The sequence below is a fragment of the Cynocephalus volans genome, chromosome 12 (genome assembly GCF_027409185.1).
Source record: "Cynocephalus volans isolate mCynVol1 chromosome 12, mCynVol1.pri, whole genome shotgun sequence".
In the NCBI taxonomy this organism is placed as follows: Eukaryota; Metazoa; Chordata; class Mammalia; order Dermoptera; family Cynocephalidae; genus Cynocephalus; species Cynocephalus volans.
In genome coordinates, this window is record NC_084471.1 from 81,115,328 (window position 1) to 81,259,506 (window position 144,179).

Consider the following 144,179-nt stretch of genomic DNA (forward strand, 5'->3'; position numbering starts at 1 on the left):
TGTTGAGGGCATATCTAAAAATCCTACTGAAGTTATTACCATTTGGGAATGAAAAATTCAATTCACTGATAATTATACATGCAAAGAAACTAATAATTAAAATAATATTTCATTTCATTAAATGACTTTATAAAGTTAAGGAATGGAAAGGTCCTGTAGGGAATAGTTTGGGGCATGGCCTGGTCCCCTGTGCCAGGACCAAGGCACTCAATCTCCCAGCTGCTGGGAGTGTTGGTTGCTGATGGCTTCCAGCTGAGGCCCTTTTTGCACATCTAAAGCCTTGCCCATGGTCTTGCTTCCTCCCTAGGAGCATACCACATTTAATGAGTAGTCAATAAAAGGGTGTCATGGTCTGCCCCTTGCCTCAATTCAGGAAGACTCTGAAAAGAAATCCCAGCTCCAAAGCCCTTCTGGGAGTGTCCAAGGCCTGTTATTCAGTTTGTTCAAATTGCTCAGTTCAACTCCCTCTGCTCAACCCTGCTTCCTTCATTCCATTACAGATGTTGTTCCCAAGAGCACACCCCAATAATCTTCCGGCACAAAAACCTCTAACTCGGAGTCCCGGGAACTGGATCTAAGACAGTTGGTATTAAAGTGGTCCTACAAATCAGACTCTAAGATGGCATTTTTGGAGCTAGATCTGCCAGCCAGCAGCCAGTGAGAACCCCATCCCTGGAGAGTGGAGTACTCAGAGCACGTGGCATGCTGTGGCGATTTGATTGCTAATTTGAATCCACTTATACTAAGCTGTGTCCCGACCTGGTCACCTGTATTTAAAATAAATACATTTTTAAAAACACACAGGGCTTAAGCATTTAATTTATTGAATTTTCTCTCGCTGTTGCTCGGACACGACTGCCACCTCCCGGAGAAGCTAATGAATTGTTGCAGGCGGGGGGCGCTCATCCACTTGCGTCTCAACGCCAACTCCGTCTCTCCATGAGGTTAAACCAATTCCTAACCCTTCCCAACCTCTGAACAGGGTTTTGCATAGAACCGAGACTTCAAAGAACTTGCGCATCACAATCTTTTTAAGTGAAAATTAAACTAAGCTAATATTTGGAGAGCGCTGTGTGCCAAGTGCTTTAATTCTTCATGCTCGCAACAGCCCGATGAGGAGGAACTATTATCATAAAAATGGCCACATCGCAAATAAGGAAATTAAGTTGTAGGGAAGTTAAGGTGACTGGGCCCTGAAGCTGAATCGCCACTTGGCTGGAACTATGGTGATCGTCCAGAACGCAAACTCCGTAACTAAGTAAAAGCCTCACGCTCTACCCGGGCATGCGCAGAAAAACACTGACGCACCCTCCCCGGTAGGGGCAGAAGGAGGGTACTGGGGGGTGTGGCGGGAAGAGAGTCAAGATCCCAGCATTCCCTTCGTGCCGCCACCAAGATGGCGGCGCCCACGTTGCGGTGCCTTTTCAGAGGCCGGTGGTCTCGTACCCCAGGCCCGTCAGCAAACTTGCCCCTGGGGCTGCGTAAGGCCCACTCGGGCGCTCAGGGGTTACTAGCGGCGCAGAAGGCTCGGGGTCTGTTCAAGGAGTTCTTCCCGGAAAGAGGTACGAAGGTGGAACTCCCGGAGCTCTTCGACCGTGGCATGGCGGGCAGCTTTCCGCAGACCATATACTGCGGCTTCGACGCCACGGCCGACTCGCTTCACGTGGGGCATCTGCTGGCACTGCTGGGTCTGTTTCATTTCCAGCGAGCGGGTCACAATGTGATCGCGCTGGTGGGAGGTGCCACGGCGCGCCTGGGAGACCCGAGCGGCCGTACCAAGGAGCGCGAGGCGCTGGACGCAGAGCGCGTGCGAGCCAACGCCAGCGCCCTGCGCCGAGGGCTCGAGGCCTTGGCGGCTAATCACCAGCAGCTCTTTACTGATGGGCGGACCTGGGGCAGCTTCACCGTGCTGGATAACTCGGCCTGGTACCAGAAGCAGCACCTGGTGGACTACCTGGCGGCTGTGGGCGCTCACTTCCGCATGGGCACGCTGCTGAGCCGGCAGAGCGTGCAAACGCGGCTCAAAAGTCCGGAGGGCATGAGCTTGGCCGAGTTCTTTTACCAGGTGCTCCAGGCCTATGACTTCTATTACCTGTTCCAGCGTTATGGATGCCGGGTCCAGCTGGGCGGGTCTGATCAGCTGGGCAACATCGTGTCTGGATACGAGTTCATAAACAAGTAAGCACAAACAAGTAAGCACTTTTAGACCTTGGATAAATCCTGGGGACAAATAATGTGCACACACTAGTAGCCTGGTATTCACTGTTAGGATTGTGGTATGCTGCCCTTCATGCAGGCTCTTGTTGCTTTTAGCCTCATTAAGGGTCTATAATGGCGTTCATAACACCGGCTGGTGAGAACTAGAAGGCCGAATTAAGGATATTAAGAGTAAAGAGCATATTCTAGAGGTCTGCAGCAAGTAGACCCCTGGTCAAGAGTCGGTGTGCCTGTTTTGCTTCCCTTAAGTCGCCTTCTCTCTGTTTCTAACTTGAGAAACTGTATTTATAGTGAAACGCGACTGGGTCTCTTTGAGTAGCCTTTGCTTTAGTTGTGCACCTTTATTGAAACTAGTATTAATCCTTGGTTGGTATATCAAAAAAATGTTTCATCTCCAAATATTTGACAAGTAATGTAGATTTTTAATGGCAGTTTCCCGAGGGAGGTGAAGTACTACTGGGTTAGCCCGTGTGCTACGGATAAAAACTCATTTAAAAATCCCTTTAAAACATGCCCTGTAGTGTCTCTTCCTGGCTCTCCCTTCACCCAACTTTCTCTACTCTTCCCACCCAGCCTTTCACAATTTCTAGTCCCTAGTTATGCAGTGTTCCCCCTTAGCTTGCCCAGAGTCACTCGTGCAACTGCAGATCAGAATGACAAATTCGAAAACGGTCCATATGAGGGTCAAGAATCCAGATTTAGGAGGTCAAGGAAGTTTTCTTGGAGCAGGTAACCAACTGAAATCTGAAAAGTGAATAGTGAAACCTACCACCAGTGTGGTAGAAGCACATAATGAAGTTCTTCTTTGTGCATAGGTTAACTGGAGAAGACGTATTTGGAATCACCGTCCCTCTAATTACAAGTACAACTGGAGCAAAGTTAGGAAAGTCTGCTGGTAATGCTGTCTGGCTAAACAGAGATAAGACATCTCCATTTGAATTGTATCAATTCTTTGTCAGGCAGCAGGATGATTCTGTGGAAAGGTGAGTTCCTAATAGTGGGCTGAGAAAAATTAAGCTTGTGATGTAATTTTAGCCCTCTAATCTCTATGTACTCTTTATAGTTTTTTGGTTTTGTTTTTACTTAGATTCTATTTAAGGTATAAACCATTAGATCACAGAACACTGCAATTTTAACTGTGCTCTAAAGTTAAATACTTTGGTTGGCTAAAGCAGAAAACCCAGTAGTTGACTAGAAAACTTAGAGCCAAGTTTGTGATCTACATCTAGCAAGTTCTGAGGATTTTATCCCTTGTCTATTCTAGTTTTTTCACTCCTTTTATCTTAAACTTGACTACGTTCATTTTCCCTTTGTCTCTTTTCTCTCAAAAATATTTCTTTTCCTTAATGTAGCATAAAACACCTTTTAAAGATCTTTTTTAAAAATGGTTTTCTCATTAATTCACATTGCCCTAAACTATTGGAAGAATATAAATAATGAGAAAACAAATAAATAACACCTGCAACAAAGAGAAAGTGGAAAAAATTTTTTTGCTACTGTATCACCAAAATAATCTAGGACCACTTTAAAATTTTAAAAATATATGACTTTCCTGTAGAACATTAAAAAGCACTTTTGAGCAAAATAAAGACGACCTACATAAATGGAGAGTTATACTATATTCATAGTATAGAAAGATATCAGTTCTTAATTAGATCCATATATTCAGTGCAATCTCAATCATGTCGAACAGGCTTTTTTTGTGAAACTTGACAAACACAAAGATTTACTTGGCAAATCTAAGACTGGCCATGATATTTTTGAAGAACAGTGGAAGATACACCTTATTACAAAATTATAGTAATTATAGATTTATTCCTAGCATGCTTGATGGTACAGTCCTAGTGTTTTGATGTATCAAGAACTGATATTTTTTTCTTTGAAAATTTTATTTTCTATTTGGTTCTGGTGTGCAGAAACACAATATCTATATGTTGACTTTTTATCTAGCGATCCTGCCAACTCACTTATTAATTCTAATAATAACCATTAGGTTTAAAGTAAAGTTTAAGTGTAAGATTAAGTAAGGAGACCAATGGAACAGATAGAGAATCCAGACAGACTCTGGCCTATATGGTCACCTTCCCTGACAAAGGTGGCACTGCAAATTGGTAAGGCAGTCTTTTCAATAAATATTGCTTGGGTAATTAGATGTCTTTGTTGGGCGGAAAATGAAACTTAACCTTACGCTGTACACAAAAGTCAATTCCAGGTAGATTATAAACCTAAATCAATAACAAAAGACAAAACAGTAAAGCTTTTAGACAATAGATAAATAGGGAAATATCTTTATGACTTTGGAATAGGGAAAGATCCTTAAATGGAGCACAAAAGGAAAAACCTGATAAATTAGACCAAATTAAAATTTCGATCTACTATTCATCAAAACTCACCATTAAGAGTGGGAGAAGAATGCTCACTTTAGCAGCACATATACTAAAATTGGAATGATACAGAGAAAATTAGCATGGCCCCTATGCAAGGATGACACACAAATTTGTGAAGCATTCCATACTAAAAAAAAAAAAAAGTGGGAGAAGATATTTTTAATACATGTACCTAACTGATAGAGAGCTTGAGTTCAAATTACTTAGTTTCTCTAAGCCCATGACAAAAAGACAACCCAGCAGAAAAATGGAAAGAGACTTGAACAGACATGTCACAAAGATTCTATCCAAAGGCCAAAAATATATGAAAAGTGCTTAGCCTTAAGAATAAGAAAAATGAAAGATAAGGGCACAATGAGATACCATTATAGAACTTACACAAACAAAAGAATCGGCAGTACCTAGTGTTGGTGAGAATGTTCCAAAGTGGTGGAAGGGTAAGTTTATATAGTACCACTCTGGAAAAATATTTGGCAGCACCTACTAAAACTGAATATGCACATAACCCATGATCCAGCAATTCTGTCCTGGGTACCTACGCAACAGAAATTAGTGCATGTGTGCATGAAGAGAAAAATATGGGATATTCATAGCAGCATTATTAGCAATTGTCCAAAAGTAGAAACAACACATGTCTACAGTAGAAGAAATAAATACGTACATACATTATGGGATATTCATAGCGTGGAATGCTGTACACACAACATCATGGATGACTTTCCTACATATTTTGATATGCCACAGTAGCCAAACACAAAAATATATTCTGTATGATTCTGTTTATAGAAAGTCATAAAGATAGGCAAACAAGCAAAACTAAGTGATGCTTTTTAGGGAGACATACTGAGATGTTATAAGTGTAAAGAAAAACAAAGAAGTGATTTCCATGAAAAACAGAATAGTGGTTAACTTGGAGGGGGTATGGGAGTGTGTGACATATTTGGGCTTCCTTGGGTAGGGGCAATGTTGTATTTCTTAAAGTGATAGTTACATAAATCTTTGCTTTATAATTCATTAAGCTATATCTTTGTGATTAACATACTTTTTCTATGTGTTATATTTCACCAAAGAAAATGTTAAAAAAGAGGATACATACAAAATGATGTTATTTATGTCAATTCTTAAATTACAGAGTACTTTTTATTTATGGGTAGTTACACATAAAATACAAAAACATACTTGGAAAGGGAGTACATAAATTGAGTGGTTATCTTTGGTGGCAAGGAAGGGAATGTGATGGGGCTAGAGCCTTCATCTATATCTACACTATTTTATTCCTTTTAAGGAGGAGGGATCAAAAACAAAGATAGGAAAATAGTAACATCTTCAGTCTGGGTGGTGCGTGTGCATGTGTGGGTGTCTGTTATATTATTTTCAGTACATTTCTGCATGTTATGTTTCATATTTAAATTTTTTAAAAAAATTTAAAAGTAAACAGGATATTCTTTAAAGGGTAAGGGAGCTAGAAGTAAAAATGAGGTGATATAAATGTAACACTTTATTTTTTGTCCCAAAGGTACCTGAAGCTCTTCACTTTTCTGCCCATTCCAGAGATTGACTCCATTATGCAGCTGCACATCAAAGAGCCAGAAAAGCGAGGTCCTCAGAAACGACTTGCTGCAGAAGTAACAAAGCTTGTTCATGGACGAGAAGGACTGGATTCTGCTAAAAGGTTACCTTTTAGAGTAATCAGCAATTGATAAAGTTAGTTAGTTGATAGACTAGAGAAGATTAGGAGCTACATTATCTTGTCATTTACCAGTGACAGGGATTATCAGTATTTGACTTAAGTACTTTAAAATAGCCCATTAATTGGAAAAAAAGATTATCTTGAATTGTGTTTGTGAATTATACAAGATAGATGTTGCTGTTTTAAAAACTTTAGTCTGAAATATAATGGGCACTCCATAATTGGTTAATGGGTATTAGAACATGTGTTTCAATAAGCACTTATATGATGTGGCTCTTAAAATATGTTTTTCAGGTGTACACATGCCCTTTATCATAGTAGCATAGATGCACTGGAGGTCATGTCTGATCAAGAGTTAAAAGAGTTGTTTAAAGAAGCTTCATTTTCAGAATTAGTTCTTGACCCTGGAACAAACGTCCTTGATATATGCCGCAAAGCAAATGCCATTCCAGATGGTCCCCGAGGGTAAGATTATTTAACTTTTAGGTTCACAGTTAATTCACCATTAAATGTTACAATTCACAGTATGTGTTTCCAGAGAGGGTGTTTTTCTGATAATGTTTTAATGGCATCTCATTTCTTGTAGAAGTTAGGTTAGTCCAAGAATAAAGTGAAAAGAGTACTTACTGTTGAAAATACCTTAAATTTTCTGTATGGTACAGTACTCTTATATTGTCTCTTATTAAGTCCAATCCAATCAGTTTTTCCTTCAGCACTGGAATAGTCTTGAGTTTGAGGGACCACATTGCTCAGTACATACACTGGGATCAGTCAGCTCAGGGATACGGTCATAATTTGAGAAGGTCTTAAGTGAACAGATTCACACAACCCCTCTCATACTCAGTCTGTATCCTCTTTATTTGGAGGGGATAGGTGGGTTATCCAACCTACTTAAAATATTAGTTGAATTTCTGAAAATGAAATGAGCATATAACTTCATAAGACTTATTGTAAACAACATAATGTTCCTCTTAGGAATTGCATTTTTCTTATTTAGGAACTGAGTAGAATATTTTAATTCCTGTTATGGGGTACTATTAGGGAATAAGGTGTTCCACACAATGTAATTTAGCATATAGGTATAGGTGACGTTTATCCATTTTTAAATGAACAGTGAGATGTAGAATGAAAAGCACTTGTTAGCAAGAAGACCCTGCGTGCCTCATCTACAGGAGTTTGAGCATAAGTCAAATAGCCCATGACCATGATTATGAATGACACTTGTTACAGTTGCTGTTTTCTTTCAATTATTTGGGATCATTTTCCTCTATCCTAAAGAGCCCTAGATTACTCTGTATAAAGAATCTATTGTCTCCCTTTGCATCACTGCTACTCCATCTTATTAATTCCCTGATATGGTAGTTTATTTAATATACACTGAACTTGAGGGTGGTGTCATACCCTTCCCTATGGTGAGTCACTGATTTCTAAGAATTTTCCTCACTGGAAGCATTTTATATTTTCTTTTGAACCTTCCTATGGTGTATTTGTTGATACTGGAAGTTTTACCACTAAAGATTACACCATATCTGATTTAGCTGGGTTTCTAAGTAATACTGGTTGTATTTTTTATATTGTATTAGCTAAATAGGGTTGGTCTGTGCATTTAAACAAAAGGTACAACATGATCTGGAAACTGTAGCAAACAGCCTAAAATATTTCCTAAAAGAAAGAAGTCTGTCTTTAAATAGAAAATCTTTTACTGTTGAGTTTTATAAAACTATGTATAATAGTTCGTTCATTTTATTGGTAACATGCATATAAGAGAAAATCAACATTTGCCTTTCACAAGGACTTCCAAGGCTTTTCATGCTCTCGCCCTCTTTTCTTCGCAAATCTCACCTCTTTCTAGCTACTCCATGTTTCCTTGCCCTGTGGTTAAAGGTAACTGCTACTCACTCTTCCGGTCAGTTTACATGTCTCTTCTTTCAGGAAAATTTCCAGCCTCCACCCAATTAGTGTTCTCCTAGAGCAACTTCTTCTAGTTCTTGCGCACTTAATCACAGTGTGTTGTCATTATTCATTTAATCTCTCTGCTAGTTTGCAGTACTATTTATATTTAGCACACTGTATGAGTTCTGTAAATGTTTCTTGAATAAATTAGATACTAAATAACTTCAATAAAGCCTATTTACTTTGCATGTGCCATCAAAAATTTTGGATGGTAATCTAGAAATTAGATCAGCTACTGATTTTCTATTTCTGCTATCAGCCAATTAATTTTTTTCCTTTTAATGAACAATTTGCTATTATGTGCATAGACTCAGAATCTAATTTGCAGAAACCTTCTAGTTTCATCGGCAAGTTTCCTAAAGGTTTCTGTAGATAACACTATAGTTTTGACTTTTCTCATGGATAGCTTACTAAAAGCAGCATTGTTCTCTTATTTTTGTAAGTTTCTTTTCTGTGACTTTAATTTCCAAGGTCAGGGGAACTTTCCAGAAAGTGCCTCCGTTATTCACTTAATTTTTGAAACCACTATCAACTGAATAGTTCTATCAAGAGCTTGAGATATACCAGCTCTTTTTCTCCAGTATACAAGAAACCTATTATTATTACCCTTTAGCTGCTCCTTTAGAAGAGCATTAAAGAGAGGCAGAATCAAATAGAGTGAACATGAAGGTAACAGTCCAGTGCTACATGGTTTCAGTTGGAGAGCCTCTGAAATTTAAGTGAAATAATCTTTTGGGGGGAAGGTAAACAATGATTGGATCTCTCTAGTTACTAAACATTTCTATTTTTAGGTATCGGATGATAACAGAGGGAGGAGTCAGCATAAATCACAGACAAGTAACAAATCCTGAGAGTGTTTTAGTTGTCGGACAACATATTCTCAAGAATGGACTTTCTTTACTTAAAATAGGAAAAAAGAATTTCTACGTTATAAAATGGCTTCAATTATGATGAAAATTTCTTCTGGTTATTCAAACAAACTTATCCATCATTCATTCTCAAGACAAATGAAAGGTTGGTTCCAAAACTTATGCTTTCGCTTAGGCAAATAAGAAAGAGAGTGGAGTATACACTAGACCTCACAGTGTGAGTAATTTCATTATTTTTATGGGTTGGTTAATAAATAAGGTGTTTGTTTAACGAGGTGATATTTTATTTTCTGGCCCACAAACATTAAGGACTACATAGAGAAAACTATGATTTCTCTTTTAAAAATTATACTTTGTGAAAGAAATAAATGCTTTCTTTCCTGTCCTACCCTTCTTGCTCTCCTTTTTGAAGTGATGAGGAAGAACAATAAAGGTGTAGTATAAGGAATTGTGGATACTTTTACATCAGGCGTGCAGCTCTGATCTCACTAGTGTTAAATAGTTTTTATAAAACTAGCAGCACATCTAGTGTTCACATTATAAGTGGGAAATCTAGTTTTGCAAACCTGTAAATTTCTGATTTTTTTTCCTCCTTAAAAAGGAGAAAAGTTTAGATGAGGACTTACTTGGCATTAGAAATTATAGCAAGAAATAGTATTTTTTTAAAGAAAAGAAATCAGTACTTGACTTTTCAGAAAGTTTCTATTTCAGTTTTCCACTCCCTTGCCTGTGTTTCAGTATAATTCTATTTATTCACAGCCTTCTTTTGTCAGTGGATTCTGAAGGTAGCAATATTTTATAAATTCAGAAACTTTTAAGTTAGTTTTAAGTTTCAACTTCTGTTCTCAAGCAGATTGCATCTTGAGGTAAACTGAAAAGTTAAGTAACCAAAGAAACAAAATAGAGGCATATATTGCACCAAATATGCAATCATATGAGAATATCAAAAGGTATCCAGGTAAGGTAAGTTCTCAAGTCAAACTTAAAGCATTTGGAATTAAGACTGAGTTCAGCTATGCATATATTAGGCAAGCTAATTCTCCAGAACTGTTTCCACATCTGAAAAACCAAGGTAATGTCATCCCATTTCCCTGAGGATCTCTTCTGAAGATCTTACAGGCAGCCAAGCATGATGTTAGTGTTCAGATTCTATCCATTTACTACCTAGATTACTTGGAGCAAGTCACTGTCTTCATATGCAAAGATGGAGATACCTTGGTGAAATGTGAGAATCTAATAGAAAAAGAAGCCATAAAACTTTTGGTACAGTATAAGTTGTACTGTTTTGTTCCAAAGTAGATTTAGGTGTTAAAAAGCACAGTTTATCTAAGCTTTTCTCTGGGACAAAAGTTTGGAAGAATTCATTTATTGACAAACTTTAATGTCATTTCATACCAGCAATTTTATTTACACAGCAAGAACATACAAGTATCTATTATAAAAGTCAGAGATCATGTCTACATTTCAGAACTTCACTCAGTTTAAGGACAAACAAATGAAAGTTTTTTCTCTTTCCATAAGTTTCTTGCTTCTGTTTTTCTTTGTACAAAGTGTGTAGTACTAGCAGGTACATTACTATAGCATGTCTCTAAAGCCAGCATTTTCAATTTGAAATGTTTGATGTGCTGGAGAAAGAACCACTGTAAGTTTTTTGGGTTTTTTTTCCCCTTACAAATTTAAAAGGTTATGTTGGTAGTCATCTGATCTACTATCTGAAAAAAGTAAATCATGGATGGTTGTAATTTCAAAACTGATGTTTATGATGCAGAGTGATTTTTAAGTGTACTAACAAACATTTTGGTAGTGTGTATTCTGTCAATATGGTACTATTAACAGATTCAAAGTAGTACCATATCAAACTGATTTTGGGTTTTTTATGTTTGGGATCCGTCACTGAACCTGTTGTTTCTTAGTAAATGGGTATGTACCATAAGCTAAAGTTAACATTCATATTTTCTCTGCCAACAGTCCTTCATAAACGTCTGGTCATAACCTGGGAAATTTTATAATATCTGCAATGTATAATTTCCTTAATGTGTTATCTGCTAGAGAGAGATGGAGCTAGATGTTTAAGGATATCTACCCATATCTTACAATTTATAATATAGTAGTTCATACCAAGAATCACCTGGGGAATTTTAATAAAATATGTATATGTTTTAAACCTCACCCCCACCTCCTAAATGCAGTTTAACAGCTGTAAGCCTTTAGGAGTGTGTGTCCAGATGTTTTTCTTCAAATAATAAACTTCCACCAGTATTTTCATACTATTCTACTGTATTTTGTTGGTATGAAGCAAAAGTAGCTGTTACCAACTAATACAGAGAGTAGATTGGTTTTAAATCCCACATCAAAGTGAATCTTGGAACCTGGTGGTGTAAGTGCCCCACTTTAGAGATGTATTTGTTTTTCTCCCCACCCCCAGATGTATCGTAATGAGTACTATATTTGCAAACTAAGGGAAAGTTAAGGTTACCATTGGATCCTCTAAACCTAAAAAGAACTGGCCATCGTTACCATGTCTTACTAGATAATCAAGTCTAGATGGTTGTTTTTAATGCAGGAAATTGTAATTCAGTTTTAAGTAAGAATCAAAGCGTATTTTAAATTTTGATGCACTAAGGGCATTGTGGACCCAGAAGTGGAAGGGCTATGTAACCACACAGTATCTTTGTCAACCTTACAGATCCTCTTGTGCATTCAGGTTTCTTACACATCAAAGCAGCTCAAAAAAAAAAAAATTTGAAGGACAGGTGGAATTAAAGATGTGGATTGGCGAGTTCATCACAGAGTCATGGGTGGAATATAGTGACTCTATGTGAGGAAGTTGCCAACCCACATCAGTGTATATAGTACATGCATTAGTCATATGAAATGTTGTCTTGGTGCTTTCTTGAAGGACTATGGCAGCAGCTTTAAGACTACTAACAGGGATTACACAGGTCATCTTATCCACAGGCAAACTTCTTTGTACAACTAGAACATTAACAGTTCATTTACAAGACACATTGAATGTATTTTATATATACTGGAAAATTTTATAAACAGCCATTTATTATTTGGATTAAATGTGTGATTTGTTCTGCAATAGAGTACACTTTTCAGTTTATAGCCAGTCTTCACATGAGCAGATTCATACCATTGCAACACACAGAAGTTCATAAATAAAATTCTACTCAAGTAGACAGTAACTAGCAAGTTTCGAGTCAAAAAAGTCTCAGTGCTATATAGTTCTCTTCACCAAAGATGAGTTTCCCGGATTTCAGCAATTATTTGGCTGGCTCCTTGTAATGCCTGCATTAAAGGAAGTAAAAAAATTAAATGCTTATTAAATTATGATATCAATCTAAATTATGTGGGGTAATTTCTCCAACTTATATGAGGTAAATTAATACTAACCATTATCTTCTCTGGAATTTAATCAAGTACCAACCAAAAAAACCTAGCTATAATATAAAGATTATATATATCCAAATATCAAAAGCATTTTAAGCTATTTATATGAATATGTTTATATCTACAACCCAAGTATAAAAATTCAAAAAGTTTTTCCATAATACCTTTAGCATATCAGCTGCTTCTTTCCTACGCTGTGCCATGTCCTCAGATTCAGTCAGAAGATCATCAAGTAAAGATGATTTATACAGTTGTCCTACTAACTCACTCTGAAGAGTATCTTTCACATGATTAACCAAAAAATGCATTACTGCCTTTGGCACACTACAAAACAAAACCAAATTAGGAAGTTTTGGCAAAAATTCTACTTTTAAAAATTTGGACTTAGATTGTGACCTCATAAATAATAAAGTTAAATAAGAACAGTGTATTATTTTGGATATTTCTTTAGTGGCATAATTGCCCTTCAGATTTTTGCTTTATTATAATGAAACATTAAGCCACAATTCTTGCTCTTTTACCTTCTTTCATCTCATCTGTCATTATGTCTCATGACAAAACTCTGCAATAGCATTACTCATAATAGCCAAAAAGTGGGGAAAACCCAAACTATCCATCAACTGATGAAGTAACAAAATACGGCATATATCCATGAAATGTAATATTATTTAGCCATAAAAAGGACTGAAGTACTGATTCATACTACAACATGGATGAACCTTAAAAACATAATGAAGTCTGACACAAAGGCCACGTACTAGTATGATCCCACTTACAAGAAATGTCTAGGATAGGCAAATCCATACAGATGGTAGGTTAGTGTTTGCCAGGGATAGAAGGGAGGGCAAATGGGAAGTCACTGCTGATGGATACAGGGTTTTTTTAGGGGTGATATTACCCCATAAGAATTAGACTGTGGTAAGCACTGCACAACTTTGTGAATATACTAAAAATCACTGTAAAGTATACTTTAAAAACGGTGAATTTTATGGTATATGAATTAATTACATCTTTTAAAAAAAACTGTAGAGGTTGGGGACAGTGAAGGAGAAAAAAGCTAGGGCCTAAAATTTTTTCCTTTAGGCCATAGTGTAAAACACAAAGAATTATTTCTTCCACATACTACAAGTTAAAAGATTCTACAGGCAAAAAGATAAAGGATTCTCCAGACAATCACTGATTTCAGTATTAGACTATCTGGCTTTTTATTCCTCTGTGCAGTAAAATTTCTCTAACCAGCTAACAGATTACCACAAATTGGATAAAGAACATTTTTTTAAAGAATTAGATAACTTTACATAACCAAGTTTTTATTCTCCCTATTACTGCATGAATTATTTCAGAGGCAATATGAAGAAGAAGAGACATTAGGCACTGGACACATGAAAAAACATTCTGAGTCTGAATGAAAAAATATATATGTATTTCTTAGGGAAAGAAACTTTTTTTGATACTTTGGAGGACCAAATCAAATAATTAAAAAGTCAAGTTAGCGTCATTACCCAAATTAATTAATGAACTACTAAATTAAAATTTAGAAAAAATATTTTCTTAAATGACTAAAAATGTGGTAGCCATATATAACAAAACAATCTCATTTCTTAATAGCTTTTTTTAGCTGATACATTAGGTTCTAGTCAGTCTATGTAAACAGACTGTCTTGCTTTTACAGTCACCCAAAGGCTAACTGAGAGTGCATTTGATTTAGAATAAAAACTAATCTAAAATTTTTAAATAGATGTATTTTCAAAACAGATCATGGAACTATGCAGCAGTATTAGTCTGTGATTTAAATTAAGTAATACTAACCTGTCTTGAATATTCTTTCTGACAATAAGAAAATATGATTTGATGAGTCGTTCAATAACCTCACAATCTCGCTGTTCACGGGCAGATAATTTTCGTGCAACAGGAACTGGCTAAATGGGGTAGGGAGAAAAAAATATTACTTTTGTATCATTTTGAAATGGCAACATTTAACATTAAAAGTTAAATAAGCTCTTCAGACTCTTAGTTCCTTTTGTCTCCTATTAATTTGGTCATCTTACTAGACCTAAACTAAATTCTCATGGCTTACCACATCCAGAAGATTCACAGCGTGGCCTTTTTGTGGACTGGCTGGCATAATTGGAATTGGTTTTGATTTTTCTTCAGCTAATAACTCTTCAGCTTTTGAAGTTTTCAGCATTCCTCTCCAGTTGCCTGTTGTTGGTTCTTGAACACCATCTCCAACCCCACCACCTCCAGATGCAACCTGAAAAAAAACATGTTTCCCAAACATACCAACCGTATCACATCTGACAATAACTAAACAAAGTTCATTTTCTTTGACGTTAGTCAAGAACACACATCCAAGTACCCATCTGGAGTTTATTCTGTTCAGATAATGGGGTCAGAAACAGATGGTGGGTGGCATGTATAAGTAGAACCCTGAGCCATCTAAATAAAAGGTTCTGTTCGCAAGGCCTCAGCCAAATTAGGTCCTGATTAACTCCTTTTTTCTTCTTTATCATTTGCTGACTTTTCAAAACTTTCCATCTTCGCTCCTCCCTCAAATACTAGACTGGAAAAAGTATAAGCTGTCCTTAAAAACAGAAGTACTCATTAAAAGCACACCCAAGGAGAAACAACTGCCATTCATTTTAATTTCTTCAAAGTAAACTTAAACACTATTGAACTATCATCCAAAAGTTCTATGAATTTATGTCTCTGAACTTAAGAGTTTATATAGTTTAAGTCAGTTTACATTCCTAATAGTCAACAAAAATACCACAAAGTAAAAGTAACTCTTTAATAAAAGAAATAAGACTGTAATCCCTGTTTTTATGCTGATAGTCATTTTAAGCTGCCTAAGATGTGGCATGTGACATAAACAACATAGGTTTCCTTGACATCTATACTCCTGAGAGAGGATCTGCTGGAAGAATCTAGTGCTACCATTATTCACAAGTGCTTTTGCACCATATTTTCTGGGATATTTGTTAGTCTTGACTTCTGAAAGAAAAAATGACCGTTTATGATAATGGGAAAAATAGATAATTCATCAACATTTAAAAGATGTTTTTAGATGCTCTTTAAGATCTTACAATCTGAAAACGGACTGTATAAATTTAACAGAAGAGTGTATAGCTGTTGTTTAAAAAAATAGCAGTTTTGGGTATCATTCTAGATTGAAACACTGGCCAAAATCTTTCTCTAGTATGTTAAAGTGATCTACATCTAAATATAGGCAGTATATTTATATTATACGTCAATTTTAAAATGAGTAATTTATTTTTAAATGCTTGTTAACTACACTTGAAATATATCGAATGGAATCTTCAGGAAAGTGAGCACATTCATGTGATGCCATGAGTGAAATAAAACATGCAGTGATTTTTTAGCTGGTTTTCTTAATATCTGAGCACAGTGGGCTGAGAGAAGGTAAGACATTTATAAAGTTTAATTTGAGGTTCAGAATCTTCAATATGGACAGTAAGCAAGGAAAGGAGTTATATGGCAGAAAAACTAGAAATACGGATGGGTCTAAATAATTTATACATTTTAAATATTCCCCTAACAAGGTTATCAAGAATTGACAACAGTCTCAAACTCTCACAGTCCCCATTTGTTTTGAATTTGCTTAAGCTGTTGAAGCACGTGCGAAGCTATACATTTAGGGTGACAAGTGCAAATTAATTAGAAGCATAAGAAACAGCATTAGAGGATTATCCATTAGTACTGGACAAATCTCAGAACCTTTAAAGGGGAAATGTCCCAAAGTACAATTTCCATCTCTGAAATCTTAACTCTACTAAAATACTAAATTCAAAACTTTATGAAAGTAACAGAAAACAGTTGGGGAAGCCTATTACTGTTATTAATTAAAACAATGTTAAAACTAATTAATACCACCTTACATGACTTAGATAAAAGGAACACTGAGAACATAGCAAAGACAACAAGAGATAGATGTCACTGTACAAACAGGTTCTTCAATGGTTTTGAAGACAGTGTTCCTTCCAGTGAAAACCAAAGGTTTTCCATTCTGAAGCAAGAGACTCACATTTTTAGTTTCTCTTCAGGTATCCCGAATTAACTGTTAAAAGACATGTTAAAACATGCAATTTCACAAGCAAAATTTAAATACGAATAGCATGAAATTCAAAAACTGCAGGATAATTTCCTCTTCTTTTTTCTATGTGCATCTTCTATATTGCAAGCAAAAGGATGTCAATGATATTTGATAAAGTATGCATCGTTATATAATTTTTCAATTTCTATTAGACTAAAATGATCTGACCTTAGCACAATATCCTATAGTAACATTCTCCTCCTATTCAGTGTTTCCAGAAGATTATGTTGCACAAAGTAAGTAGGCATGCACACTTAGATTAAGAATCAGAACAGACCTTGCCATCAGCCTCAGCAGAAGCAGCAGGGGAGGGCTCCTGGGAGGCAGGTGCCAAAGCACTTGGAACTTTAGAAGACTAAAGGCAAAAAATGCAGGTAAAAGAAATCAAGGATGCCAAAAATGCATTCAGAAACATTCTATAAATGTGAATTTTTTTCCCTCTATAACACAATAGTAAACATGAAAAAAAAATGGAAGATAAAATTGTTTATGCTGCCTTATTTCCTGTATCATTGTCACCTTTGTTAAAAGTTTGCTTCAGATGAATATCTAAAGAAAATCCAAATCCAAAAGCCTCATTTTTATTTTTGGTATTTGATACGATTCTTTTCTGGGAAAAAATTCAAGGTAACAGATTTTTATACACATTTTTATATATGCAACTATAATAGGTATTACTGGTTATTAAGCCTCTGTTATGTACATAGTCTTCCCTCTTCAAAAACCATAAGTCATTTCAACTAATTTTACAAAGTTGATAAAGTTACTGAATTTTAAAAAAAAGGATCCTCAACATCTAAAAGCCACCGTTAAGCATTTATTCCAGTGTATTCAAAATACTATTATCTTTAAATTACTCAGAGCCTATTTTAAACTTACATATGTTTACCCAAACAATTAAATAGTTGCAATGGAGTGTTGATGGGAGAAGAAAAAAATTACTTCTAGAACTGAATAATATTCTGAGGCTTACCAATCCATCTTTGGGTGTTGGGAATATGCTTTAAAACATTTACCTTGTCTCGTGACACAGCTGAAGGTAATTCTCTTGCTAGCCTGTTTCTCCTTTGTTCCTATAAAACACAACCAAGCAAAACAAAGTGATTATCAGAGTGCAGAGATATATGCCTACTAAAAAATGTTCATCTTAATTGAAAAGTGTAGAATAACTTACAGATATAATATCCTCTCACTGTTGGGACTCATGCCATAATTATATTTTAAAACAAATAAATCATTTAACCCAATGCTTCTCAATCTTTTTTCCTGCCCCAACACACCTGAGGGATACAATACAATGTCAGTAATAGTGGCTCCCTGTACCAGGGATTCCCAAATGAGGGGCAACAGACCAACATCTCTCCCTTTCCCACTAAGTTAAGAAACGTTTATTTAAACTGTCCCCACATAAAAGTGGAACATGAACTTTCAGCATACCGCGTAGAATTTGAAGCACACGGATCAAAACCTTTAAAAATCATTCTAACCTGCACACCTTTGTGTTAAATTCAGACAACTCCCGCACACAAAACCATAACTTGAAGAAGCATCTGTGGTTAAGTTTATCCTATAGAAAATGTTCTGTTTTATTCTAAAGTAACTGCATGAAATACTGTTGACAAATAATTGTCCTTTCTGTAAGCTGGCTAATTTAATAGACTGATCAACTGCCCACTGTTGTAATTTGCTAATATTATTAAAGTAATTATGGTACAAAGCTAAAGAAGCTATGTTAAATTCAAATCAGCATGTACTGCATACTTCCTATACCCAAGCATCATGACAGGTGCAAGATTATGAAAATATAGAAAGATGTAGATGTTAATAATCTCTCACAGGCAGCATCAAATACAGTAGGAAAGCATTTAGATTAAATAAAGTCAAAATTGCTCCTAAGTAGAACGCATTTCATGAACACTCTCAAACTTGCAAAAAGGTACAAGTTAACAAAGCTTCACAATCATGTTTTATGTGTAAGAATTTTTTTTTTTTATAGAAACGACCTATTTTCCTTTTTTCATGGGAAACTGTCTAGTTGTAAAAAATAAAGCAGATGATAAACATATATGGATTTTAACAATCTTCAGAATAGAAAGCATGTTAAAATGTACATTTTGAAGAGTGATAACAAAGCAAAAGCTAGAGAACAGGAATTCTCACCCTAGTCTGTTACCAGCCATTTCTGACCTTGGCTGGCCCTGGGCCCCAACAGACTGTGCTTACTTGCTTTGTTCCTGGAAAAGTTACCAGCTCTTTCTAAGCCTTTGTTTCCTAATTGTTAAGAACAGTATCTACTCTCATAGGGTTATGGTAAAGATTAAATGAAAATATCCACATAATGTTCTTTGGCACAGTCATTAAAACCAGAGGAATATTCATTTGTAGAAAAATACTCATCTGAAACCATATCACATATGACCTCGTCAGTATAAGTTTTCCATGAAGTTGGTTTCAATGTTAAAAGCTAAATCCTTAAATTAAGGAACTGTCTACTGTTAATTTTTTTTTTTTTTTGACTGGTAAGGGGATCTCAACCCTCGGCACAGTGTGGTTCACACCGCGCTCAGCCAGTGAGTGCACTGGCCACCTCTATATAGGATCCGAACCCACGGCCTCGGCGCTACCAGCACCAGACTCTCCCGAGTGAGCCACTGGGCCGGCCCTACTCTTTATTTTTAACATAACTGTTATCTAGTCTACTTTCTGAGTGTTTTAAGGTGCCTTACTCATGTATGCATTTTGGAATTTTTTCCGATAATAGGGATCACTCCAGCTCCATAGCTAAAAAAAATATTTCCCTCTACCTGTTAAAGAGAAGGTGCTTGTTTCCTATAACAGTGCCCAGAAAAATAAGCACTAAAGGACTAGCTGTTATCATCTGTGGGCCTGAGGCTCCTCATTTGAAAAGAGTTGAAGTTGATAACCCAGAGTCCCTTCCAGTACCCAAATTCCATGTTTACAACATTCTCTCCATCCACATGCAGACAGAGGAAATTTGGTATAGAAGTCCTCTGAGATCTTACTGGATTAGGGAGTAGCAGGAAAATTTGCTGTATGTGGATAAAAGTGGCAGAGAGAAAAACAGCATCTGGATAAACTGCTGCATCCACCAGCCTTGGCTCCATCTAAGATCTTACACAACTTGTTACTTTTACATGAAATGGAAAGAAAAGATCCATTAAATGTAGCCACCCCAGTAGTGGTGAAAAGAATACTCTGCTTTTCCAAATTTATGAAAAGTTGGGTAATTCTCAGAATGTTTTCTTCACAGCTTTCAGAATCAAATGAAAACTATTTTAAACATTCACTTTGTTTTACAAACTTCGGTCTGAATAAACTACAAGTTACTGAAATGGAGCCAGGCAGCCCTTCAACACTAAGTCGGTGAATTCCCAGATTCTCTGTGAGTTTCAGTTTCATAAGCAGAAAGTAAGAAAAATGCCTTCAGGTGGTTTTGAGAATTTAAGAAAGCCCTCAGCATATTTCCTGGCATATAACAGGTAGTAATATGGAGCATGTCTGTTTTATAGTTATCCCATGATAAATAAGTTTGATACAACTAAGTTACAACAGATTTTCTATCTCTGAAAAAAGACAACTTGAATTGTATTTACCTCTATATTATTGTTCATTAGCCCACAAGCGTCAGCAAAGTCAGGATGTTTTGTGTTGATATAAGCCAGTTCAATTGCCACTAAGTTATGAACCTAGAAAAAAATAAAATTAGGCTATATATAAAAATATGCCAACCTAATTTTACTTTGAGCAATTTATATATAAAACTTAATAGACAATACTGAAAAAAGTACAGGAAACTCATGCCTAAATAAATATTCAGTAATTCTACTCCAATTGATAAATCTTATGCCAAATAATAATTTGCTCTAGCTTTTAAATTATTTACATTTCAGCATCTAAAACTGCATTTTTTAGGGGGAAAAATTACATTAAGGTAGCTAGAAGTATTTTACTGTTAGGAAAAAAAGTTATCTACCTGATGCAAATTTAAGTTCCAAGGCTAAATTTATGCAACTCTGCTATTAAAACCACAGATCATCCACTATTCCATGTCAGTTTTAGTTCAATTTCGACAATGAAAAAATAGTTCATAATTAGACATAATTTAAAGATGTAACTCTGTTTGGGTAAAGGACACATTTAAAGACCTAAGGTAGTAACAGATTAGCCATAATTATGAAGCACCCAGTTAAATATGTGATTCAAAATCCTAATGGGACAATAATCAAAAAGAAAGTTAAAATTATCTCTCCAGCCCTCTACAGACTTTCTGAGGCTTATAGAGAAAATAAACTTAAATCCTTTACTATGCCCTCTACATTGTCCTGACAAATCTCAGGTAGCAGAAGAGCACTTATTGGTCCAGAACTAGATGAAAAGGATCTATTCAAGTGAAGTTCCAATAATTCTATGATATCAGTGGGCAGAGTTTGAGATCAGGCTAAGTTCGGTCTTAGACATCTGAATCTGAGGGTTATCCTTACTAGGAAAACAACCAAGCATCAGCACTTACATTCTATATTTCCAAGGATGGTTTTGTACTCTTAGTAAACCTCCACTGGGGCTCACCATCCTGAGCCAAGGACTCAAATGCACTTTTAGTGACCAGAAAGAAAACAAAAAACCCAGCCAACAATTAGAGGCATAAGGGCAATTTCAAGTGCTTATCTCATATTTCTGCCACTTTCAGCATTTTTATTTTTGTGAATAGCAGCAATCCACAGAATAGTAGCAGCAGCTATGATTTTACAGTACTAGGTCATCAAACAAGCAAACACTGTTGAAGTGGCCAAATTACCCTGATGTACTTCATAATTAACATAAGAGCTTGCTAAAAAGGCTCAGTTTACTGAGGCTGAAAATAAAAGTAATTTTCCATTAAGATCAGTGGTACTATATAATAGAGCAAATCTATTCACAACCCTCGACAATAACTCCATTCTCGTGAAAACCTGTGGCTGCAGGCTAACAATGATTAAAATATGAAGAAAAATGTACTTTATACCAGAATTACTGAAAATATTCCTTTGAAATAAGACTGAAACTCACTTGAAATTCCTCCCGATATACTGGGAAACATGCTTAAAATCTAAAGTAATCACAATGCTGTATAAAAAAGCAGCCAAACTAAAATTGAAATGTTTACTAATAGTGATTACAATGATGATCTGTGACATAGTAGCTCACCATTTCATTTGTGACAGGCAACCTTCTACGAAGAAGACAAGTCACTACTTCAACTATGGCATCATGAAGTTTAGGAAACCGTAACAATTCCTATGTGTGAGGGAAGAAAGAAAAAAGTAACAGTCTATTTTGTCTCATGGAAAATTAACTGAAATACTGAATAGGTTTGGAAGTTATTTCAAATCGCTTTTAGATAAAGGAACTACAGATTTTAACTTTTACCCCATCTTATACATTGCCTCCTACCCTATGAAGCCACCACCTCATGTCCTTTTCTACTTAATCTGAAACCTCTTACATTTCTTTCAGTTACCTGTGTACTGTAATTGCTACAGTGCTGAATAATCCTTTGCATTTCCTCATGAACCAGTTCTACACAACGGAGGCTGGGCTCTTCTAGACGTTTGATTTGCCGCTTGACCAGTAACTCAAACGAAACCTCAGGCACAAACAAAGCAGGACGAGGACCCTGAAAAAATAAAACTTAGAACTCTTATTATAAGTACATGTAAAGTCAGTTCTTCCCAAAGTTTAAAAAATAAATCACATTATCCAAAGTCAGGTTCAGATCCCAGTACCAGCCAGCTGCCAAAAAAAAAAAAAATCACATTTTTGGTATTTTTCATGAAAAATGCTTCTTAATTTCCAACATGAGGGCAAAATAACAAAACACAATCAATTAAAAAAATATATGGGTAAAAAAAAGCTTTAACCTCATTTTAAAAAAATATAAAGTGTAGAAGTTAAACATACTCACAGTAGCATTTCTAATGGCAGTCAAAATGTCAATAGTGTTAAGGCCACCTAGTGGGTCAACAGATTCTAACGTTCTCCCAAAAGTCTCATGGAAAATATAACAAATTCTAGCACCACCACATCTGAAAGGCAATGAAGTATATGGTTTCTAGCATTACTAAAAGGTAAAGAAGCTACAAGTTAGAAGTATTTCTATCAGCTTTAAGCTCAGCTCATTTTCTGAGAAAGCCTTAGATAAACAATTATATTTAGTCCATTCCCACTTCCATGGGTTCTCAACTCAAAGTCTTTATGAACTAGTTTCTCTAATCTTTTTTAATGGGAAAAGGAGTCATTTCATGAAAGATATACATATGTATTTGTATGTATAATAACTGTTCTGACATAAAACATCAGTTAAATAAGAATTGTCAACACCTTTTCTCTGCTATAGGTTTCTTCAATTAGACTACAAGCTCCTTACAAACAGGAAACAGTGCCTTATTTTTTCCAGCTAATTCACAACCTAGAGTAGAGGTCAGCAAACTTTTTCCATAAAGGGCCAGATAGTAAATATTTCAGGCTTTTCAGGCCATACAGTCTCTCTGTTACAGCTACTTAACTCTGCCATTAAACACAAAAACAGCCATAGGCAATTTGTAAACAAATAAGCCTAAGCTGTGTTCCAATAAAACTTATGCACACCGAAATTTGAATTTCATATAATTTTCACATGTCATGAAATACTTTTCTTTGAATTTTTTTTCAATTTTACATTTAAAATTTTTTATATTTACAATGTAAAATCTTTCTTAACTGGTGGGCTACTGTCTACCTAACTTCTGCTTCAGACAAATTAAATTTCTTGACCTAGGTACTGGGTACCTTGTACTTCTTACTTCTTCTCTTGTTTAACAACTAGAAACCTTGGTATTATCTCTTATTTTTTGATTCAAGTCCAGTTGAATTCCACAAATACCTTTATAATGTCTTCCCAAATCATCCCTTCCCTCTCTGTTTTCATCATTATTCTATACTTTTTTATAGTAGCTCAGGCAAAAGGTACTAGTCTAACATTATCCTAACTGAAATAAGCTAAGCACAAAAAGACAAATATTGTATGATTCTACTTATATGAAATATCTAGAATAGGCAAATTCATAGAGACTAAGTAAATTAGAGGTTACCAGGGGCTGGGGAGAGAGAAACAGGGAGTAATTGCTTAATAGGTAGAAAATGTCTGCTGAGGTGATAAAAAGTTTTGGAAATAGATACTAGTAATGGTTGCACAACATTGTGAATGTCATTAATGAATGCCACTGAGTTGTGCACTTAAAAATGGTTAAAATCACTAGTAATTGGTCTCTCTGTCTCCAACTTCTCCCTTCTCCAATTTTCCATAATGACCAAACTTTTCCTTCTAAAATGGGTTACTCTAACCAAAAGTGATTTTTTTTTTTTTAACAGTAAAAGTTCTCCAAATTCTGATTGTTGGAACAATCCACAGCTTATTTGGATTTCACCAATTGTACATGAACTTATTTGTGTGTGTGTGTTTGTGTGCAGTTCTATGTACCTTTGTGTGATGTGCGTAGTATTTCAAGTGAGTACACAGAACTACATACACACACACAAATAAGTTCATGCATAACTAGTGAAATCTACATAAGCTCTGGATTGTTCCAATATCCATTTTTTTTTTAGAATTAGTATATATATATTTATTTATTTGTATTTTTATTTTATTGGTTATGAATATTCATGGGTACAAAGCTGTTCTCACCACCCGTGCCCAAGATATGATGGCCGGATCCATACTGGCAGCATGCCCATTACCACAAATCGTGATTATATTCCATGTCCCCACCCAATTATCCCTAACCTCCCTCTCCATCCCCCTTTCCCCACTCCACTTTGTATCCCTAGGTATGCTTTCTCCCTCTGCAAGTCCAATGCACCACTGTGGTCTTTCTTTCCTTCTTTCTTTCTCTCTTAGCTCCCACTTATGAGTGAATACATGCAGTATTTTTCCCTCTGTGCTTTGCTTATTTCACTCAACATAAGTTTCTCAATGCTCCAATATCCATTTTCTCATTTTGTTATTGTACTATTATTAAACAAGATGTCAACATTGAGGGAGGTGGGGTGAAGGGTGCACAGGATCTCCATTTCTTTGCAACTTCCTGTGAGTCTATAACTATTTCAAAATAAAAAGTTATTTTTTAAGAAAAATGAGATTCTAGAGAAATGGACATTCTGCTAGTAGTAAATGTCTCGTACTAATAGTACTAGACAATACTGCTATTAGTAAAACAGTACAATGTGCTAATAACATACAATACGTAATGAAAGATTTTGAGGATGTTATACCCTTTAATCTAGTAATTCTATTTTTAGGAATTTATCATCAGGGTTTACTTAGATACATGCCTCAAAGATAGGTGCAAGGTTCTATCTCCATCACAACATTATTCATATTTTTGTATAATTGAAAACAAACTATCCAATAGTTGTGAATTGGATCAATAAATGAGGACATATCTAAAAAGTAAAATACTATGCAAATCTTCAGACTGGATAATGTATAATATTAGAAAGTTGTTTATGACTTGTTGGTTTAAAGAAATGATTCCAAAATAGCATGTATAGCATCTGATTTTTAAAGATATGTAATACGGGCATCTATACATTTTATAGATGCATAGAAAACTGTCTAAGTCAATGCCAAACTTAGCAAGAATTATCTCAGGTTGGTGAAATTAAGGGTAATTTTGTTTTTATGTTTTATTTTTACTTATCTGCATTTTTTAATCTTTCATGAATAGTTATACTGCGTGTATTAAAGAAACAACATTTAAAAAGTTAAATTAAGAAATATTTTTAAAAGCTTATCCATTAAAATATTATTTTAAAAATTCCTGAGATTTTTACTGTTTTTTACATAGTTTATAAAGCTTTTTTACACACATACCAGACATCGTTCTATCATTTCTACAAAATGATATTCCTGTTTTGTAGGTAATAAATCACAACCACATAATCTTAAAGTCACTTTAACAAAAGATAAAGTGACCTAGCAATCCAGGTAACCAAATTTATAGAAAATTTTCTTACTTACAGCTCTGAAGTTTCAATATATTTTGCGGTTCCTTCAATAGTGTTACAATATTCTGTGGCAAATTTGGTAATAAGCTGGAGTAAAGTAGCACTTTTGTCATCCACAGGTTCACCATAACTATTTAGAAGAGACTGATATTGAGCAGCAAGAACATTTATTCTTGTTTTCAGCTCTGGTAAGCAATCTCTGATGTGATGCATCAACAACCTAACAAAAGTTAGAAAGGAGGAATTTAAAAGTAGTTGGGTATTCTGAAGCCCCAAACAAGTCAAATTTTGAAAATGCAAATAATGGGGAAAACGTATTAAATAATGCATCTTGGCAGGTGTGAAATTCTAAAATATATATTTGGTCTTCCTCCCCATTTCCTGGCACCCACCTCCTAAAATCACTGGAATCTCCAGAGTGATGAGTGTTTTTTCTATGCTAATAAGATGACTGGTGGCTCCTAGAAAGCTTCAGGATTGGGGCTTGTCACCAGAAAAACTGAGGCGGGATTAGTGGGTTGAGGCTTTCAGCCCCACTCTCCAACCTCCAGGGACAGAGGAGGCTGATGGTTGAACTGATCACCAATGGACAATGATGTAATTAATCAGTCATTTCTACTTAATGAAGTTTCCATAAAAACTCAGAAGGACAGAGCTCACGGACCTGGATAGTTTAACACATAGAGGTTCGTGGACAGTGGCATACGCAGAGGAGGCATGGAAGCTCTGCACCCTTTCCCATATGCCTTCTATCTGGCTGTTAATCTGTATCTTTTTAATATCCTTTATAATAAATGAGTAAACATGAGTAAAGTGTTTCCCTGAATTCTGTGACCTACTCTAGCAAATTAATCGAACCCAAGGAGAAAGTCATGGGAACCCCAATTTACAGCCTTCAGTCAGAAGCACAAGCCACACAGCCTGTGCTTGCAAATGGCATCTGAAGTGGGGATGCAGTCTTGTGGGACTGAGCTTACAAGCTGTAGGATCTGGCACTATCTCCAGGTAGATAATGTCAGAAATTAATTGAATTAGAGGACACCCAGCTAGAATCCACTGGAGAATTGCTTGCTTGATGTATCGGGAAAACCCCCCACACATCTACTGTCAGAAGCATTCTGTGCCATATTGGATGACTGTGTGAGAATAGGAATAAAACACTTTGGTTAGTTTTTCCTGTATCACAAGAGCAGGAAATAATGCAATCTTAGGTTAGAGGTAAATACATAGTCTGAAAAAAAATGACACGAAAGAAGCTGTTTTGGGCAATGCTTTTTAAATTCACCTTCAACCCATCAAATTGTAGCAATTGCTAGAAAACCAGATATAAAATGATAAAACAATGCAAATTATTTTCATATTATTGTAATTAACACAAAGAAAGTAACTTGATCCAACTCTTCCTGTATAATTTTGGTTTCACTGACTCATCTTTTAGAATGATAACCTAGTGAAAATCAATCTTATTAAGATCCAAGTCAATCAACCTTTAATTTAGAGAATAAGACAAAAGTAAGAGAAAATAGCTTTCACTTCAGTTATTTATAAATCGTCTAGAAAGGTCTTCTAGTCCCTACACCATCAATGGACATTCAGAATTCAAGGTATACAACTTAAATTATTTCTACTATGAATAGGAATAGAAGACATCCAAAATTAAGAATAAATATGTGAAAATTATAAATTTAAATTCAGCTGTTGAAACTGAAGGTGGAAATGACGTCATCTGCTATCTAGCTCTATCCTCAAAACTAAACTGTCCAAAATTTCATAATTAAAACATTTTAAATTAACTTGAGCATTCTAGACTACATGATGACTTAATAACAACCACCCCAATAAAAAGAGACATCTACTTTACAAGAATCTAGTACACAAGAAACCAAAAGTGAAATGGTAAGGAACAGTATGAAAATGTAAGAACTGAAAATGAAGTTCTCGGACACCTATTGGCAAAAGAAACACATCTCATTTCCAAAAGGTAAAAAATGTTACCTGTTTAGAGTCCTAGCAAGATACTTTGTTCCATTTCTATTGGCCAGAGATGGGTATTTCTTTTGAAGAAAAGCATATTCATCACGGATTGAATCAGTTACACTCTTCTTATTGTTAATGTCTAGCTGGCTCCTAAGGTTGAAAAATAACAAAACTGTTCAACTAAAGTCAGTTGTCATCCCCTCCCTGCCTTGGATGATAATGGCAATGAAGGTGATGATGATGGCTTAAAATTTATGATTATGATGATGATGATGATAGCAGCACCAGGCATTGTTCCCTTATACCTGACATGGACTGTTTTATTTAATTCTCATAATTATTCTATATGATAGGTATTATTATCCCCTAGGTTAAGAGAGATTAACTTACTCAAGGGCACACACTAAGTGGCGACAGCCAAAATTTGAACTATGTGACTTGTAAGTAAGTAATGCCTAAATAATTTAGGCCTCATTATTACCATTAACTATAGTCAAAAGCAGTACTCTTGAGTAACAGGTATAGACAGGTACAAAAATATAAGTGCATCTTAATCAACTGTATATTTTATCCATGGACAGACAATTACTTTCTACCAAAAATAATTAAGTTAACTTGAAGAGCCATCATCTACAAATACAACAAAACTTGTCTAAAAAGGGAGAGTTGAAATTGGGAGGAAAAAAAAAATGGGAGTAGGGACGGTATGGAAACACATATGAATAAAAGCAGAAAACTGGAATGGATTTTAGAAATTGCTTAGTAAAAACATTTTCATTTGTAAAAGGCCTGAGTTCCAAAGATGTTATGTGTCATTTAAACCCACATATCTAGTCTGTGGAAGAACTGGGACTAGAACCCGGATCTCATAATAATTTCAGTGCCTTTTACCATATAAAGGCTTTGGACTAAGAGATTTTCACTTGAATCTAGGTCTACCTTTCACTAGCCATGAGACTTTGGTAAATGTATGACCTGAGTTTTCTGATTATAAAATAGACAACAACACCTACTTCACAGGATATTGTAAGGATTCCAAGAGACACCATTTGAAAATTACTCACAGTAGTGTCTAAACCATAATTAGACACTCAATAATAGTATCCTTTCCACAATTTTTAACACCAGCTATTTATAGTTAGGATGCCTTTAATAAAACTTCTCCAAGTCACATCCTGGCAATTACACAGAATCACTACTTCTAGTGGTTAAACCAGTCTACTAAATCCTACCACCTTAAACGCTTTCTTCATTGGGTACGAATTAGTAATACTTTTCTTTTCCTTATCCAGTACCCTTACAATACATAGCTTAACATAATAGGCAAGAATTTTTAAGCCTGGCTATTAAATTATCTTCCATTTGGGGCACTGCTTACTTTAGAAACATTTTCCATTAAAAATGTCTATAGAAGGCTTTATTGAATCTCTTTTCTGCCTTCAGAACAATTCTTTAGCAATACCAAGATTATAGTAAAAGGGAGAAAAATAGGACAGTATCACATTTCAGACAGATTTTGGAAATTCAGACTTGCTTTGAAATGAGACTGCCGCAGTTCTTATCCCATTCTTGATTGCTAACCTGTTAACTACTCCAATTATTCCAAGTTTGACTGGAATAACCCTTCCCATTAATACATCCATGGCATCAGTACCCGCATCCATGAGATCAAGTTTAGTGATCACTGCTAGGGTTCTGCGACCTGGAAAATGGAAAGAAAAGAAAAAAAGGACAGAGAAAATGACCCATGAAATAAAGCCATTAAGTTTTAATAAAGAAAAATCCTTGTCTATAATCCCACCTAACAATACCTCTATCATCATTTTGATAAGATTTTCTAACCTTTGCTTACAAATACATTTTTTTTTTTTTGACAAACTAAACCACATTTTTATTATAGCTTTATTGGCACAAGGTTCACTGATGTTACAATTCACTTTACAGAGGCTTGTAAATAGGAAAATACATTGACACACAAAAATATAATGCTTCGATATCAAATTTAAACAAATGATTTCCAAAGAAAATACAGGTTATTTACTTCAGTAATTAAAGGTGGTTCTTCTGTGTGTACTGAATCATGTATACATTTAATTGTATGTCTAAGGCCAAAGGAATCTGTAGCTAATTACTTACTTGGTTCTTAAAAACTGAAACATGCAAAACTGTCTTATTTATTTTTAACTACAAAAATATACCATATAAAATGTGCCCTGATATGTAGCTGTAAAATTATAATGTATCCCACTGAAGTCTTATGGCAAAGTTGGAAGGCACTGATATATGACTATGACCCACCCTTGAAACATCTGAATCTTTTTTCCTCACTGGAATACACAACTCAAATGCATAGGCTTCAATGACTTCTTTTGTATTTAAAAGAAGCCCTCATTTCAAGGATAGAAATATATAAAATCTTAGTAACTATCATTAAGTTTGTTATGGGAGTGTTGGAAGGGCAGTGGCAAAAAGCACGACAAGCACTCAATAAAAAAGCTGTTTGGAAATTATCATAGAAAAGTAATTATTTTCCATCATACTCATATTTTTATAATTACAGTTCTGTCAAACATTTGCTGCCACAAAATACATTTATTTTTATTCTTGATTTAAATTATAATGAGTAGTATTTCTTCCTAAATAGCCATTAAACTCTTTGGAAAATTTAAGCTACTTTATTTAAACCACTTTAATAAATAAGAATTTTCCCCTAAATGACCTTTGAACTTTATAAACTTCCATGAAGCATACTTCAAAACCACCTTTAATTTGGTATAAAGACACTTTGGCAACACAGTAGAATACATAATTTTGGCAAGAACCAGCAAGTACAGTAGATGCCCATGATCTCAATGAAAAATTTTCTAGCCTTTGCTTACAAATACTTTTTTAAAAATAATTTTAAACTGTACAATTAAAAAATTTTTTCACATGTAATTTTTAATTAGCTCTTAGGCTGTTTTATAAGCATTTTTTACTTTTTTAAAATTTATTCTTTTTTAGTGTACAGTTCTATGAATTTTGACAAATGCAGAGAGATATGTCACTACTACCTCAAGACAAAACATTTCCACTGCCCCTCAAAATTTTCCTGTGCTCATCAATAGAACCCTTTTCCATTCCTAGTTTTGCCTTTTCTAGAATGTTATATAACTGGAATCATACAGTACATAGCCTTTTGAGTCTGGCTTCTTTCATTCAGTGTAATGCATTTGTGAGTCATCTGTGAGGTTGTGTATATCAATAGTTTGTTCCTTTTTATTACTGAGTAGCGTTCCATTGTATGGATACTATAGTTTGGTTATTCATTCCTCATTTGAGAAACATCTGAGCTGTTTCTAGTTTTTTAAAATTATGAATAAAGCTGCTATAGACATTTGCATATTAGGTTTATACATGAACATAGGTTCTCATTTAACATGAGAGTAGGACTGCTCATTTAACTTTATAAGAAACTGTCAAACTGTTTCCCAAAGTAGCTATACCACTTCCGTCAGCAATATATGAGATTCCACCTGCTCTACATAGTTTTTTATATATGATATTTTTCAATTATAAGCATTTTTCTATATTACTCCAAATCTAAAAAATCTTCTTAATTTTCATATTTTATTATTATCTTAATTTACTTAAGCATTTCCAATGCTGGCCATATTAAGTTGATCCTAATTTTTTGATACTATAAATAATACCAAGTTGGATTATTTCCTTACTGTGTATTACTAGATTAAGATTACTAGATCAAAAGCATGACTATTTTATGGCTCAAGGGTCAGTTTAAAATAGAGTTAATACATATAAAATGCTTAACAGTTTACTTTAAATAAAAATAAAATTTAATTAAACCCAACTAATTAGGTGAAAAAAATTGGTTTCTTTGTAGGGCAAAGCATACATTTATTAGCAGCAGTAATAACTACTCTCTCACAAAGCCAGCATTTTATATACACCAAGAGATGCACACTACATCCTTTGTCAAGTATCACTGACCCACAATATGAACTAATCCTTAGGGTTATGAATGCTTCATAAAAGGATTTTACCTTTATTTCTAAGAATCCTCTATGCCTTGAGCATGTCGAAATGTTTTCTACCTCTGCAGAATGTAGACACCATAATTCTCTATTGTATCATAATAATCTACAATGATTATCTACTGTGAGTTATTTAATCTTAAAAGTCAGCCATTCAAAAACCTAAATCATTTTATTTACACAAAACAAGAAACCCTTCTTGCAAAACCGTTTGTATTATTTAAAAATCATTAGGTAAACATTACAAAGAGACATTATGTGAAAGATTTTTGCCTAGTCTGTATAGCAACTTAGTGACTTTATTTTCCATCAGAATTTCTATTTGAAATTACGAGCAAAATAGGGAAGCATTATTTTTTAAATATATACTAACAATTGGAGATATTCCTTTTAAAAATAAAAATTCCTTTCTTGAGGGTGGATTTACCTTTGTAAATCAAACATGTCATTAAATATTAACACATCCTTACCATCTGGATCTACCTCTCTTGAAATTTTAAGTGCCTCTGATGTTGCCATATCTGTATTAGCAGCAGTGACAGCGAGGATAATGGAATTTGGATTACTGATGAACCGAAGAATGAGCTCTCTGATTTGAAGCTCAATATCCTTGGGTTGATCACCTACAGGCACCTAAACCAAACAGAGATGAGCAAGGAACTAATAATAAAAATTAACTCAGCTTTTTATTTCCCCATTTAATCCACAGAGTATAGGTATTTCTCCATTTACAAATAGTTAAAATAAAGAAATTAATATACTGCACTGGTATTTATGAATTTGGTAATGTGTGAAGTCTCAAAACATAATTCTTGCAAATATCAAAAGTTGACTTTTGCCCAAAAGTTTACTTAACACAATCCCATGTTAAGGGTTTGTCACTGTTAACTGCCTACAGACAAATTCCTTCATTCATTCAATATTGAGTGTTTACTGGCAGCCTACTATATTTCAGGCACTTTTCTGCATGTCAGAGTATTTTACAGTAGTGAATTTTAAAAAAACCAAAATTACAGCCTTCTCAGAGCTTAGGTTTCAGTGATGAGAGACAGATAATAATCAAACACATATGTATAGTATCCAGGTGGTAGTAACAGCTATGGAAAAAAATAAGGCAGAACAGTAAGGCTAGTGAATGATTAGAGAGGATTATAATTTTAAATGATTTTTAAATTAGATTATGGTTTTACATAGCGTAATCAGGGAAAGACCTTGCTAAAACAATGACATTTGAGAGAATGAGCAAAAGTTAAATGCAATAGGGGAGAGGTACATACAGATATCCGGGGGAAGAACCTTCCAGGCAGAGTGAAGAATAAAGTCAGGAGGCTGGAGCAGGAGTTAGGAGATGAATAATAGGGACATATCAAGTAGACACCTTAGATCTTTGTAAGAACTTAGGCTTTTACTCTGAGTGAAATAGGAAAGCTCTAGAGAGATTTTCAGCCAAGGAATGACAATCTAATTTTCACTTTAATAGCATCACTCTGGCTGATTAGTTAAGAATAGATAATGAGGAAGGCCTGTTATTTATTACTATTGCAGTAATCCAGGTGTGATGATAGTGGCTAGATCAGGACAGTAGATACTAATTTGTAAGACATAAGAGTTCTGAATATATTGTAAAGGTAAAGAGAGCCACGAGGATTTGCTAACAGTACGTGGGACGTGGGATAAAGAAGTATCGAGGATGACTACAAACTTTTTTGCTAAGCAATTGGTAGAATGGAGTTGCCATTTATTGGAATGGGGGAGACTGTAGAGGGATTAAATCTAGTTGAGGGACAGGTCAGGAATTTGGTATTAGACATGTCAAGTCTGAAATGCCTATTAGACATTTAAGTGAAATGCCTATTAGACAGCTGGATATACAAGTGTGGAAATATTTGAATGTCACCAACATACAGACACTCATGTATTTAAATCATCAAATGGGAAAGAGTACCTAGAGGACAAAAGGTCCACAAACTGAGCTCTGGAGCACTTATTGTTAGGACATTGGGGAAATGAGAAGAAACCAGCAAAAGAGACTGAAAAGGAATGGCCAGTGTGATTGGAGATAAACCTGTAGAGTGTGGAATCCTGGATGCCAAGTAAAGGAAGTGTTTCAAGACAAACGGAAACACTCAGCTATATCAAATGCTGCTAAGAGAACTAGCATGACTGCAAAAAGCAGCTGATTATTCTCATTAGGGGTAAGGAAAAACAACATGACCTAACCCACAGTGAGTAACAACTATTCCTTACCTTGGTCATTCCTGGCAAATCCACAAGTGTCAGGTTGACAACATTGGGTGAAAAAATCTTAAGATGAATTGGTTCAGGGCTTACTCCCTAAAAAAAATAAATTTCAACATATTATATTAAAATCATATAAGAATTTCAGTGAAATGATATGCTAAAGTAAACCTCATTTCAAGTGGATAGATATTAGATGCTCTTAAATGTGAATTAACCATGACCCCTAAAACTTTTCAACAGTCAAAATATGAGGGCCAGCTTCCAATCAAAATGGTGGCATAGATGGTCCCCAGCATCACTTTCTCCCACAAACCAACCAATTTACAACAATTAAAAAGCAACAACAGCCAAGCTGGGGACGCTAGACCTCAGAGGAAGAGAAGGAGAGACCTCCAGAGTTCATGAAGGCAGGTGAAGCCATGATGAGAGAAAGAAAGGATCACTCCTGCCATTTCAAGCCCCCATCACTTCAAGGCTGGAGCTGGTGAGCACACAGAGCAAGATCTGGCAAAAGCCGCAGCTGTGCCCATGGTATGAAGTTGCTTGGAGATGGCCGGGGAGAAGAGGGCCTTGGTGGCCCCTAGGCCAGCAAGACCATTAACAGTGTTCCTATGTACCAACATAGAAGCGAGGAGCCACAGAAACAGAAAAAAAGGAGCCACTCAGAGGCCAGTGAGTCATCAGAAGAGACCGGCGGGTGGCCTGTCCCATGGGAAGCATTTGGAGTGCAGGCAGTGGGGGAATGGGCCCACTGAGGGAACACTGGGGCACAGCATGGACAGCTGATCTGCCCTCCAGTCAGTGCAGGACCACTCAGTGGAGACTGGTCAAGAATATAGAACTGCAAGGGGTGCAGTTTTCTGAAAAGACTCAGGCCCAGACCAGTTTCCACACAACCCAGGTGTACCAGACCTCACAAGACCCAGAAGCACATACAAGGTCAACCATTAAAACCTGAGCTGCACAAAAAGACATCCCCAGGGAATCATCAGCAATGAAGCAGTTTAGCTTAGCTCAACTACAGGGCTCAAGTGCTGGTCCCCACAGGAATTTCCTCCACTTTAGAAGTAAGCAAAGGACAACAAATTAGTTCCAGTGCCGACTTTAAGTGATGGGAACAGCAAACAATCCAACACAGAACTGAAAGAAAAAACAAAATACCCAACAGATCAGAGACAAAGTTTGATATCAACTAGTAAAGGTCTAACACCACCAAAGAACACCTGTACAACCTAGAAGAACTCAAAACTCCCTGGGCTACAAAGTCAGGGAAGGAGGAGGGCTGAGGGTCTCAGCCACACACACCCTCCCCCAAGATCCAAACCCAGCCAAACAACGACCATCAAGCCACCACAGGAAGCACGCAGGGCTCCCAAGCCAGGGCAGTGGGGGGCTGAGGGCCCAGCCATGCCCCTCCAACATCCACAACCAGCCCAGGGATGACCACTAAGCCACCACAGAAAGCACCGTGGGCTCCCAAGCTGGGGTGGTGGGGGGCCAAGGGCCTCAGCTACATCCCCCTGACATCCACAACCAGCCCAGCAATGACCACCAAGCTTCCACAGGAAGCGCCCCAGGCTCCCAAGTAAGGGTGGTGGGGGGCTGAGGGCTTCAGTCACACCCCACTGACATCTGCATCAAGCCCAGCAATGACCCATCTACTGCTAGAAGCCCCCTGGTCTCCCCTGCCAGAATGGGGGGTGGGGGCACGGGCCTGATCACACCCCCTCTCCTTCCCCCTCTTCCCACTCTATTTCCCTCCCCCTTCCCCCCTCCTTCTCCCCTCCAACTGCCCTGCAACAACATCTTAGAATGAGGCGTGGAGCCAGGGGAAGCCGAACCCAGCCGCAAGTAGGCAAGCTGCCACCACAGCCCCAGGCCACACAGGAGTCCTGAGGTGTGGAGCCAGGGGAAGCCAAATCCAGCTGCAGCCAGGTAAAGAGCACACCAAAAACACCATTTCCATGCGGGTAGCCCGCCATAGCCACAATTGCCATGGCTGCCACAAAGTAGCAAGTCTCTCTAGTAGCAGTCATAGCCACAACACAGATAGCACACCAGACTCTCAACTGCAGTGACACAAGGAGAGGCACCAGAGGAGACCAAAAAAAAAAAAAGAAGAGGTCCTCCCTCTCCGCAAATACACTCCAGAGTAGTAAAAGAAGCATCTGATTTACGATAATAGGGGAGGACTTGATCACACCTGTCTCAGTACTGGGCAGATCATCTAGGCAACAAACCAACAGAGGAACAGTTAACCTATCAGATGGAGAGAACAAATCTATGGTTACTGAAGGGAGGAGGGGGAGGAGGAAGGGAGAGGGGAAAAACTGGATAAGGGGGATAAAGAATAAGTATGATTTGTAACAATGAATATGCTAATAAAAAACAAATAAATAAATAAACTACAAAAAACAAATCTGAGAAAATGCATGGGAAGTAAAGCAGCCAGCCATATAACAACCCCATACCATTAATACAAACAATTTATTTCCACTGTATTATTTTGCATTCCTTTCTCTTGATTCTAGGCATATATCATTTCTTAAATATGATTAATAAACTTAGTGCTAAACAAAAGAATAATACATCCAAATTTATGAGGTTCCTGAATTCAGAGAATGAGGCATAGAATACCAATCAACTTGTGTCCTGATCTTTGAATATCAAGTGGCATGGGTGTATATAGTAAGAGATTCCTCAGAAAATTTGTCTGAATCTTTAGATCCCTGAATTCAAGTATTAAGAATATGGACAGATTACCTGATAATAATACAGATTATTAAGAGATACCTGCATTTTCTCTCCTTTAGAACTAAGAGTATTGCATAGACTCCCTCCTCTTCACCACTGGCCCTCCACAAGTTTTAGGACTGAGTCACCTACATGTACATGACTGAATCGGATACTTATGAGATGCTGATATCTTGTCTTGGTACATGCCTTTCTTTACCCTTTAATATGTCATCTTATCTAATTTATCCACCTTATATTTTCCCTCATTAACCCACTAAAAATTCTAATTTCCCAAGAAGCTTTTTTGGAACATCCTTTACTCTGAGTTCACTATACATTTATATTTGCTATATTAGATTAATATGAACTACTTTTCTATTTTAAACACTCCAGTGTTCCAAAATCATTAAATGTCAATATTTGGCATACCTATATAGGTTGTACATTTCTTAGAATCTTTACTGCCATGGTGTACCTCTATCATGTCCATTACAAAGCTTCGCCCAGATGCCGTCACAACTCCAATCTCATAGATATTTTAAATCCTTCAGGGCTTTATGGTAGGCATATCAAATCATTTACATATTCAGACATATAAAATCACATAAGATCAAAGTATCATTTACTTCATTACAAACATGATTGAGGAAAGAAGAGATTTTTCATATATTTGGGGTTGGAGGAATTTTCATCTTTTTAGACACTGTAAATAAAAAGCTGCCAGGTAGTAAGTTAAACATCTTGTAGGTATATCGACTTGATCTTTCATGACATTCAGTTTAGTGTAACTAAAAATTAATTTCTGAATCATCACAGTATTACACTCTCTCTAAATTCTGGTACTGTGTAAAATTAGCACAAATCACTGCATTCAGTATATAGATGGGGACACAGGAGAGACAATTCAGACTAGTGTTATGATTAATAACATCCCCAAACCCTAAATTATCCCCAATATAATTATAGGACGAGAATAAGCTAATCTAGTTCCCAGCCACTTTTTCTCTTCTACACAACATGGTTATTAGAAATTCAGGGGGCCAAGCCCGTGGCGCACTCGGGAGAGTACGGCGCTGGGAGTGCGGCGACGCTCCCGCTGCGGGTTCGGATCTTATATAGGAATGGCTGGTGCACTCACTGGCTGAGTGCCGGTCACGAAAACGACAAAAAAAAAAAAAAAAAAAAGAAATTCAGGGAAGTATGGCAGCAGAGGCAGTAACTCAAAGGTTACCACTAAAACAGACACAAATACCTTGAATAGGCATAAAGATTTAACATGGCTTCAGAAATGCCTTTTTGATAGGAAAAAACCTCCACAACAACATAGTATCTGGCAGATACAAGGACTCAATAAGTATTTGTTGAATACTAGTACTAAGCCAGGACCCACTCTTTGGATTAAATGTACCGCTGGATAATACAAGAATGGAGGTAAAAACCAAAAGGAAGGGAACAGAGAGAAAGGTAAAAGGAATAAAGAAAGAAGAAAGAGAAAACAGAAGGATTTAGGTAAGGCAGTAATAGTGCCTGATGTCAAGATTAACAGTATCTAAAATAACTAATATATTTTAAATCTTCACAATCTTAGAAAATATGAAAGTAATGAGTTGCTAACTAAAAAAAGAAAACTAATTTTTTTCTCTCTGCTTTCATAGCTTTACTCAGGTAAGAAAAAGAGCTCTTCAAAGCACATATATCTCTGTAACACTGAAGAGGAAAAAAAAAGAAAAAAAAAAGTACATCTATCTCATAAGTTATATAATGCATCCTGAGTTCAAGTACAATCAATCCATCAGAAAACAATAACTCATTATAGCAGTATTAAGTAGTATAATTATATAATAAAAGAGTATGTACATGACAGGATCAAGAATAAACATCTAAATGAAATTACTTGATATATGTAAAAGCTCTAAGAAACAAAAGGGATTTTAAGCAGTTTGTATATATTTGTGAACATACTCCATTTGTTTCAAAGACCAAAATTATGAACTGACAATGCTCTCCACACATTATATACATAACACCCTCAATGATACATTTACTGATGTTTATGCCTTCCAGCCCTAAAAAGATACCTACCTTATTATTTCCTGAAATTCTTTCAGTTTCATTTTCAATTTCTTGTCGAATTTCATCAAAATCTGTGTAAAGCTAAAAATTATTGAAACAAAAAACACAATATTCAAAGTAAGATCAAAAGTTCTTAAGTTGAGGGGAGTGTCCATATATATCAAAGATGTCTATGGATTTGCTTCAGAGAACTAGTAAACAAATTCTAATGTATACATATATTTTTCTAAGCCAAGGATTCATAGTTTTCTTGAGCTTTGAATCTCATCTCACAACAGTTAAGAACCTCCAGATTATAGAGAATCAGCTTTGAGTTACTGTTTTCCAAATAAACTACTGTGGTTAGAAATGTTACTGAGATAAGACTTATTTTACAAAATAACATTACACATTGCCAATGATAAGAAACTAAATTATCAACTACTTGTACAAAATATTACTTTCAACATGTTATTTCTTTGTTTATATTCTAGGGTGATTACCTTATTTTTGGTGTGAAGAAATTTACCCCATTCTTCTGCTTCCACCCCTGGAAAAAGAAAAACTAATTTACTGGAAACTATAGAAATTACTTTTTATCTTCAGTTTGGAACTCAAAAAGGCAAAACAATAAATTGTTATTTGTACCTATTTTGCCATTAACTACAAGTTAACAAGAGTTTCAAAATATCCTAAATTATAATTTTCACATATTTCAAAAATATAACTCACTTTAGGTAGAGGTGCTCACAGGTCTTCCCACCATTTGAAATCTAGATTTTATGAATAAAATTGTTCACTTCTCTTCATATTTTGTATGTAATTATATTATAGTAAAAGTTATATTCTTTATTTTTAAACATCTTACACATAAAAGCAGTTTACCTGATGAAAGTATTCAATTAAATTAATGGCTAAGAAGAAAAATCAAGAAACCGACTGAGTAATGCAAAAAGCATATATATCAGATTTGTACACATAACTCAAGATAATATTTCGCAATATGTGAGCGAAACAGCTAACTTTTCAGGTTTTTTTCTTTATTTGGTTTCCTGTTGGTTACCTATAAAATCCTAATTTGCTCTTCCTTTAAAGAGCTCTCTCAGTAGTATGGAGCTAGGTGCTTTGTACCACATTCACTTTCAAGGTGATTTTTCTCCCCAGGATCAAGATTATGTTTTCTCTTTGAAATAGGGGTAAGAAAGAAATGAAATGGAGGAAAAGAAAGGAAAAAAAAAAAACCCATGTATATGCACTGTATGGAGCTGCCATGCTCCATTAGTTTCCAATCATAGGTCTGTTCCTTGTGCACTTGTAGAAAAGGAAAATATATTCACTGTCTGCACTGTGTGAAGTGGTCTAAAACTTGGACAGCAAGTTTTGTTCTTTTTCCTGGAGAAACTAGAAATGTTTACTTGTAGAAAGGTAATCTAATTTTACCTCCCCCAAGCACAGCTATTTTGTTTTTGACAAATTCAGAAAAAGTTTAAAATGTCTTAATGATTAAGTTTATTGAATAATGCGTATTAGCCACCAGAAATCAAAATAAAGATGAATATAAGATATTCAGATAAATATTTATTGAAGAAAAAGTGGATCAATTCTTTGATGAAATAAAGGTAAATAAACTGGATCCTTTTTGCAAGTAAAATGCTCACCTACTTGAAGCTTAGTACCTTCTTCCAAGAAGTCTCATTGGAGGACTGGAGTAATCTAGGTAAACAGAACTCACAAAGGCAGGTACTACATACCAAAGGGGTATTTTTAATTTACCTTATCATATAAAAGAGGCCTGGCTTCACAAGCATGTTTTTAAAAATAAAAATAAAATAAATTACATTCACCACCAAAAAAGCTTGCATTTTGATGCAATGCCAAAATGATAACAAGATCCACTAAAACCTGCAATCAATGTGGATGGGCAAATAAAAATGGAAGAAAAAAATGCACACAGCCTGTAAGAGTACATAAGCACACATGCAGGCATAATAGAAAAAGAAGGGCCAAAAACAAATGGATAAAGGAAACCTTTAGAAAGGTGTCTTGAATTTTTCCATGTAGCAGGGTCTGTAGTTAAAGAGAAACAGCATAGAATGATAAGTTTAGTGCTTATCCCTAAAGTTTTAAACCTTTTTAAAAAATCAAATGTGCAGAAACCTGATCACACTTCAAATGCACATAGCATTCCATTATTCAAAATTTACAAGTAGAATTAGAGGGACGTACATATATTTTTAAGTGATATAAGCAAAGTATATTGTATTAACATTTTTAGAAAACATATTTTCTATTACAATTAATTATGTCACCACTGTTTCTAATTCTGACACAAATGGATGAAAATTAATCCATTATTCAAAAATTTGTCTGAGATCTTTGGTAACCTACTATGGGAAAAGACAAATTGCCTGTTAAAAAGAATCTACAAAATATGCTAAACACATCTTTCAAAACCTCAAGAGTTAGTAGTATATGCAAGTATTCACCCTATTAGCTAAGATTGAGCTTTACAAGGGTATTTTCTTTGAAATATACATTGAATTTAACAGAACACCATAGAAAGTTAACACTTCACCTTCATGGACTCAATCCAAAGGGAGACTACTACTTGTATCATAGCCCCCCTGTGCAGAAAGATTAACCCTACCTTTTTCTCTTAATTTTTATACATAATTTTCCTGCCTTTGGGGGCCAACTGATTGCTTTTACAAATAGGTAATTTAACTAAATGGGGGTAAAAATTCAAATTGCAAACAGATTTTTAAGCATTATTCTATGAAGTATACATATTTGTATTAAAAAAAGAAAACAAAAACAAAAAACTTTCCTCCTCAAAATAAACTCTATTCTTATAATTTTTCAAGTTTTCATGACACTGTTTAGAGGTAAAATATCACAATTTTGGCATTTAATCTGTATGCTACTTTGGATTTTGTCTAAAAGGAAATGTGAGAAAAGCTTGACTTATAATTGTGGAGTTGAAGGTTCAAATTAAATCACCCTCCCACTCTAAAACATAGTTTAGTTTTGTTTTTAATAAGAATTTCACAGAAAATTATTTTACAGTTTGCAGAAGTGGAAGGCAAGCTAAGAATACTATAAATCTACATATTGATACAATTATCCCACATAGTTGGCAAAATGAAGGATCTCATGCTAAGAAAATTTTCTTAATAATTAAATTATACATATTAAACATGAAAATATTTTATTTTAGCCAGTTTTGATGGACCTATATCTAAAATGGAATGAATTACAATTCTCATGTCATCGTAGAATGCATTACTCTTAACCTATTATTGGTAACTTAAGCCTTTGTTATAAAACAAAGTCCTAATAGGCTATAAATCCCTATACCAAATGGTTAAGAACTGTTTTTTTCTTTTTTGAAGTTCTTCTGTATGCTTATGTTTTCCTCCCTTTCTCCTGTCTCACTGTCAGGCTGTCAGGTAGTTCATACTATTCTAGCTAACTATGTTTATTTGCTTCATGGTTCCTAATTTCCTCTGGGTTAGAATTATTTATGATAAACTAGAACTGTTTATCCCAAGAATAAAGAGGCTCTGATGAGAAGCCAAGGAACTATCCTAGAATAAAACATGTGAAATTTAGTCCTCAAATTTATGAAATCTATTTTGTGGTCTGGGTAGCTGAGTTGTTATCTTAAGTTAGTTTACATATAGGTAGATATATACAAAAAATAAGCACTAAGATTGGAAAAAATATATATACAGGCCAAGATATGCAGATTTACTGACCAACCACCAACAAGAGGCATCAACAAAACATTGCCGACATACAAGCAAAGAGATACCGAACAGCTGACACTTCTATAGCTGCAACGTATATACCCTTTTCTAACACGCAAAGTTCTATGTAAGGAAATACTACCCACATCTGCAAAAAGTTTCTGAGACACAGGATATCATCTGTCCTTTCAAAGAGACTGAAGGAAATGAAGTTAAAAGAAAGAGACCTAATACCATGCAGATTCTTAAAGTATTAGTTTAAGATGTTTGGTAAATTTGTTTGAGGAAATCAGTTAGTGGGGTTGAAATTTAAAAAGTGTTACTCTACATATTTGAAATTGAACCATAGGTTAGTCCAAAATGATTAAATTCAAGGTTCAGAATTTCAATAATAAAGAAATATTACAGAAATGCAAAGTGATGAATAACATACCAAGAAGCTACCTAATATTAAAGGGTTCCTACATATCCTCTGGCAGTCTATCCAAAAATATTACTTGTTAACATTAACTTGCTTCAATGATTAACATTCTAGTCATAGTAGATGCCCATGACTGGTTGGTTTTTTTTTGTGGGGTTTTTTTTGCCCCTCAAAATATTTTTTTTTCAATTCAAGCCATCACCACCAATAACTCCTACACTAAATGAATAAAAAAAAACAGATACAGAAATTAAAATAATTATAATTTCATCAATACTAACATCTCATCTTAAATCAGAATATAAGAAGTAGAATGAAACTGAATTGAAAACAGATCTCTGCAGATAAAAAACAGACATGGTACTCTGCTGCTAAAGTAATTTAATGATTAGAGCTGTTTTACAGACTTTTATAAATAAGACAGAAAGTCTGAGTCAAACACTGAACTGAACAGGAAGATTAAATATATTACTGTCATTGAACATTTCAAACCTTACTAACATAAGTGAGATTAATATAGAATACACATTTATTACTCTCATCAAACATTTCAAACCTTAGTAACATAAGTAAGATTAATATAGAATACACATTTAATAAGCAACTTAAAATCTGCTGATAGACATAGACAGCATTTCTTAAAATACTTACAATCTAACCAAAAAAGAACTGCTATAAAGGACTGTGCATATTTTCTTATTTTAATACTCCATGTTTACTATTTATATAGTATTCATACTCCACATTTACCATTTATATAGTCCACTAAAGAGAGAGCCTGAGGTTAGCTGGAGACTAAGCCTGAACATGGATGTGGGCCAGGGGGGAGGCAGTCTTTAAAAATCAAAATAGTATGTGCTGTACAGGTTAGCCTTAGGAAGAGAAAGAGAATAAAAACTAATAATTTTAAAAATCTTTCTATAAATAACATTCATCTCAGATTGAGAAGCAAAAGAATCAAAATTAGCCGGTACATGGTAAGACCAGAAAGGGAAGGTGAGATAACATTGCTAAGCTAAAAAAACAAAGTCATTTTAATTTATTTAAAACAAAACCTTTCAACTACAATGACTTAAATTCTAAATCAAAGTAAAAAACCAAAAGCATCAGTGGTTTAAACACTATGAAAAAAAACACAAAACTTTAAAACACTCCAAAAGAAACTTAAAAACTTTTTCTTTAAAATAACTGATTCCTGTTTACTGAGTGTCTCACTGGATCCTCCATTAAATAGCGTTAACAACAGTTTACTAAGCTAAATTACCCAAAAGGGATTTATTCCCAGTGACTTTACTCAGGGCCTTTCAAAACAACAAAAATTACTTTTTTTACATTAAGAAAGACACATGCTACTTCTCTTCATAGAACTTCTGATTTTGCTATGGCCACTAATTTCTAATAGTCTAATCAATTCACATCTTTTAAGGAATATACCAAAAATGAACAAGGTTTTAAAATAATTCTTATCCCAATTCTGAAATTTACCATTTTCTTCTCCTGTTGTTTTTCGTTTATCTTCTGGTGAAACATGGACCAGCTGCAGAATGAGAGGTCTCCGGGTGACAATACCAGTACCTCTGGGAAGCAGGTCCCTCCCCACTAGGCTTTCTAGCACTGAGCTTTTTCCACTGCTCTGAAAACAGAATATATAAGAGCGAAATGAGTTTCTTAACAGATTTTTTTTAACACAACACTGACAAAGCAGGATACAAAGAAATTATTTTAAAGGAAAAATTACTGTAGAAACTTTTTAAATGAAATTTAGTTATATGATCTTTTATATATGATCTTTATTTCTTTTTTAAAAAATCCAAAAACAGAGAAAATAAAAGCCCCACTCTTCTATAATTTTTCTTTCTTTTTTTTTTTTTTTTTTTTGATACTCTCCCAACCAGGTTTCAAAGCCTACATTACACATTAGTATATATACAAAATCACGCCTTATAATATGTAGATATTTTACTTTAAATGGGGCAGTAGTATATATATTTTTCTCTAACCTGCTTTTATTTTTAATGTAATGATTAGGGATATTGTTCCATATCAATATATTAATTTCTTCTGTGTTTAATAGCTAAACAGTATTGTACTGTGTGTAAAACCAAACCCCAACTGATGGACATTTAAATGGTTTTTGATTTTTGCTATTATTAGCAATGCTGCAGGGAACATGGTAGCACATATAACCTCACATCCTATTTTTTGTTGTTTTGATTATTTTCCCCCAACCTTTTATTTTGGAAATTTTCAGTGCTACAAAAAAATTGCAGCAATAGTAACAATGAATACTCATATACCTTAACATAGATTCACTACTTATTAACATTTTGACACATTTGCTTTGTCTCTCCTTACACATACATACTTTTTTCTTTTGCTGTCCTATTTGAGAGTTAGTTACAGATATCATGACTCTTCACCTCTAAATACTGTGGCATGTATCTCCTAAGAACAAGAGCATTCTTCGACGTAACCACAATACAATGATCACACTTAGGAAATTTAACAAATACAATACTAATATCTAATATATAGTAAATAAATAATATTTAAACCTCTGTTATACATTTTAAATGTATTTGGTCTCTATTATACATTTTAAATATTTCTAAATTTGCTGTTTTTCTTAACTTTACAATATATTGTATTTTTCTATACAGTATATTTTTTTCTGTACTGCATTTTTTCTGTCAAAACTAGTACATCTTGTAATTTAATATTTTCCACAAATGCAAAAATCCTATTATGTTATATCAGACAAGGTCTACAGGAAGCAGATGGCCCACTCAAATTAGTTTAATCTAAGGCGGGTTTAAATACAAAGGAACTATTTACAAGTCTGTGGGTGAGGCTTAGGCTAATATCAACCATAAGTCCCGAAGGAAGGACCAGGATTTTGAGAGACACAGGACGTGTGAAATAGGGGAATAAATACTCAGACGTTTGTCTACTCTTTCCTCCAGTTCCCTGCCAGAGCTCCTCATTTCCAAATCCAATTGGAAACCAGAGGACACAGGGGCCCATTCATGTTGTCTAGAAAGGTCCCCTATGATGGAAAACAGGAATGCTGAGTGGATCTGGAGGGTCAAATTGAAGATTATGAGGCACATCTGTGAAACCGGACTTTTGGATATTGTTAGGTTTGGGTATCCAGGTTTACCCCCTTGTCATTAAATAAAATGGAGTGCTTTCCATCGTTTTATTTCTGTCTTCTGAAATAATTTAAACAAAATAGAAATTCCCTGTTCTTTATGTTTGACAAAACCTGTCCATAAGAAAATCATCTTTCTCTTTCATTTTCAGATTTTTAGGCATAACTGCTCATAATATTCTTAGAATTTGCTCATTTTTCTTATTCTTAATATTTTATCTTCATGTTTTTTTTCTGACTAGATTTTCCAATTGACAGTTAAATCTGCCTTTTATTGATTCTGCTTTTTAATTTTTTTTATATTGTTAATTTCTTCCTTTTTTTTTACCCTGGGGAAAGGAGAGTTTATCTATTTTTCTTTTTAAAAACTCGAGTTAAATGGGTAGCTTGTTTCTCTATCTTAGCTACCAACACTTGCATCCCCCCGCTCGCCCTGAGTCTCCCATCAGTCACCTCTATCTTCTTTCTTCCACACCAAGAATCAGGATTCTCTTTTTAAATTCTTTTTATTTTCTTTTCAAATTTCTTTTTTAAGTTTTTGAAAATGTTTTCTATTTGTTTTCTTTTGGTTGCTTCTTACTTTGACAAACCCTTATGTCCAGGGATGACTCTCAAAAGATCGCAGCAAGAGAGCTGCTCTGCTACCTATGAAACCCCAACCCAGAAGCAGATGGTATTCTTAAACTGACCCTCCAAGATTTCTAGTGATTGTCTTTTGGCTATTTTTCAATTCTCAGATTTATTAAATGCTCCACTGCTTCCTTCGATTCTTTCAGTATAGATGATAACAATACACAGGTTTTGAAGTTGTTCATGTTTGTACCCAACCTGCTGATATTTGAGGGTCTGTGGAGAAACACAGTCAATTAATATTCTTGTACATGCTGTCCATGTGTTTTTGATTTTTCTATCCTATTTGTTCTGTTTTTAGGGGAAAGTCATAGTTATTTAGGAAACTATTCCACCACTCCTGTCATCTTCCCAGAATCCCTAATATGAACATTTAACCTACCTAGAAATACTGAAACTAATGTTTAGTCTTATACAAATTAGTTTATATTATTCAGTCATAAAAAGGAATAAGGTACTAATAAATGCAATAACATGAATGAACCTAAAAACATGCTAAGTAAAAGCAGTCATATGATTTGTAAAAGACTAAGTAAAAGACCACATATTATTTGATCCTGTTTATATGAAATGTCCAGAATACGCAAATCTATAGACAGAAAGTAAATAAGGTGGCTGCCTAGGGCTGAGGGCAGAGAGGAGTGGGCAGTGACTACTAATGGATAAAAGAGTTTTTTGGGGGATGGGTGATATATTGTAAAATTAGTTTATGGTGATGGTTGTGCAACTCCATAAATATGCTAAAAACCACTGAATTACACATTTCAAATGGGTGAACTTAATGGCATATAAACTATGCCCCAATGAAGCTGTTAAAAAACAAAATAAAGGATTTCTTATACAATACACAAAATGTATAAACCATAGCAGAAAAGATTGATAATTCAACCATAATAAAATTAAAGCTTCTTTTCTTCATAGAAAAAAATTGGGGGAAAATATTTGTGAACCATATAACTGACAAAGAATCAAAATGTATAAATAATTCCTACAAATCAAGAAGAAAAAGATCAATAATCTAACAGAAAATAATGTGCAGAGGTATGAATAGAAACTCACAAAAACAATTACAAACAGCCAAGAAATGTAAGATGCTCAAATTCTTTAGTAATAAGGAGGATGAAATAGAAACCACAAGATATCACAAATAAAAAAATGCGACAATACCAAGTACAGATATAATTAAACAAACTTCACTCTGATGGTGGGAATGTAAATGATTACAACTATCCTGAGGAGCAAGTAGCAGTATCTAGTAAAATTAAATATAAACATACCCTACAGTCTAGCAGTTCCACTCATGATACCTTAGAGAAATTCTTAAACATGTACAATGAGACATTTATAGGAATATTCCCAGTACCATTGTTTACTAAAACTGTTATAGCAAAAAACAGAAAACATGCAAATGTTCCTCAAGAGGACTGTGACGTATTCCTATAATGGACCATTATATAGCAGTGTAAATGAACAAACTAGGAATATGTATGTGTATGTATGAATAAATTTCACATATATAATGACTGGTAAAAAAAAAAAAACAACATTGCAGAGTAACATGCACTCTTGACACCACTTCAGGTTTAAAACCATGTAAAACAATATCTTATATTGTTTAGATTATCTACATATGTATTATATGTATAATGAAGTACATGGGCATGATAAACACCAAATTCAAGAATGTCATCTCTCTCTGGGAAGGAGAGAAATTCAACTGGTTAGTTAATGTTTTACTTCTTAAACTGAAAGGTAGGTATAACAGTGTTCATAATGTTCTTTATACCTTTTTGACATTTTCAATATTTCCAAATAATTTTGTAATGCCTCAGTGTAGTAGAGAAGCTCATGTTGAAGAGGTAATAAAAGGGATTTCACTTCCCTTCTATACCCCAAGCAGGTACTTAGTACAGCCACACAGCTTGGATATGGGTTAAGACCAACTATGTATCCACCTTCCCCTTCTGTACAAGTGATTTATAAGTAGCTTAAGTGTCCAGTTCTGCTGGAAAGCTCAAAGTACTGTACTCAAGTCTGCAAAAGAGGGCTGTAAGCAATTCAAGTATTATTTCAATTTTATTTCACACTATCTTGGACAGGAAATGAAAGGACAATAAAGTATTTTTCCTGTTATCTTTTTCATTTATGTTTCACTCATTTAAAAAGAATGGTTACAGGGGCTATGTGACATGGGGACTTAGAGAACTGCTGTGGCACAGTGAATCTCCCCAGGCCAGCAGCCAGGCTTGCCTGTCCCCAGCCCCCACACAGCCTTCACTATGGTGCTCCAGCTGGAGGAGCAGCCAAACAGGACAGCTGGTGAGGGGCATCCAGAGTCAGGCACAGCAGATCACACTGGTCCCAAGTTTGATATCAATATACTGGTTTCATTTCTGAAGCAATACAATGCAAGAGACATCTGTGTAACTAAAATTCCTCCAGAAGTGAAATATACAGATTACAGGTACCCTGTGACTGGACGTGGAACTTCCACCCAACACTTAAATGTCATGGCCTACTACATGTGAAATGTGCAAATACCTGAAACATAAAAATGAGCCTCATATTAAGATGAATGGGAAGGACACTGATTGGTGCTGTGTGGACTTTGGCAGCACAGTGATTCATTTGATGCTTCTAGAAAGCAGAGAAACCTATAAATTAGAGAGAATTATGGACCCTATGTTCTTATGATGACTAGTTAGCTCAGAGAGCACCTGAGTATTACCTGAAGACTTCATTCTTGGAATAGAAGATGACACTTCATCCCTGACTCAGGTGAAGTTCATATGTGAATAAAATGATATGAACTGCTCGTCATTTCAGAATTGGATGGAATTGCTTCTAGGAAAATATAGCTCCTAAGCCCTACCTAGTTGGTTAGGGCTAACACATTGAAACCAAAACTTTATCATGTTGTCTTTATTGTTTAGGACCCAGCAGGAATTTTGGAGATAGCACTGGCCACTATATTTAACTTGATCTCTTTGCTCAGATTTTAATTAATTTTTGCTTAAGTGTAAATCTTACTCTGTAGAATGGAGTGACCAAAATTTTAAAAAATAAAACAAAAAAACACATCATCACCCCCCCAAAAAAGAATGGTTACAGTATGGATGATCATAATTTCCCTAGGAACTCTAACATTTCTCCATGCATCTAACATTTACTGTTGCAGATTGGAAGTCTGATGCCAGACTGATTCTCTTTCCCTTTTAGGAAACCTATTTTTTCCCTCCCCTTTCTATTTAGAAGCTTGTAGTGTTCTTTTTTGTTTTGTTTCTATCTCAGAAATTTAACCAGAGTATGTCTCTTCTTTCATTTACGTCCAGCAATTGAGATCTGAAGATATCTTACAAGAGCTCTGCAAAACTTTTGCCTATTATTTGATTACTGTTTCTTTTGTCATCTGCTCCAAGTGCTCTTTCCCAATCAACTATAATAAGGATTTTGGCTCTCTTAACTCTCATCTTCAAGTCTCTTATCCCTAATAAACTCTATAACATGTTTTTGATCTGTTTTTTAGGAGAATTCCTCAAGTTATTTTTCTATTTGATAAATTAAGTTTTCAGCAATTTCAGTGACTACTGCGCTTCTCAATCATTCCTACTCTGCCATTTTGTTCTTCCTTCTTAAATGAGATATCTCACAGAGAATACAGTGCTTTTTAACATAGCATCTGACAAAGAATACTTCCTCTCTTCAAATCTATATTAACCTCATTTTATTACTCTAATTAATTGCCATAGCTGCCTCCTTTATGGCTCTGTATTTTCAATTATTCATATATACAGTTGACCCCTGAACAAAAGGGGTTTGAACTGCATGGGTCCACTTATACACATTTTTTTTCTCAATAAATATTTTGGAAAATTAACCAAACAGTTAAATATCCTACCTAACGGCAGGCTATTACTAACAACTCATGGGAGCCCCCCAAGTCCTCGCTGGGCACAGTATGCACAATGTGGTGCAGTCGCAACCTGAGGAAAAGTACACAATGTACTCAAACAGTAGTTAAGTATTAGGTTTTGGGGGAGTCAAAAGTTACGAGCAGAGTTTCAACTAGGGGGGGCATCCCTAACCCCTGCATTGTTCAAAGGTCAACTGTGTGTGTGCTACAAGATTTTTAAGACAGGTTATTACGTATTGAGTTGAATTGTCTCTCCTCCAAAATCCATATGTTAAATCTCTAACTCCCAGTCCCTCAGAATGTGACTATATTTACAGACAGGGCCTTTGAAAAGGTAAATAAGTTAAAACAGTTAAATAAGTTAATAAGTTAAATAAGTTAAAAAAAATTCTCAGAATGTTCTTAGAAAGGTCAATCTTATTTAAAATAGTTAAACTAAAATGCTTTTACCTTGTATAGCTCAAGCCCTTCATCTAATGACAAAATATAAATCTGAAATTTAAACCACTTCATAATTTGTGGTGTTAAAATGTGGTTCTTATATTGAACTCATCAATAATATTAATACATCAACTATCCAGAATCCAAACTTTCCAAAATGCTGTTAGACATAATCCTTTGGGAAGAATTTTTTCTTGCTTATGAAACTATAGGCTCAGTGCTCTCAGAATCATAGAAGAAAAGAGTGAGAGATTCAGACGTTTAATAAGGCCATGAACTTGACAGCAAAGGTAATATCCATAAAAATCCCTACTTTTTCCATAAAAGCAGAAAAGCATGAGACAAGTTACATAAATATACAGTTCTAAGAAGCCCAATGAACTCAAAACAGGATAAATACAAGAGAAATTCATGTTGAGACAAATTATAGTCAAACGGTTGAAAGACAAAGACAAATGTTGAAAGCAACAAGAGAGAAGCAGAGAAGGTACTCATTATGTAAAAGGGATCCTCAATAAAATTAAAAATAGATAAAATAGATTTCTCATCAAAAAGCATGGGAACTAGAGGCAGTAGGATAACTAAAGTGCTGAAAGAAAAAATTTGTCAACCAAAAATTCCATATTTGACTTTAGTTTTGCTAAGATGTAAATACTCCCCAAAGCAATCTACGGACTCAACATAATCCCTATCAAAATCCCAAGGGTCTTGTTTACAGAAATGGAAAAGCCAATTCTAAAACTGATATGGAGATCAAGATGATGGAACAGACAATTCCCAGGGTCACTCTCCCCCACAATCAATTGACTTACAACTATTTAAAGAGCAAAGACTGCCAACCTGGGAATGCTGGAGCTCAGGGGAGGAGGAGGAGAGACTCACAGAGTTCATGAAGGCAAGAGAAGCTGCAGTGTGAGGGAGAAGGGACCACTCTGACAATTTCCAGCCTGGGCCACTTCAGGACCAGCCTGGTGAGGGGTGGAAAGAAGTTGCTAAGCATCTGCAGTGAAGAGGGTCTCAGAGTGCACCATGCCAGCACCCAGGCCAGCAAGACCACAGATAGGGTTCCCATGTGCCCACATAGGAGTAAGGGGCCATAGCCAATGGAGGAAAGGAGCAACCCAGAGGCTGGTGAGTCATCGTGAGGAACTCACACATGGCTCACCCTACAAGAAGCACTTGGCGGGGGCTAACCCACTGGGGTAACAAAGGAATGCACTGTGGGCAGCTGATCTACCTTCCAACTGGCACAGGCACACTCAGTGGAGACTGGTCAGGGAGACAGAACTGCAGGGAGCATACTTTGCTGCAAAGACTTAGTCCCAGGCCAGAATTACCACAGAGCCCAGGTGTAACTGACTTCACAAGACCCAGAAGTGATTAAAAAGCCAAAAACTAAAATCTGATCCACACAAAATGCATTTCCAAGAGAATCAGCAGCAAAGCAGCAATTTAGCTCAACCACAGGGCTCAAAAAGGAAAAATGGATCAACAAAAAAACAGAAAAAAATTTAAAAATGGCAGTAACAAGTCCCTATATATGAATAATAACTCTAAATGTAAATGGATTAAATGTCCCAATTAAAACACACAGAGTGGCTCAATGGATTATAAAACAAGAACCAACAACATGCTGCCCAGAAGAAACTCACTTCACCTATAAAAACACACACCAACTGAAAGTGGAGGGATGGAAAAAGATATTTCATGCAAACAGAAACCAATAAAGAGCATCAATACCTATACCGACATCAGACAAAATAGACTTCAAGCTAAGGAAAATAATAAAGATAAGGAAGATCATTATATAATGATAAAGGGATCAATTCAACAAGAGGATATAACAATTCTAAATATATATGCACCCATCTCCAGAGCACCCAGTTATATAAAGCAATTACCATTACACCTAACAGGAGAAATAGACTCCAACAAAACAATAGTTGAGGACTTTAACACCCCACTTTCAGCAAAGCACAGATCATCCAGATAGAAAATTAACCAGTAAACATCAGAATTAATCTCTACTATAGAGCAATTGGACCTAACAGACATATCTAGAACACTTCATCCAACAGCTGCAGAATACATTCTTCTCAGCAGCACATGGAACATTCTCTAGAACAGACCATATGTTAGGTCACAAAACAAATCTCAACAACTTTTTAAAAACTGAAAACATAAAAACTACCTTGCCTGACCACAATGGAGTAAAACTATAAATCAACAACAAAAGGGACACTAGAAATCATACAGATACATGGAAATTAAACAGGCTCCTATACAACAAATGGGTCAAAGAAGAAATGAGAACCCATAACACATTAAAAAGATATTCACCATGATCGAGTGGGATTCATCCCAGGAATGCAAGGATGGTTCAACATATGTAAATCAATAAACATGATACATCACATCAAAAGAATGAAGGAAAAAAACCATACAATCATTTCAATAGATGTGGGAAAAGCATTTGATACAATCCAACACCTCTTCATGATAAAAACACTCAACAAACTTGGTATAGAAGGAATGTACCTCAACACAATAAAGGCCAATTACAACAAACCCCCAGCTAATATCGTACTGAATGGACAAAAAATTGGAGGCTTTTCCTCTAAGATTTGAAACAAGACAAGGATGCCCTCTTTCCCCACTCTTATTCAGCATAGTACTGAAAGTTCTAGCCAGTGCACTAAGGCAAGAGAAAGCAGTAAAGAGCATTCAAATCAGAAAGAAGAAAGTCAAACTACCGCTATTTGTAAATGACATGATCCTATACTTAGAAAACTCAGAAGACTCCACCAAAAAATTACTAGCACTAATAAATGAATTCAGTATAGTGGCAGGACAGAAAATCAACACACAAAAATCAATAGCCTTCCAAACACCAATAATGAAATAGCCAAAGAAGAAATCAAGAAAGTAATCCCATTCACAATAGTTACAAAAAAAAAAAAATATATCTAGGAGTAAATTTAACCAAAGAGGTGAAAGACAACTGCAATGAAAACTATAAAACACTGGTGAAAAAAAAATGAAGAGGACACAAATTAATGGAAAGATATCCTATGTGCATAAGGTGGAAGAATTAACATTATCAAAATATCCATATTACCCAAAGCAATCTACACATTCAAGATAATCCTTATCAAAATACCAATGACATTCTTCACAGAAATAGAAAAAATGATCTTAAAATTTTTATGGAACCACAAAGGACCCTGTATAGATAAAGCAATCTTGAACAAAAAGAACAAAGCGGGAGGCATCACACTTCCTAACTTCAAAATACACCATAGAATATAGTAAGCAAAACAGCATGGTACTGGCATAAAAATAGACAAATAGACCAATGGAAAAGAAGAGAGAGCCCAGAAACAAACCCATGCACTTACAGCCAATTGATTTTCAACAAAGGTGCCAAAAATATACAGTGGGGAAAGGACAGTCTCTTCAAGAAATAGTGCTGAGAAAACTGGATATCCACATGTAGGTGATTGAAACCAGACCCCATCTCTCACTGTATTAGGATTCTCCAGAGAGAGAGAAGCAATAGGATATGTTATAAATATATGAGAGGGGATTTATCAGGGAGATTAGCTCACACAACTGTGAAAAGAAGTCTCAAGATAGGTCATCTGCAAACTGAATGTCAGTAGCATGGCTCAGTCCAAGTCTGAAGGCCTCAAAACCAGGGAAGCCAATGGTGTCCTTGGTGTAAGTCCTGGAACCCAAAAGCTTAAGAGTCTCAAGCTCTGACATTGACAGACAGGAGAAAAGAGTGTATCCCAGCTCCATGGACAGAGAGAGAGCTTTGCCTTTTCTCTCCGTTTTTTCTTCTCTCCAGGCTCCCAGCAGATTTGATGGTTGCTGCACATATTGAGGGTGGATCTTTCTCAGCCCCTCCACTCAGGCTATCAGGTTAATACTTTCTGGAAACACCCTCATGGATACACCTAAAAAGATACGTTGACCAAGTTTCTCGGCATTCGTTAATATAATCAAGTTGACACCTAGAATAACCATCACACCTAGAATTAGCCATACACAAAAAATCAATTCAAAATAGATTTCAGGCCTCAATTTAAAGCCTGAAACTATGAAAGGGAGACAACATAGGGGAAATGGTACACAAAATGGGAGTGGGCAGTGCTTTTATGAACGATACCACAAAGGCACAGGCAGTTAAAGCAAAAATACACAAATGGGAATACATTAAACTAAAAAGCTTCTGCACAGCAAGGGACACTATTAACAAAGTGAAGAGACAACCTACAGAAGGCAGGAAAGTCTTTGCAACTACACATCAGACAAGGGGCTTCTATCCAGAATATATAAGGAACTCAAACAATTCAACAGCATAAAAATAAACACCCAGTTTAAAAATGAGCAAAGGACCTGAACAGACGTTCTCAGAAGACATACAAATGCCAATGAGCACATGAAAAAATGCTCAAAATCACTTTTCATCTGGGAAATGCAAATTAAAACCACAATGAGATATCTTCTTACTCCAGTCAGAAGGGCTATTATCATCAAGACAGAAAACGACAAATTCTGGTGAGGATACAGATCTGACATTGCTGGTGGGAATGTAAATTGGTACAGCCATTGTGGAAAACAGTATGGAGGTTCCTCAGAGAACTAAAAATAAATCTATCTTACAACCTAGCTATCCCACTACTGGGTATACACCCAAAGGAAATGAAATCAATATATCAAAAAGATATCTGCACTCCCATGTTCATTGCAATGCTATTTGCAATAGTCAAGAGACGGATTCAACCTAAATGCCCAACAACAGATGAATGGATATGGAAACTACTGTATATACACAAAATGGAATACAATTCAGCTATAAAAGGAAATCATATCCTATCATTTGCAGCAACATGGATGGAACTGGAAACCATCATGTTAAGTGAAGTAAGTCAGGCACAGAAAGACAAACACCACATGATCTCACTCATATGTGGAATCTAAAAACACACAAACAAACAAACAAAAAGAGTTGTTCTCTTAGAGGTAGAGAGTAGAATAAAGATTACCAGAGGCCAGGAGGGGAAGAGGGAGAATTGGTGGATTAACAGGTACAAACTATGCTATCTACCCTAAGTGGATCATTATGCAGTATATGCATACATTGAAACAACACACTGTACTGCACAAAAATAAGTAAATTGGAAAAAAAATTTTTATTTAAAAAATTAAATAAATAAAATGTTTGGTCAAGTAAAAATAAATAAATAAATAAATAAAATACAGTTCATAGGGAATGGCAAGGGATCCCAAATAGCCAAAACAATCTTGAAAAAGAAGAACAAAGCTGGGAGAATCATATTCCCAATTTCAAAACATACATACTACAAATCTACAGAAATCAAAGTAGTGTGGTACTGGCAAAAAAGATGGGCATATAGAAAAGAACTGAGAGTCCAAAAATAAACATACATCTATGGTCAAGTTATTTTCAACAATAGTGCTGATGGAGTTTAGATGTACTGTCTTTCCAGAACTCACATGGAAAGCTGATCCCCAGTGTGACAGTTTTGGGAGCTGTTTGAGTCATGGGGATGGATCCCTTATGAATGGATTAATGCTCTCCCTAGAGGATGGGGGTAGTGAGTTCTTGCTCTTGGTTCCTGTGAGAGCTGGCTGTTTAAAAGACCCTGGCACCTCCCCTCTCTCTCTCTCTCTCTCTCTCTCTCGCTATCTCTCGCCATGTGATCTGCTTGTTCCTGCTGGCTGCCTGCCACTTCCTGCCATGAATAGAAGCAGCCTGAGGCCCACTCCAGATGCAGCTGTCCCAGAATCATAAGCCAAATAAACATCTGTTCTTTATAAATTACCCAGTCTCAGGTATTCTGTTATAGCAGCACAAAAATGGACTAATACAAGTGCCAAGACTATTCAGTGGGAGAAGAATAGTCTCATCAACAAATGGTGCTGGGTCAACTGGATAGGCATATGCAAAAGAATAAAGCTGGACCAATATCTCATACCAGACAAAAATTTACACAAAATAGATTAAAAGCCTAAATGTAAGAGCTAAAACTATAAAATCCTCAGAGAAAAAAACCCATAAAACAATAAATAAAATAATAAATCTTCATGACCTTGGATTTGGCAATGTCTTAGATACGACACCAAAAGCACAAGCAATGAAAGAAAAAGTAGATAAATTGGACTTTATCAAAATTAAAAACTTCTGTGCATCAAAGGACACTATCAAAAAAGTGAAGACGACCTACAGAATGTGAAAAAATATTTGTAAATCATATACTGTTAAGGGTCTAGTACCCAGAATCTATAAAGAACTCTCAGAACTCAACAATAAAAAGACAAATAACCCCAACAAGCACATAAAAAGATGGTCAACATCATTAGTCATTAGAGAAATACAAAGCAAAACCACAATGAGATATCACTTCAAATTAAGATGGCTAGATTCAAAACAACAAATAGTAACAAATGTTGACAAGGATATAGAAAAATTGGAACCCTTATATATTGCTCGTCAGAATTGTAAAATGGTACAGCCACTATGGAAAACAATTTGGTGATTCCTCAAAAAGTTAAACATAGAATTACCATACTACCCAGAAATTTTACTCCTAGGTATATACCAAAAAAACTGATAACAGGTACTCAAACAAATACTTGTACACAAATGTTCATAGCAGCACAATTCACAATAGCCAAAAGGTAGAAACAACCCAATTGCCCATCAGTGGAGGAATGAATAAACAAACTGTGGTTTATACGTACAAGGGTACTTCCAAAAGTTCATGGAAAGATTCACATTATCTTTCAATTCTATTTTTCCATGAACTTTTTGAAGTACCCTTGCATAATGGAATATTACTTGGCTACTAAAAGGAAAAGTACTGATACAGCTATGATGAGAATTAACCATACTATGCTAAGTGAAAGAGGCCAGACATAAATCAGTACAAATTCTATGATTTTATTTCTATAAAATATCCAGAATAGGTAAATCCATAGAGAGAGAACACAGATTGGTGATGGCGAGGGGGTGGGGATAAGGAGGAATAGGAGGTGATTGCTTAATTGGTATAGAATTTTCTTTTGTGATAAAAATGTTTGGATATAGTCAGAGGAGGTGCTTTCACATTATGAATGTACTGAACACCAATGAATTATATACTTTAAAATGGTTAAATTTATGTTATGTAAATTTCACCTCATTTTTTTTTTAAGTTAGGAAAAAAGGAAGCAATTAGTGAACTACAAACTGTGAAAAAAAGAAAAGGGAAAAACCTAAGTTTACCTAAGAAAACAGTGCATCAGGAGGAATAAAAACTATAATCAATATTTGGCCCCTAATTACTAAATTTAATGAAGCCATCAACACTACAGGGACAGGATAAATGTATGCATATCAGGCAGGAGAGGCCAAGATTTCAAGTTGCTAAAATGTAGATACAGCTCTAAGGGAAAAAAGGAGGAGGCATCAAACTATTCGAAAAGAGTTGGCTGTAGGAGAAGGAAATGGAATAGGGGTATAAAGTTCCTTTTTTTATTTCCAAATAAAGAATTCCAGAGTGATTTGGTGCTTTAACAAAAAAGACAGTAACAAGTGTTGGTAAGATTGTGTAGAAACTGGAACCCTCATACACTGCTGTAGGGAATGTAAAACAGTACAGCCAATATGGAAAACAGTTTGGTAGTTCTTCAAAAAGTTAAGAGTTAACATATGACCCAGCAATTCTATTCCAAAGTATATACACAAGAGAATTGAAAACACATGTTCACACAAAAACTTGTAAATGAATGTTCACAGCAGCATTATTGATAATAGCCAAAAAGTGGAACACAACCCAAATGTCCATCAATTGATGAATGGATAAACTATGCATATCTATACAATGGATATTATTCATTCATAAAAATGAACGAAGTACTAATATATGCTATAGCATTGACGAGCCTAAAAAAGATTATGTTGAGCAAAAGAAGCCAGACACAAAAGACCACATATTGTATGATTCCATTTATATGAAATGTCCACAAAAGGCAAACCATGAGAGACAGAAAGTAGATAAGTTTGCCAGGGGATGGGGAAGGGCAAAATGGTGGAGTGAATGCTAACAAGTACAAAGTTTCTTTTTTGTGTCAATGAAAATGTTCTGGAATTAGATAGTGGTGATGGTTGCACAACCTTGTGAATATACTAAAAACCACTGAATTGTACACTTTACAATGATGACTTTTATGTTACGTGAATTATATTTCAATTTTTTATTTTTTTATTTTTTGGCAGCTGGACTGTATGGGGATCCAAACCCTTGACCTTGGTGTTACAAGGTTGCGCTGTAAACAACTGAACTAACCAGTCAGCATCCCCAATTTTTTAACGTTAATAAAAAAAGTTGGTTTGCAAATTGGTCATTAAAACCCATATCTGTTTTCCTTTTACATTTGCCTGAGTGCTGAAATCGCTGAAATAAAAGGCAAAGTGAAAAGTGCATTACTAGCAATGCTAAACCAGAGTCTCAGATTAATGTCATCTGCATTGGGATGCCTATACTGGGTGGTGGTGTGGATTACATACCTGGAGAGCTCCCCCAATTCTCAATTTAAGAAATAGTGATTAAATTTCCCAAGCTGAGTCACAAAAGTTGTGTTAAGTCTTATCACCTTCTCCACTTGCAAAGTACACCATGGTCTAAAAAGTATCAACCTTCTCTCTCCCCATTCTCTGTTCTTTCCACACAGAAATCCAACTACAGAAAAAGAAAGTAATTTATCTAGCTAAATCATTAAAAATGTGAATGACAGCTTTAAAACATGATGTCCTCTCCTCAATTATTCCAATTCCCTAGCCCCCAAATAAGTATTATTTGGGCAATTTAAGAATCAGTTTAAAACATTTAGGATTGGCAAAGTTTGCCTTGGAAGTGATATTTTGAAGCAAGAATGCCACCAAAATCAACTTGGTACTGGACGGTGGTATGCCTTTAGACTCAGTTCCCCAAATTATTCCTCCTTTTTCCAATATCAAGCATTTCAAAATTCAACGATTCACTAACATACTTCTCAAATTAGGATTTATGAACATCTGCATCTGAATCACTATGGTGCCTTACCCACCCACAGACTTATAAAATAAAAATCTCTGGAGATGGGATCAAGAAAATTTATTTTCAAAATGATTCTCATACACACTCATGTTTGAGAATCACTGTTTCTAAAAAGTTCAACAAGATAGGATCTGCAGCCATTTAAGTATAGGTAATGTGTAAGAATAGAAACTATACCTGTATTATGAAGACATGCTCACTGCAACTGAAAAGTCTACTAGTCAGAACTAAGCACAGAACACTTATGTCTGGAACTCATTCACTGTACACAACCCCATTAAAATTAATGTGAGGTGTGCGCTGTATATAAGTTACACAACATCAAAGAGTAAGAATGGCATAGATGACAAAGTAGTGGTCTACTAACCCTCAGAGCAAGCAGAAGATTTTTTTTCCTACACATTGATGAAAATATAGGAAAAAGAAAGTCTCTTTATTTCTTCTATAACTGAATAATAAAGGATTGAATTTCAGCTAATAAGGACGCAGAGATAATCCTCATTAAAGCAAGTCAAAAAACTAATCCTTAAGAAATTTCTAACATCAACACGCAAATGTGGCATATAACTGTCACTACTAGGATGGTTTTTGTTAGCACATGCTAATGGCTTTCAGAAGGATGGGATCTTTTCTCCCCTGCCCCTCTCGATTTTGCCAACTAACAGGTTTACTGGCTGAAATAAACTATTTTGTGTAAGAAAAATCCTTCTTGATTTTAAACTATTTATGCTGACACACTATAGCCCTGATTCTTTTAGTGCTTCATGCTTTAGAAGCATTGAGAATCTCTTTTTAAAGTACATGAAAAGTTTATGGTCTGCAAATAGGCAACACTTTCGAATTACTACCAAATAAGATTTAATTTATATCATCTCCTCTAATTTTGTTTACAAAGACAGATCAGTATTGATGATAAAAAGTTCCAGTGTTCTAAAATACAATTTAGTTACAGTGAGCAATATTCATTTATTCAAAATATTTATAGAGCACCTACTGCACACCCCGGACTGAACAAAATATGCTCAATAAAAGTATTGCTTGTGATTTATTGTTTGACAATTCAGAGTCTCCAATCATTACAAATAATAAGTGTTATAAATACTAGAATATGTAGGCAGAATTGAGCAGAATCCATACCAATCCTATAGCAAACCAAGGAAGTTTGTTTCTAAAATAATTTTTATTACTTTATTTAACCCCCCTCCCCCCCCCCAAAAAAGTATGGGATGTCTGTGGTTTCCAAGGTTCGAAATATTTGGATATCCTCTAATACTGTGAACATTAAGTTCCTTCTCATAATATTTATACTCTACACTTTCATTTTATAGCAAGATGTAGCGATGCACCTCATGGAAAATAATGGAAAACAGTCAGCTTTTCAACAGAAAAGATACAATTAAGAAATGAAAGCACTTAAAATCGGTATACCTATATTAAGTAATCTCTAAAATGCGTTTGTCCGATCTCTAATAAAAGTGCTACGATTCCTCTTTGGTCAAGAAAAGCAAGCAAGCAGAGAAAATGAAATTTATACCTCTCCTTTGTCATTCTAGAAATAACATTTATTTCTCAACATTTATGCATATAAAAAATTATGACTTGTCTGTAAGAGAGCCAACATGAAAAGACAAGAAAACTTGATGCCCAATTTAGGTCACGATCACAGAACTGTGAAAGACAAAAATTACAGCCTACGCAGAAAAATTGGATATTCCTTCCTAACAGCCACAGAACTCCAGGTACATGTGGGAATTTTTTTTTTTTTTTTTAACACTGCTTCTGCCTTCTCGAGACCTGCAGGGGTTACACTGCAGGAAAACACTCAGACGCTACACAGTAGCGGGCTCAGGGTCGACGTCGCAGTCCCAAAACTTACTCTACAGTCCCTGAGCAAAGCGAGGAGAGAAATAAAACACCCTGCCGCCCCGAAGCCAACTGAGACCGGGATAGCGAGCCCACCACGAGCCCGGAGCGGCCCCGCATGCCCCGCGCGTCCCCCAGGTGCCCTTGGAAGCAGCGGCCCACGGACGAAGCCGCGCCCGTCCCACAGGACTCCCAGTTCCGCCATCCGACCCGTCCTTCCCGCACACCGCCCCTGGGACTCGCTGGGCCCGCCGGGCCCGCAGTGCCGGCTCCTCCCCTCGCCGCCCTGCTGGTCTCCGGATTCTCCGCCCGGCTGCAACTCAGCCCCGGCCAGGCGGGCGCGGCAGACCCTGGAAAGCCCTGAGGCCCCTAGCAGTACCCTCCTCCCACGGGCCGCAAAGGCTGGCCCGGGAGTGTGCACTGCCGCAGCCCCCACCAGGCCCGCGTCCGGGGATCCGGCCTAGGCGAACGCCGCCCTCGTCTCTCACCTGCGTTCCCACTACGACAATTTGAGGCAGCTGGATGATGTCGGCGCCCACCGTGTTGAAGACGTCCTGGAGCTTGTTGATGACAGGAATTAGCGCCTCCATGACTCCGAAAACAAGGGACCCCCGCCCGGCCAGCCGCAGCAATGAATGGGTCCGAAGCCCAGAGCCCACCTCCTTCCTTCTCTCCTCCGCCCTCTCCTGGAGAGCCCGCACCCATTGGACCCGGCCCGCCCGCTACCTGCCCCTCCCGGCAGGCCATGCGCTACGAGGGAGATGGAGAGAAACAAAGCTTGCCGGGAGTTGTAGTTCTGGCACGGAGGAGCGCTGGAGCCTACCAGTTCCAGAAGGCTGTGCGGCATGGGCGGGCCCTGAGCCTGGAGCGCGGGGTTCCTGAGGTGGGGATGCTCTCTGGCTCGTGACTGAAGGCTAGGGAGCGAGGCCGCGAGAGCAGGAGGGAGGAAGTATATTTATGCCTGTCCTCGAGGCATGCAGGACGTGGAAAATGCTGAGTGTGAATATGTTTTAAGTACAGCGATGTCTCTTTTATCCAGAGTGTCATTTCTTAAGAGGACGCTTTCTCAAGAAGGACGGATTGGAAAGGCTTAAAGAATAGTTTATGGCCACAGACACCCCAACCGGGTGCAAAAGGTCGGTACCCTGATGCTAGAATGTATGGGGTGCTATTCTGCAAAAATACAAAACCAGCCCAGGTTAGAACACGCGGTTCTCCAGAGTTTTTGTGAAAAAAAAAAAAAAAAGTATTTAGGAAAAAGTCTTAGAGTGTTGAAGTTTTTAGAGGGGAAGAGCTAGGCCTTTATTCTCTATATTCTGTATAATTCTTTATTTGCCGTGGCCTGGTAAAGTCGAGATCTTATCTGCCTTACTTACTTTTTGCTAAATGTGCCTACTGTCCTGTTCCTAAATGTTTTCTTTTTAGACAGATGGTATCTCTCCTCTACTCCAAACCTCCAAATGTTTTCTATCTTAAAGTAAAAAAAGTGACATTTGAGCAAAGACCTGAAGCAGGTGAGGAGAAAGCCCCCTTCCATACTTTATTTTTCTCCATAGAACTTATCTCTTTCTAACATGAACATGTTTGCTTTTTCTCTCCTCTTGCTAGATTATCAGCTCCTAGAGGACAGGGATTTTTTTTTTTCTTTTTTTTTTGTGACCGGTAAGGGAATCGTAACCCTTGGCTTGGTGTCGCCCGCACCGCGCTCAGCCAGTGAGCGCACCGGCCATCCCTATATAGGATCCGAACCCGCGGCCTCGGCCTCGGTGCTCCCAGCACCGCACTCTCCCAAGTGAGCCACGGGGTCGGTCCAGGACAGGGATTTTTGACTCTGTGAATCACTGATGCATCCTTAGAAAGCGACAATCAAGATAGTCACAATCTCAGCCTCCTCAGAGTTTACAATATGACACAGGAGACAGGTGATGACACTATTATTGAAAAAAAATGAATAAGGTACTATGATTGGGTATATTTTGGAGTGCATTTAGTAGGAGCACTTCTTCCAGTCTGAGGGGGAGGAGTGAAAGTTCAAGCGAGACTTTCTAGAAAGTACTACATTTAATGTCCATGAGGGCAAGGACCTCCTACAGTAGAAGTAGTACACTATGCAACTTCACTGGGTACTATTCAGCTGCACAACTGTACACAGTAGCCCAGGGGAACATGCTTGATTTGTTCAGCAGGACAAATGGTAGGTGCTTAATAAATGTTTTTGAACAAATGAATGAAATACTCAAAGACCTGAAGATTCAATAGTGGTATTTTAGTATCTTGTCAAGATTTGTGAACATCCGCTTCTCTTTGATTCTTTTTAAAAATCAAAACTTCAGAGACAAAACTTCAGAGGTAAAGCGAGACAAAACTTCAGATGTAAAGCAAGACAAAAATTTCAGAACTCAAAAAACCAGAGAGCAAAGGGTTTTACTCCAAGTCCCTTTATTTTCTACCGAAGATAATATTACAGGATAGACAGATATTACCCACTTTGCTTCTCAGCCCTCTGTTGATGAGGCTTTTGTTCTCTTCTAAAAAAAAAGAAAATTCTGAGCAGCCTCTACATCCAACAAGAAAAGGCATATAAAAAGAGGGAGTGGGCTCATGGCGAAGCTCCATGGACATAACCAATTACTGCTTTAAAGGCTCGAGGTGCCCTAGGCAAAAATTATGTGACTACAACTGTTTTTTCCCTATTTGTGACACCAATAGACATGGTCTTTTCTTATTTGCCAATGGCAAAATTAAAAGAACAAGCACACATATGTTCTAGAAAGCAAACTGTTATGAATTTTGCATGGGATATATTTCTATTTAAATTATAAATTATCTCTTGGGATGGAACATCCAGAGCCTTGTATTAATATGCATCTTTTTCTAGGAGAAGGAAGAATGATCACATGGGCAGTACTCAGAAGTCTTTCATCATTACCACCACCAATCAGGTTTAAGTAGGATTGTGCAATAGCTGTCTAAACTCTAGAGCGTTGAGTTAATCAGGCCCAGAGGAAGAGAAAGAGGAAATGATAAGGCCTTGAAAAACAGTGGCTCTAATTTGATAACTTTTATTTTAAACTTGTGGCAGGATACTCTATGCGCAATGTGTTTAATTGAGGGAAAACAAAGCAAACCAATTTGGGTCTTCACATTTTAAGTTCAGAATACTCTTGCTTGTGGGAAAGCCATTTAGCCAATAAGTATTTCTTTCCTCAACTCAAATAGGATAATATGTTCCTCAGTGTGTTGCTCTGGAATAACATTAAAAACCATTATCAAGTATTATCTCAAAAGGCCTTTTTAGAAACACTTCTTCAGCCATCCCTCTGTCTCTATAGTTTTATGATTAGGCTGGATAGTTTGGTTGCAAGTGACAGAAATTTAACTCAAACTAACTGTCCTCAAAAACGACTAGAACCAGAGGCTCAGGCAGCATCTGAACTCTCTCTACCTCTTACATCTGCTTCTCTCTGCATCATCTATTTCATTCTCTCAAACCAGTTTATTCCTGTGGGATGAGGTGAGAGGGCCATGTTGGAGACTGTACGGGATCTCATTCAGCAAGCTGCCTCCAGGCAGATGGTGCTGTTGAATATGGGGAGGAACTGAAACTAGGTTTTAACCTTGTTTCCAAAGTATTAGTTTCCTATCAGTTTCCTATTGATAGAATATTAGTTTCCTATTGATGCCCTAAATTTCAAAACTTAGTGGCTTAAAACAAAAAAAAATTCTTTTTTTTTTTTTTTTTTTACTGTATCTGTGGACTAGAATTTTTTTTTTATTGATTATATGTATTTGTGGGGTACAGAATTGAATATCAATTCATGTGTGCAATATGTGCTGATCAAATCAGGATAATTAGTACACTCATATTTACAAAACGTAATCAGTCTTTGTGACCCTTAACTAGTTTTTCGTCAATCTCCCTCCCCCTCCCCCTTTGCCACCTCTAATAACCACAGTTCTGTTTTGTTTTGTTTTGTTTTTTGAAAGTTTAATGTATTGTGATTGTTTCTTTCTTTTAGCTCCCACTTATAAGTGAGGACAGGCAATATTTTTTTTTCTGTGTCTGGCTTATTTCACTTAACATAATTTTCTCTAAGTTCATCCATGTTGCTGCGAATGGCAGAATTTCATTCTTTTTTATGGCAGAGTAGTATTACATTGAGTATATATACCACATTTTCCTTATCCAGTCATCTGTCAATGGACACTTAGGTTGATTCCAACTCTTGGCTATTGTAAACAGAATGCAAAAAACGTGGGAGTGCAGTTATTCCTTCGACATGATGATTTCCATTCCTTGGGTATATCCCAGCAATGGGATTGCTGGGTCATATTGCAGTTCTATCTGTAGTTGTTTGAGAAACCTCCATACTGTTTTCCATAATGGCTGCACTAATTTACAGTCCCACTAACAGTATAGGTGGGATACCCTTTCTTCACATCCTCACCAGTGTTTGTTATTCTCTGTCTTTTTGATAAAAGCCAGTCTAACTGGCATGAGATGATATCACAGTGTCGTTTTGATTTTCATTTCCCTGATGCTGAGTGATGTTAAGCATTTTTTAATGTGTCTGTTGGCCATTTGGGTATCTTCATATGAAAAATGTCCATTCAGCTCCTTTGACCAAAACAGCATGGAACAGGCATAAAAACAGACAGTCAGACCAGTGGAACAGAGAACCCAGAAATCAACCCACATGCTTACAGCCAACTGATCTTTGACAACAGCAACAAGAACATACATTGGGGAAAAGACTGCCTCTTCAATAAATGGTTCTGGGAAAACTGGAAATCCATATGTAGAAAGATGAAACTAGACCCGTACCTCTCACCGTATACCAAAATCAACTCAAAATGGATTAAAGACTTAAATATAAGACCTGAAACTTTAAAACTCCTAAAAGAAAACATAGGGGAAACACTTCAGGATGTAGAACTGGGCAAGGACTTTATGAATATGACCTCAAAAGCACAGGCAACAAAAGAAAAAATAAACAAATGGGATTAGATAGGGCCGACCCCGTGGCTCACTCAGGAGAGTGCGGCGCTGGTAGCACTGAGGCCGCAGGTTTGGATCCTATATGGGGGTGGCCGGTGTGCTCACTGGCTGAGCATGGTGTGGGCAACACCAGGCCAAGGGTTGCAATCCCCTTATCGGTCAAAAAAAAAAAAAAAAGGGATTATATAAAACTAAAAAGCTTCTGCACAGCAAAAGAAAGAATTAACAGAGCGAAAAGACAACCTACAGAATGAGGGAAAATATTTGTAAACTATGTATCCGACAAGGGATTAATGTCCAGAGTATACAAAGAACTCAAACAACTCAACAGTAAGAAAACGAGTAACCCAATTTAAAAATGGGCAAAGACGCTGAAATTTTTTTTTTTATCTCACGGTTCTGTATATAAGAATATGATACAGGTCTGACTGAGCTAAAATCAAGGTGTCATCAGGTCTGCATACCCTTCTGGACCCTCTACAGAGATTTCATCTCCTTGCCTTTTCTGGATTCTGGAGGCCACTCACATTCCTTGCTGGTGTCCTCCTTCCATCATCTTCAAAGCTAGCAATGTCGTATCTTTTTAATCCGTCTGTCATCAAACCTTCCTTTGACCACAGTCAGGAAAAGTTCCCTGCCTTTAAGATACCATGATTAGATTGGCCCACCTGTACAGCCCAGAATAATCTCCTCATCTCAAGGACTGTACCCTTAATCATGTCTGCGTCTGCAGAGTCTCTTTTTCCATGTAAAGTTTACAGGTTCTGGGATGAGGACATGGACATGTTTGAGGAGCCATCGTTCTGCCTATCACACTTGCTTAATAGGGACAGACCTGATCCAAGCAGGACTAGAGTCCTTCCCTGAGAATTTTCTAACTTTCACTTGAACAGAAATATTTTTTCTCTGTGGTTATCAAACTGTAATGATGTGAGTCACTGTCTTCAGACATCACGTTCCCTACCATATGGAATAAATTGGTTTGAAAGAATAAAATAAAATCCTTTATTCACCTTCGAAAAATTTTTCAAATTCAATAATTGTCCCATATTTCTAAATGTATATATATATAGCACATAATATAGGAATTCTCATCCTCATAGTTAATCACTCCCATCTCTCCACTCGTTGCCCTTTTCATACAATATTATCAAACTCTTATTTATTAAGTACTTATTTTATGTGAGGCACTATGCTAAGCATTTTATAATAGCCTTGTGGGATAGGTTTACAGATGTGGAAACTGAGGCTCCAGGGATTTAAGTAAGGTAGTAAATTTACATAGCTAGTATGTGGCAGAGCTGGGGTCAAAACAGGTTATTTGGCAAACTCTTAATCTGTAAATATACTGCCTTGTTTCTTCATTCATTCCCGCATTTATTCAACACATACTTATGACGTAATTGTTAGGCATATCCATCTTAGCCAGGCACTGTATTTTGCTGGAAGGCAGGGGGAACTGTGGACATGACAGTAACATGCCCTTCTCCCTTCACCAGTAGTGAACTCCCTAAGGGCAGAAGTATTTTATTTAGCTGGTTTTCCCCACTACCTATTATGATGCTTGTTACAAAAATACCAGCCTGCTGGAGTTGAGGATTCCTTTTTTTTTAAACTTGGTAAATCTGGAATAACAAGGATTTAAGCAGATCTGAATTGATACAATTGTAATCAGGATTTGCAGTCAAACCCAGCCTATACCTATAAGCCTGGCTTGGCATAGGACTTCTCATCAGACTAGCTGCCAAGTTACTTAGCTAGAGAATAGGCTGGCTTTGTTCTAACTTAAAATCTCTAGTGAGAGGAAGTTTATTTTGAATTAAATTAATAACTAGAAATAATAGTTCTTGAAAGAGGTCTTTCAGACTATTCTTATAGCATGGTTCCAATATCATTTATGCCAACATTCTGCTCATCAGTCACAGCCAAGCTGCCATTATCCATGCCTTCAAATCATAGTGGTGAGTGCAGATCTAATGTTAATATGAAATATACAACTCTGATGGGAAGACTCTTTGTCATATTTTGGAAACTGCCTGTATTTTGCAAAGTGATAAGCAACCTTAATCAGTTTGCACTACTCTATACGTCTCAAGCTTAACACATGCTTTGTTAGCAGGTGCAGGAAATTGTCTGCAGATGGTGGAGTTTGCCATATGGTTAGAGGCCAGAAATTTAATCTAGCAAGATAGTGATAGCCCATTAGAGGGCAGTATGACAATTCAGAGCTCTTGCCTCATCTCTGTTTTCTTCGCTCCATACCTGCACACCAGTGGAACTTAACCCTTCTTTTAATTTTCCCATCCTCAAAACATGTGGCATATTTACTAACTGTTTGAGATAATAGAGTGATTTTTACATTACAGCAGTGCCAACAACTGAAAACTACATGTTACACACCAGTTCTTAAACTACTTCACCTACCCTGTTCCTCAAATTTTCTAATTAGCCTCATTTTTTTTTTTTTTTAACAACTGCACTCCGGGTTCCCAAAATGTTTGGCATTCTTAGAAGCTCCTCAAATCTCCCTTTTCCTGTTTTTCTGGCTTCCTTTTTGTCTCCCCTACACCAACTCAATCCGCCTATATTTTATGAAGAGAAATTTGGTTTTCAGCCCTCGGTTGCTATCTTTGTGCTAGTACACTGTGATAAATAAAAGGGACATTGTATCACGGGAGCCCCAAATCTGAAAGGGCACTCGCTTAGTGTTCGCCTATTCCAAAGAAACTCACCCAGTATTGCAATAGGTAGAGACTGGTTTATTAGACTTATGGGAGGTGCCGGTCAGCTAGAAATCTGCACCGTCACAGGGCACATGCAACGGTTACATAGTTGAACAGATCAGAGTAGAGGTGTAAATCATTTGCATGTTTATGTGCCCCTCACCCAACGCAGAGCTCACAGGTGATCTGGCTGAGTACATAAGTTAACCCCTCCTGGCACCAGAGTAGTTAACACTACTGTTCTACCTCCATTTACATACTAATTCACTTACTCAGGGCTCCTGCTGCCTACTTTCTTCCATTTGTCTTAAGGGGATGTGCCTTTCCGTGGGTAAACTACCTTGGCCAGGGGTAGTTTCCCAGGGGAGAGGGGGAACTCTGGTATGAATGAGGAGGGGGAAAATAGGTCTATGTCCTGCATTTACTTTACAGATACCAGCCTTGGCTTTACCTACCAGGCCTAGTAGAGACTTTGAACATCTTTCCTTTCTAATTCCCCAACCAGTTCATCTATCAGTATTGGGCAGCATTAGTCAATTTGAGTTTTAAGAACCAATATTCTAGAAATGCCATATAATTGTGATGAGATAAGACTTACACATCAGTGACACAATTAGTAAATTAGTGAATAAGGCAGCATATCATATACTACTAAGTACAGTATGTATAATATGTATAAAGGTCTATCTAACAATTGACTTTTTCTTTCTTTTTGATGGTTTTCACTTACTCTAATTCCTTTTCAGTTACTGAATGTTTGGCTAAATGGATGAACATATAGACAGATGGTTGAATGAATGAATGATTGAATAAATCATTTGCATATGAATTATACTTCATCAGGGCTAGTCAAGGACTAACAAGTTGTTATTTTAGGACTAATGCAGCATGAGAAAAAAGTTCTAAATTAATCGTTTTCTTTCAGAAGCTATTGTGTTACTCCCAACCCTTTATCTATGAAATAGAAATAATAATTAAATACTAAGATGTTGACCTACTACCAAAACAAAAGTTTTTAAAATGCAAAGCTAGAAAATCTACCCCAAAACCCAGAGGCAGTTTTAAATGCGTGCCACTATTCATATGAGCAGTAAAAACAAAAGCAAACAAAATAAAATTGAAAACATATAAATGAACATTAAATACTAAAGATACAAAGGTGAACAAAACACATTAATTGGCATTCTTCAAATCTTTTCTCTCATTCCTTCTTCTCAGGAAGAAAATGAGCCATTAATGAGTGGGATAAATGGAAGTCAAACATAGGAAAGGGATCTAGCGTGGCCCCCCTGGATTGAAGGATGAAAAGGAGTTGATCAGAATAAAAGAAAAAGAAGTTCCACATCAGGCAGAGCACAGCTTGTTCAAAAATTAAGAAAAGAGGGCTGGCTGCTTGGTTCAGTTGGTTAGAGCAGAACCTTGTAACACCAAGGTCAAGGGTTCAGTTCCACATACCAGCCAGCTGCCAAAAAAAAAAAAAAAAAAAAGAAAAGAACACGATACATTCTGGATGCTTTAAATAGTTTAGTGTGGCAAAGTATAGAGAATGAGGGTCTATGAAGGAATAGTATATGGCAAGGCTAGATAGCTGGTCAGAGGTTTCTCATGTAAAAAACTCCTCGTGGTTCTGAAGGCTTTAAAAACAGAGTGAATGAGGTTAGTCTCTGCTCCACCATTTTGCAATATGACACTCTGCTGTCACTCTTGCCACCACCAAGGCTCCCAACAGATGTGTTCTCTGGACTTTGGACTTCCTAGCCTGTGAAACTGTAAGCAATGAATTTCTATATGAAAATAAATTTTTCTTTATAAAAAAACAAAAAAAGCTCCTATGCCAGGGTGAGGAGCTAGAGATGTATATTGAAAATAATAGTGGAAGTGAGAACAGTGAGCAGAGGAGACACATGATCTAATGAATTTTGCACAGATGACCCCCATCCCAGTGGATTGGGATAAGATAAAGGAGAAAGGGAAACTAGATGGGAATTTTGCAGTATTTCAAGTCACAGCTGATAGTATTGTATTGGAGAGTGGTAGCAGTATAGAGACACTGGACAAATTTAAAATGGATGCACTTTTCCAGAAAATATAAGAAAAAAATGGCTAAGGGTAAAATGGGCAATATGAACATTTAGGAGGAGACAGAAGAAGGATGTTAAAGAAACCATAAAATAGTGACCAAAATGATAAAAGGAAAAAAAAGAATCACTCATTCAAATATATTTCAACCTCCTTTTTATGTGGATTTTTCTTTGCTTCAGAAGGTAAAAAGCTAAAAACTACATTTTCCTTGCAATGAACTGTTCCAGATATAATTTTAGTTCCATAAAATGCATTCGCTCAAGGTTTAAATTCTGAATTAAATTGTGAGAGGATAGGAGTTACACAAGGCATCCATTTTGCTTGTGCAAGATCATGGGAAGCATAACATGGTTCTAGAGTTAATGGTTCTATTAGTCAGGGTTCTCCAGAGAGACAGAACCAATAGGATAAATATATAAATATATGAGAGGGGATTTATTAGGGGAATTGGCTCACACGATTGTGAAGGCTGAGATCAATGATAGGCCATCTGCAAACTGAATGCCAGTAACATGGCTCGGTTCCAGTCTGAAAGCCTCAGAACCAGAGAGACTGATGGTGCTGTTGCTGTAAATCCTGAAACCCAAAAGTTGAAGAGTCTCAAGTTCTAATATCCACAGACAGGAGAGAAGAGAGTATCCCAGCTCTGGCAGATAGAACAATTAGTCTTATCCTCTGATTTTGTTCTCTCTGGGCCCCCAACAGATTGGATGGTTCACACATATTGAGGGCTGATCTTTCCCACCCAGTCCACTCAGACTTACATGCTAATCTCTTCTGGACACACCCCAAAATAGTGCTTTACCAGGTTTCTAGGTATGCTTTAATCATGTTGACATCTAGAATTAACCATCACAGTTCTGATGATGTTTTCTTGATTCTCAGATAGTGGCTGAGATGAGAAGATCCTGAGAACTGGTTGCTGATTATGGTAAATTAATCAGTAACTCTTGATGCACCAGTTTTGTAGCATTGTTCTGAGAGTAATTCCTGGATGTCTAGCCTAGAGCCAATTTTTCTGGTCATTCTAACAGATTTGTAGGCATCTAATTCCCTGTATTAAATCTCTTTCTGCATAAACTTGATAGAGGAGAGTATTAGTTTCACAGAGCTGCTATAACAAAGTACCACAGGCTGGTTGGTTTAGAACAACAGAACTTTATTATCTCACAGTCCTGGAGGGTAGAAGTCCAGGATCAAGGTGTCAGCAGGGTTGATTCCTTTTGAGGGCTGTAAAGGAAAATCTGTTCCATGCCTCTCTCTTAGCTTCTGGTGACCCCAAGCCTTTCCTGGCTTGTAGTAGTGTAACTCTAATCTCTGTCCCGTCTTCACTTGGCCATCTTCTTGTGTGTGTTCACATCATCTTACCTCTGTGCATTTCTGTCTCTGTGTTCAAATTCCCCCCTTCTACAAGGACTCCAGTCATATTGGATTAGGGCTCCCTCTAATGACTTCATTTTAATCTGATTTCCTCTTTAAAGACCTTGTTTCCAAGGTCACATTCTGAGACACTGGGGGTTAGGACTTCAACATATCTTTTTGGGGGGACACTGTTCAACCCATAACAAGAAACATAACAGAGACATTCAATAATTCATCAAACATTCATATGATTTTCCACATTTCCCAGCCTCCTTTGCAGTTTGGGTGGGGCCATGTGACTAGTTCTGCAATAAAGGAGCAGAGGTGATATGCATATAGGTATTTCTTCTGGGCTGAGTCAGTGAAAAGCCTTGTTCAACCCTCTGGCTCTCTTCCACTGCTTTGACAAACCCTGAAGCCACATGTTGTGTGTGCCTCTCCCAATAAAAAATATCCAAGGATAACAGTATAAAAATCTCTACATATCTGTATTAGTGTGTTCTGGCTGCCATAATGAAATACCACACACTGGGTGGCTTAAACAACAGACATTACTTTTTTCACAGTTCTGGAAGCTAGAACTCCAAAATCAAGGTGCCAACATGGTTGGTTTCTGTTGAGGCCTCTCTTCCTGGCTTGCAGATGGCTGCCTTGACATGGCCTTTCCTCTGCGTGTGCACATGCAGAGAAACAGCAAGCTCTGGTGTCTCTCTTCTTATAAGGATGGCAGTTCTATCAGATTAGAGCCCCACTCTTATGACTTCATTTAACTTTAATTACCTCCATAAAAGCCTTATCTCCAACTACAGTAGTCACATTGGAGATTAGGGCTTCAACACATGGATTTGCAGGGGGACATAGCTCAGTCCATAACAATATCATTAAATGAGTAATATAGCATATGAAAAGCCCCTCATCTCTGGTCATACTTTCTAGATGGGAACCTCTGTTAATAGCTTTCTGTTCTTCATATTTTTCACTGTCCAGACACAAACATATGAATTAGATCACACTACATGTATAGTTGTATTTTTTTCGCTTATAGTGAAAAAAAGCTCCTTTTACTATAGGTTTTTTTCTACTTATCACTGTATTATAGATGTCTTCTGTATCTGTACAGAAAAATCCCAAAATATAGTGAAACTTGATTGAAGAATTAGCCCATTTTAACTTTGGTGACTCTTTGCAAAGCCAAGTTTGAAATTTTTTTTGAAAAAGTCTTGTTCATGATGGATAAACCCCAGAGCTTACATTCCTCTCCATCCACCAACAGGTGTTATTCACAGCATGTATAAATAGAACTTAAGAAATTCTTCTGTTACTTTACACCTGACAGCCAGAAGGAATTCCACCATCTACCTGGAAAGAATTTCTCTGTCAATGACTTCATGGTTAATGTAATTTCCCAGGTCAGTTAATTTCTTCCTTCTGTCACAAATATTTATTTATTAAGCACTCACCAGGTGTCAGACATAGTTCTAAGAATGGTGGCACAGCAGTGAATAAAATAAAATCCCATCCTCAATGAGCTTACAGTCTAGAAGGGAGAATAAATAGATAAGTAAGAAAATAAAAATGAAATGACAAAAGAAAAAGCAGATGGGGTTCACAGGCCAGAGGAATTCCAAAACATGCCTGGGAACATGAATGGGGACTGTTTCTCAGCCAGGTGTTATCTGGTTACCTGATCCAAGTGACCATTTAGGGAGAAACCTTTTGAAAATCAGTCAGAGCCACCTGCCAGAGAGTGGCTGTTGTTGACTGATTTCAAGGGATCAGTATTTCTTGGACAAGCCAAGGCAGCTGGTGTGGGTGAGCCATGTAACTGATAGCCTTCTCTTTGCACCTTAACTGCCAGGAAAACTGGAGCTAAATTTTTTCCAACCACCTTAGCATCATCTGCCTCTGAATTCCTCTCCAACTTGACCTCATCTTTAACTTGTTTTGCCTGGCCCTGGCTTTTCAGTGGATTTTACCTGTTTACGACATGTGTTTTGTTGTGATCTGCCTCAAAACTTTTAGGGCCTGGGACTGGCCCGTGGCTCACTCGGGAGAGTGTGGTGCTGATAACACCAAGGCCACGGGTTCGGATCCCATATAGAGATGGCCGGTTGCTCACTTGGGAGAGCATGGAGCTGACACCACCAAGTCAAGGGTTAAGATCCCCTTACCAGTCATCTTTATAAAAACAAAACAAAATAAAAAACTTTTAGGAACTGAGGTGGGGGTAAGAGTGGTTTAAAAAACTCTGTCTAGTATCGCCATGTGCCATGTGAGACCCTGCCTCACTGTGTAAGGCCCTCACCAGATGTGTTCCCTAGACTTTGAGCTTCCCGGCCTCTGAAACTGTAAACAATAAATGTTGTTTCTTTACAAATTTTTTTTTTAAGTGCTTAAAAACAAGACAACACATGGACAGTGAAGGGCGTGGCACTGAGAGGATCTTGCCTGGGTCTTCTCTCTCTTCCTGCCGGAGGAGCCTGACAAGCTTGTCCACTGCCCTAACCAGGGCAGTTCACTGGGAACCCAGTGCAGTCAGAAGTTGGGCTCTGGCCAGCCAGAGCAGGCTGCCCAGCCCAGCCAGTCTGAGTAAACAGCCAGGGTTTGGGAATCCCCTGTCTCTCTCAAGCCAGAGCAGCAGGGAGAAGGGCCACTATTCTAGGCATGATAGAGTTTCACCCCCAGAAACCCCCACTTGTCACCATGTTCTGGGGCAAGGATTATTAAGTTAGCTCCTTGAGAGGGAACTGCAGAATCCTTGATGCCAGAAACACTGGATAGATCCCCAAGGCAGAGGCAGCTTTGGCCTTGAGCCCTGAGTATTCCAGCCCCAACTCTTCCTAGGTCCCCCCTCATGGGGCTTGCCTACAGTCAGGGCCCCAGGCCATCAATAGGCCCCTTTCCTCCCTCTCCCCACCCCACCACTCACCTCCAGTATATTCTTCTTGCTGGATTTGTCTTTGGGGGCCCAGGTGAGAAAGGTCCCCGTCAGCTCCACTGTGTACTCAGGTGTGGAGAGCTTGGATGGCTGCCCCTGTGGGGAGAGCAAGTTTACAGGGAGCTCACAGCTCAGAGGGGCCTGCTACAGCCCCTTGGCTCTGATCCACCAGGCTCCCTCTGGCTCTATGGACAGGATGGGGACTCTGGCATGTCCAGGGAACAGCTCTGGGGGAAAGGGGCCCAAGGGTTCCTGGATCCCAGAGATCCTGGTGCTTCTTAACCCTAGAGCCTCCTGGCTGGCTTGTCCACTGCTGCCTGCCCACCTGGCAGAGGAAGGGAAAGGAGCACAGCCCCCATCCCTGTGAGCACGTATTCCCAGGCCCCAGCCTCCCTGCCCTCCTTGCTGAAGCTGTCCAGCCTCAAGGACTACTCCTCATCCCCAAGGCGGCTTGAACTGTTTGTCCTGGGCTGAATCTGCTGTCATCGCTCCCTCTCTGCCAAGGCCCACCTCCTTTGACACTCATGTGCCACTATCTCAGACCTGGCTTTTCCCAAGCCAGATCAGATAAAGACCAGATGGGATGGTCTCTGCCCTGGGGGTCTGGGCCTCACCCGGCCAACTGCAGCTGAGATCATGGAGTCCTTGAAGAATGTCAGGACGCCACCCACCAGCACCGTCCAGGAGGCATTCCAGTGCTTCTTCCTAGGTGGAGGTGGACAGGACTTAGATTTGGTCCTGGGCTGAGGCTCACTTCTCACCCCCTGGAGCAGGGCACAGAGCTCAAAAACACATTCTGGGGCACCGGACCTTGACGGTCTGACCCCTGACTCTTAACACCTGGTAGGCCAGGGATCTTGAGCAAGTCAGTTTATCTCTCAGTGCCTTAGTTTCCTCACAGGACCTCTCATGAAGTCGCTGTGAGGATTGATAAGCCTGGCATATGGGAAGTGCTCAGTCAATCTCATAACTAAGGCCCACTCTACCCCAGTCTGGGTGCTGACAGACTCTCACCAGAGCTGCTTTCCCTTGTCAACCGTCTTGGTGCAATGGAGCACACCTGCCTTGTCCAGGGTCTTGGTCTAAGAGAGAGAAGGGGAAAGAAGGGATAGTTAGTGGGGTGGGCCACGGGGGCAGAGGCTAGTCTCCCCCTCAGCTGGCAACTCTCCACGGGCTGGATTAAGTCTCCACTGAACTCGTGTCACTGGCCCAGCCACCTGGCTGAGGGTGGGGGTGGGGGTGTGATGCCTGCTCCCACAGCAGCAGCAGCAGCAGAGATTTCCTCCCAGCTCCCAACTTCGCCCACTTCTGGGGCCTAGTGCTAGAGCCTGTGGGGAAGACAGATATATCCCATTCAGTCCCTGTCCCCAGGACCTATGCCCCCCTCCCTTTCCTTCTCCTCTCAGGGGCTGGCCTGGGTTTCGGTGTCACTGTCCTGGCTGGATTTGCGGATGCTTCAAGAGGCAGGGACAAGAACCTGGGGCAGCTCCCACGAATGGAGGAGTCATCTGGGTTGTAGACTTATGGCTTCCCTTGCTGGTCCTTCAACCTCACCCACCGCGTGAAGAGAAAAGGGACAGTCAGGGCCCCCAGCCATCTCTGGAGAGGGCAGGAATGAGTTCCCTCCAGACTCAGCATCTTGGGCTGGGTTGGGGTCTGCGTGGCAGCTGCAGTTTAGAGTATAAGGGGAGCTGCAGTGAGGAAAGCTGGAGGGAGCGACCCGCGGCTGTCCAGGTCCCTCTGCTCGTGCCCTTACCTGCTCTTGGGTGAAGTGGTTAGTGTAGAACGTCTGCTTGTCCAGGCGGATGTAACAAGACCAACAGCGGGGGTGTGGTCAAGGGAAAGGAGGGGCCGGGGTCACCCAAAGAGCTCACTGAGGAGTAGTCCTCCTCGGCGAAACTGGTCAGCACCTCGGGGTAGCCCATCTCGGGTGTGGGGGGCTGCAGAGTGCAGAAGGCGGAGTCAGAGGCTCGGTGCCACTACTGCCCCCTGGCCCCGCCCCTCACCCTCTTGTCCCTGGGGCTGTGGGGAGCAGGAGGCGGGGTCAGAGGTTCTGGGGAAAGAGCCCCGCCCATCCCAGCCCCTCACCCTCTGTCCTGGGGCTGATGAGGCTCAGGCCGGGCTCGTCCTCCCGGGTCTCGCCCGTCAGCGTCAGTGGGTTGTAGAAGAACACCGCGCGGCTGTCCTCATCCCAGTATTAGCCCCACTCGGTCTCGGTCTCGGTCTCAGCAGCCTCGAAGGGCGACTCCCACATCGTCATGCCCATGTCCGGGTTGTAGTAGTAGGGGCGCCCGGTGCCCGCGTCCGTGTGTGTCTCCCACACGGGCTGGGGAGAGGGGCCGCTGTGGCGCCTGGCGAAGTGGCCCGAGGCTGCCTCTCTATGTTCGCATACACTAGCTCTGGGGGGTCGTCCACCTGTAGCAGGAGGAAGGTAGACATAACTTTTAGGGGAGCCCTGGGATAACAGGTAGACATAACTTTTAGGGGAGCCCTGGGATAACACGGTCCCGAGTCGGCCACTTGCCACTTGGGGGACCTTCATCGTGACACATGACCTCTTTGCCTCAGTTTCCCTGGGCAAAGATCTGCTCTGCCCATTCCGGAAATCATAGTGAAGAGAGAATGAGGAAATATTCTTGAAAGTACTTTGTAAAGTATTTAGTGCCCCAGATGGGTGGGACAATTACATTATTTATTAATAATAATAAAATATCTACTGTAAGAAAATAATTTAAGTGATTTATTTTCAGAAATAATTCAGGCCCAGCTCAAAAGTTGTCTGACTGATCCAGCCCATTCCTGGGGGTGTCACTGAATAGATAAAGTTGTCCTCGAGATGGTAATGAGTTACCAGCCCTTAATTGTTTACTTCAAATGGATAAAGTTGTCCTTGAGATGGTAACGAGTTAATAGCCCTTTATTGTTTTCTTCATTTCCTAATGTTTCTCCTTTCACAGGGTTTTAGGTGGGCCTTTTTTGCGGGCTTGTCCTGAGCCCTCTGACAAAGAAATTTCCTAGAAGCAGGTAGTAAATTGGTGTACTTTTAGACGTCATCAGGGAAGACTGTGCACCCCGACCAATGAGGAGGCAGGGGCAGGGTCTTGCGCACTAGGAAATAAATTGCTTGCTACAGCCCTTTTCCGTGTGCCTGCCTGTCAGACACTGGAACCTTGCAAGGCCATAATTAAGTCTCTCTTCGCTGTACCTCGTGTCTCCGTGTCCATCCTTTGGCCTTGGATGGGTGAGGGTGTTTCTCACATTGACAATCCAGTTATCACAGCTCTGCACTCACAGGTGCAAGTCAGAGGTTGGGTAGGAACAGAAAAATGGCCTGGGACCCATCCCTTTTCTTGGTCCTCATTCAGGACCCTGCCGTATTCTACAGCCCCTGTTGAAAGCTCCAACCTCAGAGAAAGCTCTGGGATTGGAATCAGTACTGCCTCTGGATTTGGGGCTAGAACTTTCCAGAGTGGGGCTTGAAGATGTCAGAATCAATTCCAGACAACAGAGGGTGAGAGATGCCAGGCAGATGGGCTGACGAATGGAGGAACAAAGAAATGGGAGTCCCCGTTCCTCTCCAAAGGGAAGCGGGGATGGATGGGGGTTCAGTCACGCAGAATATGTCTGGTCATGCTTAACACCCTCACTGAACAGCAGCCTTACTGATTAACCTCATGGCTCCCTGCTGGCTGCTAGGCAATATCTAATTTCTTGACCAGGCTCGAGAGGCCTGACCCCAGGAGATCTAACACCTGCCTGTGCTTCTGCCTTATTTCCTGCTACTTCTTGCCTCTTGCCTTGAGAACTTCAAGTTCCAGTAGCACCGATTTGCTAGAGATCCCCACCCTCTCTGCTGTGTCTCCTCCAGACATGGTTCATTCGTAGCCTGCCCAGGCCCATCTCCACCCCTTGCTCACCTGGCTGACTTCTATTCCTGCTTCTGGACTCAGCTCAGGTGCCAGGTTCAAGCCCATTCCCAAGTTCCCCCCAGTGTGCCCACCACACCCAGCCCAGCACCATCAGCCCACCAAAGGGAAAGATAACTACATTATCAAACCCCAGACAGCAGAATAGCACACAGGGATTAATTCTGTTTTCTAAGAATACATAATGTTCCAGGGGAAAAGCAGATTTCAAAATGGTAGACCACATAGTTCCAATTTTGTGTTTTTGGAAACCTTCCAAAATGCTAACAAAGGTCCTCTCTGGGCAGTTTGATTATGAGAATTATATATATTTTTTGTTTTGTTTTTTAATTTAAACTTTTCTGAGGCCTCAAAATTTTGTACAATAAAACCTTTTAAAAATCATAGAAGTTCCTGTTTTAACTGTGTGACACCTTCACTGAGCTGTAAACTCCTCAAAAGGGGAAGCTTGTTTTACTCAAGATGGCCCCTCCCAGGGCCTTAGGCAGGTGCCTAAAAAAAATCCATTCATCCAACGAAGTTCGCCTGCTCTGTCCAAGCACTGTTCCAGGCACTGGGAATGCCGCTGTGAACAAATGGCCACAAATCCCTGCCCTGGTGGGGCTGACCCTGAGTGCACGTGTATGAACATGGGGCATGGGGGGGATAATAAATGAAAAGCACAGCCTGTCAATGATGATCACTGCTCAGCAGGAAAGCAAAAATACTGTCAGAGAAGTGGGTGTGCAGTTTTAGACAGGGTGTCTGGTCCCCAGGAATGCAGCAGGCAGGGAAAGCTGGGGACACCAGTCCATTTGTTCCTCATTCCCCCCCACCCCACCTCTCCAGGCTCCTGTGTGGCTGAGATGGGACCCTCCACCCTACTCCCCCCTTTCCACGGCCCTCACGTGGCACCCTGTATTCCAAACACACCAGACCACTCACCTGCCCCCGACACAAAAGGCATCTTCCTACATCCACAGCTTTGCTCCAGCCATCCCCTCAACCTGGAATTCCTTCTCTTATTCCCTGCCTATACAAATCCTGCTCCCCCGCTGGTGCTCAGCTCACACACCTCTCTGGACAGAGGTCGAACCTGCTGGCATTCTGTTTGTCACTCTGTTAGGGCCCAGTGGCATTCTGCCTTGGTGGTCAATTAATTGTTGACCCATCTGCCCACCTTCTCTGCCCCAAAAGACAACAGTTTCTTGAGAGGAAGACCCAGGATCCATTTGTCCCCAGCAGGTAGGCCAATGCTCTGAAGCATATGGCAGATCTGCCAGAAACACTTATTGCTTATTGGTACCCAAGTCAATCCCCTGCCAAACTTCAGCAATGAACACACACACCTGACCCTTTAGGAGAGACTGGGGTTAGCTTTGAGCAAGAACTTCCTAAGAATGAGGGTTTCAGCCACAGAAACAGGAGACTCCTAGAGAGTACAGGATAGAGGCAGTGGGTAGAGGAAGGCTGATGCACCAGACACACCTCCTTCCCACCCCAGCTGGACCCACTGAGGCAGTGGCCTTGCCTCTCCCTGGAGCAGGGGTTGGAAGGCCCTGTCGGGGGCTGGATAAGGCAGGAAGGAGCCAGAATCTTTGGAGCAGGGATTAGTACTTGGCAGGCCACTGGCAATGGCTGAGTCCACAGGGAGTCCAAGCAGGTACAGAGGATATTTTGGAGGTAGAAGTTTCAGTCCCCAGAGTGACAAGGCTGTCACAAGGAAGAGAAGATGCAGAATCACACTGTGGGGGCAGGGCGGTACCACTTTGAAGGAAGCACTCTGAGGACTGGGGCTGCCCCAGAGGCCTGACTGCCTGAGGAGGTGGTGAGGCCCTTGGTGGGGCAGAGGAGGCAGAGTCCACTCCCCATTAGGGATGCCGCAGTCCTGTGGAGGGCGCAGAGGAGCCCCTTCAAACTCTAGACTCTCCATAAAGCCCCCACAGTGCCAAGATAGGGGTACTTTCCTCTCTGGACAGAGCGTGAGCTGAGTTCTGATGGGCTCCTGCAGGCCAGGTGGGGCCAGGCCCTCCACACACTCTGGCTTTCAAGGGTTTACAGCAGGGCCTGTTACTGTGGACCTGAACCCCTTCCCCCACCCTTATGTATTAACTGACTAGCTTTTCTGCTTCTGTAATTAGCTTGTGCAAGGTTTTACAAGCCCCTGCTGGTGGGACTTTCTGGTAAGGGCAGACAAAGGACTTCCCAAACCGCCCAAAGTTCATCCAGTTCCGGGAAGGGCCTAACCACACAAGGGGTGGGCTGTTGGGGAATTCCCCAGTTCCTCATCTGTATACCACCCCCCTGAAAGCCACCAATGAATTTTTTTTTAATTTACTATTTTTTTTGAAGATGACTGGCAAGGAGATCTCAACCCTTGACTTGGTGTTCTCAGCACCACACTCTCCCGAGTGAGCCACAGGCCGGCCCCCAACACCAATGAATTTAAAAGTCACCTCAGGTGACCAATAAGCTATATACAACTCATCCTGTTGCCAAAGTCTGCCTACCAAACTGTATAAAAAGTGCTTGTGTTAAGAGTTTGGGGCTGCTTCTGTCCTGAAGATGGAGCGACCCCAGCATGCAGGAATAAAAGAAACCTCTTGCTTGATTGCAGCGATCTCTGTCTCCTGGTCTTTGAGAGATGAGCCTTCCCAACAAGTAAGATTTGTGCTTTCGGGCCAGTCTTACATTACCCCTGTCCCCCACTCCTGGAGTCCCAGAGAAGACCCAGAACAGAGTCCTAACAATGGCACTAAGGACTCCTGAGTGGTATCCTAGAGACATAGGGGAAACTGAGTGGGAAAGAGGAAGTGGCCTCACCACCTCAGGCCACAGGACAGAGGCAAGAGGGCCCCGGCTGTACCCACACAGTGGGACTCAAAAAATACTTGTTGAGTGGATTGTTGAATAAAATAAAAACAAGGCAGAAGGCAGGTATCTCCATTCACAGACTGTGGGAAGTTGAGGTATACAGCTCTTAAGTGGTAGGGCCACTGTGGAACTCCTCCCATTAAACCAAGCTGCCAATATGCTGAAAGCCATTCAGATATAAGAGTACCTTACCTTAATGGGAAGGTAGAACGACATTCAATTTTCAAAGAGATGAAACTATAAATCACAAGCAAAGACAATGGGTCCTCATAGGGGCCCTTCATAACTGCTGTCAAATGGCTGACACTTCTGAAAACAAGTCATCAGAATTTGGAAGAAATGTGCACCGAAAAGCCCCCAGGAGAGTAAATGCTGAACATGGGAACTGGGTACCTCAGGAATGTCGCTCTGCCTCAGATACTCCAAGATAAGTCAGCTCCCTGTGTTCATAGAACCCAAATGGCCAAAACTCAATGATCCAGCACCCACAAAAAGAAGAAGCAATTCAACAGCCTCTGTATCCACCTAGGCCTCAGCCTCCCCAGGATCCATACTCTTCACAACATGTAACATCACCTCTGGTACCCATCACAATCCCTGTTTTCAGCATTGGGACTAATCTACAATCAGCTCTGGCAGGAAGGAGCACTTGGGAGAGAGTAATTTACAAGTGCCAGGACAATGCACATGGATGAGGTTCTGCATCCAGAGCCAACTCCACACAGAACCTGCCAGAGATTCTCTAGGGCCGGAATACCAGCCAAAAGGAAGTGATGGTTTCTACTGCCCCCAGTTGAGTGAGCAGGATAAGTGGCCATCTCTCACCTTCCAGGTATTTGAATGACACCAGGAGCCAGCATAAGTAAGTTAATATGAATGCCAGAAACAGGATCCCCAGGGACAGGGGCCAGACACCAGGAAAAACCCCTGATCCAAGAGCGGGGGTAGGAATCTCCAGTTCTCCACACTTACTTACCACCTAAGGCCCCGTACTCACCAATCAGGCTGCTCAATCTAACTGCCCAGCTCTGACCAAGCACCTAGATTTGGCTGTTGACAGGCAGCTGGTGGGGTTGGCAGGGGACTGTACACTAAGTTCTCAGATTGAATGGGAGCTGTGCCAAGGGAAGAATGGGCACAGAGTTGGGGTGAAGAGTTGTGGGGGGACAGTAGAGATGAAAGGACATAGAGATCTCATTTTTAAATAAGATTTGGTGTGGGTGATAGGAACTGAGACAGCAAGAGTTGGGGGCTGCTTAGCAAAGATTTAGGGATGGGTGTCATTGGGATGAGCAGACCTTGGGGAACTGAGCAGGGAGGTGTGGGAGACTGGGATAAGAAAGCTGAACCAGAAAAGGGGAAACCAGAACAGTGGGTCTGGGGAAGGTCTGCGTGGAGCACTAGAATTGCCAGAAGAGTTGCGGGGTGAGAATGAGTTGTGTTAGGGGGAGGCGAAGGGACATGGCTGAAATCAGGGTGGGAACTGGGGTAACGTGGGGTCACAAGTGAGGCTGCATTTACACAAGACTGGTGGTGAGCGGATGGGGGTAAGGGCTGAGGTCAGGTCACGGGTGGGAGAGGATGGAGGGGACGGGCCAGCATGGGCAGTGCGGGCCGAAGGGTAGGGTCGGGGTGGCGCGGGGCGCGGGCATCGGCTGGGAAGGGTCGAGGGCTCTGAAGCCCGACAGTCTCAAGGCTTTGGGATCAAGGAGAAGGCTGGACCAGGCCCGCCGCCCGTTCGCATCTCGGCCTCGCCGCCCTCCTTGCCCCAGAAATTCACCGAAGGGAGCGGGGAGCGTGGCGGGGCGCGCTCCGGGCTGCAGCAACCCCTCAGCCCGCCAGCCGTCGCCGCGGCGTCCTGGCCACTGACAACCGGAAGCGGCGCCCGCAGCGCTGACGCCATCTTATTGGCTCCGAGCTCCGGCCCCGCCCCCTTCCCTCGGAGCCAATCGCGGGGCCCGGAGGAGCCGCGGGGCGGGGCCAACCGCTCTCGGAATCCGGAGAGGGCGGAGCGCTGGGAGCCGTTGAGCGAGTGAGTGGCTCGGGATCCTAGGACGCCATCCCGGCGGGGAGAGGCGAGGCCACCGGCGCCGGACGGAGAGAGACCGCACCGCCCGCCTCCCGCAGGTCTGCGTCAGGCTAGCTCCTGTCTCCTGGGTTCCTGGCGTCACTCGGCCTGGGTACCTTCAGCGCGACATTGGGCTGTCACTTCGCCTCCCTCAGCCGAAGGTTGCCCACTGTGAGTGGGTCCAATAACGTCTGCCCGACCTTTGCCTCCCGAGGGCATCAGCGCAGCCTGGCGGGCAGAGCCCGGGCCCTAATTGGAGCCTCTCGCGCTTTCAGGAAAACTTGTTTTGACCACACCTTATACCCAGGGACCTTAAGGTCCCCTTGGCACTCCCCTGTACGCAACTTGCCCATCAGCCCCGCGCAGCGCGAAGCTCAGGGGCCAGCTTATTTTCTAGCCATGTAATTGTACATTTTTGTTTTTGTTTTTTCTATCGTAGAAGTGACACTTCTCTCTCAAATGGACTCAGAACAAAATGTCAAAAGTAGGGGCCAAAGCCAATGAAGGACAAGGCAGGGGGTGTCGGCAGGTACCATGTTCTGGACACTCGACACTTGCAGGTCTTGGTCAAATGGAAGCCTAGGGACTGAGTGCGGGCCAGGCGTGGGTGGGCGGTGGGGGTAGGGAGAGGTACCTCCATATGCAGGTCCTAAGAGTGCACAGGGGTGGCTGCGGGACAGGCCAGCTCTTGGAAGCAAGCTCCACTGACCTGGGCCAGGCGTCCTGGGCACCTTCACCTCTCCCAGAAAGGTCTTGTTGTGGAAATTAGAAAAGGACAAGAGCAGGAAGAGGAAACCTGGTTGTTTGTCAGTTGGGTAGCCAATACTGCCCATTCCCTGAGGATGTGGGCATTCACGGCCACAGGAAATACAGACAGGGAGCTCCGCCCCCGCGTAGGGCACCATTCCGTTGGGACGATGAGCTCCCACCAGATACGGTGCCAATCAACACCAACTACCAATGACCATATGACATGAATCCAGCTGGGTGGGGTTACACCCCGTAACCATTGGGGCAGATGAGCCATTGTCTTTCCCTCCAGCCGGCTCCATCCTCTAAGTAAAACTGCTCCTTATATTTCACCTGGGGCTCTAGAGCCACACTGTCACTCAGGTCCACTCCATTCTCTCTGGAGTGTCCTTTCTCTCTTACTAACCTGTCCTTTGCTTTTCACTTTTGTCCAATTCTTTGACACCAAGAACCCTGATTTCGCTGGCAAAACCTGCAGTTTTCTACATCTTGGTGCATGGGCCGGGAAACAAAAAGGTAACTGCTTTTCTTTACTACTGCTTTCACTTTTATCATTTTCTACTTCCTCCTCCTCCTCCCACACTTCTGACCACTCTCTGAGCTTCAACTGGCGGGGATTGCACCCAGCCCAATTGGCTTGGCTTGGCTTGGCTTGGCTTGGCTTGGCTGGGTGCTGGCAGGCAAAATGGGCGAGTCTGCCCTTTCTTCAGCTGGAGTCCTCTCCCTGCTGCCTCCTCCTCCACTGCCTCGACATGTTCAGCATTGAGGTAAGAGCCGCATGCCCTTCAGGCTGTGGAGTCTTATTTTCCCTATGGAAATATTACCCTTCTAAACCATGTTAAATGTTTCCTCACCGATTATTGCAATTATTGCTGACTGCCCTGTTTCGTTTGTGATCTGCTTCATGCTCTGCTGAGGTTTTGTTTGAGAAAAAAGCAGAGCCATATGACACAGTGGAAGACCCCCCCCCCCAGCAATTTCTCCAGTGGTGGGATATTGCCCATCAGTTGTTAATGAGGTGCATCTAGGGATCATTAGACCAAGGGGCATCTGGTGTGCGATTGGGCAGTTCCTCCTGGTTCCAAATGGTACCTTGAATAAGGGTCTCACAGCTGAGCAGGTCCAGGTGGACTTCATAACTCTGGATCTTAGGTGAAAGCCACTTTTCTGAAAGGTGGAAACAGAATGCCTCCACCCTTATTTGATGGATCATAGGTCAGATTCTGATGATTAACCAGCTTATAGATACGGAATGGAAATTCGGAGTGACATCTGGGAGCAGCAGCAAATTGGAGCCTTTTAATTTAGCTGAAGTTTTGTTCTCCTGTATTTGAACTTGAGTGCTATCTTTAACCCCTATATTCATCAGAATGGCAATAAATGACATTGTTGGGCTAGGGCTCAGACCCTTCAAACCCGTTGTACAGACTGGGTCACAGACCCCTCACATACAGGCCATGAGCTAGATAATTGGAAAAAGACTCCAGGAGCCACTGGCAGAGTTGACATGTTCAGTCCCACGCAAGCTCAGTCTTCAGCAGCAGCACAGCAGCAGCACAGCAGCAGCGGTGGTCTCCTGGAGCATCCCAGGGACCCTGGTAGCAACAGCTTGCAGCGTCATCCTCCAGCACCAGTAGCAGCCTCCCTATGCCCCCCCGTGGAGGTATCCCACGGATGGGAGAATTGTGGATCAGAGCCACTTGTCCTTTATACTTAAGTCCAATAACCCAGGAACACCTGGGTGCACATGTGCAATTACATTAAACAATAACCAAGGAACACCTGGGCACTCATGCATATTTACATCAAATGCTCAGCAAGATTCTGAACATCTGATAGACCCTGACCATTTACCTTCACTTTCCCTACACCCCCTCACTGTACAATCTACATGTTCAGAATTTTCCACAATGTTTCCTTAGTGAAGATAACCTACCCTTACATTCATATAACCTACTGTACATTCTATACACCTTGAGGCTTGCTCCCATAACTCTATCCTTTCAGCTATATTTAGTAACATTCCATCCCAACAGTCCCAAAAGTCTTTAGCTTGTTCCAGCACCAATTCAAAAGTCCAAAGTCTCATCTGAGACTAAAGGCAAAACTCCTTCCAGCCGTGAACCCATAAAAATCAAAAAACAAATTTATCTACTTCCAAGATACAGTGGTGGGACAGACATCAGGTACACATTCCCATTCCAAAAGGGAGGAATAGACCAGAAGAAAATAGGCCCCAAAGAAATCCAAAACCCAATGGGGCAGACATTAAGCACAATGAGGCATCTGGGTCCCCAAAACATTGGGCAGCCTTGCTCCTACAGCTCTGCCAGGTGCAGCCCATTGAGCTGCCCTGGTGCCTGCAGCTTTTCCGGGCCAGCACTACACATTGCCAGCAGCCCTACAGTTCTGGTCTCCTGGTGGCAGCCCCTCTGCCTTGGCTCCACTAGACATTTCCCCAGTGGGGGCTCTCCATGGGGGCTCCAACCCCACGTTTCTGCTCCACGTTGCTCCATAGATGACCTCCACAGCAGCTCCACCCCTGCAGCAGGTCTCTGCCTTTTATACATCTTTGGAAGTCTAGGTGGGGGCTGCCACATCTCAACTGCTCTCATGTTTTGCTGGCCTGCAAACTTAACTCAACATGAATGCCACCAAGCTTTTCAGCTTGTGCTCTCCAGAGCTGCTGCACAAATCATGCTTGGGGCCGCCCCAGGTAGGGTTGTTCCAGCCAGAGCAGCCAGAATGTAGAGAGCAGATTCCCAAGGGTAGCAGTGTCTCAGGTCTGCCCTCCAGAAAAACTCAGTTCTCCTAGGCCTCCAGCTCTGTGATGGGAGGGGTGCTCTCCCAAACTTCTGAAATGCCTTCAGGGCCTTTCTCCCATTGTATTGGCTATTAGCATCTAGCTATCCCCTCCCTGGTTCCCAAATTACTTGAACGACCTCAGCATAATTTTGCCATTTACTCACAGTCTCAGGCAGTTCTCTGGTGTTTGCCCACACAGTTTGGACAGCTGCATTCACCCATTTCATAAAGGAGTGGTTGACCTGCCCCTGTGCATGTCTGTGACTATTCTGTAACCACTGCCACAGAGACAGGCACATGGTAATGGAGGCTAACTATTCCACCTTTATACCAGGTGAAAACATACTTGAAATTCTGGAGGAGCACCTGTCCTCAGATCATCTGCCTGTCTGCATGCGGCACTCTTTTCTTGGGTTTATATTGACCCAGCAGTCAATCTGCCTTCTCAGGTTTAAATGGCACTTGGCAGGCTATCAGGTTTATGTGGGCCATCTGCATGTTGGACAAACATGACATGTTTACTACATCTTTTCCAGAGCACATCACACCATCCACCCCTAGGTCCCATAACTGCAGCAGCCAGGCAGCCAGGGGCTCTCCCTGTTTCCACCAAAGCTGTTTCCCCAAGCCAACCAATTCAACCTGGGTATGTGAGACATAGGTAGTGAATTGGGTCAACCGTGGTTTGCCTACCAGTCTGCCCATTCCCATAGGCTGCTTGTGCTTCACTTTCTGATGAACAACAGGTCATTCCAGGAGACACACAGTCTCCTTCATCTCACCAGTGGATTCATCATCATCCCTGGTGTTGGAAGCAGGAATGACCCGTTGCTGCACTTCAGCCTGCAGTGCATGTACTGGTGTTTCCAATCTGTCTGCTTTCTGTTTCAAATCTTGAAACCATGCCACTTCATGGAGTACCTGGTCCATGCAGTACAGAAAGCAACAGCCATACCCCAGTCAATAGGAAAACAGCCACTGAGCACCACATATCCAAGGGTACCCACATTTACTTCCCCTCCCAAGGGGCTAATAGCTCTTTTACCTTCTCGACATTCTGCCCACTGTGCCAATTGTCAGGCTTTTAACCTGCTCAGAATCCTGATGGCTACACCAGTTGTCAGGCTAGGGCTCACAGACCCTTCAAACCTGTTGTAGAGACTGGGTCACAGACCCCTCACATACAGGTCATGTGCTAGATAATTGGGAAAAGACCCCAGGAGCCATTGGCAGAGTTGACATGTTCAGTCCCACGCAAGCTCAGTCCTCAGCTTCTCAGCAGCAGCAGCACCTTACAGCAGCCTACAAAAACAGCAGTGGTAGCCTCCCACATCATCCCCGGAGGCCCTGGCAGCAACAGCCTCCAGCAGCAGTAGCGGCTTCCCCGTAGCCCCCTGGGGGTATCCTGGGGTCAGAGGGCACTGTGGATCAGAGCCACTCATCCTTTATACTTAAGTCCAATAACCCAGGAACACCTGGGTGGAGTCAGACAGCCAAAGAACACCTGGGTGCACATGTGCAATTACATTAGACAATAACCAAGGAACACCTGGGTGCATGTGCATATTTACCTCAAATGCTTTGCAAGATTTTGAACATCTGAGGGACCCTGACTATTTACCTTCACTTTCTCTACAGACATGTTCTATGTTCTGTTCTTGTGAAGATGAGAAGGTCTTTCACACTTAGCCCTTCCTTTGGGATTTATTTGAAGTTATTCTAGACTATCATGGAGAAGAGACTAGCATCCCTTTTATCTTGTTTTTGGTTTGTGCATTTCTTTATTTTGGTAAAGGGAAGGTTGATATGCATCGGCAATTCTGTGACTCTTGTTTTCTGTAACTATATTCAGGAAATGAGAAAGAAGACTAGAAAAGAAAAAGCTTGAGAAATCATCAAAATGGTGTCAATACAGTGTGACTTCTTAGTTGCTTAGCAATAGAAGATATATTAATGGAGGTGGCTTCAATTATACATAAATACAGAACTTATCAAATCACATACCTGAAAAGAATCCACGTTGAGGGACAGGACCATATAAAGTGGAGATAGTATCCAACCAGGTAAAAATATAGTTAGTAAAATGTAACTACTAAAAATGTAATTGCGTTATGAAATGACTTATGGAAACCAATGATTTATTACCATCTGTCATATTTAAAATCACAGTTGCATGAAATGGAAATAATAAATAAGCTAAGTGACATTCCATGCTTGAAGCCCAACAGGATGGCTTGAGCATGTGTAGTTTCTCATCACAGTCTAACAAAGTCATTTTTTATTTCCAAGAGCAATCTGTTTTGTAGGGGGCTTCCTTGATACTTTGGGATATATACAGGGATTAATTTGCATATAACAAGCAATGTTAGTAATGGGGTACAGAGTGTTTTAGCAGTGGAAGCTGACAGCGAAGGCACAGCATTTCTTGCAAAAGTCAACTCCATGGTTTTGAAAGCAGGGAAGCAGCAGTCCTGAGAAATATAAGAGTAAAGATTGCAGAGAAAGTTTCAGGCCAATGGCAAAGATTAAAATCTACTGTAAATCACTTAGGAACAAAAGAAGTAAGTCAAAATACAGATATGATCTTAGTTAGGGTAAAATCCATTAGCGATAATTCAGAAAGGATATAACCTTGCCATATAACTGGCATAGAGTGTTTCAGCTGATTCCTTTCCCCTGCGGCTTCCCAGGGGTGCCTCCCTCACCGGCTGTGGGTGCTCTATTAGTCCCTGCTTGCATCTTGGGAGCCCAGGTGCAAAAGGTTTATGAAAAACAACAGGATGAAGTATACAATTACCATGTAAATTAAAGTCTTTGCTAAGGGAACTTACACCACGTATCTCCCAGGATACTACATTAGTTTGATAGACTTTTTTTTATTTCAACTCATCCCACAGTCTGGGCTGTTATACTTGTGGAATAGCATTGTTATCAATGGGATATTAATTGCATTTCTTTCTTCCTACTTGGACAGATCTTGCTCCCCACCTTCACTTCAGGGACTAGCACAAATTAACATACTCATAGGATCATGAGTAAGGAGCCAAAGTGAGTCTTAGGGGAAGGCAAAAGAAAAGGCCCTATGGCCAACCATTGTCAGAGGAACCTAGTTGAAGATGCCCATGGATCCTCCTCAAGGGCAAAATACTCTACTTCAGAGGATGCTCTGGAGAGGATTTTGATCCAGAGATGCATCCCCTTAGACATTCCCTCTTTCTTCCTTGCAGGGGATAATGGGAAGCAATCAGTTCCCCTGGATGTCCCTCTCAGATGTACCCTTAAACCACTGGAACAGGTTTGACCCAGACAATCTGAAGAAAAAGTGCTTGATCATTATTTGTAATGAGGCCTGGCCTCAATATAAGCTTGAGAACCAATAGCCATGGCCTGTAAGTGGGAGCATCAATTACAAGATGATCTACCAACTAGATCTGTTTTGCAAGAGGAAGGGAAATGGTCAGAGGTTCCTTATGTCCAGGCCTTCAAAGCTCTTAACAAAGTTAAGATGTAGTCGGTGTGTATAGTACACTATTGTGTGCTGTGCATTATCTATACAGAACTATAGAACTACATGGCCCAATATAGTAGCCACTAGCACTACATGGCTACTTGAATATATGATTTCTTTGAGAAGTTTTATTGTTTCAGGGTGTATATTTAATTCTTTAATCCATTTTGAGTTGATTTTAGTATATGGTGAGAGGTATAGGTCTAGTTTCATTCTCCTGCATATGGATATCCAGTTATCCCTGCACCATTTGCAGTCTCTTCCCCAGAGATCCACAGGCCATAATTTTTCATGACAAGCTCTGAAATCTTCCACATATATCATAACCAAGACACCTTGCAACAACCCTAGGTTCCCCATCCACTTTTATCTACCTGGGCTTCAGATAGCTTGATATTGAATAGTCCCTTTTGGGGTGCCTTTGTCAAATATCAGATGGCTGTAGGTGTGTGGGTTGATTTCTGGATTCTCTATTCTATTCTATTGATCAATGTATCTGTTTTTATGCCAGTACCATGCTGTTTTGGTTATTATAGCTTTGTAGTATAGTTCAAAGTCTGGTAGTGTTATGCATCCAGCTTTATTTTTTTTGCTCAGCATTGCTTTGGCTATGTGTGGTCTTTTGTTATTCCTTATAAATGTCTGGATAGTTTTTTCCATTTCTGAGAAAAATGTCATTGGAATTTTGATGGGGATTGCATTGAATTTGTATATCACTTTGGGTAGTATGGACATTTTCGCAATGTTGATTCTTCCAATCCAAGAGCATGGGATATCTTTCCACCCTCTTGTGTCCTCTTTAATTTCTCTCAACAGTGGTTTGTAGTTCTCATTATGGAGATTTTTCACATCCTTGGTTAACTCAATTCCTAAGTATTTTATTTTTTTGGTGGCTATTGTAAATGGGCAAGCTTTCTTGAATGTCTCTTTCTGCATGTTCACTATTGGAGAATAGAAATGCTACTGATTTTTGTGTGTTGATTTTGTATCCTGCTACTTTGCTGAAATCATTTATCAACTCCAAGAGTTTTTTTGTAGAGGTTTTAGGCTGTTCGATATATAGGATCATGTCATCTGCAAACAGGGACAGTTTGACTTCATCTTTTCCAATCTTGATGCCCTTTGTTTCCTTCTCTGATCACTCTGGCTAGTACTTCCAACACTATGTTGAATAGGAGTGGTGAGAGTGGGCATCCTTGTCTAGTTCCTGTTCTTAAAGGAAAAGCTTTCAGCTTTTCCCCATTCAGGATGATATTGGCAATGGGTTTATCATATATGGCTTTAATTATGTTGAGATATTTTCCATCTATACCTAACTTATAGAGAGTCTTTATGATGAATGAGTGTTGAATTTTATCAAATGCTTTTTCAGCATCTATAGAGATGATCATATGGTCCTTGTGTTTGATTTTATTGATACAGTGTATCACATTTATTGATTTGCATGTGTTGAACCAACCTTGCATCCCTGGGATGAATCCCACTTGATCATGGTGTATAATTTTGTATATATGTTGCTGTATTCTGTTAGCTAGTATTTTACTGAGGATTTTTGCATCTATATTCATCAAGGATATTGGCCTGCAGTTTTCTTTTTTAGTTGTATCTTTACTTGGTTTTGGTATCAGGGTGATGTTTGCTTCATAAAATGAGTTTGGGAGAATTGCCTCTGTCTCAATCTTTTGGAATAGTTTGTAGAGAATTGGTGTCAATTCCTCTTTGAATGTCTGGTAGAATTCTGCTGTGAATCCATCTGGTCCTGGGCTTTTCTTTGTTGGGAGCCTTCCAATAACAGCTTCAATCTCCTTTATTGTTATTGGTCTGTTCAGATTTTTTACATTGTCTTGGCTCAGTTTTGGTAGCTTTTCTGTGTCCAGAAATTTATCCATTTCCTCCAGATTTTTAAATTTGTTGGCATATAGTTGTTTATAGTAGTCTCAAATGATTCCTTGTATTTCAGAGGTATCAGTTGTAATATCACCTTTTTCATTTCTAATTTTTGTTATTTAGCTCTTCTCTCTTCTTTAGTTAGTTAGCCTTGCTAATGGTTTGTCAGTTTTATTTATCTTTTCAAAAAACCAACTTTTTGATTCATTGATCTTTTGTATCATTTTTTGGGTTTCAATTTCAGTTTCTGCTCTGATCTTAATGATTTCTTTCCATCTACTAACTTTGGGTGTGGATTGTTCTTGTTTTTCTAGTTCTTTAAGGTGAAGTATTAGGTTGTTCACTTGCCATCTTTCCATTCTTCTGAAGTAAGCATTTAATGTAATAAATTTCCCCCTTAGTACTGCTTTTGCAGTATCCCACAGGTTTTGGTATGATGTATCACTGTTTTCATTAGTTTCAATAAATGTTTTTATTCCCTGTTTGATTTCTTCTTAGACCCATATTTCATTAAGCAGAATGCTGTTTAATTTCCATGTGTTTGTATGGTTTCCAGAATTTTGTTTGTTATTGATTTCTAATTTTAATCCATTGTCATCTGAAAAAATACATGGTATAATTCCAATGTTTTTGAATTTGTTGAGACATGATTTGTGACCTAACATGTGATGTATCTTGGAGAATGATCCATGTGCTGATGAGAAGAATGAATATTCTGAGGTTGTTGGATGGAATGTTCTGTAGATATTTGCCAAGTCCAATTGGTCTAAAGTGTTGTTTAGATCTTGTGTTTTTCTGCTCATTCTTTGCCTAGATGATCTGTCCAATATTGACAGTGGAGTGTTCAGGTCCCCTGCTACTATGGTATTAGTGTCTATTTCCTTCTTTAAGTCTAATAGAGTTTGCTTTATAAATCTGGCTGCTCTGACATTGGGTGCATATATATTTATGATTGTTACGTCTTCTTGATGGATCAATCCTTTTATCATTACGTAGTGGCCCTCATTGTCTCTTTTTATGGTTTTTAGATTAAAGTCTATTTTATCAGATATAAGAATAGCTACTCCAGCTCGTTTTTCATTTCTGTTTGCATGGTAAGTCTTTTTCCATCCTTTCACTCTTAGTCTATGCGAGTGTTTATAGGTGAGGTGGGTCTCTTGAAGGCAGCATATAGTTGGGTCCTTCTTTTTAATCCAGTCAGCCAGTCTGTGTCTTTTGATTGGGGAATTTAAGCCTTTTACATTGAGTTGTTATTGAAAAGTGTTGATTTATTCCTAGCATTTTATTTATTTTTGTTTGGATGTTTTAAGTGTCTTTTGTTCCTTTCTGATTTACTGTTTGTCTTCTGCATTTATTGGTTCCTTGGATTATAGATAGACTTTTTTTGTTGTTGTTTTCTCTTCATTGTTGCCATTTTTATTTTACTAGTGGGTTTTGATTTTTCTTGAGTTTTTATGGCAGTGGTAGTTATTTTTCAGGTACCAAACCCAGTACTCCCTTGAGAATTTCTCGTAAGGGTGGTCATGTGGTGGTTAACTCCCACAGTTTTTGTTTGTCTGAGAAATATACTATCTGTCCTTCATTTTGGAAGGATAGCCTTGTAGGGTAGAGTACTCTTGGCTGGCAATCTTGTCTTTTAGTATTTTGAATATATCATCCCATTCCTTTCTGGCTTTTAGGGTTTGTGATGAAAAGTCTGATGTTAGTCTGATTGGGGCTCCCTTATAAGTGATTTGACTCTTCTCTCTTGCAGCTTTTAAGATTCTCTCTCTGTCTTTGAATTTTGCCAATTTAACTATAACATGTCTTGGAAAAGACCTATTTGGGTTGAATACATTTGGGGATATTTGAGCTTCCTGGATCTGAAGATCTGTGATTTTTCCTATACCTGGGAAGTTTTCTGCCACTATTTTGTTGAATGTGTTTTCAATGCAATCTCCTTTTTCCTCCCCTTCTGGAATACCCATGACTCTGATATTTGAGTGCTTGAGGTTGTCTGACATCTCTCTTAGATTTTCTTCAATGTTTTTAATTCTTTTTTCTTTTTTTTTTTTCTTTGTCTGCCTCTGTTATTTCAAACAGCCCATCTTCAAGGTTAGAACTTCTCTCTTCTGCTTCTGCAAGCCTGCTGGTTAAACTCTCTGTTGTGTTTTTTATTTCATTGAATGAATTCTTCAGCTCAGCAAGCTCTGCTACATTCTTTTTCAGGACATTGATTTCTTTGTACATTTCTTTGTTCAGGTCCTGTATACTTTTCCTCATTTCATTGTATTATCTAGCTGAATTTTCTTGTATCTCATTTAGTTTCCTTAGAATTATCACTCAAAATTCCTTGTCAGACATTTCAAGGGCTTCTTGTTCCATAGGATCTAGAGCTTTGAGAGTTATTACCCTTTGGTAGTGTACTTTCTTGATTTTTCATATTTCTGGTATCTTTCCTTTGATGTTTAGTCATTGTGGCAGGGGATTTCATAGTCCACTGGTTTGACACTATTGTCTGGCTAAGATGCTGCTGGGGCTGCCAATTTGGTACAGCTGCCTCAGTGTCTGCTTGGTTGCCCACTAGTGCCTCAGGTACATGGTTGCCTCAGGTCTTGGGCCTCTCTGGTGAGGCACCTCTCTGGTCAGCATGCACTCAGCTGGTCTGGGGATGGAGTCGGGTAGCAGTGGTGAGGCCTACCTGCTGGGTTGCATGCTGGCACCACAGGGTGCATAGTCTCCACAGATCTTGGGCCTCTCTGGCTGGGCACCTCTCTGATTGGCATGCACTCAGCCAGGCTGGGTATGGAGTCTGGCAGTGGCGACATGGCCTACCTGCTGGGTTGTGTGCTGGTACCACAGGGCATGTGGTCTCCATGGATCTTGGGCTTCTCCAGCTGGGTGCCTCTCTGATCAGCATGCACTCAGCTGGGCCGGGGATGGAGTTGGGCAGCAGCAGTGAGGCCTACCTGCTGGGTCGTACACTGGCACCGCAGGGCGCTTGGTCTCCATGGATCTTCGGCTTCCCTGGCTGGGTGCCTCTCTGATCAGCGTGCACTCCAAGCGGTTCTCCTATAAAGTGCAAACTCTCCTGGGAAAGGTGGCAATTAAGGTAGAGAATCTGGAGCTGATCTTGCTTATGCCCTGATGAGAGGTCCCAAGAGACTTTGTGAAGCAGTGGGGGCTGTGGTGACTCAACTGCCTTAAAATTGCCCTTAAGCCCATGTGGATCCCTGACTAGGTTTGTGCCTTTACACAGCCTTCCTCTTAGGATAGTTCAGGTGATGAGAGTTGTTCCAGTTTCAAATGGTCTCTAGAGAAATTTCACTAATCTGTTTTGGTGTTTAGCCCTGGATAAATCGTTTCTTCTGGAGGTCCATATGGAATAGAGTAGGGCCAGGATTTGGTGTCAGATATGGATACAGATCCCAGCTCCAAATGGAACAGTCTCTTTATGGCTTATAGTGCAAATACTTAGCACTATGTGCTGATTGTAGGAAGTCAGTCTGTATTTCATAAGGCATCACATGGGGAGAATCAAAGAACAGTATAAACTTCACTCAGTAATTTTCCTGAGTCATCTCTAAGGGCAGGGCTTGGTGCTAGGCATTGGTGGAAGGGATTGGGGGCCATGTGGAGAGGAAGGAAATGTTATTCTTGCCTTGTCAGGGTTCCTGACCTAATAGAGAACTGTGGTTGAGTCTTCATGGTGTCAGACACTACCTATCACTATGCTACATTTCCTGGTAACCAATAGAAGAGTGGACCTAGGTTGTGTAATCTCCAAACCAGGACTCATCATACATGGGTTAGAATTATTGGCCCCAATTCCTCACCCCTCCCTGTATCCACACACGTGCCATAATCTCATTGTGGTGTTACAGGGCACACTCTTCTCCTGGTAGAGGCTCTTCAAAATGTGATATCAAATTCACGGGTCTGACTGCCCACCCCCAGACAAAAATCAAACAAGCAAAAGTCAAATGAAAATGGAAGTCAACTTTTATCCAGGAATACCAGTGACCTGAGGAGAGGTGTTAGCTAACATCTGGTAAACCTGAAGGAGAATGGCCAAGCTGAAGCCATCTCCCCAGTAAACCTGAAGGAGAATGGGCAGGCTAAAGTCATCTCAAAGACTCAGATTTACTGAGGGGTTTTTAAAGAGGGAGATGAGGGAGTAGAATGTGGGAAATGAGAAGCAGGACAGAGGGACACATAAGCAATGAGGGGCAAGGGCTTTATGCAAGATCTCAGATGTAAAATCTTGCTAAGACTGTCTGGTTTCTGCTTTCATCCTTGCTGTTACCTCATGGACCTGCTGGAAGGGTGGAATCAGCATAGTTTTATTGATGTTTTCATTGATTTCCCTTGGATAGTATGTGCAAGTCTGCAGCTTCAGGATGGCTGGAAAACAACTTTACATTCATGTAAATAGTGTTATCTTGTCCCATAACCAAGGTTCAAAATATCAAATAACCATGGGGAAAGAGGGAACTCAGAGAAGTGCGTGCCAGGGAAGAAAACTACCTCTTTAAAATTTGCCTACAGCCCATGTGATTTTAGGTCCCAGCATAGCTTCACTCCTGCTCATTCCAACAGTGGGTGGATTGTACTGTCCTAGCTCTGGACTTGCTTATGTGGCTTGCTTTAGCTCATGGAATGAAGCAGAAATGAAAATGTGCCAGCTCCAAGCCCAGGCTTGAAGAGGCCTATGAGTTTTTGCTTGCCTTTATAGGCTTCTGGCTTCACCATGAGAAGAGCTATCCCATGTAGCCTCTTTGGCCTGGGCTCTAGAACAAACACACATGGGACAGAGCCACTCTAGCTGATCTGTAGACCCACATGGAGAAGTGCAGACAACCCAACCAGCACAGAATTAAAGCATAGCTATACTAGCTAACCTACAGCCCTGTGAGAATCATTATTCCAACCCACTAAGTTTGGGGATGGTTTGTTACATAGTGTTATTGTGGCAATAGCTAACCTGTATACCCACTCCTTCATTAGGTAATAGGTTCAGCTGCTGTAATAGAGACCCAACACAACAGTGGGCAAAATAAGGAAGAAGTTTATTGAACTCTCATGTAACAATCTGATTAAGAAGTCCAGGGTTGGTTTGTTGGCTCATCTGTCAGGGACCCAGTCTCCTTCTATCTTATTGTCCACCTTCCTTGGGGTATAGCCCTCATCCACATGAAGCCTGCAGCTGTTCACAAGTTGCAATCTGAATTTTCTTCAGCCTTGTGAGCCAAAACACTCCCAGTGTGGTGCCAAACCCTCTTTCCAACATCACCCTTCAACACACACAGCCTCACCTCCAACCACTGTTTCCACTTGTGCTTCAGGCCTCAGATTTTTCCTCTTCTTGAATGGGTCTGCTCCTCCTGCTCCCATCCTCCAGGTCTCAACAGCCTCTCACTCCCACTGGGATGTCAGGGGCCAGAGCCAGAAGAGCCTGTTGCTCCCCAGGAGTGAGAGGCCCTGACTCCAGGGTGGGGGTGGCAGTGGCAGTGGCAGTGTTACTTGTGTTCAGAGTCTGAGGTGAGAATCCAGTCTTCCTCACACCACCCTGTCCTGCCTCCTCCACTCTCATCTCCTGCCAGATAACCTCTGCTTCCTCCCAGCCCTCTGCATCATACATCAGTAGTTTAGTGAACATGAAACAGTTTTTGTGTGTGTGTGACCGGTAAGGGGATCGTAACCCTAGGCTTGGTGTCGCCCACACCGCGCTCAGCCAGTGAGCACACCGGCCATCCCTATATAGGATCTGAACCCATGGCCTCGGCACTCCCAGCACTGCACTCTCCCGAGTGAGCCACGGGGCTGGCCCCATTTGTTAAAATAGGTCCCTTTGTCTCAGAGATTGACTCAGGAGGGGCAGCAGATGGGTTGGAAGGGAGGTTTTGTGGACCAGCCATTTAAATAAGCATCCCAGTGATGTTTGAGGATAGAATTCCATAGACTATATTTTCAGAAATTGTGCTTCCTTCTGGACACCTTTTCTCTGGCAGCCCATTTAAACAGAGACTACATTTTCTCTGACATTGTATGGTCTACAGATCACCCAGCTTTTATTGCAGTGAGAACATTCCAGAACAAACTAAGGACCAATCTGACACATTTTTCCAATCACCTCTGAGGATGACTTCATGCCATCAGCAACCTGCACCTCACCTGTTGCCCAGCTATAATGACACCTTCCTGGGACTCTGACTTAGCTTGGTCTTTACAGTGTCACTCCACATAGACCCCTCTTCCTGGAAACCCTTAAGCCTACACCTCCTTGCCACACCTGGATATGGAGGTGTGCAGCAGAGTGTTGGCTGCCTCTTGGCACCCATTCCCAGCACTGTCTATGCAGGTGCCAGAAGTCCGGGAACCACACTTCAAGACTCACTTGCCAGCAGGGTGCTACCAATAAAATGTAGTCATGTGAAATCTGGAAGTTGGGGAGGAAGTAGAAGTCACCCTCTGGAGGAGCAGACATGCAAGCTCTGGTGGCCAGCTGGACTCCACATTCCCCCACTAGTCACCAGCCTGGGGACCATGGGGCTGCAATGACATCAGTGTGGTTTTCTGAAGTTTTCTGACTTCTTTGATTCTCTGGAAATCAGCTGTGGTAAAATAGTCCTTCATGCCACCCTCAACCTTTCCCACCTCAAGCCCCTCCAGTGATAAGCACTAATTGCCTGTATGAAATCTTTTTGTTTGAAATACCTAGAGTGGTTTCTGTTTTCCTGTGTCATGTAACATAAGAAATACATATGTTGTCTCTGTCTCTGGTTTCTGGCACAGAGCTCCTAAATCCCTTGTAACTTTCTGAGTAATAGGGTGTTAGGAGCATCTTCTGTTCTAACATTTGGTCTCTAGCCCCAGTCCTGACACAGAGCTCCTAAGTCCCTTGGAATTTCCTGGGTGACAATAGTCTCTTGTTGGGGACTTGGCTCTCTGTTGCCTGTGTGGCTGCATGCACTGCCTTTTGCTCCTTGCACTTCATGCTCCATAATACCAGCCTGCATGTAGTTCTGGCATGCCCCGTGGTTTTGTGCTCCTCTGCCTTCATACTGTCTATCATGCTTTTCCTTCCTTTTCTCAGCTAAAACCTTTTCTTCCACTTCCCCTCATCTGAGCCATCCCTTACATTTACTCCTTTCCAGCCAACCTAGAGCTGAGCCACATCTTGGTCCACTGCCACTGTCCTGTCTAACACATGTTCTTCTCTGTATTCAGATGGTTGTCTCTCTTCCCAGTCTACAAGCCCCTTGATGGCCTCTGTCCTAGTTGTCAGCTCCTTCTCCAGCACAAGGCATACTGTCTGGCATATAACCCAGGCCCAGCTCAGGGTCCCTCATTTTTACAGGCTCTCCTTAGGTCACTTGACCTTCCTTCCTCTGAAATGCTACATTTCTTTTCTGTATCATTTTTGCCCTAACCATATATTGCCTCATTCCATCATCTCTTAAAAAATGTCTCTCTGACAGGTTTCATCAGAATCAGTGAGAAATTTTATTCATTTACTAGCTGTTGGCCTTGTGTCCATCTGTCTCCATCAATCAGGTCTCAGTTAAGAGCTGGTCTTCTGAGCTGTAGTTTGCCCACCAGTAAGGTGGAGAAAGAGGCAGCCATGGCAGCTGTGTTTTGTGCCATCTGACCACCCCTCCCCTTTCCAGGCTACAGCCAAGAGTGCACACCTGGCCCAAGGAGGGACAGTTCATCCACAGGATGGCCAGGTGAAAACTATGGGCTCAGGCATAAACACTGCCCAATCTAGGACAAGCTGGGCAATGCAGAATCTCTCTTGGGAGTTTTAATTAAGAAATATGGTAAGGTAGCATTTGAGACTAATAATAATTGTACAAATGTGAGACAGTGTTGCACAAAAAATATTATCTAAGCTTCAGTTTGTATACGTACCAAGTTTTAAATAATGTAAATATGCCAAAATAGAAAACTGGAGTTACCTGGAATACCAGTCTAGACTTTGGGAAGCCCAGCAGTACAAGGATCTCTGTTCTTGGTTTCTTGTCAGCTCCCTGCTTATGTCCAACATTCTTATTAAAATCAATACCCCAGCACTCTATAATAGAGTTTAGGCTGACATGGGAGTTTCTGTTCTTCTGACTTAGTATAAAGTGCCTAGTACTATACCTGGCCCAGAGCTGGTGTTCAATAAACAGTAGCTGCCATCCTTCTTACCACCAGTATTATTACTATTAGACTCTGTGATAGCAACCACAGTTTATACTTATTTATATCCCTATACTCTACAGCAGGGCAGTGTAATGGTTAAGAGGCCTTGGAGTCTAGCAGCCTGTTAGCGAGTTCAAGTCTAAGACCCTAACTCATCATGATGGGTGTTTGGCCTTGGGCACTTGGTCAGGTTATGTACATTCTTTTAGCCCTGGTTCCTCATTTGTCAAATGATGATAAATAAGACTATGCTTCCACGGATTGTTGGGATAAATGATTTTTTTAATGTTTTTATTATAAAAGTAATACAAATAAAGAAAAACTGAAATACTGAGGAGAGGACATGTCATCCATTTACTACCCTGCCATCCCACTATAACCACAGTTAGTGATGTGATCTACTTTGCCATCTTATTATACTTGGGGTGTTATGATCACACCCACTCATATACTTTGGTATCTTGCATTTTTTTACTTACTATCACATTTTCTCATGTTTTTCATAATATTCATTACTAATTTTTAATGAGTACAAAATGTACTATTCGTATATATCTATTTATTGACTATTCCCTATACCAGGGGATGGCAAACTATGGCCTTGCATTTGTAAAGTCTTATTGAAACACAGCTATGACCACTTGTTTACATATTGTCTATGGCTGCTTTTGTGCTACAAGTAGCAGTGCTGAGAAGTTGTTACAGAGACAGTATGGTCTGCAAAGGCTAAAATATTTACTTTCTGACCCTTTATAGAAAAAGTTTGCTGACCCCTCTCTTGAACTTTTAAGTAATTTATAATTTAGGCTATTATAAAGTAATACCAGCTGGAACATCTTTGTGTGTATAATTTTTCACACTTTGGACAATTGGTAGATATTAATATAAATGGAATAACTGGGTTTAATTAATAAAAAATGTTATTAAGGTTGATACTGTCCCATACTGTAGCTCTCTTGCAATTTTTTGACATATCCTAAGACATAATAAGAACAGTGGTGACAAGAGTGGAAAGGTAGCACTGGCCTGGTCCCTATTAATCTAGACATGAATGTTTATACACCAGATAAGCATATTTTTAGTTTTGACTTAAAGTCAACCAAAGAGGGAAGTAACAGTAACTGCAATAGGAAAACCAACTGAAAGAAATCTTTTAGTTCCTACTAGGGATAAAAAGGCAAATAGAAGTAAACTCTCAGGTGTCAAGGCATATATGAAATGCCATTCCAAGCTATCTGTAATGGCCAAAAAGCACTGGGAGAGTTGAGTAAGTGAAAGAGGTGGCAGTCACAATATGGAGCTAGCAGGGGCAGCAATGAACAAAAGTGCAGCTATGAGTGTGGGATGACAGAAGCAGCACATGGGTTCCACCTCTCTGAGTACATCCTAGGCATAAAACTGTACACAACTGTAATTAAACTGTCTCCAGATAAGAGAGTTCTAGACTGACTATATTCTTGAACAGCAACAAAAAAATCTTCTATCTGGGGAAGTTTTATTCTTTCTGAAGAAAATTTATGGGATGGGAAAGTCAATCCTGACTACCTAAGTCAACCCTGACTACCTCTGAGATAAAAGATGAAGCAGGCTGACAGGTCTCAAATTCAATCTTGAACGAATAAAATAAGCATCAGGAAGCATAGATGTCATCTTCTAAGGGAAATATTCTGAGGGTGTGGCAGCATAAATCCATCTGTAAGTTTATAATAGACTATTGTAGAATCAGATTCCACAATGGCCAAAGTAAAAGACATTGGCAAATCTGGATCACTTTGCAATTTTCAAGATGCCTTCAAGATCTCCCTTATCCTGTTATGGCTGAGGGAAGCAGTGATGGGTATAGGTACCACAGTCTGTAACCCTTCCCCTTCTAGCTCTGTACCAACAAGGCAGATGAGCTGGAGTTCTGGTAATCCCACACAGTTTACTTCATGCCAACTTTTACTCTCCATGAGGTCCAGGTAAACCAAGAATGCTATATAGACTTGGGTGGCATCTCCTATATCTAATTCCATCATTTCTAAGTACTTAGGGTGGGTGCCCATCCAGGCGTCCTCAGGGGCCCACGAGGGAGCGCCGCTGCCACTGCGAACGCCGCCCGGGCCCAGACTGCTGCAGCCTGCGGTCTGCTCGGCATCGCCGCGTTCCTCCATGCTGGCCCGCAGGGCGCACGCGTGGTGGGATAAATGATTTAAGACTGCGAAATGCCTAAGCCAGCCAGGGCTTGGCACCAACTAAGGAGGTTGTAATTGGCTGCTGCTTCCTATTATTATTACTATTTAGTCTTGTACTTTAAACTCAGTAAATATTTCTTGGCTCACTGAAGTCACCACTTAGAGAAATACTAAGTTCTTCATTCTCAGTAAGACACTTTGGGAGGTAAGTTTGGCAGGCATCAAGAGAACAGATGTCTCTTGCCCAGCATCAAGCAAGCTGATCAACCAGATGAGGAACTGATGGGCTGTCCCCAGTGAGTCTTGCTGCTCCTTGGGGGCTCCATGTCATTCTCCTATAGCTGGCACCATTCTTCATCCATGTTTATTGAACATGGAAGTTCATCTGAACTTCTGATGTTTATTGGTGCTCAGATAGGTGGATTATCTATTCTAATTTATTCAGATTTTCTTTTACTAATGTGTTTAACTTTCACTGACTTACTAAATGTGATTTATTAATGGCTTTTTCTTTGAAAATGGAGTGGAGGAAGCCTTTCATTTTCTGCAAATTGTACTTGTGTTATCACTTGGGATCATGCAGGCATGTATCTGTGTGGGGTGAGATAGGAAATGAGTAGGCATGGTACTGGCAGAGCTGGAGGGAGCTGGACAGCATATACCTGACCTGCAGTAGTGTCAGGAGAGGCAAGGGCAGTGATGTGACTGGAGATGTTGCCCCACCAATATGTTTTCTGAAGTAAAGGCCTGCAGAGGGCAATCTTGGGAAATTACTGCTCTCACACATTCTTCTTTATCCCATCCCTCTAGCACCTCCCTGCTAGCTATGCAAGGGTTGGGATTTTTAAAAAGAGAAACAGAAAACCAGTGTGAATTTTCCACCACCTTTTATGTGTGGAGAACTCCTTACCAAGGTGGGACACATATTCATGCATGAGTTTGAGGGCTTGGGAGAAAAGGAAGGACTTGGCCCCACAGTGCAGGTAGGCTCAGTAATCCAAATACTCTGACAACCTCAAAGACCAAAGACCAAAGAGGGGGCCTAGAAGGTGGATGATCCCCTGTGGGCAGGAAGTCAAGTATGTTGTAAATGACTGGTTCTTGATAAACCAGGGGAGAGAGCAACAAAACAACTGGTATTTGATTTAAAAATCTTGGGGATGACATATTTTCAAGGCTCCCAGAAACTGATTATATTGGGAAATAAAGGATAGAAGCCCTGTTTATTCTTTGCCCACATTCCCTGTTGTGGGACCACTGGCTCCAGTGAGAGTTTCCATCTTCAGTCCTGCTTTTCTTGCCTATGGCCCTTGTTATTTGCATATAAATATTTAACTATTTACATTTAAATTTCTTACCACATGACAAGAATTGGTTATGAATTCTATTTTTTTTAATATGAGAAAAATAAGTATTTTACAAGCAATGCTGAGAAGCCAATATAAAATTCGCAGGTGGCCTGTAGCATGATGGGGTCACTCTGTGTTGTCCTTGGGCACCTTGCTTTCCTCATCCTCGTCAGGGATATCTATGTACATGGGCTTCTCTGAGTTCCCTATGGTAAGAGGAACACTGCCAAGGCTTTTACTCTTGAAAAGAGCAATTAATGGGCTGGCCAGTTAGCTCAGCTGGTTAGCTCATCCTTACCTCACCAAGATCACGGGTTTGGATTTCTTTACTGGCCAGCTGCCAAAAAATAATAATAATGAAAAGTTTTATTTTTATTTCATCTACTCATTGTAGATATAAATTTTAAATTGTCCCCAATCATTTACCCTGCATCCTTGTTGAAAGTTTCATCCTCTTTAGAAGACCTTGCCATGTAGCTTCCAGGCCATGTTTTTTCTTGCATGTAGCATTGAGAGGTCTATATGTATCCCTAAGACAAAGTGGCCACCTTAACCAGAAAATGCCCTCCTAGAAAATAAAAGGGGAAATATTAATTTTGCATTTCCCCTGCTATCTCTGGACACAGCAGTGAATCCTTCTCGAATTTACCTGAGAGTCATTTTGCTGTGAGCATCTCCTATGCAGCAGAAATCTGAAAAAGCCCCTTGAGAGAAAACACATGCACAAGACAATTAGTGATTCACACCATTTTCCGTGTCTCTCCCAATGTACCTCTCTGGTCTTATTAGGGCTAAATGTGTACCTCAGCCCATAATTGCAATGAGCAAAACCACAGGCCAGGAACCTTCAAAAAAATCTCATGCATGCTGGGTTTCCAGAAGCTCTCTGTGTCTATCCAAAAGGGCCTCACAATGTCTCTGGGGAGAACTTTGTATGTGGCATGGAGTGTAAGCAGGACTTTCAGCCCCACGTACCCCCTTGACCAAGTGCCTTCATGCAGTGAACAGAACTCACAGTCACACTGGGCAGAAGCATTTTACATCAGTCCCCTGAGTTTTGTCTCACATGCGTCATTCTCTGGCAGGGTGGTGAATTGCTTTATCATACAGGTGGAATCACATCAAGCAAATGCCTGGGTTCAACTAGCCAAGTTATCTAGCTCATTGATTTTAATACTACAAAGTGTCACTGATGAGTGAGTGAGTTGTGGAACCAGTTTAAAGGATATGACTAGCACTAAAACACAAAATACTCTGAGTACAAACAATATGAAAAAAATCAGTGCACATTTAACAAACTTACATCCATATAGTGTGTGTGTAAGGATTTGTGATATAAAATGCAGCTCACAGCCCAAGCACAATATAATCAATGGAGAAATCCCCAGCTAGAAAAGGAATCATCCTCTTTCTGATACTCACTAACAGTGTGACCATGGGGCAAGATATTTTCCCTTTCACCTTCTCTGTTTCCTTATAATAAAAGAAAGAGACAATCTACTGTCCAAGGTCTCCTAGCTAAACTCTATGAGGTTTGGATAAAAGGAATAGAGAGTGGGGGCCCAAAAACCAGTAGGATAAGAAGGTAAGTTTTATTTCCACTTTAGAGGATGGACTCATGTATTCTACCTTCTACCAGCCTTGAATTATCTCAATGTGTGGCCTTCCCTACCCCCTCTCCAGAGCCTTCAAGAAGGCCTCCAGCCTGATGCCCACTGTGCACCAGAAGGAACAGGCACCACCATAACCTCTCCCCTCCACTCTTGGAAGGACAGCAAGATGTGTCCTTACTACTCCCTGCTAACTCAGCTTTTCCTGGGGAACTAATGTTGCTGGGGTCAGGCAGAGCACTGGGTTAAGTAAGTATTCTTCTTGCCTCTGGCAGTTTTCTCACTGTAAAATGAGGGAATTAAAATAGATACATTTTATGTTCTCCTCTAGTTCTAAAATTCTAATTTAAAAATTGCCAGGTAAATACTTGCCTTGGGTTACTTATCCTTCTCTATCATCCTCTGGTACTGTCCTATGAGAATAAATCTGTTCGGGGGGGGGGGGACATAATCATGATTATCCATCACAATGACCATTATCTCCAAATCTTTTTTTATTCCTTTTATTTATTATAAGTTATCTATCTGGTGAGATAACATCTTTGAGAACAGAGCTCTATCCTGTTTACTAGTTCTTTGATTCTTCACAGTATCTAGCTTAGGGTCTTGCATGCAGCTGGCACTTATTGACTCTTTAGATAATATTCAACAGATAATTTCTAGCAAAAACTCTTAAAAATAGGAAAAAAAGGAAACATCTGTAACTTGATAAAAGTATCTCCCAGAAGCCTAAACAACAGCATGGTTTTAAAGTCAAGAACAAGAGTAGTATGCCTATTATTACTGCTACTGTTCGTCATTGTTGATTTGAGGTCCTAATAAATGCAATAAGAAAAATAAATGGGGTATAAGTATTGGAAAGGAAGAGATAAAACTATCATTATTTGCATATAAAATGATGTAAAATCTAAAAAGCCCAAGAGAAACAACTAAAAATCTATTGGAAGTAATATGAGGATTCATTAAGGTGGCTAGGTACAAAATCAAATGATCAGTGCACAAACCTCAATAGTTTTCCTATGTTTCTAATAACTAATTAGAAAACGGAATGATCCCATTTACAACAGCAATAAAAATGTAAAGTATGTAGGAATAAACTTAACAAAAGATGTGTAAGATCTCTGTGATGAAAACAAACTCTTCTGAAGGATGTTAAGAAGATATAAATACATGGCATGAGATACCATGTTCCGAGAATGTTGTAAAGGTGTCAATTCTCTAATTAATCTACAAATTCAATGCAATCCTATTCAAATCCCAAGACGAATTTTTACAAAAATTGACCAAGTGACATTTGGGAGAGAAAATGGGCAAGAATAGCTATGAAATGTATGAAAAAGAAGACCAAAGAGCAGGAGCTTGCCCTACCAAATATATAATTCAAAATATGTTATAAAGCATCTGGAATTATGTAGTGTGATCCTGGTACTGGCACAGAAAAAGACAAATGGATCAACAGAAGAGAATAGAGTCCAGATAAAGATGGTATTTTAGGTTACTGAAGAAAGAATGAACCATACAATAAAAATTGTCTTAAAAATTGAAAATTCATGAAGGGAAAAATAAGTAAGACTCTCTAACTCAACCATACTAAAAAACAATGAAATAAAACAAATTCCAGATGGATTAAAAACACAAATAACATAATGCTTTAAAAGTACTAAAATAAAATATTAGACTACTGTTGCTTTGCCCCCCGTGGATTTGTCACCCCACTTCCCCTGGGTGATGGAGCTGCAAAGGATTACTCAAAGCCTCTCTCTTCCAAGCAGTGAAAGACCCTGAACTGGTTAATCTCCCACTGGAACCCTCAAGTGAGAGGCATCCGTTCCTTGGGGAATTAACCCTGAACTGGGGTTCTCATCCCACATTTATTTTCTAGACCAGGAAGTTACAGGAAGAGAACATAGGTGGGGTTATAGTTTAACAACATAGGCTGGTAACTTTCAGGGAAACAAGCCAGATGACATTTCAGTAAGGCAATTAAGGGGTCCTATCAACAAAAGCTTGATCTTAGCAAACATTCCTTCTCCCTCCAGCAATTTTCCAGTATCTACACATATCAAGCAGTAACTTGTCTGTCCTTGAGCCAGCAACTTTGTTGTGCCACAAATCTTTATCTTACACCAGAGACTTTATGGCCTGAGGAAAATTTCCAGTCTTCTACAAGGTCAATATTTGAAACTGCAAGGCTTTGCAAAACCAGGCCCTGTGAAGTACATTTGCTTTATAGTATATTCCACAGATTATTCCATGAAATGACAAAGGCCTCTAATGACTCACACCCCTTAAGCCACCAGGTTAGGGCCACCGATGCTATGGCATAGACTATAAATTACATACTCTTCACAGCCTTTGGGCCTTTCTCCACTGGATTGTCTTTTTCTTGCTGGTTTATAAAACTCTTTGTATTAAATATATTAATCCTCCCAATGGTTTTCATTGTACTTCAGTGTTTCAAATATTTCCCAGTGTTTTTTGTTTGTTTGTTTGTTTCTTTCTTTAAGGAGGCAAAACAGAGTGGCAGCAAGGTGTGCAGTCTTTGCAGTCAAGGGAATCTGGGTTCTGCTTTCAGTTTTGCAACAGGGGCCTTAAATTGATCTCCTTTGTAAAGAGGGATGATAATATCCTCCTCATGAGACTGTTGTGAGGATTAAATCATACAATACATGGAAAACTGTTCATCCTATGCTTGCTATATTTAAGTGCTAAGTTTGCTAGTGATGTCACTGACAAGACAAGCAAATCTACCAAAGATTTCTGCCTCTGATATCAGGCTTAGGAAGCTCTTCTCCACTGCAAGATTATAAAATATATTGCTTCTATTTTTCTCTAATATTTTTGCATTTTCTTTTTTTACATTTACTGAAATATATTTAAGGTGAGAATAGGGATCTGCCATCACTTACCCCTCAAATAGTTAGGCAGCTGTTCTGTTAGCATTTATTCATTTTCTCCCACTGATTAGAATATTAAAAAGTGACATTTCAAAAGTCTTAGGAACACAGGTCTGTCTATTGTTGGATTCTGCTTACTACTTCAAAGAAATATTAGGTTGTCTTATTCCTCATAGTGGAATTGACATAATGCTTCATCTCTCTCTTCCTTTGAACACCTTTATTGTCTACTATAGGTAAAACACTGCATGCTCCCTGTCTTCATATAGCTTATCATCTCAGTGGGGAAATGAAATAATAAAAACATACAAATAAATACAAAGGTAAGGTTAAATTGTATCCAGAAACTAAAAGCAATATAGTAGTTGAAAGTTCAAAAGAACAAAAGGCCACATGACACCTGGAGGCCTCTGCAGGCTGACACCAGGCTGGTCCCTGCCTCCTATACAGAAATTAGACTTTGTCCTCACCAAGAGAGAGCTCACTTTTCCCTTTCAGAGCAGTCTCACTTTGTCAATATCACAGGACTGAACAAAAATCAGAATGCTAGATTACAACTTGACAATGAGAAATATATGTCATTGCACAGACAACATCTGTGTCTACACAATCTGGGAATCACCTCTCTGGAGAGAGGGGTCTCTGTGGCACACTGAAGTACAATCTGAAGGTTAATGTGAGAACAGAATTAGAACAAAAGGAATCAGCTGGCTCCAGTGTTTAATGGAAAAGGCTGAGGTGGCTGGATTTGCCCATCTCCCCGCAGGCACAGCCTTGCCTGGGCCCGATCCCACATCTGCCTGAGGCACCATGTCTACTCACACACAGCCCTTTCTGGGCTCTTCCTTGCTCTATGCTTTCACTACTGACCAGCCCTCTGCAGATGGACATGTTTTTCTTTAGATATGTTAATACATCTAGTCGGGTTCTGCTCACATCTATAGAACAGGGGCATTACATCTTTACTCTGCTCCATTATGTGTGGACCTTGGTGTTTCTCTGTTGGATAGCTGTCTTTTAAAAAATTGTTTACCACATTTTTAAGTTCTCAGGGGAGGGGGAATACCTCACTATAGACCCCAAGAAATAGTGACAAATCTTGTGAAGGGACTAGGCCCAGAGTATTCAGGGATGGCTTCATGAGGAAAGATGAACTTAAGGTGGCTGTTGACAGATTCACAGGACCTCCACAGGCAGTGATACACAGGAATTTTCAATGAGAAAAGGCACAGACACAAGTAGGAATGGGCTGCTTTGGCTGGAATGGAGGGCCACGATGATGGTAGAAAAGGTAAATGAGGTAAATTTACCTCAAATGAGGTTGGGTTGGTAGGGTCGAGTCAAGACTGTCAGCTTCTCAAATCACTCTTTTAGTATGCCAGGACCTACCTTTTGGGAAAGTAATAAGCCATTTTGTAATTCAACACAGGTAAACAGAGGCAAGCTCCAGGAATAGGCTCCTGTAAATATGACATGCTTTAGAGTAGCCTAATGCAAGATTTAGCTGCAGTGCTTTGACTAAACCTATTTAGACAACACCTTACATGCTGGAGAAGAAGGATGCTATGTAAATATAATGAATCTCCAGGGTAACACTTTTATCTTTAGGCCCCTTCCTTTCTCCCTAGGGTGATGACAGCTCCATGAGGCTTAAGATTATAACTCTCTTGTCATTCTAGTAACAGAGAAAGAAATCAGAGGTAGAATGAGCTTGATTGGTGAGTACATAAAATTGCTGACATACTTTTAGTTTTGCAAAATTTTACTATCATATCAACTCTGGCCTTCTTAAACTTCTCAAAATAGTCTAGTGGCTTATTATTTTGGTTTTAATTCCACAGAGATCTCCTGGGAGTGAGGTTCCTTTAAAGATCTGTGGAATACACTTTGCAATAAAAGAACAAAGCATGCCTCAGTCTCAGTGACTGAAGAGGAATGTCAAATAGTAGTAGGTGGGAAAGTGGCTTTGATTTTCATTTTATGGGTTCAGATTCTATTATAAAGATAGACATATTCTAGAACCTGAATTAATGATCACTACAACAGTCACAGATATTGCCAAGAAATCCTGGAACATCTTTAGTGAGCTTTAAAAAAAAAAAAGAACAATTGTTTTTATAAAACAAAGAGGTAAGATAAAAGCTGGGATGGTTGGGTAGCTCACTTGGGAGGGCATGGTGCTTATAACACCATGGTCAAGGGTTCAGATCCCTGTACTTGCAACACACTAAAAGGAAGAAAGGATGAAAGCTAACTATTTAAAACCCCATTCTTGGGCTGGCTGGTTAGCTCAGTTGGTTAGAGCATGACGTTGTTAACACCAAGGGTTTGGACCCCAGTAGGCATCAGCTGCCAAAACAAAAACAAAACAAAAACCAAAAAAAGCATAAAACCCCACTCTTCCAGATGAGTAGCTTACAGGTTCTTAAAGAACATACTAAATCTAATGTGTTACATAATCTTATTATTAAGCATTTTCTTCTACAATTCATCTTGTGTGTTAGGTTTGCTTTATTCTATAAATGAGCAAAGTGGGAGATCACTGTCTTGGCCAAAGTACATGACTAAGACAGGATATAGACTGGAAGCCTCTGGTCTTCCTGTTTGGGCACTTTAATGGTACATCCTACATGATGGAAAATTCTGGGTCTCCTGTTTCAGCAGTTGTAGTCTTTCTGTTCATCCAGGCCTTCTGTGCTCTCATTGACATAGTTCTCAGTTACCCATTGGTCTGTGTCCCATTCTGCCTTGGATGCCTCCACTTCTTTCTGCTCACTGAGAAGCTTCATCGGGAGGCCTGTTCTGGAAATGAACTTGGCACAAGCCATTTGTACATGGAGCTCAGTGCAGTCCATTTTAACGTCTTGATAACATGAGAAATGAACTTTCTCATATCATTGTCAGAGATGAGGGATCCTAGCTGCTGGTTTAGCTGAAGTTCAAATTGATCACCTGGGGATGGAAGCAATGGGTAAGTGAAGACTTTGGACTTGGAGGGTAAGTCAGTGCCCAGGCTGTGGTATTCCCATTATGTTCCATTGGATCGTTTAGCAGTTGGCATTAACTTTAATGCAGTCACAGCAGAATCTACTGCAGAATTCTTGTGGGTTGTGTTTTCAGACATAGTTTCTGTTGGTACAGTAGTGTTTTCTACAAAAACATTTTTATCAGAAGTATTTCTTGCAATAGTGTTTTATTCCGTAGTGTTTTTTTCTGTAGAAGTCTCTGAAAGAGCAAATAATTCTGGGAAAGGATTTTCCTAAGAAATTAGGTCTCCTGAAGATGAAAAAGCCCCTTGTGAAGGTGAATTTGTAAGCCTCCTCAATGCAGAGAATGTAGGCCTCTTTGCGAACATCAGCCTCTTGAGTGAACCTTCCTTTCTGACCTTTGACTCAGTTTGGCTTTGGGTGTTTTGTGGATCACATGAGAGCAAGTTTTATGAAAATGGTGAGTTTTTATGGAATGTAAGATTGGTTTAGCAGCCTTCACATTTTTAACTCTAGCATTTGCATCTTCTAAAGCAAAAATGGTGTAGGTTGAGTCTTTTGATCTGTTTCTCTTCTTAGGTAGGGATTTTGCTGTGATGAAAGCAGAGGACCTGCCAATCGAGAACTGTTTCAGGAAAGAAGAGACTGCAGCCTTATGTTCCTCTGTGAACAAAGACTTTGTATGTATGAGATTCCCACTAATTTCCTGGGCTTCTGCACCACATGAAGTTGTTCCAGCTCCCTTGGGTTTGGTCTCCTGAGCTGCCTTTCTTTAGCAATGTTCTCCACAAATGACTGGCCACTCTGTTTCCTCTTGATGCTCTGATCCCTCACTTCTTTGAAATGCCTTTTCTTTATGCCCCTTGGCCCCTTGAGGACTCTGTTCACTCTCTGCAGCCTTTTTCCTACACTGGTTGGCTGATTAGCTCATTTGGTTAGAGTACAGCCTTATAACACCAAGGTCATGGGTTCAGATCCCCACACTGGCCAGCTGCCAGAAAAGAAAGACATAGAATTTTAAATACTCAGAATTGCTTCCAGTTCTCCACCCTTTCAACTTATTTATTGCTTGGCCCCAAACCCTCTCCCCAGTCCCACAGGAACCCAGCTTGCTCCAGTTATCTCTGTGCCCTGTTGCAACACTTTTGATGGCCAGTAGCTAAGAAGGCAGTTTGCAGAAGCACTTCCCAAGCACAGGAAGTTGTCACAATTTTCTGTGACCACTCTGCCAAGTCAGGCCTACTTGTTTGGTGGATCCAGAAACCTTTCTGGGGCTGGAAATAATCTTCTCTAAGACCCCATGACACAGATGGGCATGTGGGCAGAGGAGGAGCAGATGAGCACAGGGACACAAGAAGAGGGAGCAATGAAGTAGACACTGCCCAGGCTGAGCAGTGGGTGGGAGAGATTTTTAGACAAGGAGGGGAATCATCAGTTCTCTGGTCTCAGCACCCATTGATTCCACCCACAGCACATTTCCTTTGTGCATCACTTCAAGTGGTGCTGCTGGTTGTCTGCAGGATGCCCTTGGAGAAAGCCACCTGGAAGGTGCAGAGAGAAGGAGCCATGGGGATTATCAAAGATGAGTATGGGCTCCCATCTTTTGGTGTATTCATTTGCTAGGGCTGCTGTAACAAACTGACATGTATTGTCTCACAGTTCTGTAGGCAATAAGTCCCAGATCAAGGTGTCAACAGAGTTGGTTCCTTCTGTGGACTGTGAGCAACAATCTTTTCCAGGCCTCCCTCCTAGCTTCTGGGGGTTTGCGGGCAATCTTTGCCCTTCCTTGGCTTGTAGAAGCACTGCCTCAGTCCCTGCCTTCATCTTCACATGGTGTTCTTCCTGTGTGTGTCTCTGTGTCCAAATTTCCCCTTTTAAATAAGGACACCAATCATATTAGATTAGGGGTCCATCCTGTTCCGATATGACATCATCTTAACTAATTATATCTACAACAATCCAATTTCTAAATAAGTTGCATTCTGAGGTCCTGGGGGTTAGGACTTCAACATACAAATTTGGGGGGTGGGGAACAATTCAATTGATAACAGTTGGGTACCTACTATGTACCAGGCACTGAGAACATAAATTTAGGTATTACTGCTAACCTTTTAACAGTCCCACAAGATGAGTATTATCATACCAGTGTTACAGGGGATGAAAGCAGGGCTCAGAGAAATCAAGGGTCTTACCTGCAGTTAGACAACAATAAGGCCATCTTAATGCATCACCCAACCCTTGCAGAGAACCTGGGATTTGGCTATTGCAGCACTTCTCTCCTAGGACCCCAGATAGGAAATTGTCTCTCCATCAACTTCCTCCATATATGCCACTCTGTTTAGAGTAGACTGGCCAAGGATCACTTGGTTCTGTCAGATTCCAACATAAATCACTCATAAGCTATGCATCTCCAGAGTAAACATGGCAGGTGGTCTGTGGGTGTGGAACCTTGGATGGATATGAAAGGCAGGTGTGTGGGCTGGAGCCTGGCCCTCTTCTGCACATGCTGCTTTGCATGGCAACATTCTTCTTCTTCTGAGCTAGTTTGGATGCTGTGAAGCCCAAGTTCCAGGAGCCACATCTGGTGAGGGCCTTCTTCTTGGTGGGGACTCTGTAACCATTCTAAGTACAAGGAAGGAAAAAAATCTAAGACATACCATGAAGTGAAAGAATCAAGTTGTAGGATGTTGACATGTATGTAAAAAAAAAAAAAAAACACTGCACAACAAACCTATTTTGCTATGTGCATATATATGTAGGAAAATGCATGGGGAAGGGTCTGGAAGGATATATACCAAACTCAGAGTAGTGCTCCTCAGGGGTGAGGGATTAGGGCACAAAGAGGGTTTCCACTATACCTGTTATTTCATTTTTATACATTAAGATTATAGTCATATATTTCTTGTTTAACAGAAAATAAATTGCTCCTTACTTATTTTAAAGAGGGCCCACCAAATTTAATTTTTGAATAACCATAACATTACAGTCAGTAGAGGTTGATTTGGGATATGAAAGGGGATTTGAGATATGCATTTAGTATTCATATCTGGAGAGAATATACTCACAGTTTCTCAATCCAGTGGTATGCTTCCCATGTATTTTCATCAATGTACGAAATAGAGTTTCCTTGGAAATTTCTGTGAAGAAACACAGTTCATATCCTTAAATAGGTAGGAAAAGAATGAACAGAATAAGTAAAAGAATCATGACAAACTCCTGGGGGATATTCAAATATGAAAAATACTAGCTTTCTAATTTCCAGAGCTATCAGTTTGCACAATTAATAAAGAAATAATGTGGGGTCACAGGCACAACCATGAGGCATCTCCTCAGAATCTAAACTTCCTATCTGTCCAATCTTTTGGGAAGATAATGCCAGTTAGTTACTTTGCTTTTTTCTCTCTCTCTCTTTTCCCAGTTAATTACTTTGAATGTAAGTATTTCCCCCCCAAATCACTGTGTCTAAGTTGACCCCTTCTACAAATAATAAGAAAATGGTAAATAATTCAACAGAAAAATGGGCAAAATGTATCATTTTCAGCAAAAAAGAATAAAGAATCCCCATGCCAAATAACACCAAAACCTTGGCTAAGTGCCCTCTGTTGACACCTCTCCAGGTATTGCAAGGGTAAGGGAAATTAGAAATTAAAGGGTCTAATGTGCTGATGTGGAATGAACTCTTAGACATACTGTATAGGGAAAAAGCACAAATCAGTGAGCAAGAAATAAAGCACTAATTCCCTCATTAGGAAAAAAATGCAAAGGAAAGAGATCGGATGGAAGGATATGCACAAAAATAGTAACGGGTTATTTTATGGGTGGTAGTGATGTTGTAGGTAGGGCAAGGGGGCCCAGTAGATGGCCTCACCCCTCCAGTCCTCTTACCAGGTTCTTGACTCTGCCACAGGAAAGAATTCAAGGGCAGAATCACAGTAGACAGTGAAAACAAGTTTAATAAAATAGATAAGAAATACAGGTTCGCCGGAGAGAGCACAGCATAGCTCCAGAGACTGAGCAGGCCCCACACCAAGTTTAACACAAAAGTAAGTTCAGTACCAACATCAAGTCTAACACAAAAGCTAAAATTCAGGACAAAGTGCAGGCTGGCTCAAGAGAGTGAATAGCTGCTTGGTGAACATAAGTTATATAAGTTATATATAAGTTATATATGCACCAGAATGTTCTGTGCTCTCTACTGGGCATGCCCAGCAACTGAATTGCATATGCCAGCACCCCATGTTCTCATTTTCCCTGTGTTGGTGCTAAAATAGGTCTAACTGGCAACAGTAACTTTCCTCCAGGGCAGAGCTCAGAGGAGGGGAGCTGGTACCTCAGGAAGTGGCTGGAAACCCAGAAGCATGTTCTGAAACCCGAGGCCAGGGAAACTGAGCACATCCTATACCAGTAGGGTGCAGAGTATGGAGTCATAAAGGTGTATGGGGGTGTACAGATTTTCACGTTATCCTACATACTTTTTTGACTTTTTTTAAAAAGTGGGAGTGTCTCCATTAATGACACATGTTTAAAGGAACCTGTTAGATTCCTTATATGCAGTTTCAACTCTGTGGATGACTGAAACCTTACCTTTAATTTTGTCCCCATTCCTCAACAACAACTTACTTAGTTTATATACACAATTTCCCCTGGAAAGCGGCAGAAACAAGTCAAAAGAAATACCTCTCTGCTCATCTGCCTAGTGGACAATTCCACTCAACCAGAAGCCTTCTGGTTGCATTACATTCACTCCTAAAAAACCTAAGACTGAACTCATCTCCCTCAAACTGGCTCTCCTTCCCAACTGTTATATTTCTGCCTGTTATACCACCATTGTTCTCATTATTCAGGACAGAAACTTAGAAGTTATATTTGATTTTTCTCCTTCCCATACACCCTATCCCCCAAGTCTTCAGTCGGTTACTAAATCTTTTCTGTTCTTTCTTTGAAATGGTCCCCAGGATTTTCTTTCCACTCCTATCACAACCACTCTGATTCAGACACTTCTCACACCACTCCTAGATTTTGCTAGAGCTTTCTATTTAGTCTCCCTCTATTACATGTCTCCCTCTAGATGACTCTAAATATGTATTCTAAAATTATCCTCCTGTTTTAATCATTTATCTGTTTTGCTTGAAAATTTCAATGGCTCTCCAAATCTCTTTGTGTAACATTCAAATCCCTATAGCTGATATTTCAGCTTTTTCACAATCATTGCTTCCTAACCCAATTCTTTGGAGCCAAACTGGTGTACAAAATTTTGATCATTCCTGCAGCCATGGCTTAGTCTAGGCTGTACTCCCTATTTCTCTCTTTTTAACAAGTTACTTAGCCATTCATTAAGACCCAGGTAAAGTTTTAGCTTACCCATGCTGCTTTCCCTGATCCCTACACCTAAGTGATTACAAATTCTGTTGAATTACAGCACCTATTGTCTGCATCTAATTTAGATCTTAATTATGTATCACTTCCCTTTTTATGCCTAGTCCCTTTCTTCCCAACTATCATGTTCATGTTCTGGAGACAATGTCATACTTCTGTGGCTCCCAAAGTACTCAGACCTAAAATGGGTACAAAATGGCTGTCATACGTAGAAATCCAGGGACAAAGATATGTTCTCAACATGCCTGAAGGACTGAATTATAATAATAATAATGGCTGCCATTCATATATAGATTTTAGGCACTGATATAGATGTTATATATTCACTTATCTAAATCTCACAACAATTCTCTGAACTGGTAACTATCATAATCCCCATACTATAGATGAGGAAATTGAGCCACAGAAACTCACCCATGGTCCTAAGGCTAATTAATGACAGTCCTTGGTTCAAAGCCAGTCAGTCTGGCTCAAGAAATTACTCTTGTCTCATCGCTAATGAGATAGGGAGAGGTAGCCTGATGTAAAGAGGGTGGCTCCAAAAATGGGAGTAGAGCAGAGGTTAAAAAATATTATGCTGCTAAATGAAAATGGATTAAAATAGACAGTAAGGGCAATCACAAGTGAAAGCCTGGAAAAGGGGCAAAACAGTAAGGAGAATGAGGAAAAGGAAAAGTTGACAAGCAAAAAGTAAAATCAGAAAGTCAGTCAAAGTGGATTGGGAAGATGAAAAAGACCTAGGAAAATTTCAAGGAAAAGGCTGCCATGCCAAGCAAGGGGTAAGAAACAAATGAGAAAAGGTGATTCTTACAAGATGGTGAAGGTGCTATTGTAGGATTTTGACTCTGGCACAGGCACTCAGCGGAACCTCTGCTCTGTGCTGAGATACTTACATGACACTGTCTCATCACTGCAGATACAGAGCTCAAATAGGTTTCTGGGGTATAATTTCCAGGAGATACGAATAGATGCTGAGTTATAGTAAGTTCCAGATCAAAAGGGGTGAACTGTGACTTCAGTCATGTGTGGATGGGAAGTCTGGACCTAGTCTGGATGTGGAGTTGTAGTCTTCTTCAGGGATGCAGAATGCTAAGCCTACATAGAAGATACTGAAGATATGATAAGCTGCATCTCTAAAGGCCATGTTCTGACATTGGGTGACGTTGGATGCTGACCTTGATCCTGACCTGGTTTTGAAACTGTCAACTCTTGAAACCCTTCAGGTGCAGCTGCAACATCCTTAGGTAGACCTGGAGACTGAGTTGCACTCTTCAGCATGGACGAAGGTTTCAGCTCTGTAGTATGTTCTGTAGATAAGGTAAGTTCCCGGTACAAAGATTTAAAAGAGACTTGAGTCAACATTGGATGCTGAGTCTGGACCTGGCCTAGACGCAGAGATGTAGACTTTTAAAGGGGTAAAGAATGTTGAACATCCATAGTGGCTACTGAAGTTATGTAAACTCCAGCTCCAGAACTGGTAATGTGAAATGTTGGATGCTGACATTTAACCAGAAATGCTCCTGAAATTATCACAACTTGATACGCTGGGGATTGAGCAAAAACTTTTCTACGTGGCTCTGGAGGCTGAATTTGGGTTGCCTGCATTCTTGGAGAGTGTTCAGCCTTGGTAGATTGTTCTGGAGTTATGGTGTGTAGGCAGAGAGCTGGGATTTCAGTCAAGTTCGGATGCAAAGCCTGAGACAGGAGAGGAAGTAGACATGATCTTTCAGAAGGCTGTGAAGGATGAGATGTAATCTTCTTTAAGGCTGTAGAATGTTCACCCTTCACAGTGGGTTCTGCAGAGCTGTTCATCTCCAAGTCCAAAGGTTGATGTGTGATACTAGGCAACGGTACATTATGAGTTTCATACACACTTAGGCGGCATAGAAAGTGTCATCTCATGAAGTGGTTAAGGTTGAATGACACTTTCATTAGGTGGGTCTGGAGGCTGAGCAGGGGCAAACTGCTGGGTTGGGGATGAAAACACAAGTACAGGGTATCTGAAGGATGAGTTCGGAACTGCGGAACAACTGGAGAAGGTTCTACCAGCTTTGCGGAACCAAGAGGATGAAGAAGGGCCTTTTGGTGGAACAGGGATGAGTCTACCTTCTAAGATGGTGCTGTAGGTTAAGATGGTGGTCAGCTGCTGAGCTGGGGAAGGATCCAATTCCTTAGGTGGCACTGAAGGGGGAACTGCAGTATCCTGGGGGACGGATTAAGGCTTGGGACCCTCTCTAGGGGTCCCTAGAGTCAGACCTGGAGCCTCAAACTGGTTCACAGGTGGTACAATGTCCATAGATGGCTCTGGTGGCCCAGTAGGGGCCTGCTGTTGGATTGGAGAAGGGCCAACCTCCTTAGGATGATCTGGAGTCTGAGCTCTGGATTCTCACTAGGCTAGTTAGATTCGACATTTTCAAGAGAAATCTGGAGTTTGGGAAGCGGGATGTGATTGAGATGGAGAAATTTGAAGCAGCCCGGTGGGAACCGAAGGCTTCGCAGGGCCCTACGGCCAGACTGAGGAAGGTTCCACATGGGCACTAGGCTCGGGAGGAGTCACAGTGAGCTCCACATGCACACGCATAACTATTGTACTAGGCCGAGTTGAATCACGACCTCTGGAGATAAAAGACACATCTAGTAGTGAAAATGTCATCTCGTCCTTCAATGGACTATGAATTGAATCCTCCACGGAGGACGCTGGTGGCTGCATTCCGTAGTCTTGGTGGACTGCTGGAGGTTCAACAGCTAAATGGGGCTATGGAGGGGAAGCTGAGCTCGCTAGCTGGTTTGGAGAAGGTTCCTTAGGAAGCTATTCGGGTTGACTGAGGGCCTGCTGATGGACTGATGAATGTCCATCCATTTCAGAGGGGAGCAGTTGCTGGATGGTAACCTCTTGTAGGTCTCTCAAAGTTCCAAACTCTTCAGGAGACAAGGTGGACTAAGCTGGGTCATCCAGTGGGGTTGAAGTTTGAACCTCAGCAGTGAGCTCTGGACCCTAGTGGTAACCAAGACATTCATAGGTTTAACAGCAACAGTGTGCCATGTTCCTGGCGGAAATTGATCGAGACCTACAGTGAAAGCTGTTACCTCTTGAGGCTCTAGAGGTTGAGCTAAGACTTCATTATGGAGCTCTAAAGGCTGACCTAGGACATCCTGCTGGGTGGCAGAATGTTCCTCCTACTCAGTAGTCTCTGGATTTTCGGCTGCAGGATCCCGCTGCGTTAAAGAGGGTTTCTCCTCCTTAATAGGTTCTGCAGGTCGAACTGAAGCTTCTTGTTGAAATGAAAAAGGCTCCACCTCTTCATGAGGCCCTGGAGGTGGAGTGGGCATGTCCTGCTGTATTGTAGAATATTCGGCATCATGAGTTGGCCATGAGGGCTGAGCTGTGGACTCCTGGCAGACTGGAAAAGTCCCCACCTCTGCAGCAGCCTGTACTGTTATGATAAGCTGCAGCCCTGGGAGGTTAATCTTGGACAAGTTTGAATACTTAGTGTGTTGGTGTCATGGAGGTAAAACTGTCATTTCGTGATGCTCTGGAGACTGAGCTGGATGCTCCTGTTGGATTGGACAAGGTTCACTCTCCTCAGACACCCCAAAGTCTGAGCTGGCTGATCCTGTTCACTAGGAGAAGGTTCAGCCTCCACAGGGAGCCCTGGACGCTGGGCTGAGGTCTCCTGCTTGCCTGGAGAAGTTTCAGCCCCCGCGCGGTAGGCTGTGTGCTTATGGTAATGACCACACCCGCACGTTAGTGGGCTACGTCTGGGCTACAACTGTAACGACGGGCAAGGTATAATCATGAGCTTGGTCCTGACTTGGGGGTTGAACCGTCACCTCATGATGTGGTGGACTTTGAGCTATACTCTTCATAGGGAACTCGGGAGCCTGAGCTGGGGCCTGTTGCTGAACTGGAGAAAGTTCACTCTCCCCAGGAGACCCAGCAGGCTGAACTGGCTGCTCCTGCTGACCGGGAGAAGGTTCCGCCTGCACAGGAAGGGCTGTGGACGTTGAGCTGGGTCCTCCTGCCGTGTTAGAGAAACTTCTACATCCTCCGGGGGCTGTGCAGGTGGATCTGGGAACTGCTGCTGGGTTGGAGAACGTTCTATCTCCTCAGGGGGCTTCGGAGGTTGAGCTGGGGCCTCCCGCTGTGTTAGAGAATGTTCTACCTCCTCTCCGGACTCTGCATATGTAGCTGGGACCTCCTGCTCGGCTGGAGAGAGTCCTGCCTCCTCAGGGCGCTGTGGAGGCTGAGCAGGGTCTTCCTGCTGGGCTGGAGAGGATTGGCTCTCCTGGTGTCTCTAGGTTTTGAGACAGGTAGGGCATCTTGCTGAAATTGGTAAGTTTCACCTGGCTCAGTGGCCTTTAGACAAGTCATCGGGGCCCTTCTGGGATTCTAGAGAAAATTCAGGAGAATCGATATCCGTCCTCAAAGGTCCTTTCTCATCCTCCAAGATCGGTTTTTGACGCTTAGGTTGGGACACAAATCGGTGTGGAGTTCGAACAACCTTAGCAAGCCGCGGATGCTGAGCTAGATCTTTCCTGGGATTCAGGGGTGAGAGGACAAACTTTGCTGCTTCTGAACTCTCACTATCTAGATGCGGAACCAGGATTTGAAATGACTGGTGGTCTGCAGCCTGATCTAGGCCCACAGTTTGAATCTTTTGAGTCGAGGAGGCAGAGCCAGGGCCTGATGCTGATCCCGGTCTTGCATCGGAGCCACGTCTGGGAGCCTCTGTGGGCCAGCCAGCTTGACATGCAGATCCGGACGTGCAAGAGCAAAGTGCCCTGGCTCTGGGGGCAGCTCTTGACCCCGGGAATGGAACCAAATTCTCGAGCAATTCCTGTGTTGGGACCAACAGCTGGGAGGCCGCAGAGGATCCCATGTGGTGAAAGGCCCCCCGGGTCTGCCAGGTCTAGAAGCACAGGTGATGCTGGTGTTGAAAGTGTCTCCTCTTGATACACTGGAGGTTGGGCAATGACCTCTGTAGGTGGCTGTGGAAGCTGAGTTGGGTTCTCGTGCAATGTTGGAGAGTGTTCAACCTCCACAGTGGGTTCTGGAGTTATGGTGAGTGCCAGATGGAAAGGTTGATCTGTGACTCGAGTCAGGTTCGGATGCTGAGCCCAGTGTGCATGTGGATAGGTTACCTCAGGAGGGCTTTGGAGAGGGAGCTGTAGTCTCCTTTAGGGCTGCAGCATGTTCAGCCTGAACGGTGGGTCCTGGAGTGCTGGTCATCTCGAGGTCCAAGGGTTGAAATGTGATAATGGGCAACTTTGGATTCTGAGCTTGATCCTGACTTGGTTTGTGTTGGAACTGTCATCTCATCATGCATTGGAGGTGGAGCTGCCACGTCCATAGGGGGCTCTGGAGGCTGGGCCGGGGCCATCTGCTGGGTGGGGGAGGATTCCACCAGCCCAGAGGACTCTGCGGGCCGACCTGGGACCTCGTGCAGAACTGGAGGAGCTTCTGCCTCCTTGGCGGGACCTGGAGGCTGAGGAAGGGCCTCTTGGTGGACCAGGGATGAGTCTATGTTTCTCAGGCAGTTCTGCAGGTTAAGATGGCGGTCAGCTGCTGAGGTGGGGAAGGTTCCAACTCAGGTGGATCTGGAGGTGGAGCTGCAGCGTCCTGGGGCACGGGCTCAGGCTCGGGCCCCTGTTCAGGGAGCTCTAGTGGCAGACCTGGGGCCTCCTTTTGGTTCACAGGTGGTTCAACGTCCATAGAGGGCTCTGGTGGCCCAGCAGGGGCCTCCTGTTGGACTGGAGAAGGGCCTGCCTCCTGAAGGTGATCTGGAGTCTGAGATGAGGCCTCTCGCTGGGCTAGATCAGAGTCAACATTTGCAAGGGAAATCTGGAGTATGAACAGCGCGAGGGGATTGGGATGGAGAAAATCCAAGCTGCCCGGCGGGAACCGAAGGCTTCGCAGGGCCCTCCTGCCAGACTGGAGAAGGTTCCACATGGGCACTAGGCTCTGGAGGAGTCACGGTGAGCTCCACATGCACATGCGTAACTGTTGTACTAGGCAGTGTTGAATCATGACCTCTGGAGATAAAAGGCAGACCTAGTGGTGAAAATGTCATCTCGTCCTTCAATGGACTATGAATTGAATCCTCCACGGAGGATGCTGGTGGCTGCGTTGGGTAGTCTTGCTGGACTGCTGGAAGTTCAACAGCCGCAGGGGGCTCTGGAGGCGGAGCTGAGCTCTCTTGCTGGCTGGGGGAAGGTTCCTTAGGAAACTCTTCGGGCTGAGTGAGGGCCTCCTGATGGATTGGTGAATGTCCATGAGTTTCAGAGGGGCTTAGCTGCTGGACTGTTACCTCTTGCTGGTCTTTCAACGTTCCACACTCTTCAGGAGACACTGTGGACTGAGCTGGGGCCTCCGGTGGGGTTGAAGTTTCGACCTCAGCAGTGAGCTCTGGACCCTAGTGGTAACCAAGACATACATAGGTTTAACAGCAACAGTGTGCAGTGCTGGTGGCTGAACTTGATCGTGACCTACAGGGGAAGCTGTTACCTCTTGAGGCTCTAGAGGTTGAGCTACGACTTCATTAGGGAGCTCTAGAGGCTGACCTAGGGCCTCCTGCCGGGTGGCAGAATGTTCCTCCTCCTCAGGGGTCTGTGGAGTTTCGGCCTCAGCCTCCCGCTGGGTAAAAGAGGGTTTCTCCTCCTTAATAGGTGCTGCAGGTCGAACTGAAGCCTCTTGTTGAAAGGAAAAAGGCTCCACCTCTTCAGGAGGCCCTGGAGGCAGAGTTGGCACCTCCTGCTGGGTTGTAGAATGTTCGGCTTCCTGAGTTGGCCATGAGGGCTGAGCTGTGGACTCCTGGCAGACTGGAAAAGTCCCCCCCCTCTGCAGCAGCCTCTACTGTTATGGTAAGCTGCAGCCCTGGGAGGTTAATCTTGGACAAGTTTGAATACTTAGGGTGTTGGTGTCGTGGAGGTAAAACTGTCATCTCGTGATGCTCTGGAGACTGAGCTGGTTGCTCCTGTTGGATTGGACAAGGCTCACTCTCCTCAGGACACCCCAAAGTCTGAGCTGGCTGCTCCTGCTCACTGCAAGAAAGTTCAGCCTCCACAGGGAGGCCTGGACGCCGGGCTGAGGTCTCCTGCTAGCCTGGAGAAGTTTCAGCCCCCGCACGGTAGGCTGTGTGCTTATGGTAATGACCACACCCGCACGTTAGTGGGCTACGTCTGGGCTACAACTGTAACGACGGGCAAGGTATAATCATGAGCTTGGTCCTGACTTGGGGGTTGAACCGTCACCTCATGATGTGGTGGACTTTGAGCTATACTCTTCATAGGGAACTCGGGAGCCTGAGCTGGGGCCTGTTGCTGAACTGGAGAAAGTTCACTCTCCCCAGGAGACCCAGCAGGCTGAACTGGCTGCTCCTGCTGACCGGGAGAAGGTTCCGCCTGCACAGGAAGGGCTGTGGATGTTGAGCTGGGTCCTCCTGCCGTGTTAGAGAAACTTCTACATCCTCCGGGGGCTGTGCAGGTGGATCTGGGAACTGCTGCTGGGTTGGAGAACGTTCTATCTCCTCAGGGGGCTTCGGAGGTTGAGCTGGGGCCTCCCGCTGTGTTAGAGAATGTTCTACCTCCTCTCCGGACTCTACATATGTAGCTGGGGCCTCCTGCTCGGCTGGAGAGAGTCCTGCCTCCTCAGGGCCCTGTGGAGGCTGAGCAGGGTCTTCCTGCTGGGCTGGAGAGGATTGGCTCTCCTGGTGTCTCTAGGTTTTGAGACAGGTAGGGCATCTTGCTGAAATTGGTAAGTTTCACCTGGCTCAGTGGCCTTTAGACAAGTCATCGGGGCCCTTCTGGGATTCTAGAGAAAATTCAGGAGAATCGATATCCGTCCTCAAAGGTCCTTTCTCATCCTCCAAGATCGGTTTTTGACGCTTAGGTTGGGACACAAATCGGTGTGGAGTTCGAACAACCTTAGCAAGCCGCGGATGCTGAGCTAGATCTTTCCTGGGATTCAGGGGTGAGAGGACAAACTTTGCTGCTTCTGAACTCTCACTATCTAGATGCGGAACCAGGATTTGAAATGACTGGTGGTCTGCAGCCTGATCTAGGCCCACAGTTTGAATCTTTTGAGTCGAGGAGGCAGAGCCAGGGCCTGATGCTGATCCCGGTCTTGCATCGGAGCCACGTCTGGGAGCCTCTGTGGGCCAGCCAGCTTGACATGCAGATCCGGACGTGCAAGAGCAAAGTGCCCTGGCTCTGGGGGCAGCTCTTGACCCCGGGAATGGAACCAAATTCTCGAGCAATTCCTGTGTTGGGACCAACAGCTGGGAGGCCGCAGAGGATCCCATGTGGTGAAAGGCCCCCCGGGTCTGCCAGGTCTAGAAGCACAGGTGATGCTGGTGTTGAAAGTGTCTCCTCTTGATACACTGGAGGTTGGGCTATGACCTCTGTAGGTGGCTGTGGAAGCTGAGTTGGGTTCTCGTGCAATGTTGGAGAGTGTTCAACCTCCACAGTGGGTTCTGGAGTTATGGTGAGTGCCAGATGGAAAGGTTGATCTGTGACTCGAGTCAGGTTCGGATGCTGAGCCCAGTGTGCATGTGGATAGGTTACCTCAGGAGGGCTTTGGAGAGGGAGCTGTAGTCTCCTTTAGGGCTGCAGCATGTTCAGCCTGAACGGTGGGTCCTGGAGTGCTGGTCATCTCGAGGTCCAAGGGTTGAAATGTGATAATGGGCAACTTTGGATTCTGAGCTTGATCCTGACTTGGTTTGTGTTGGAACTGTCATCTCATCATGCATTGGAGGTGGAGCTGCCACGTCCATAGGGGGCTCTGGAGGCTGGGCCGGGGCCATCTGCTGGGTGGGGGAGGATTCCACCAGCCCAGGGGACTCTGCGGGCCGAGCTGGGACCTCGTGCAGAACTGGAGGAGCTTCTGCCTCCTTGGCGGGACCTGGAGGCTGAGGAAGGGCCTCTTGGTGGACCAGGGATGAGTCTATGTTTCTCAGGCAGTTCTGCAGGTTAAGATGGCAGTCAGCTGCTGAGGTGGGGAAGGTTCCAACTCAGGTGGATCTGGAGGTGGAGCTGCAGCGTCCTGGGGCACGGGCTCAGGCTCGGGCCCCTGTTCAGGGAGCTCTAGTGGCAGACCTGGGGCCTCCTTTTGGTTCACAGGTGGTTCAACGTCCATAGAGGGCTCTGGTGGCCCAGCAGGGGCCTCCTGTTGGACTGGAGAAGGGCCTGCCTCCTGAAGGTGATCTGGAGTCTGAGATGAGGCCTCTCGCTGGGCTAGATCAGAGTCAACATTTGCAAGGGAAATCTGGAGTATGAACAGCGCGAGGGGATTGGGATGGAGAAAATCCAAGCTGCCCGGCGGGAACCGAAGGCTTCGCAGGGCCCTCCTGCCAGACTGGAGAAGGTTCCACATGGGCACTAGGCTCTGGAGGAGTCACGGTGAGCTCCACATGCACATGCGTAACTGTTGTACTAGGCAGTGTTGAATCATGACCTCTGGAGATAAAAGGCAGACCTAGTGGTGAAAATGTCATCTCGTCCTTCAATGGACTATGAATTGAATCCTCCACGGAGGATGCTGGTGGCTGCGTTGGGTAGTCTTGCTGGACTGCTGGAAGTTCAACAGCCGCAGGGGGCTCTGGAGGCGGAGCTGAGCTCTCTTGCTGGCTGGGGGAAGGTTCCTTAGGAAACTCTTCGGGCTGAGTGAGGGCCTCCTGATGGATTGGTGAATGTCCATGAGTTTCAGAGGGGCTTAGCTGCTGGACTGTTACCTCTTGCTGGTCTTTCAACGTTCCACACTCTTCAGGAGACACTGTGGACTGAGCTGGGGCCTCCGGTGGGGTTGAAGTTTCGACCTCAGCAGTGAGCTCTGGACCCTAGTGGTAACCAAGACATACATAGGTTTAACAGCAACAGTGTGCAGTGCTGGTGGCTGAACTTGATCGTGACCTACAGGGGAAGCTGTTACCTCTTGAGGCTCTAGAGGTTGAGCTACGACTTCATTAGGGAGCTCTAGAGGCTGACCTAGGGCCTCCTGCCGGGTGGCAGAATGTTCCTCCTCCTCAGGGGTCTGTGGAGTTTCGGCCTCAGCCTCCCGCTGGGTAAAAGAGGGTTTCTCCTCCTTAATAGGTGCTGCAGGTCGAACTGAAGCCTCTTGTTGAAAGGAAAAAGGCTCCACCTCTTCAGGAGGCCCTGGAGGCAGAGTTGGCACCTCCTGCTGGGTTGTAGAATGTTCGGCTTCCTGAGTTGGCCATGAGGGCTGAGCTGTGGACTCCTGGCAGACTGGAAAAGTCCCCCCCCTCTGCAGCAGCCTCTACTGTTATGGTAAGCTGCAGCCCTGGGAGGTTAATCTTGGACAAGTTTGAATACTTAGGGTGTTGGTGTCGTGGAGGTAAAACTGTCATCTCGTGATGCTCTGGAGACTGAGCTGGTTGCTCCTGTTGGATTGGACAAGGCTCACTCTCCTCAGGACACCCCAAAGTCTGAGCTGGCTGCTCCTGCTCACTGCAAGAAAGTTCAGCCTCCACAGGGAGGCCTGGACGCCGGGCTGAGGTCTCCTGCTAGCCTGGAGAAGTTTCAGCCCCCGCACGGTAGGCTGTGTGCTTATGGTAATGACCACACCCGCACGTTAGTGGGCTACGTCTGGGCTACAACTGTAACGACGGGCAAGGTATAATCATGAGCTTGGTCCTGACTTGGGGGTTGAACCGTCACCTCATGATGTGGTGGACTTTGAGCTATACTCTTCATAGGGAACTCGGGAGCCTGAGCTGGGGCCTGTTGCTGAACTGGAGAAAGTTCACTCTCCCCAGGAGACCCAGCAGGCTGAACTGGCTGCTCCTGCTGACCGGGAGAAGGTTCCGCCTGCACAGGAAGGGCTGTGGATGTTGAGCTGGGTCCTCCTGCCGTGTTAGAGAAACTTCTACATCCTCTGGGGGCTGTGCAGGTGGATCTGGGAACTGCTGCTGGGTTGGAGAACGTTCTATCTCCTCAGGGGGCTTCGGAGGTTGAGCTGGGGCCTCCCGCTGTGTTAGAGAATGTTCTACCTCCTCTCCGGACTCTACATATGTAGCTGGGGCCTCCTGCTCGGCTGGAGAGAGTCCTGCCTCCTCAGGGCCCTGTGGAGGCTGAGCAGGGTCTTCCTGCTGGGCTGGAGAGGATTGGCTCTCCTGGTGTCTCTAGGTTTTGAGACAGGTAGGGCATCTTGCTGAAATTGGTAAGTTTCACCTGGCTCAGTGGCCTTTAGACAAGTCATCGGGGCCCTTCTGGGATTCTAGAGAAAATTCAGGAGAATCGATATCCGTCCTCAAAGGTCCTTTCTCATCCTCCAAGATCGGTTTTTGACGCTTAGGTTGGGACACAAATCGGTGTGGAGTTCGAACAACCTTAGCAAGCCGCGGATGCTGAGCTAGATCTTTCCTGGGATTCAGGGGTGAGAGGACAAACTTTGCTGCTTCTGAACTCTCACTATCTAGATGCGGAACCAGGATTTGAAATGACTGGTGGTCTGCAGCCTGATCTAGGCCCACAGTTTGAATCTTTTGAGTCGAGGAGGCAGAGCCAGGGCCTGATGCTGATCCCGGTCTTGCATCGGAGCCACGTCTGGGAGCCTCTGTGGGCCAGCCAGCTTGACATGCAGATCCGGACGTGCAAGAGCAAAGTGCCCTGGCTCTGGGGGCAGCTCTTGACCCCGGGAATGGAACCAAATTCTCGAGCAATTCCTGTGTTGGGACCAACAGCTGGGAGGCCGCAGAGGATCCCATGTGGTGAAAGGCCCCCCGGGTCTGCCAGGTCTAGAAGCACAGGTGATGCTGGTGTTGAAAGTGTCTCCTCTTGATACACTGGAGGTTGGGCTATGACCTCTGTAGGTGGCTGTGGAAGCTGAGTTGGGTTCTCGTGCAATGTTGGAGAGTGTTCAACCTCCACAGTGGGTTCTGGAGTTATGGTGAGTGCCAGATGGAAAGGTTGATCTGTGACTCGAGTCAGGTTCGGATGCTGAGCCCAGTGTGCATGTGGATAGGTTACCTCAGGAGGGCTTTGGAGAGGGAGCTGTAGTATCCTTTAGGGCTGCAGCATGTTCAGCCTGAACGGTGGGTCCTGGAGTGCTGGTCATCTCGAGGTCCAAGGGTTGAAATGTGATAATGGGCAACTTTGGATTCTGAGCTTGATCCTGACTTGGTTTGTGTTGGAACTGTCATCTCATCATGCATTGGAGGTGGAGCTGCCACGTCCATAGGGGGCTCTGGAGGCTGGGCCGGGGCCATCTGCTGGGTGGGGGAGGATTCCACCAGCCCAGGGGACTCTGCGGGCCGAGCTGGGACCTCGTGCAGAACTGGAGGAGCTTCTGCCTCCTTGGCGGGACCTGGAGGCTGAGGAAGGGCCTCTTGGTGGACCAGGGATGAGTCTATGTTTCTCAGGCAGTTCTGCAGGTTAAGATGGCAGTCAGCTGCTGAGGTGGGGAAGGTTCCAACTCAGGTGGATCTGGAGGTGGAGCTGCAGCGTCCTGGGGCACGGGCTCAGGCTCGGGCCCCTGTTCAGGGAGCTCTAGTGGCAGACCTGGGGCCTCCTTTTGGTTCACAGGTGGTTCAACGTCCATAGAGGGCTCTGGTGGCCCAGCAGGGGCCTCCTGTTGGACTGGAGAAGGGCCTGCCTCCTGAAGGTGATCTGGAGTCTGAGATGAGGCCTCTCGCTGGGCTAGATCAGAGTCAACATTTGCAAGGGAAATCTGGAGTATGAACAGCGCGAGGGGATTGGGATGGAGAAAATCCAAGCTGCCCGGCGGGAACCGAAGGCTTCGCAGGGCCCTCCTGCCAGACTGGAGAAGGTTCCACATGGGCACTAGGCTCTGGAGGAGTCACGGTGAGCTCCACATGCACATGCGTAACTGTTGTACTAGGCAGTGTTGAATCATGACCTCTGGAGATAAAAGGCAGACCTAGTGGTGAAAATGTCATCTCGTCCTTCAATGGACTATGAATTGAATCCTCCACGGAGGATGCTGGTGGCTGCGTTGGGTAGTCTTGCTGGACTGCTGGAAGTTCAACAGCCGCAGGGGGCTCTGGAGGCGGAGCTGAGCTCTCTTGCTGGCTGGGGGAAGGTTCCTTAGGAAACTCTTCGGGCTGAGTGAGGGCCTCCTGATGGATTGGTGAATGTCCATGAGTTTCAGAGGGGCTTAGCTGCTGGACTGTTACCTCTTGCTGGTCTTTCAACGTTCCACACTCTTCAGGAGACACTGTGGACTGAGCTGGGGCCTCCGGTGGGGTTGAAGTTTCGACCTCAGCAGTGAGCTCTGGACCCTAGTGGTAACCAAGACATACATAGGTTTAACAGCAACAGTGTGCAGTGCTGGTGGCTGAACTTGATCGTGACCTACAGGGGAAGCTGTTACCTCTTGAGGCTCTAGAGGTTGAGCTACGACTTCATTAGGGAGCTCTAGAGGCTGACCTAGGGCCTCCTGCCGGGTGGCAGAATGTTCCTCCTCCTCAGGGGTCTGTGGAGTTTCGGCCTCAGCCTCCCGCTGGGTAAAAGAGGGTTTCTCCTCCTTAATAGGTGCTGCAGGTCGAACTGAAGCCTCTTGTTGAAAGGAAAAAGGCTCCACCTCTTCAGGAGGCCCTGGAGGCAGAGTTGGCACCTCCTGCTGGGTTGTAGAATGTTCGGCTTCCTGAGTTGGCCATGAGGGCTGAGCTGTGGACTCCTGGCAGACTGGAAAAGTCCCCCCCCTCTGCAGCAGCCTCTACTGTTATGGTAAGCTGCAGCCCTGGGAGGTTAATCTTGGACAAGTTTGAATACTTAGGGTGTTGGTGTCGTGGAGGTAAAACTGTCATCTCGTGATGCTCTGGAGACTGAGCTGGTTGCTCCTGTTGGATTGGACAAGGCTCACTCTCCTCAGGACACCCCAAAGTCTGAGCTGGCTGCTCCTGCTCACTGCAAGAAAGTTCAGCCTCCACAGGGAGGCCTGGACGCCGGGCTGAGGTCTCCTGCTAGCCTGGAGAAGTTTCAGCCCCCGCACGGTAGGCTGTGTGCTTATGGTAATGACCACACCCGCACGTTAGTGGGCTACGTCTGGGCTACAACTGTAACGACGGGCAAGGTATAATCATGAGCTTGGTCCTGACTTGGGGGTTGAACCGTCACCTCATGATGTGGTGGACTTTGAGCTATACTCTTCATAGGGAACTCGGGAGCCTGAGCTGGGGCCTGTTGCTGAACTGGAGAAAGTTCACTCTCCCCAGGAGACCCAGCAGGCTGAACTGGCTGCTCCTGCTGACCGGGAGAAGGTTCCGCCTGCACAGGAAGGGCTGTGGATGTTGAGCTGGGTCCTCCTGCCGTGTTAGAGAAACTTCTACATCCTCTGGGGGCTGTGCAGGTGGATCTGGGAACTGCTGCTGGGTTGGAGAACGTTCTATCTCCTCAGGGGGCTTCGGAGGTTGAGCTGGGGCCTCCCGCTGTGTTAGAGAATGTTCTACCTCCTCTCCGGACTCTACATATGTAGCTGGGGCCTCCTGCTCGGCTGGAGAGAGTCCTGCCTCCTCAGGGCCCTGTGGAGGCTGAGCAGGGTCTTCCTGCTGGGCTGGAGAGGATTGGCTCTCCTGGTGTCTCTAGGTTTTGAGACAGGTAGGGCATCTTGCTGAAATTGGTAAGTTTCACCTGGCTCAGTGGCCTTTAGACAAGTCATCGGGGCCCTTCTGGGATTCTAGAGAAAATTCAGGAGAATCGATATCCGTCCTCAAAGGTCCTTTCTCATCCTCCAAGATCGGTTTTTGACGCTTAGGTTGGGACACAAATCGGTGTGGAGTTCGAACAACCTTAGCAAGCCGCGGATGCTGAGCTAGATCTTTCCTGGGATTCAGGGGTGAGAGGACAAACTTTGCTGCTTCTGAACTCTCACTATCTAGATGCGGAACCAGGATTTGAAATGACTGGTGGTCTGCAGCCTGATCTAGGCCCACAGTTTGAATCTTTTGAGTCGAGGAGGCAGAGCCAGGGCCTGATGCTGATCCCGGTCTTGCATCGGAGCCACGTCTGGGAGCCTCTGTGGGCCAGCCAGCTTGACATGCAGATCCGGACGTGCAAGAGCAAAGTGCCCTGGCTCTGGGGGCAGCTCTTGACCCCGGGAATGGAACCAAATTCTCGAGCAATTCCTGTGTTGGGACCAACAGCTGGGAGGCCGCAGAGGATCCCATGTGGTGAAAGGCCCCCCGGGTCTGCCAGGTCTAGAAGCACAGGTGATGCTGGTGTTGAAAGTGTCTCCTCTTGATACACTGGAGGTTGGGCAATGACCTCTGTAGGTGGCTGTGGAAGCTGAGTTGGGTTCTCGTGCAATGTTGGAGAGTGTTCAACCTCCACAGTGGGTTCTGGAGTTATGGTGAGTGCCAGATGGAAAGGTTGATCTGTGACTCGAGTCAGGTTCGGATGCTGAGCCCAGTGTGCATGTGGATAGGTTACCTCAGGAGGGCTTTGGAGAGGGAGCTGTAGTCTCCTTTAGGGCTGCAGCATGTTCAGCCTGAACGGTGGGTCCTGGAGTGCTGGTCATCTCGAGGTCCAAGGGTTGAAATGTGATAATGGGCAACTTTGGATTCTGAGCTTGATCCTGACTTGGTTTGTGTTGGAACTGTCATCTCATCATGCATTGGAGGTGGAGCTGCCACGTCCATAGGGGGCTCTGGAGGCTGGGCCGGGGCCATCTGCTGGGTGGGGGAGGATTCCACCAGCCCAGGGGACTCTGCGGGCCGACCTGGGACCTCGTGCAGAACTGGAGGAGCTTCTGCCTCCTTGGCGGGACCTGGAGGCTGAGGAAGGGCCTCTTGGTGGACCAGGGATGAGTCTATGTTTCTCAGGCAGTTCTGCAGGTTAAGATGGCGGTCAGCTGCTGAGGTGGGGAAGGTTCCAACTCAGGTGGATCTGGAGGTGGAGCTGCAGCGTCCTGGGGCACGGGCTCAGGCTCGGGCCCCTGTTCAGGGAGCTCTAGTGGCAGACCTGGGGCCTCCTTTTGGTTCACAGGTGGTTCAACGTCCATAGAGGGCTCTGGTGGCCCAGCAGGGGCCTCCTGTTGGACTGGAGAAGGGCCTGCCTCCTGAAGGTGATCTGGAGTCTGAGATGAGGCCTCTCGCTGGGCTAGATCAGAGTCAACATTTGCAAGGGAAATCTGGAGTATGAACAGCGCGAGGGGATTGGGATGGAGAAAATCCAAGCTGCCCGGCGGGAACCGAAGGCTTCGCAGGGCCCTCCTGCCAGACTGGAGAAGGTTCCACATGGGCACTAGGCTCTGGAGGAGTCACGGTGAGCTCCACATGCACATGCGTAACTGTTGTACTAGGCAGTGTTGAATCATGACCTCTGGAGATAAAAGGCAGACCTAGTGGTGAAAATGTCATCTCGTCCTTCAATGGACTATGAATTGAATCCTCCACGGAGGATGCTGGTGGCTGCGTTGGGTAGTCTTGCTGGACTGCTGGAAGTTCAACAGCCGCAGGGGGCTCTGGAGGCGGAGCTGAGCTCTCTTGCTGGCTGGGGGAAGGTTCCTTAGGAAACTCTTCGGGCTGAGTGAGGGCCTCCTGATGGATTGGTGAATGTCCATGAGTTTCAGAGGGGCTTAGCTGCTGGACTGTTACCTCTTGCTGGTCTTTCAACGTTCCACACTCTTCAGGAGACACTGTGGACTGAGCTGGGGCCTCCGGTGGGGTTGAAGTTTCGACCTCAGCAGTGAGCTCTGGACCCTAGTGGTAACCAAGACATACATAGGTTTAACAGCAACAGTGTGCAGTGCTGGTGGCTGAACTTGATCGTGACCTACAGGGGAAGCTGTTACCTCTTGAGGCTCTAGAGGTTGAGCTACGACTTCATTAGGGAGCTCTAGAGGCTGACCTAGGGCCTCCTGCCGGGTGGCAGAATGTTCCTCCTCCTCAGGGGTCTGTGGAGTTTCGGCCTCAGCCTCCCGCTGGGTAAAAGAGGGTTTCTCCTCCTTAATAGGTGCTGCAGGTCGAACTGAAGCCTCTTGTTGAAAGGAAAAAGGCTCCACCTCTTCAGGAGGCCCTGGAGGCAGAGTTGGCACCTCCTGCTGGGTTGTAGAATGTTCGGCTTCCTGAGTTGGCCATGAGGGCTGAGCTGTGGACTCCTGGCAGACTGGAAAAGTCCCCCCCCTCTGCAGCAGCCTCTACTGTTATGGTAAGCTGCAGCCCTGGGAGGTTAATCTTGGACAAGTTTGAATACTTAGGGTGTTGGTGTCGTGGAGGTAAAACTGTCATCTCGTGATGCTCTGGAGACTGAGCTGGTTGCTCCTGTTGGATTGGACAAGGCTCACTCTCCTCAGGACACCCCAAAGTCTGAGCTGGCTGCTCCTGCTCACTGCAAGAAAGTTCAGCCTCCACAGGGAGGCCTGGACGCCGGGCTGAGGTCTCCTGCTAGCCTGGAGAAGTTTCAGCCCCCGCACGGTAGGCTGTGTGCTTATGGTAATGACCACACCCGCACGTTAGTGGGCTACGTCTGGGCTACAACTGTAACGACGGGCAAGGTATAATCATGAGCTTGGTCCTGACTTGGGGGTTGAACCGTCACCTCATGATGTGGTGGACTTTGAGCTATACTCTTCATAGGGAACTCGGGAGCCTGAGCTGGGGCCTGTTGCTGAACTGGAGAAAGTTCACTCTCCCCAGGAGACCCAGCAGGCTGAACTGGCTGCTCCTGCTGACCGGGAGAAGGTTCCGCCTGCACAGGAAGGGCTGTGGATGTTGAGCTGGGTCCTCCTGCCGTGTTAGAGAAACTTCTACATCCTCCGGGGGCTGTGCAGGTGGATCTGGGAACTGCTGCTGGGTTGGAGAACGTTCTATCTCCTCAGGGGGCTTCGGAGGTTGAGCTGGGGCCTCCCGCTGTGTTAGAGAATGTTCTACCTCCTCTCCGGACTCTGCATATGTAGCTGGGGCCTCCTGCTCGGCTGGAGAGAGTCCTGCCTCCTCAGGGCCCTGTGGAGGCTGAGCAGGGTCTTCCTGCTGGGCTGGAGAGGATTGGCTCTCCTGGTGTCTCTAGGTTTTGAGACAGGTAGGGCATCTTGCTGAAATTGGTAAGTTTCACCTGGCTCAGTGGCCTTTAGACAAGTCATCGGGGCCCTTCTGGGATTCTAGAGAAAATTCAGGAGAATCGATATCCGTCCTCAAAGGTCCTTTCTCATCCTCCAAGATCGGTTTTTGACGCTTAGGTTGGGACACAAATCGGTGTGGAGTTCGAACAACCTTAGCAAGCCGCGGATGCTGAGCTAGATCTTTCCTGGGATTCAGGGGTGAGAGGACAAACTTTGCTGCTTCTGAACTCTCACTATCTAGATGCGGAACCAGGATTTGAAATGACTGGTGGTCTGCAGCCTGATCTAGGCCCACAGTTTGAATCTTTTGAGTCGAGGAGGCAGAGCCAGGGCCTGATGCTGATCCCGGTCTTGCATCGGAGCCACGTCTGGGAGCCTCTGTGGGCCAGCCAGCTTGACATGCAGATCCGGACGTGCAAGAGCAAAGTGCCCTGGCTCTGGGGGCAGCTCTTGACCCCGGGAATGGAACCAAATTCTCGAGCAATTCCTGTGTTGGGACCAACAGCTGGGAGGCCGCAGAGGATCCCATGTGGTGAAAGGCCCCCCGGGTCTGCCAGGTCTAGAAGCACAGGTGATGCTGGTGTTGAAAGTGTCTCCTCTTGATACACTGGAGGTTGGGCAATGACCTCTGTAGGTGGCTGTGGAAGCTGAGTTGGGTTCTCGTGCAATGTTGGAGAGTGTTCAACCTCCACAGTGGGTTCTGGAGTTATGGTGAGTGCCAGATGGAAAGGTTGATCTGTGACTCGAGTCAGGTTCGGATGCTGAGCCCAGTGTGCTTGTGGATAGGTTACCTCAGGAGGGCTTTGGAGAGGGAGCTGTAGTCTCCTTTAGGGCTGCAGCATGTTCAGCCTGAACGGTGGGTCCTGGAGTGCTGGTCGTCTCGAGGTCCAAGGGTTGAAATGTGATAATGGGCAACTTTGGATTCTGAGCTTGATCCTGACTTGGTTTGTGTTGGAACTGTCATCTCATCATGCATTGGAGGTGGAGCTGCCACGTCCATAGGGGGCTCTGGAGGCTGGGCCGGGGCCATCTGCTGGGTGGGGGAGGATTCCACCAGCCCAGGGGACTCTGCGGGCCGAGCTGGGACCTCGTGCAGAACTGGAGGAGCTTCTGCCTCCTTGGCGGGACCTGGAGGCTGAGGAAGGGCCTCTTGGTGGACCAGGGATGAGTCTATGTTTCTCAGGCAGTTCTGCAGGTTAAGATGGCGGTCAGCTGCTGAGGTGGGGAAGGTTCCAACTCAGGTGGATCTGGAGGTGGAGCTGCAGCGTCCTGGGGCACGGGCTCAGGCTCGGGCCCCTGTTCAGGGAGCTCTAGTGGCAGACCTGGGGCCTCCTTTTGGTTCACAGGTGGTTCAACGTCCATAGAGGGCTCTGGTGGCCCAGCAGGGGCCTCCTGTTGGACTGGAGAAGGGCCTGCCTCCTGAAGGTGATCTGGAGTCTGAGATGAGGCCTCTCGCTGGGCTAGATCAGAGTCAACATTTGCAAGGGAAATCTGGAGTATGAACAGCGCGAGGGGATTGGGATGGAGAAAATCCAAGCTGCCCGGCGGGAACCGAAGGCTTCGCAGGGCCCTCCTGCCAGACTGGAGAAGGTTCCACATGGGCACTAGGCTCTGGAGGAGTCACGGTGAGCTCCACATGCACATGCGTAACTGTTGTACTAGGCAGTGTTGAATCATGACCTCTGGAGATAAAAGGCAGACCTAGTGGTGAAAATGTCATCTCGTCCTTCAATGGACTATGAATTGAATCCTCCACGGAGGATGCTGGTGGCTGCGTTGGGTAGTCTTGCTGGACTGCTGGAAGTTCAACAGCCGCAGGGGGCTCTGGAGGCGGAGCTGAGCTCTCTTGCTGGCTGGGGGAAGGTTCCTTAGGAAACTCTTCGGGCTGAGTGAGGGCCTCCTGATGGATTGGTGAATGTCCATGAGTTTCAGAGGGGCTTAGCTGCTGGACTGTTACCTCTTGCTGGTCTTTCAACGTTCCACACTCTTCAGGAGACACTGTGGACTGAGCTGGGGCCTCCGGTGGGGTTGAAGTTTCGACCTCAGCAGTGAGCTCTGGACCCTAGTGGTAACCAAGACATACATAGGTTTAACAGCAACAGTGTGCAGTGCTGGTGGCTGAACTTGATCGTGACCTACAGGGGAAGCTGTTACCTCTTGAGGCTCTAGAGGTTGAGCTACGACTTCATTAGGGAGCTCTAGAGGCTGACCTAGGGCCTCCTGCCGGGTGGCAGAATGTTCCTCCTCCTCAGGGGTCTGTGGAGTTTCGGCCTCAGCCTCCCGCTGGGTAAAAGAGGGTTTCTCCTCCTTAATAGGTGCTGCAGGTCGAACTGAAGCCTCTTGTTGAAAGGAAAAAGGCTCCACCTCTTCAGGAGGCCCTGGAGGCAGAGTTGGCACCTCCTGCTGGGTTGTAGAATGTTCGGCTTCCTGAGTTGGCCATGAGGGCTGAGCTGTGGACTCCTGGCAGACTGGAAAAGTCCCCCCCCTCTGCAGCAGCCTCTACTGTTATGGTAAGCTGCAGCCCTGGGAGGTTAATCTTGGACAAGTTTGAATACTTAGGGTGTTGGTGTCGTGGAGGTAAAACTGTCATCTCGTGATGCTCTGGAGACTGAGCTGGTTGCTCCTGTTGGATTGGACAAGGCTCACTCTCCTCAGGACACCCCAAAGTCTGAGCTGGCTGCTCCTGCTCACTGCAAGAAAGTTCAGCCTCCACAGGGAGGCCTGGACGCCGGGCTGAGGTCTCCTGCTAGCCTGGAGAAGTTTCAGCCCCCGCACGGTAGGCTGTGTGCTTACGGTAATGACCACACCCGCACGTTAGTGGGCTACGTCTGGGCTACAACTGTAACGACGGGCAAGGTATAATCATGAGCTTGGTCCTGACTTGGGGGTTGAACCGTCACCTCATGATGTGGTGGACTTTGAGCTATACTCTTCATAGGGAACTCGGGAGCCTGAGCTGGGGCCTGTTGCTGAACTGGAGAAAGTTCACTCTCCCCAGGAGACCCAGCAGGCTGAACTGGCTGCTCCTGCTGACCGGGAGAAGGTTCCGCCTGCACAGGAAGGGCTGTGGATGTTGAGCTGGGTCCTCCTGCCGTGTTAGAGAAACTTCTACATCCTCCGGGGGCTGTGCAGGTGGATCTGGGAACTGCTGCTGGGTTGGAGAACGTTCTATCTCCTCAGGGGGCTTCGGAGGTTGAGCTGGGGCCTCCCGCTGTGTTAGAGAATGTTCTACCTCCTCTCCGGACTCTGCATATGTAGCTGGGGCCTCCTGCTCGGCTGGAGAGAGTCCTGCCTCCTCAGGGCCCTGTGGAGGCTGAGCAGGGTCTTCCTGCTGGGCTGGAGAGGATTGGCTCTCCTGGTGTCTCTAGGTTTTGAGACAGGTAGGGCATCTTGCTGAAATTGGTAAGTTTCACCTGGCTCAGTGGCCTTTAGACAAGTCATCGGGGCCCTTCTGGGATTCTAGAGAAAATTCAGGAGAATCGATATCCGTCCTCAAAGGTCCTTTCTCATCCTCCAAGATCGGTTTTTGACGCTTAGGTTGGGACACAAATCGGTGTGGAGTTCGAACAACCTTAGCAAGCCGCGGATGCTGAGCTAGATCTTTCCTGGGATTCAGGGGTGAGAGGACAAACTTTGCTGCTTCTGAACTCTCACTATCTAGATGCGGAACCAGGATTTGAAATGACTGGTGGTCTGCAGCCTGATCTAGGCCCACAGTTTGAATCTTTTGAGTCGAGGAGGCAGAGCCAGGGCCTGATGCTGATCCCGGTCTTGCATCGGAGCCACGTCTGGGAGCCTCTGTGGGCCAGCCAGCTTGACATGCAGATCCGGACGTGCAAGAGCAAAGTGCCCTGGCTCTGGGGGCAGCTCTTGACCCCGGGAATGGAACCAAATTCTCGAGCAATTCCTGTGTTGGGACCAACAGCTGGGAGGCCGCAGAGGATCCCATGTGGTGAAAGGCCCCCCGGGTCTGCCAGGTCTAGAAGCACAGGTGATGCTGGTGTTGAAAGTGTCTCCTCTTGATACACTGGAGGTTGGGCAATGACCTCTGTAGGTGGCTGTGGAAGCTGAGTTGGGTTCTCGTGCAATGTTGGAGAGTGTTCAACCTCCACAGTGGGTTCTGGAGTTATGGTGAGTGCCAGATGGAAAGGTTGATCTGTGACTCGAGTCAGGTTCGGATGCTGAGCCCAGTGTGCATGTGGATAGGTTACCTCAGGAGGGCTTTGGAGAGGGAGCTGTAGTCTCCTTTAGGGCTGCAGCATGTTCAGCCTGAACGGTGGGTCCTGGAGTGCTGGTCATCTCGAGGTCCAAGGGTTGAAATGTGATAATGGGCAACTTTGGATTCTGAGCTTGATCCTGACTTGGTTTGTGTTGGAACTGTCATCTCATCATGCATTGGAGGTGGAGCTGCCACGTCCATAGGGGGCTCTGGAGGCTGGGCCGGGGCCATCTGCTGGGTGGGGGAGGATTCCACCAGCCCAGAGGACTCTGCGGGCCGACCTGGGACCTCGTGCAGAACTGGAGGAGCTTCTGCCTCCTTGGCGGGACCTGGAGGCTGAGGAAGGGCCTCTTGGTGGACCAGGGATGAGTCTATGTTTCTCAGGCAGTTCTGCAGGTTAAGATGGCGGTCAGCTGCTGAGGTGGGGAAGGTTCCAACTCAGGTGGATCTGGAGGTGGAGCTGCAGCGTCCTGGGGCACGGGCTCAGGCTCGGGCCCCTGTTCAGGGAGCTCTAGTGGCAGACCTGGGGCCTCCTTTTGGTTCACAGGTGGTTCAACGTCCATAGAGGGCTCTGGTGGCACAGCAGGGGCCTCCTGTTGGACTGGAGAAGGGCCTGCCTCCTGAAGGTGATCTGGAGTCTGAGATGAGGCCTCTCGCTGGGCTAGATCAGAGTCAACATTTGCAAGGGAAATCTGGAGTATGAACAGCGCGAGGGGATTGGGATGGAGAAAATCCAAGCTGCCCGGCGGGAACCGAAGGCTTCGCAGGGCCCTCCTGCCAGACTGGAGAAGGTTCCACATGGGCACTAGGCTCTGGAGGAGTCACGGTGAGCTCCACATGCACATGCGTAACTGTTGTACTAGGCAGTGTTGAATCATGACCTCTGGAGATAAAAGGCAGACCTAGTGGTGAAAATGTCATCTCGTCCTTCAATGGACTATGAATTGAATCCTCCACGGAGGATGCTGGTGGCTGCGTTGGGTAGTCTTGCTGGACTGCTGGAAGTTCAACAGCCGCAGGGGGCTCTGGAGGCGGAGCTGAGCTCTCTTGCTGGCTGGGGGAAGGTTCCTTAGGAAACTCTTCGGGCTGAGTGAGGGCCTCCTGATGGATTGGTGAATGTCCATGAGTTTCAGAGGGGCTTAGCTGCTGGACTGTTACCTCTTGCTGGTCTTTCAACGTTCCACACTCTTCAGGAGACACTGTGGACTGAGCTGGGGCCTCCGGTGGGGTTGAAGTTTCGACCTCAGCAGTGAGCTCTGGACCCTAGTGGTAACCAAGACATACATAGGTTTAACAGCAACAGTGTGCAGTGCTGGTGGCTGAACTTGATCGTGACCTACAGGGGAAGCTGTTACCTCTTGAGGCTCTAGAGGTTGAGCTACGACTTCATTAGGGAGCTCTAGAGGCTGACCTAGGGCCTCCTGCCGGGTGGCAGAATGTTCCTCCTCCTCAGGGGTCTGTGGAGTTTCGGCCTCAGCCTCCCGCTGGGTAAAAGAGGGTTTCTCCTCCTTAATAGGTGCTGCAGGTCGAACTGAAGCCTCTTGTTGAAAGGAAAAAGGCTCCACCTCTTCAGGAGGCCCTGGAGGCAGAGTTGGCACCTCCTGCTGGGTTGTAGAATGTTCGGCTTCCTGAGTTGGCCATGAGGGCTGAGCTGTGGACTCCTGGCAGACTGGAAAAGTCCCCCCCCTCTGCAGCAGCCTCTACTGTTATGGTAAGCTGCAGCCCTGGGAGGTTAATCTTGGACAAGTTTGAATACTTAGGGTGTTGGTGTCGTGGAGGTAAAACTGTCATCTCGTGATGCTCTGGAGACTGAGCTGGTTGCTCCTGTTGGATTGGACAAGGCTCACTCTCCTCAGGACACCCCAAAGTCTGAGCTGGCTGCTCCTGCTCACTGCAAGAAAGTTCAGCCTCCACAGGGAGGCCTGGACGCCGGGCTGAGGTCTCCTGCTAGCCTGGAGAAGTTTCAGCCCCCGCACGGTAGGCTGTGTGCTTACGGTAATGACCACACCCGCACGTTAGTGGGCTACGTCTGGGCTACAACTGTAACGACGGGCAAGGTATAATCATGAGCTTGGTCCTGACTTGGGGGTTGAACCGTCACCTCATGATGTGGTGGACTTTGAGCTATACTCTTCATAGGGAACTCGGGAGCCTGAGCTGGGGCCTGTTGCTGAACTGGAGAAAGTTCACTCTCCCCAGGAGACCCAGCAGGCTGAACTGGCTGCTCCTGCTGACCGGGAGAAGGTTCCGCCTGCACAGGAAGGGCTGTGGATGTTGAGCTGGGTCCTCCTGCCGTGTTAGAGAAACTTCTACATCCTCCGGGGGCTGTGCAGGTGGATCTGGGAACTGCTGCTGGGTTGGAGAACGTTCTATCTCCTCAGGGGGCTTCGGAGGTTGAGCTGGGGCCTCCCGCTGTGTTAGAGAATGTTCTACCTCCTCTCCGGACTCTGCATATGTAGCTGGGGCCTCCTGCTCGGCTGGAGAGAGTCCTGCCTCCTCAGGGCCCTGTGGAGGCTGAGCAGGGTCTTCCTGCTGGGCTGGAGAGGATTGGCTCTCCTGGTGTCTCTAGGTTTTGAGACAGGTAGGGCATCTTGCTGAAATTGGTAAGTTTCACCTGGCTCAGTGGCCTTTAGACAAGTCATCGGGGCCCTTCTGGGATTCTAGAGAAAATTCAGGAGAATCGATATCCGTCCTCAAAGGTCCTTTCTCATCCTCCAAGATCGGTTTTTGACGCTTAGGTTGGGACACAAATCGGTGTGGAGTTCGAACAACCTTAGCAAGCCGCGGATGCTGAGCTAGATCTTTCCTGGGATTCAGGGGTGAGAGGACAAACTTTGCTGCTTCTGAACTCTCACTATCTAGATGCGGAACCAGGATTTGAAATGACTGGTGGTCTGCAGCCTGATCTAGGCCCACAGTTTGAATCTTTTGAGTCGAGGAGGCAGAGCCAGGGCCTGATGCTGATCCCGGTCTTGCATCGGAGCCACGTCTGGGAGCCTCTGTGGGCCAGCCAGCTTGACATGCAGATCCGGACGTGCAAGAGCAAAGTGCCCTGGCTCTGGGGGCAGCTCTTGACCCCGGGAATGGAACCAAATTCTCGAGCAATTCCTGTGTTGGGACCAACAGCTGGGAGGCCGCAGAGGATCCCATGTGGTGAAAGGCCCCCCGGGTCTGCCAGGTCTAGAAGCACAGGTGATGCTGGTGTTGAAAGTGTCTCCTCTTGATACACTGGAGGTTGGGCAATGACCTCTGTAGGTGGCTGTGGAAGCTGAGTTGGGTTCTCGTGCAATGTTGGAGAGTGTTCAACCTCCACAGTGGGTTCTGGAGTTATGGTGAGTGCCAGATGGAAAGGTTGATCTGTGACTCGAGTCAGGTTCGGATGCTGAGCCCAGTGTGCATGTGGATAGGTTACCTCAGGAGGGCTTTGGAGAGGGAGCTGTAGTCTCCTTTAGGGCTGCAGCATGTTCAGCCTGAACGGTG

At 42.2% G+C, this 144,179-nt stretch overlaps 3 protein-coding genes, 1 non-coding gene and 3 pseudogenes across 7 annotated transcripts; 3 read left to right on the plus strand and 4 right to left on the minus strand.

Annotated features, from left to right (window-relative positions):
- The first annotated feature begins 1,392 nt into the window (after positions 1-1,392).
- Positions 1,393-9,387, plus strand: YARS2 (tyrosyl-tRNA synthetase 2). Of its 2 annotated transcripts, XM_063076165.1 has the most exons (5): positions 1,393-2,178; positions 3,033-3,200; positions 6,121-6,276; positions 6,589-6,759; positions 9,039-9,387. In XM_063076165.1, the coding sequence occupies exons 1-5, from the start codon at positions 1,397-1,399 to the stop codon at positions 9,196-9,198; spliced, it is 1,437 nt and encodes a 478-aa protein (XP_062932235.1). In that variant the 5' UTR covers positions 1,393-1,396; the 3' UTR covers positions 9,199-9,387. The 2 variants fall into 2 exon arrangements, with proteins under 2 accessions (XP_062932235.1, XP_062932236.1); XM_063076166.1 differs by lacking the exon at positions 6,589-6,759.
- Positions 4,630-4,736, plus strand: LOC134361375 (U6 spliceosomal RNA). Its single transcript, XR_010021405.1, has one exon. It is a non-coding gene; the product is annotated as a U6 spliceosomal RNA (small nuclear RNA).
- A 1,092-nt stretch (positions 9,388-10,479) lies between the features above and the next one.
- On the minus strand, positions 10,480-62,655 carry DNM1L (dynamin 1 like). Of its 3 annotated transcripts, XM_063076163.1 has the most exons (20): positions 62,475-62,655; positions 44,367-44,514; positions 40,740-40,778; positions 39,215-39,261; positions 38,742-38,813; positions 33,930-34,016; positions 32,153-32,315; positions 29,230-29,350; positions 27,667-27,798; positions 25,685-25,891; positions 22,589-22,709; positions 22,145-22,300; positions 21,832-21,921; positions 20,241-20,333; positions 17,643-17,699; positions 16,904-16,981; positions 14,590-14,766; positions 14,322-14,431; positions 12,677-12,836; positions 10,480-12,410 (listed from the first exon to the last, which is right to left on the minus strand). In XM_063076163.1, exons 1-20 carry the CDS (start codon positions 62,574-62,576, stop codon positions 12,354-12,356), a joined length of 2,217 nt encoding a protein of 738 aa, XP_062932233.1. In that variant the 5' UTR covers positions 62,577-62,655; the 3' UTR covers positions 10,480-12,353. The 3 variants fall into 3 exon arrangements, with proteins under 3 accessions (XP_062932233.1, XP_062932231.1, XP_062932232.1); XM_063076161.1 differs by lacking the exon at positions 16,904-16,981 and having other exon boundaries at positions 10,481-12,410; XM_063076162.1 differs by lacking the exons at positions 16,904-16,981; positions 40,740-40,778 and having other exon boundaries at positions 10,481-12,410.
- Positions 48,942-49,461, plus strand: LOC134360938 (mitochondrial assembly of ribosomal large subunit protein 1-like; annotated as a pseudogene).
- Positions 62,656-74,317: 11,662 nt separating the features above from the next.
- Positions 74,318-80,064, minus strand: LOC134391738 (rho GTPase-activating protein 27-like; annotated as a pseudogene).
- A 23,541-nt stretch (positions 80,065-103,605) lies between these two features.
- LOC134361249 (tRNA-splicing endonuclease subunit Sen15-like) lies at positions 103,606-104,209 on the minus strand. Its single transcript, XM_063076285.1, has one exon. It carries the CDS (start codon positions 104,207-104,209, stop codon positions 103,838-103,840), a length of 372 nt encoding a protein of 123 aa, XP_062932355.1. The 3' UTR covers positions 103,606-103,837.
- Positions 104,210-105,705: 1,496 nt separating this feature from the next.
- LOC134391739 (leucine-rich repeat-containing protein 37A-like) lies at positions 105,706-118,867 on the minus strand (annotated as a pseudogene).
- Positions 118,868-144,179: the final 25,312 nt, after the last annotated feature.

Coding starts and splice junctions, on each gene's coding strand:
- YARS2 (XM_063076165.1), top strand. CDS start 1,397: ATGGCGGCGCCCACGTTGCGGTGCCTTTTCAGAGGCCGGTGGTCTCGT. Junction 2,179..3,032: donor GGATACGAGTTCATAAACAA/GTAAGCACAAAC, acceptor CTTTGTGCATAG/GTTAACTGGAGAAGACGTAT. Junction 6,760..9,038: donor ATTCCAGATGGTCCCCGAGG/GTAAGATTATTT, acceptor TTCTATTTTTAG/GTATCGGATGATAACAGAGG.
- LOC134361249 (XM_063076285.1), bottom strand. CDS start 104,209: ATGGAGGAACGCGGCGATGCCGAGCAGACCGCAGGCTGCAGCAGTCTG.
- DNM1L (XM_063076163.1), bottom strand. CDS start 62,576: ATGGAGGCGCTAATTCCTGTCATCAACAAGCTCCAGGACGTCTTCAAC. Junction 39,262..40,739: donor TTCAAGACACCTTTCTAAAG/GTTTCCTTTATC, acceptor TTCTTTTTCCAG/GGGTGGAAGCAGAAGAATGG. Junction 12,837..14,321: donor AGAAAGAATATTCAAGACAG/GTTAGTATTACT, acceptor TTTGTTTTGTAG/TGTGCCAAAGGCAGTAATGC.